General features: G+C 43.0%; 1 protein-coding gene across 4 annotated transcripts; it reads right to left on the reverse strand.

Annotated features, from left to right (window-relative positions):
- Positions 1 to 50,878: 50,878 nt before the first annotated feature.
- On the reverse strand, positions 50,879 to 111,028 carry LOC128107569 (zinc finger protein 431-like). Of its 4 annotated transcripts, none has more exons than XR_008217117.1 (6): positions 110,890 to 111,028; positions 75,979 to 76,105; positions 75,720 to 75,780; positions 73,732 to 74,798; positions 72,408 to 73,306; positions 50,879 to 51,231 (listed from the first exon to the last, which is right to left on the reverse strand). XR_008217117.1 is itself a non-coding variant. In XM_052733620.1 (6 exons), exons 1-6 carry the CDS (start codon positions 110,914 to 110,916, stop codon positions 51,207 to 51,209), a joined length of 1,395 nt encoding a protein of 464 aa, XP_052589580.1. In that variant the 5' UTR covers positions 110,917 to 111,028; the 3' UTR covers positions 50,879 to 51,206. The 4 variants fall into 4 exon arrangements, 2 of the variants coding, with proteins under 2 accessions (XP_052589580.1, XP_052589581.1); XM_052733620.1 differs by having other exon boundaries at positions 73,219 to 73,306; XM_052733621.1 differs by having other exon boundaries at positions 73,219 to 73,306; positions 110,802 to 110,915.
- Between the last annotated feature and the right edge of the window lie 33,151 nt (positions 111,029 to 144,179).

Consider the following 144,179-nt stretch of genomic DNA (forward strand, 5'->3'; position numbering starts at 1 on the left):
CTTTCTTTATATTGAGAAGGTGTGAGACATGGAGGGTAACCCTGCAGTTCAGACATCTTTCTAGATAGAAATAATTTCATTTAAGAAAGAGCTTTATTGAAGTAAGAATGAAAGTCTCAGAAAGAGCTGGAGAGATGACTCGGAAGTTAAGAGCACTGATTCTACTTCTAGAGGATTCATGTTCAATTCCCAGCACCCACAGATTCAAAAACAAAATATAAACCAAGGAAACCCTCAAGGTACACCATAATGAAGGCTCTCAAGAGGAATGGGAAGACAACACAATGGGTTTCTGATCTGTGATGGAAAGATGCTGCAATCTGAGACACATGGCAGTCACTAGTGACAGATGTTCAGAATGGCTGCAGAAGGAATTCGAGAGCGGACATGGGCTGGTGACAGGAATCACACAGACCAGCTCTCTAGGTTCTTTCTCCCAACAGGAAGACAAGACATTAATTCTTCATGCTGGCTAGTGAGATACTGCCCAGGACACAACAAAAACCACACTAAGACCACGGTTTACAAAATGCACTGGGAGGCACTTGACAGACCATGTTCTCACCACCACAGGGCAGAGCCTACCTGCAGGAAGCTGTCTGGGCAGCAGAGGAACTCGTTCTTCATGATGGCCTCAGTGGTCAAGGTGAGCTCGTTCTTACTGAGAGCAGGTTCGCTCTGACATGGAAACACTGCCTGAGTACAGAAAGGACATGGCGCTACATATGCCTGGTGAGGGGGAGGGAGAGTACTAGGCAGAGGAATTTACCAGACATAAAACGACTCAGTGAGCTTTTAGCAATCTGTCTCTCTTTGCTAACAAACTCTAGACTCCACTTTTCATCTGAAAATGAAAACCAGATAAACTGATACTCTGCCTTTTGTTTGTTTGTCTGAGATAGACTCAGGTAGCTCAGGCTAGCCTCAAGCTCACTATGTAGATTGCCTTGTTTGCTCCCTGGATACACACTTTATGGTGGAATCAGTATCCATACTGTATCCATGCTGTCATGCATTTAGCTATCCCTAAAATATGGTACTCTATAGACACACTTTCATGAATTGGTCATAAGGACTGAACTATTGAGAAATGCACCTTTCCTGCTCTACAGACTCTCAGGAAATAAAACCATTCATTAAGAGAGTCTAAAAGAAATCAGGAAACCCAGAGCTATCTGCCTGTTTTTCTTGCAATACAGCATTATTGATAACCACATAACAAAGATAAGGGCCCTCCAAGTCACTTTGGGAAATACCTTTATGTAGTTACTGTTGGCCTTGACCATGCATTTGGTGCACTTTTTTATTTTTAGATTTATTTATTTTAATTTTATGTGAATGGGTATTTTTCCTATTGTACATCTGTGCTAGACATGACTGCAGTTCCTGAAGAGGACAGAAGAGGGCAACAGTTCCCATTATAGCTGTTGGTTAGACACCATGTGAGAGAGCAGCAAATGCTCTTAACCTTTGAGGTCTCTCTCCAGCTCCTGCAGTTGGCTTTTGACTTTCCAGCCCTATGTGCTGTATTGGATGAACTGAATCACCTCCGATCAAAGAAAAAAGTCTCTGGAGACATGTAGGGATGGGTACATGAGATAGGCATGCTAATTGAGGCAGCCTGGTACTTATGCAGGGCTCTGGTGTCCCCACTGATCTCTGTGGGTTCAGGATCATGCTCCAGTGTTACTTATAGTCAGTATTGGAGAAGATCTGTCACCTCTCATCTAGGATGACAATGTAGATTAGGCACATCTGATGAAATGCAGAATTGCGATGACCTTCCTTGGGCCTGGGTGTGGGGTAAGAAATTCTTGATAGCAATAAAGATCTCCAACTAAGCAGTATTGGGAGGAAGCTCCAGGGCAGTCACAGTGCATGGAGCCTGCAACAGAGGACACAAGCTTCTAGCGGAGAGCATGCCTGTGCAAGCCTGGGACATGAGAGGGACAGCTGAAGCTGCCCTTGGTCATGGCAGATCTCAGAGTATATTGAGGAAGAGTTTCTTCTAGGTGACAGTTTTATAATTATAGAGTCCCCTGGAGCAGGATCGATTTATGAGACTGGAGATGAGTCAGAGAGTTTAAGTGTGGAGGAAGTCATCCTGTGCGTTCACAGACAGGTGCTGACAAACCCGGGCTTTTACAACCTCAGCAGCCAGAGAAATGGGGTAGAGGCTTTGGTTACTCCCTGTCACAGGTCACCTCTTTTTGAGCTGACCCTATCACAAAATGGGCCATCTATAGACACACTGGAAACCAGGTGAGACTTGGGTAGGCCATTCTACCAAGTGACTACCATACTGCGTGGGTCTTCTTGGTCATCTTTTCAGTATCTGGAAGGAACTTGGGGCCAGGTATGACTTACTCACCTGTATGTCCTCAGGATAGTGTTTGGCTGGTTTTGTAAATGCCACTATATGGGTAGATTAACCTGGCTTTTTCTGCTGGCAGTTGTGCAGGTAGATAATAGTTTCATATCAACATTTCTCTCTTTAAATAGTCCTTATTTCACAGTGTAGCCTGTGGACCTTCCTTTTATCTCTCAGATAACTAAACTTTTCCAGTCCTGAAAGCATTCTGTCAGCCATTCTCTCGGACAAGTCTTTGGGTGCCCAAGTTGACAGCTGACAGTCTTCATCCAGCCTGCCTTTTAATTGTTGAAGAAGATGAGTCAAGGTTCAGACCTGGGATGTAACTTAGTGGTCTAGCAGTTGCTTATCACGCACAATGCCCAGGATTCAACCCTAGCTTTAGTGGCTAGAGGGGAAGAAATGTTGAGAACCCAGCTACATCCAGAGTGTATTTGACAACCAAAGCGGAAGCTCCACAGAGGATTTTTATTTCTCTAACCTCCTGCCACCCCATAGCTCCCTCTATGAAATGAATTTGTTGAATGTATTTTAACTAAAGTAATCATTCAGTCTTGAGATGAAAAAGAATCTACTCTATATGAATAAACACTGATGTATACATATTGAGAACATACATACAGGTACATAGCTTCTTCAATTCCATGGTGGAGGAGACTGGGTGATGAGATGGCTCAGTGGGTAAAGGTACTTGATGACAAGCCTACAGTGCTGATTTCTTCCCTGGGACCCCCATGGTAGAAGGAGACAACAAACCTTCCAGAAACTGTCCTCTGATCTTTATATGTGTGCATGTGCACTCACACACCAACAATACTATTTTGAAAATGACTCAGAAGACCATGGTGAAAACATGTGTCTGCAGACCTGTCAGTGATGTCTTGTTGTGTTTTGATTGTAAACACTGAAAGGATTGGCTACTTTATCTACACCCTGAAACCTGTTAATGTGACAGTTCTCAGGGAGACTGATTTGCATTATCACCATGGAGAACAGCCAGTGTTCCATGTATTACATGCTGCAGTTCTCAAGGTGAGGAAAAGCCTCTTCTCCTGGAGAGACAGCCAAGAGTTAGGGGTCACTATTGAGAGAAAAGTCTGCACCTTTTCTTGACCACGTTTCCAAATGATCAGACAGGTTTTTGTGTCAGGTCTCACATTGGAACTCAGTCCATTAGGTTTCCTTCTGTTCTCTCATCAAATTGATAGTAAATGGGCTACAATTCCCTAAGTTGCCTTTCTCACTGACCCAGACAACACACAATCACTCCTAGGTTAAGTGTATTCCTGATGGTCACTGATGGCAACAGAATCAAGGGCATAGTGTCCCCAGTTCTTGCAGTCACCCAAAGTTACCCAGGAGCCTCCCGGTGTGTCCTTCTTGCCAGATAGTTCAGTGGACCATTCCTGACCTGGGCTCCTTGCCCAGTCCGAAGCTCACTATAAAGACACTTTGTGCCCCTGAGACAGAAGCCTGGGTAGCCTCACCTGTGCCCATGTCCTGGCTTCCCTAGGAACAGCTCCTCTGATGAGCAGCAGCTCCTGGCTCCCATGCCTGTACCATACAGTGTGGGACCTGAGGAGTGTTTGTATTTCACAAATAGTGTCAGCACCATACCTTCGGGACTGGAACAAGCCCTAGCCAGGTGTCCTTGCTTCATCCGTACATCAGCTACCATGGCATCTCCATACTTCTTCACATTTGAACTCATGGAAATACATTAGTATTTGTCCATTGGAGCGATTTGGACTTTTGTTAGTTTACTTTTGTTCCCAAGAAGCTATAGGAACCAAGAAAGCTAGCCTCAAAGCATGACCTGAAAAACAGGTTAAGTGAATGTGGCCATCTGGAATGTGTAACTGAGCTGAGATCTTTGTGACTCCCAATCTCCTCCAAAAGGTCTTCTATATCTCTATGCATAAGCATTTTTATTGTTTGGTTCTGAGTGTCTCTTAGAGACAGTTTCCTGCATCAAAGTCAGGCCAGTCCCTGTGGTCTGTTGGAGACTCGCTGGAACTTAGAGCCTACTTTAGATGGCCTGGATGATGCACAGCTGGTCCAGGTCACCTGCACTGCCTTATGCTGTCATCCACACTCCTCTGAGATGTGAGCAGTCTATCCCACCACCTGGAGTCAAAGAACGCACATGGCTAGCGCTTGTATGTCCAGGCAGACACCAGCTGCAAGGTGGAAGGGACCTGAACTTGTGGGCATTTGCCCAGGATGCCAACAGTCAGCTTTGGAAGACTAAATTCCCTGACAATAGAAAATGAACTGTGAAGAGGCGGACAGAGGACCTGGACTAATTCTTCAATCACTTCTCAGGCATCCAACAATTATTTCCCATTACCAGGATCTCTTGACATCTGGGGTCCATGCATCACAGGAGAGCAATGAAAGTCACTGTCCTGGAGGGTTCGCTCCTGAGTCAATGTGCTCTTTGTGCTGACTGAGTTCAGTGTGGTTGGCCCAGGGCCATGAAGAAATGGCCATGGCCATAGCTCCCTCCCTCTGGAAAACATTCTGTGGGCCTGTTCTCCTTGCCTTTCCTGTCTACATGGATTGATTATGTTCCTCCTTTTCACTGGACAGTGAGGTCACAAGGAGTAGGTATTTGATCCTGCTTTTGGTGCTGTGTACCCCAGGATCGCTTCTGTAATGTTTCAGGTGGTCTAGTTCTCTCAATCTCTCCAAGAAACAATAGTCTTTCCTGCTGTGCTGGTACATGCCTTTAATACCAGGGGAGAGAGAAGCAGGTCATCTCTATGAGCTTGAAGACAGCCTGGTGTACATAGAGAGTTCCAGGCCAGCCAAGTCAAAGGGTTGAGTGACTAAAAAGGCATATATGCAAAAGAAAAAAAAACAAAAGCAAGATATCAAAATATCGAAGCAATATTTTCTAAAACAAATACATTCTTCAGACTTTGCCTAGTTGATTTTCTAAGCTCTGAGTTCCTGATGCTAAGGAGCTCAGTTTGGCTATGGGTGTTTTGAGCAGCCATGGAGTATGTTTTTCCTCTATGCTGACATGGTTTTATTTCTAGCCCAGGCTAGCTCTTCAACTCCAGGTCCTTCTTCCTCAGCCTTCCCAGTGCAAGGATTGTAAGCTTGTACCAACCACACCTAGTTCCAAATCAGCAATTTCTGACCTGATTTTTTTTTGTACCCAAGGGACAGGTTTCATGGAGGTAGAAGGATTGCCTAAGACCAAAGCAAACCTATTCCACACTGCAAGGCTCTATCATCAACTGAGATTTGTAGATTAGGTCTACATTATCTGTGCATCCACCAGGCTGACCTTCAGAGCATCAGTGATGTGAAAATAAACTTTTCTTCATTCTCTCCTACTAAATGTGCTATCCAGCGTCATAACAAAGAATCCAGGCCATTGAGTAATATAGACTCAGGCTTTCAACACTCACGGACATATCTCCCATGAGATCCAGAGAGAGCCACAGAGGTGTGTGTGTGTGTGTGTGTGTGTGTGTGTGTGTGTGTGTGTGTGTGTGTGTGTGCACGCACGCACGTGTGTGCAGCTGCTTTCCTACACAGCTCTCTGAGAAGAAATTCCAGGAGCACAAATACAAAACATAGCAAGGAAGAGTGGAATGGAACAGGGGCCAACACCTGGCCATTCTGCTTGTGACCTACTTGAAATGAGAGTTGTGTCCTGTCAGGACCATGACAAGTGTCCTGGTGGATGATTGCACAGATGTGTTCCTATCTGCTGGGTGCAGGTCAGTGTGTGACATTCTGGGAATGAGCTGGCATGGGTCAGTGTGATGACAGAAAGGAACACATCACACATTGTGAAGTCACCCCCTAAGTACTTCCTGGTACCCCCAGCCCTGCTGCAACCTCAGACTCCCAGGGTCACCCCACCAAACATGGTGTGTTGGTCCAAACCCTGGCTGCCATTCTCTCAGCTCTGTGGCTTTCAGATCACGCTGCTGCATCCGGGCCCTGACGCCTGTAGACAGGCTCTGCACAGCAGCAGGCCTCATCAAGGTGAAGAGAGAGGTCCTGCTGAAACCGAGGGGTGTTCTTCTAGCTTCCAAACCCTCCCTCTGGGGCCTCCTTCTCTTAGACACAAAGACCAGAGGATGTGCCTGAGCAGAGGACAAAGGATGCGCATCCTTGCAAAGCACATGACTGCCATCTTACTTGCTAAGTCTCTGAGGTGTGCCAAAGAGAAGTTCCTTCATGATGAAACTTGTCAAATGGCTGGACATCTTAGTCTCTCATGTCATTCCCATCCTCTAAAGTTAAAGTGTGTTAGGATCTTTTTAAAATTTGATTTGTTTGGATTCTCACACTCTGCAACATTACTGACCCTCTTTTCTTACATATTGTCTGCAATATTTCCTTTCTTATACAGTGTGTCCTGGATACTAAAGTAAAGCTAGACTCATTCCCTCTTACCTGATTTTTTTTTTCATTTTTTCTTGCAGGATTTCTTTAGCAGAGTCCTGTTTGAAAATGTAGTAAAAGTGTTTGTGTTCAATTTCCAAGATTATGGGGCAAAATAATTTCTCCCTGTGATGCTTGCTCTAGGCTTTTCTTGTGACTTGGTGTGTGAATTTCCTTGGAGGATATAAAAATCCATCTGCCTCCAAAGAGAGATGTTGCCACCAGACCAAAGAGAGCCTTGCACAAATGCAGCTTGGCAAGCAGTAGTGATGTTCCATTGGATGTCTTTTTCAAAGCAATATGTAACCCATGACTGCATGAATGGAAGCAGCCATCATCCTACAGCACCCATCAGGTTGCTACTTTATGTGGCTCTAAGTCTGTAAAGGATGGACACAAACCTAATTTACATCACGACCCAGTGTTCAACAGCAGAAATGACTACACACTCAGCATAAACAAACAAAACACATGTGTGTATGTGCCTTCTATCTTGTTCTTATCAGGGATTCTGCTGGCCTCAGCAAATCTTTCAGATATGGAAGGATGGATTTGTAGTGATACAATCTAGAATACCAATTCAATATGCAGACAACAGCTAAGTGGGAGCCTGATGGAAGGGGCAGTTATTCTGGCTAGGGTACAGAGGACTAGACTCCTTAAATGTACTTCATAAGGTGATAGCAATCCTCTTTCTTATCTTGCTCAGTTCTTAATCATAAATACATTTAGTGCATTGCTATTGCCTTTGCTGATGGGGCATTCACATCATTATTTTCCTTACTTTATTTTTATGACATGTTATAATAACATACATTTTTAGGATTCTGCACAGAAAACTGTGTGTTTGATACACTCAGTTTAATAAGTTTCATATAATACTCATAATACAATACCACAAACAAGGTAACATTATTTCTAGGATACATGATCCTACCCCCGCCACACACACACATACATACACATACGGAAATAAGGACTCTTGAATGTGTGGGATGATGTACATACCAGTAGGTATTAATTAACACATATGAGTTATAGTAAAACTGTGTACAACCCTGCTCTAACATGGTGTATGGTGTGTTTTATATGTTACAGGGTTCAGCTTGACAGTGTTACAATGGACAAGTTTTCATCCATGTTCAAGAGGATTATTATTATTCTGAGGTCTTAGTTTCTTTTGATGCTTTGGTATAGTTTTCCTGTAGTGACAATCCAACCTATAAGAAATGCCATCATTAAGCCCCTAAATATGTTTTGATCTGAGAAAGCAACATAGAGACTGACAAGTTTGCATTCCCACCAGCAGTGGAGGAATGTTCCTCTTGCTCTATATCCTTTCTAGCATGAGCTGTCACTTAGATTAATAGATTTGATTATTCACATATACATTTTTTCTATTTCTTTATTCTTCTCTCATACAATCCATCCTGACTGCAGCATTACCTCCCTCTCCTCCTCCCAGTAAAACCCTCCCCTATCCTCTTCCCCACATCCACTGCTCCTCCCTTTCCCTTCTGAAAAAAAGCAGGCCTCCCAGGGATGTAGTGGGTAGATGTTCCTGCTTTGACCTTTAAGCACTGCCCCTAGTGAGGCAGCAGGTAACTGCCACACCTGTCTATGACTTGCTCCTGAGGGGCGGCTGAGAGTGCAGTCCTTGAGACCTGAGATGAATATGTGCCAGCTCTCTTGGCTCCTCATGATGCTGGATGCTGGATTGCAAACCAAGTAAGAGTTCTCCAGAGAACCACACTGGGCTGCACCTCACCTCTCCTGTAACTGACCCCTTTATTGATTGTAAGTCACCCTGAAATAAACCTCTTTTAACTACCAGATGAATAAACAAGGAGTTGCCTTGTTAATTGCCGTTATACAGAAATATCAATCCAATATATGCAATAAGATTACACAAACCCTCATATCAAGGCTGGATGAGGCAACCCAGTTGGAGTAAAAGGATCCTAAGAGCAAGCAAATGTGTCAGAGACACCCCCACTCACACTCTTAGGAGTCCCACAACATCACCAATCTAATAACCATAGCATATATGTAGAGGACCTAGTGCAGACCCATGCAGGCTCCCTCAGTCTCTGTGAGCCCCTATGAGCTCTGCTTAGTTGATTCTGTGGGCCATGTTCTTGTGCTGTCCTCGACCCCTCTGGCTCCTACAATCCTTCCTCCCCCTGTTCTGTTCTGACTAATGTCTGGCTGTGGGTCAGCTGCTGGAGGAAGCCTCTCTGATAATGACTGGGCTAGGCACTGATCTATGGTTATAGCAGATTATCATTAGGAATGATTTGATTTACTTTGTGGGTGGATTGGAATAGGAGGGATCTGGTAGTGGGAGGAGCAGAGGGAAAGAGTACAAGGAGAGATGTATGGAATAGGAGCTCATATAGGGGCCTAACGTGGAAACCTAGTACACAGGAAACTTCCTGAAACTTATAAGGGTGACCCTAATGAGGACTCCTGGTAATAAACCATCCATCCTCTGTAACTAGGCAAGGCTCCTGGTAGTGAGACTTGGACACCAACCCAGCCACAAAGCCTTTGACCCATCCTTTTCTACCCACATGGAGTGCTGGGGCTATGGTGACTCACAGCTTGCATGTGTGCCCAACCAATGACAGGTCTAACTTGAGGCCCAAATCAAACACAAAAACCAAACTGTCAAAAAAAAGTCAATGATTGATTCACATGCTTCTTGCAAAACTATTTTCATAACATATAATTTCCTATTGGGGGCCAGAGATGTGGCATGGTCATTAAGAGCGTTTGCTGTTCTTCCAAAGGACCCCCAGTTCAGCTCCTAGCACCCATGTCAGGTATCTCACAGCTACAGGTAGCTCTGTCTCCATAGAACCAGATACCCTCTTTTGACCTCAAAACACACACACACACACACACACACACACACACACACACACACACGCAGAAAAAGGAAAGAAAAAAGGAATACCATTGTTCCAAATTGCTTACTTTTCTCCTGAAGACATCCTTACATTTCTTTTCCTTTCCTTTTCTTTTCCCTTCCTCATCCTCCCAACTCCATTCACTTGTTTGCTGGCTTTGTGTTTATGATACTGATAGAGTCCAAGGGCTTGTTTGTCTCCCACCTCCATGTTTTCCCCCATCACATGTGAGTCCTGCAGCTCTGCACCCTGAGCTATATTACTCACGCTGGACCCCCTAGGGGCATCTTCGGGCTGCCCTGGCTAGGACACATTCCCTCCCTTGATGAAGGGGTCAGTGCTGTCGACAATCATCTTCTTGAGTTTTCCCCTCCAAATAAATATCTTGTGTGAGGTGCCTTGTATGGTGTGACTTTGTGGTATTTCTTGTCTCCTGATTGCCAGGATAACTTCCAGAGTAGAGCTGTAACACTTGCATTGGGAAACCTTCCCCTACCAGAGCAGAACTGTGACATTTCCAAGGGGAAACCTTGCCTGACAGGGCAGAGTTATGACACTTCTGTTGGGGAAGCCATTCCCATCAAAGCTGTAATATTAAACTAAGTCTCAAGTAGAGGCCGGAGGAGGAGGGAATGCCTGGAACCCATGAAGCCCTGAAAGAACAGGTCAGCTATCCTCAAGCTGGTGCTGTGGATATCACTCTCTGTGCTGTAAATGTGTTGCTCTGATTGGTTGATAAATAAAATGCTGATTGGCCAGTAGCCAGGCAGGAAGTATAGGCAGAATTAGCAGAGAGGAGAATTCTGGGAAGACAAAGGCTGAGTCAGTAGATGCCAGCCTACCATCCAGGGAGCAGCATGCAACGGCACACAGGTAAAGCCACAGAACACGTGGCAAAATATAGATTAACAGAAATGGACTGAGTTTAAATGTAAGAGGTAGTCAGTGGTAGGCCTGAGCTAATGACCAAGCAGTTTTAATTAATATAAGCTTCTGTGTGTTTACTTGGGGGATGTGAGTAGGAGAGATTTGTCCTGACCTCTGGCAAGCTAGACCTTGGTGATACCCAGGGGAGTTAATTTGCCTGTTATTAGCATCAATATCCATGGAACCTAAAGGAATTAAATGAGGGTGAAGTTCAGCAACACTTTATCCTGATATGGGTCTTTTATCTATCATCTTGTGCCTCTTGCTGCCCTGATTCTACTCAGAATAAAATTAAAGCACTCCCAGCCCAGTAGCTGCAGATTGATAATTCCTGGATCTCTGCCAAACTACCCCTCAGAAATCCTTCTCTGTGTCTGCTATTTAGGAACCTAGAGGAGCAGGATAGGCCCATTGTTTCCCAGAGGCTCCCAGCTGCTAAGCCCCATTACTGGAAGGCCCAGCTCAAGGTCTAACCCCTCCAGGAAGCTCCCCATCCCCTGCACAAAACTCACTGAACCTTCCCCTGGAACATTTATTTCTTGATGTTTTATCCTGAGACAGATGGCCAGCTTCCTTCTGCCTCTCTCTCTTTCTAGGCTGTCCATTCTCTTTCCCAAGTAGCTTTCTCAGTCTCACCAACATGTCTTTGTGAATCCCAGAGGCACTGGACAAATGCCCCAAATGGCAGTTGGTGTTGCCTCAACAGTGGTGACATCAAAGAGGATGCTAAGGACTCTCCAGGGTAGAATAGAATGTTCAGGGAAGGTACTGTTAGGGTCACTGCCAACAGCACTCATCTACCTGCTAACTAGTTATTCCCCAATTAACCAGTAGTTACGCTTTTCAGGAGCCTTCCCAGAGACACAGGGTATGCCCTTCAGCACCTCCTCCTTACAAACCCAGAGATCTCTCTCTGCCTCATTAGAACCTTTTCACTACTTACGTGTAGGGAGTTGAAGATTCAGTTTCCAGAAACAGCCCAGGAAATGCCATTTTCCTTCTTTAAAAGCTCTAATCAATAAGATGAGAAATAAAGATTGCTAGGAAATTAGGTTAGGATGATGGGGAGGAAAGCCCAGTCTCCTGTAGTGAATATTCACAGTGAGTACTATCCACAGGGCTGTTACAATGTGTGGGGGTTGTGGGGGAATTCTGGGTGTCCTGTCAGAACAATAATAAGTCCCATAGGTAATGATGAAAATTTCCCCAAAACTTCAGCAGAATACACTACAGTCATCATGATGTTAGCAAAGGTGTGATCAACTATTGACAGGTCAGACTGGTGGTAAGTACTGGGGCTCCCCAGGTGAGCCCTCAGGCACCAAGAACAAACACTCCCATGAAGAGAGATGTTATTCATGCACTTGAGTTTGAGGAAAGATGACTGGCTAGTGACAGGCTAGTCAGGGCGATGCAAAGACATTCTCAGAGAGAAAATCAAACATGTCACAGTCATGGGGAGAGTGTGTTGTGTGTCACTGCTATTGTACTTCACCTAAAGGTACATAAAATGCCAATTCATCTGGAGCCACCTGTGACAATGCATTTGACTTACGAAAGGAGATGAGGCCAGTGTCGTGTAAACTATCCTTTGGAGCTTGAGAAGGGAACTTTGACCAAAGAGCTTTACTGGAGGCCCTCTTCACCCTTTAAATTTACTGACAGCCCAGGCAGTGAAGAGCTGGTAACATGTTCAGCCTGGATTGCACAATCTGCAGAACGCTGGACTGTGGCTTCAGAAGTATACTTGGTGGATCCAGAACAAATGAGTGACATGAGGTGAACTGTGTCCTTTTAGATGTTGTATCACACTGACAGTCCATGCTAGCCAAGGTCAGCTATCTCAAGAATATCCAATTCTGGAAGCCAAGGGACAATGCCTGCCCTCCACACTACTTCATCTCAGTCAAAGGTGACACACAGAATGATATTCAGGAAGGGAATACCAGATGAGACTCTGCCCTAGCAGGTTCTGAAAGCCCAGACTTGAGTCTCCCCCTCTGTGGCTGTCAATTCTCCCATTTCTTTATAGGTAGAGGGTATCTCAGAAGTCAGCTGGTTTCCTCTGCCTCTCTGCACAAGGTGACCCAAGAAACTTCCTTGGACTGATTCACAGTTGCACAGAATGCAACTTGACTTCAGAGCCTTCAATCTTCTTTTGTCAGAGCCAGGAGAAAATTGGTACTATCCACAAGCACTCAGGGAGTGTGGGGGTGCTCAATCACTTCCTGGATCCTTCAGACCTTCATATTGATGGAAAATCCATGCAGGACAAAACTTGGTCATCAGATTCACCTACCCTTCCTCACTTACAGCTGAGGACACCCAGAGAAGTCAGGAAGGGGACTGTCTCTGTCCTAATACACTGCCTCTAAAAGCTCTCAGGCTACACTGGATATCTGGGTGCCACCCATGCAGCTGGGATCTCAGACACCTTAGGACTCCCTGGCAGACAGCAATGCTTGGTGACTCCTGCTCTGCTAGTGGTTGTGATGTGAAGTATGAGAATCTCAGGCTTTGCCAGGGCAGTTTCCTCTCCCTGTTTTTAGTGCAACAATTCCTAAAGGAATGGAGTGGGGATGAAGAGCAGTGATGGTACTAAAATAGTTCCCCTGACTCCTTCCTCACTCAGAGGGAAAGCAGAAGACCTCCAGCAGAGCAGGCTGTAAGCTCCTGACTCTCTGACAAACTGAACATCAGAAATCCCTGACTCTGGATCTGCCCTTTAGGAACTCAGAGAAGGATAGGCTCATTACTTCCAGGAGGAGCTGCTGAGCCTTACTCCTGGGAGGCCCAGGTCAAGTCCAACTCCTCCAGGAAGCTCCCCATCTCCTGCCCAGTAATCAAGCACATTCCTCTGGAACATCTGTTTCTTGCTGTTTTACATGAGACCAAATGCCAGCTTCCTTCTGTGTGTCTCTGGTCTCCCTGTGCTCTCCATTCTATCTCTCTAGTAGTCTGCTCAGTCTTTTCAATAACATGCCTTTGGTTGAGTCTTATAGGCACTGGACAAATGCCCTAAGGGTCATGGGTGTCTCCACAACACTGGTGACATCTCAGATGATGACAGAGCTCCCCAGGATACAAGATACTGTCAAAGGGAGGGACTGCTAATGTCACATGTTACAGTCCTCACCTCCCTGCAAGCCAAGGTGCCCTTTCCAGGAGCTTCTCCATGCTCAAGGGGAAGTATGAGAGAGAAAGTGTCACCAGCTAGAGACAGATGGAGCACTAGGCTCAACCAGATCCTGGCCCCCCTCACTGAGCTGAAATGAGATGGAGTGCAGGAAGGCCTCAGGCGCTGCTAGGCATTCCCATCCACCTGTGCTCTCTGTGGATTACTGAGGCTCAATGAATCCTTTCAGGTAGAGAATGAGCATCAGGCAAGGCTGTGTCTTCTCCAGCACAGCATTAAGGTACTAAAAATGGTACTAATGCCTGCAGCTATAATTGCCTGTATTTTCCCAATCCCCTGGCACCTCCCCATAAGTAACATGTCACTGAAGAATGAACTACTGGTCCAGTTCAATGAAGGTCCAAACTGAGGGAGGTTTGCAAACTCTCTCTGATCCCCTGAAAGTGGTGGCAGGTGGGGGCTTGCCACAACACCAGTAATTACGCTGGATTAGGATCTTCAAACACTGGGGCACAAGATAGCAGGTGCACTCTTCTTCCCAAAGGACTCAAGCAAAGAAAATTAGGCTAGAAGATTCTGCTAAAGGTGCCTCTCTAAGTCCCTGTACTATTGCTGTGAAGAGACATCATGACCAAGGCAACTCTGATAAAAGAAAGCATTTAATTGTGGGCTTGCTTACAGATTCAGAGATTTACTCCATTACCATCTTCTGCTCTCCTCCACTAAAGGAAAGTCCCAGCAGAGATACCCATTTCTTTTCAGCTCAGCCCCAAGATGTTACTTCTTCTGCTTCACTCTGCTAAAGGGGAACTCACTGCAGAAATGTAGCAATCTGCTCAGATGCTGGCAAAAAAGTTGCCACTTATGCGCCTCTCCCGAAGGGGATTTCCTAGAAGAAGTATCCATGTCTTCTTCTGCTCAGTTCCCCTAAGGGAATATCCCAGCAGAGACTGCTCCTCACCTGGAAAAGATCTACACACAAAATCTTGAAAGAAAGAGATTTGGGAAGAAGGAATCAGGATAGAGGCTGACTCTGCCAGGGTGGAGAAGGACAACTGGTAACTGAACTGGCCGAGGGGCTTATGTAGGGCTTCTTAGGGATGGAATTTTTCCAGGAAGAAGATTTTTCTGCCCAGGGATTGGTTGGTTTTCCTGCTCAGGGATTGGTTGATTTAGTTGGTCAGGGGCTGCTGTGGGATGTTCTGTATGGCAAATGTGTTGCTGATTAGTCAATAAGTAAAACACTGATTGACCATTGGCTAGGCAGGAAGTGTAGGCGGGACAAGGAGGAGAATAAAGCTGGGAAGTGGAAGGCTGAGTCAGAGAGACACTGCCAGCCGCCATGATGACAAACAGCATGTGAAGATGCCGGTAAGCCACGAGCCATGTGGCAAGGTATAGATTAATGGAAATGGCTTAATTTAAGCTGTAAGAAGAGCTAGCAAGAAGCCTGCCACGGCCATACAGTTTGTAACAAATATAAGTCTCTGTGTTTACTTGGTAGGGTTTGAGCGGCTGTGTGGACTGGCAGGTGAGAGAGATTTGTCCTGACTGTGGACCAGGCAGGAAAACTCTAGCTACAAGGGGCAGTGCTGGCTCTATTTTCAGGGCCAAAGTGTGTTTCTTTTATTGGTTCTTTTTTAGCCCTTTGCCTCTAGTTTCAGGGCCAGGGTGTATTTCTTTATTAGCTCTGGTTCCAGGGGCAAAGTGTGATACTTTGGCTTTGGTTTCAGGGTCAGAGTGTGTTTATTTGGTTTTCATTTCAGGGTTAAAGTGTTTCTTTCACTGGCTTGGGTTTCAGGACCAGGATGTTTCTTTTTCTTTTCATTTCTTTTTTTTTCTTTAAAGAAATTTTCTTTATTTTATTTTATTTTTTATTAAGAAATTTTTTCATTCATTTTACACACCAATCAAAGTTCCCCCCTCTTCCCTCCTCCTGCCACCCCAGCCTTCCCCACCCAACCCACTCCCCCCCACAAGAAGCAAGGCCTCCCATGGGGAGGCATATCCAGTAGAGGCAAGTCCAAGTCCTTCCTCCTGCCTCAAGGATGCACGATGTGTCCCATCTGGAACAGGGATGGAGTGGGAACACAATGAAACAGATACCATTATAGAGGGAGACATCATGGGAATAGAGAGAAACCCAGTGCTAGAGAAGTTGCCAGGAATCCCCAAGTATGACCCCAGCTTGGACTACTAGAAATAGTGGAGAGGGTGCCTGAACTGAACTGGCTTACCCCAGTGATCAGATCAGTGAATACCCTAACTGTCATCACAGAGCTTCTCTCCAATGACTGATGGAAGCAGATGCAGAGATCCACAGCCAAACACCAGGCAGAGCTCCAGAAATCAGTCAAAGAGAGAGAGGAGGAATTCTAGGAGCAAGTGCATCAGGATCATGATGGGGAAACATGCAGAGACAACCAAACCAAACTAGTAGGAACTCATGAAAGTTGGATCAATGGCCATGCGGCCTGTATAGGACTGGACTAGGCCCTCTGCATGGTGAGACAGTTGTGTAGCTTGATCTGCTTGTGGGGGGGCATGGTGGTAGAATCCGAATCCACTTCTTGTGCATGAGTGGGCTTTTAAAGAAATTTTCTATTCATTTTACATGCCAATCACAGATCCACCTCCCTCCCTCCTCCCACTGTTTCTTTCATAGGTTCTGGTTTCAGGGCCAGGGTGGGTTTCTGTGGCTGGCCCTTTTACACTACAGGTGGGCTTTTCCAGAGGTCTCCAAACAACCAGTATTGGTCCTGGCACTCCTCTCTACTGGTCGGAAAGAAAAACAAGCTCCTAATGTTTATGAGAAATTCTGACTATCTCAGGTTATCCCTATGAGGAGAACCAAGAGGGCTCAGAGCAGGCACACACACACACACACACACACACACACACACACACACACACACACACAGAGAGAGAGAGAGAGAGAGAGAGAGACAGAGAGACAGAGACAGAGACAGAGACAGAGAGACAGAGAGACAGAGACGGAGACAGAGAGACAAGGAGACAGAGAGAAATGAGTGACCCTGGGAACTTTCCAGCACCTTCTCTCTCCCTGGAGTGATGTCTACCTGAGACTGTCACAGCCTTAGAAAGGCTAATAACCACTGCCAAAGTTGGTCTTGGTGACATGCAGATTCCTGGGCTTTGGCCTAGACACTTTGGCCAGGCCAATAGTATAACAAAGCCTCTCTGCACACTGTTCAATTTATCAGTAAGACTCCAGTGAGCCAGGACCCCATGAATTCCCCTCTAGGAAGTATTCAAGATGCTTATGACTGCACGTAAGCTAGGAGAGCATCCCTGACTTATACCAAAGGCTTTCATGTATAGAAGCCCAGCAATCGTCTCCAAGGCCTTGTCTCTGCTGGGTGGCCAGGGAGGGTTCTGCCTGCTGCAAGAAATCCAGGCTTGTCTATCAAATAAGAGACTTCAGCTCCCCAACTGCTACATGTTCTGGGAGACAGAACCAGAGAGCACACAGGGCCAAGTCAGGCCATGTTTCCACATACTGCTCCATTGGCTCTCTCTCCACTGTGAAGACAGGCTGTTCTTCATTTTTATTTATATTATTGTCTTAGGGAGGGTCTCTTGTAGCCCAAGCTTGCCTCAGACTCCTGATCGTTCTGTGACTACTTCTCTGGGGTTGAGATCAGTGGCATGTTACCACACCACCATGCCTGGTAGCTCCTCTTTATGGGATGTTACCCCTTTGTGCCTGCTGACACTTTAATAACCTCCCCTAATTGTCAGCTGAATAAATGTATTAAGGGTAGAAAAAGAGATTGTTAACAGCTAACAATAATACAAATAGAATGCAGTAAGTGCTAAATGGTAGTGGCATGTGACAGAGACAGCAGGGAAGGAAGGAAGAAGGGCATTGTCTCCACTCTACTGTCACAGCAATGAACATTCTCAATGTTTCCTCACTGAGGGTCTCTGTCCATTTAGAAAACATCAGAGATGTGTGGGTCTGTTGTCATGCAGAGATCCAAGTCTTCTTCTGTATGAAACAAAACTTGTATAACCTCCAAAACCTTTGTGGTCCCTCCCCAGCATCATTCTGGCATCCTCACCTTCTTTCATCAAACATTTGTTTAAAAATCTCAAGGGAGCCGGGCGGTGGTGGCGCACGCCTTTAATCCCAGCACTTGGGAGGCAGAGCCAGGCGGATCTCTGTGAGTTCGAGGCCAGCCTGGACTACCAAGTGAGTCCCAGGAAAGGCGCAAAGCTACACAGAGAAACCCTGTCTCGAAAAACCAAAAAAAAAAAAAAAAAAAAAAAAAAAAAAAAAAAAAAAATCTCAAGGGAAGCATGGTTTTCCTTCATCATTTCTCCATAAATGTCTATGTCACTTGACAAAACAAGGTTGAGAGTTACCTGGTATGGAATTCTGGTCTCAAAATTTTAATACATTTACTCATCTGTATATTTATATATGTGTTTGCACACATGTGCCAGAGCATGACTGTGGGTCAATGGACAAGTTGCAGCCATTAGTTCTCTACTTTCACCATGTTCATCCCAGGGTCATACTCAGGAGTGCTGATTCTGTGGATGCCTTGGCTCTGGGTGGTGTGTAAACTGCTCACAGCTAAGAGGAATGTGGATGACAACAGAAGGCAGAGATGTAACCTGGGCCAATTTTGAAACATTCAGAACATGTCATCCCCATTTGAGGAGTCAGTCAGCTCCAGTTTGGCATGGACAAGCCATAGAGGTTGTCTTGTCATTCACCACAACGTCTGGACTCTTAGAGAAAATAAGGAGACAATAAATAATGGTTAGGCAAGCATCTATAGATGTGTTGGGGCACTTGGGGAGTAACAAAGGCCTTAGCAAATCTACAAATTTGAGATGACCACATTCTCTTAATCTGTTTCTCTCATGATGATTTGCTATTGACCTTCTTTATTTATATGATTTGTGTAGCCAAGGTAAAATAAGGAAAAGTCCCAAATCACTCAAATGGAATACATAGTAATATATTTATATGCGTGCATCACTTACACAGATTCTAGTATAAGTGAGGAATGGAAGCCCGTTGTCTCAGCTTCAGTGGGCCAAGACCTGGCACCCCCAACTACACAACACTCAGAGAACAATGTGTGGCACATTTTTATTCTCTCCATCAATAAGGTGGGTCTCAGGGGTACAGTTGCATGTCTCTAGGCTTGTCTGCATTATCTTTACCTGCTTAGTCATTTTCCAGTCCATCACCCAAACCACAGATTTTAACATGCTACATATCTATGTTTATGGTCTCTGTGTATATCTGTCCTTCATTGGAAATATTCATCCTCAAAATGAATGTTTGCCACAGTTAACTAAAGGGAAGAAATGGAGGTGGGAGAAGTTTAGAAGCTTCTAGGAAACCTCCAGTTTGCTGTATGACACTCCACAGGATGTAACAGTGTTAATTTTACAACAAATCTCAAAAAAAATTCCGTGCAAAATGAATAGTCAAGGCAACAGCACATTAAAAGACCACATCTCAATATGTCTTAGAAGGTTACTACCCCTGCATTGCCACTGTCACTGGTGCTGTATTTCAGGAAAAGAAAGGCAGAGAGCTATAGGTTTCCTCATTTCTTCTATACTCCTGTAACAAATGTTCTCACTTCCTGAGATGCATTAGAAAACATAGGTGTATTTCTGAAAAATCTGATATGAATGATCACGTCATGAACATGTGTGTATCTATTCTCCATTTTTTGAAGTAGCTAGACATGTCGAGTCAGGTGTTTTATATGGATCTTTTTCCATCATGAAGTGGATATTCATGGAGTAGGCCATGCGATTCACACCCAAGACACCATCTTGGTTTGTAACCCTGTCTGACCGGGAACTCACAATGTAGCCTAAGCCTCCTGGAATTTGCAGAGATCCATCTTTGCCTGTTGTGTTCTAAGGTTACAGGAGTGTGACACCACACCTGACTACAAAGCTACTTTCAGAATGAAGAGAATGTACCAGGCTTAGCTGCCCACCATCGGAGAACTTACCCTGTTGGAGGAGGGCAGGGATGGGGAAAAATTTGGGAGGCGGGAGAGGGAGGAGCGATGTGAGGTGGATCTGTGGTTGGTATGTAAATTGAATAAAAAAAATTAAAAAAAAAAAGAATGAAGAGTTGGAAATTACTTTTTTATTTGTGAAATTACAGAGATTTGACTTAATAGGGGCTTAAAAGGGCACTTAGTATAACCAGTGTATAGCCTTAGTAAAATATAAAATCAAAGAAAGAACAAAAGAACCAAACAGTAACAAAACAGCAGAACAAAACAAAGAACAACAAAACCTAAATTCATGCAAACCCAAAAACAAACCAAAACTATTTACACTAAGAAGCATTCTCATCAGGCAGATTTAGAGCAATGTCCTACACCCTGTGGCTGGCTTTGGACACAAGTTGGAAGACAACCCTGAATTGAAATAATCTCTTCAAGACAAGTGTGGTCATGCCACTTTGGGGCTTTTAGGTTAGACCATTGCCAAAGTTGATCTTATGCTATGTTGGCCACTATATGATTCTGTCAGCCAACATGTGTCTGTGTGCCAATCCAAGACAAAAATGAACATGGGAAGCATCTGCTATTCAAAGACATAAAAGCTCATGGTGTCATCCTTCTTAAATCATTTTTCAGAACAATTCACTTCGCCATCACATGTGCACAAAATTGAGTAGGTCCAGCACTGGACTGGAGTGAGAATATGATGCTTCCTTTGTGTGGTCTGTCTGCATAGCAGCATGACAACAACACAGTCTCTGTTGACATATCTCCCTCCACATATGAAGGGCCAAGGACTAAATCAGTTCACAAAAGTTTGTAGCAATAAATTTTCAGAGTAACTATGAGCAGAAACATATTCTCTCTCCATGTTGTTGTGGTTCTCACTGGGAACACTTGCTGGTAGATGTCAGCTTTTTCGGAATAATTCTTGGTTGCTTTTTTTTTTTTAACTCAATAATCTTCTTGATGGTTTCTTTACTCCATAACTAGTGAGTCAACAGACACATGGATCAGATTATGGATGGACCACAGCAGGGCAGATGATATTTGCCTCACTGGTGATTTGACAACTAGTAGTACATGTCTTCCTCTGAGGAGGCCTTGATCATAGAGTGGAGAATGTCAGGGGTTCTAGTTGACTATGGATTCCTTCAGCCTCCTCAGTTCTCATAAAGGGTGCTGTGAGAGAAGAAAAGGCAATCAGATCCAACAACAGCCTTGCTGGGTTTCTGGTTAGACAAATTAAGGGCTTATTCACACATAGTAAACGAGAATCAAGGAGAAACATCCATCTCACAAATGCCATGTTGCTGGGGATGGGATGCCATGGTGGCTTACTTGCTTATGACACTTAGTGCTCCTGCTGCAGCAGCTCTGTCGGCAGGAGGCTCTCATCCTGAGCTGTGGACTGTTCCAGCTCATGTTGGAGATTTTCTGACCTAGAGGAGGAAGTTAGTAAGGGCAGAGTCCTGGTGGGGATCCACCATGTCACCTGTCATTCAGTCATATCACAAGAACTCAATTGTGCTGGACAGTCAACACTGATCTTTGGCAGCAGTCATTGTTCGTACCCCTAAGGAGTAAGTGTCACAGAATAGTTGGGCCTTGAATTATTTTCTGCCCTTAACAAGTATTCGATGTTGATCTGAGTACTGTATGTACTGTGCTCTATGAGAAAGAACAGGACTTTTTACTACAGTCTAAGGACATCATTTAAACAAAAGGAATACCATATTAAAGTCATACATAACAGCACAGCAGAGATACACAGACTGTTCATGATGAGATTCTCATCGACCTCCTCATTTTTTTCCTTGTCCAATTTCTGTTTATTTCTTTCTAGGCAGACTTACAATATGCATCTCTGGCTGAATTGATACATGTTCTAGGATGGCTACAAAAAGCCACAGATTTCCTGCCTGTCCTACCAAATAGCTTGGATTAAAGACATGCACCATCACACACACCTGTCATTATTCCTGATTTTAACTGATATTATTTTACTTTTCTCTCCATATTGTATAATGCTGTCACAGGTTGATATAGAAAACCTAAAATTTCAAGTTGTGTTCCTTCTATTCTTTTTTTTAGAGGGATTACATGAGCAAGCGTCTTAAAGATCATGATGGGGAAATCTACAGAAACAACTGAACCAAGCTCAAAGAAACTCAGAAAATTTAGACTGACAGCTGTGGAACCTGCATGGGACTGGACTAGACCCTTTGCATATGGGAGACAATTGTGTAGCTGGGTCTGTTTGAGGGGCCCCTGGAAGTGCGATCAGGATCTATCCTGGTGCATGAGCCGTCTTTTTGGATCCCATTACCTAAGGTCAGACACCTTGCTCTTGCTTGATAAAACAGGGAGGGGCTTGGTCCTGCCTCAACAGAATGTACCAGGCTTAGCTGTCCCACCATGGGAGAACTTACCTTGTTGGAGGAGGGGATGAAGTGTGGCAGGAGAAGTTGTGTGGGGAGTGGGAGGAGGGAAGAAAGGGGGATCGGTGGTTAGTATGTAAAATGAATAAAAAATAATTTTTAAAAGATCATCTTATGATACATAGACTTGATACAACTTTGCAAACTAGACAGCTGAATAAGGTCATGTGAAATGAGTCATGTGAAATGATCAGGCCTCCTGCTTAGAAGGCACATTACACCCAGGTAATATGCAAGATGGAGCCTGTCATGCTAGAGCAGCATTTCTTGAGTCATGTGTCTGAGAATATTGTCACTGCATGGTCTCTGGCAATAAACAAAAAGAGCTGTGTTATCCTTAGGCCTACAGCTGGGAATCTACATCCTAGTACTCTAGAGGAGGCTGTTACACAACACTCTGTGAAGGTTCTGAACAATCCTCAGCAGAGACATCTGCCTGGGTTCATCCTGCCAGTGACTAAACTTATTATATCCCCAGTACACTTTACATGGGAAATGCTCAAACAATGAAGACAGTCAGTGTTACATCAAATAGTGACAAGGGTATGAATCTCAGCCCTACAGGTGATATTCCTGAATAAATACGTAATTTCAGATATGGTGAGATACACCTTTAAATCCCATCACTTGTGAGGCATAAGCAGTCAGAGCTCTGTGAGTTCAAGGAAAGCCTGCTGAGGACATACCAGAGAGATCAGAAGGGAGAGATGGGACACAAGTCTACAGACACGAGGAGTATCAAACATACTGTTTGCTGGACAGGAGTTCTTGTTGACGGGACCACCATGATACTCTGAGTTCTGAGTTGGTCTACCCCTGCTTGGAGTGGGGAGTCTTGCTGATAAGCAAATGCCCACAAAGGATCCAGAGCCCTAGCATAGGGGACCCAGCTGGATCCATACTCCAACTTCAGCCTGGCTTCCTACCTCATCTGGGAGACAGTCAAATGATGCTGCAGTTTTTTTGTCAAGTGTATTTGCTGTGTGACCAGCTCCCTCTGCTTCAGCAAGCTCTGAAGTCTCTCCTCCATTCTTTGCTGCTCCTGTTCATTAGAAGATTGTGGCCTTAGTGGAGGGTTGAGTATAGTATAGCCAATACATTCTCACACAAGTGCAAGCACACACAGAGGATCCCAAGAGCTTGCTGGTCACTCAGTCTCACGAAATTTCAAGCTCATGGGCACATGAGAAAGCCTGCTTCAAGTTCATAAGACAGAGACTGACCAAGAGAGAAACCCTGTGGTCTCCTCTAGCTGTCATCCACATGAAATATGCACTGCACTCCCACATGCCTCTATTACACACACACACACACACACACACACACACACACACACACACACACACACACACACACACCACAGAGAGACAGAGAGAGATAGAGAAAGGGGTGAGACAAAACAACAAAGTGATAGAGGAGCAGTTATCTTTAGAATAAGCACACCAACTTTTAGGAAAAGTCCCAAAACTCAGCTTTCCATTCCTGGGAACTAAAACGGCCTAGGGGAGCATACTCTGCTTGGTCAGTCTGTGTGGAGGTGGTTAGAGAATTTTTTACTCTTGAACTCAAGTCTGTGTACAGCAATTCTCCCATCACAATGACAGGTAGCTGTGTGATGAGTGATTGACCTGTTTCCTCCCTTTTGACTACCAGTTCAAGCAGAGCATCAGGGATTGCATGCTAATGACCTAGATTCTCAGAGAACGCTCACTTCCAGAAACACTAATGCACAGACACAGAATGAACAATTTTATGTCATGAAGTGGGTGGATGGATGGGTGTATGGATGAGGAAAGTGTTGAGATAAAGCACAGGTGTCTGGATGGGTAGACTGGGTAAGTTTACATAAGTAAATGGTGCTGGACCTAACTGTGACCCAGCTGCCTGTCCCTACCTGCTGTTGCTGGTTCTGGAGGTCACTGGTCTCTTCTTGGTCCTTACAGAGCACTTTCAATTCACCCAAGTGGTGCTTCAGCAGGACCCATTCCTCCAGTAATTTCTCCTTCTCTAGCCTCAGCATGTCCAACTTCTTCATCTGCTGACTCTGCTCCATCAGGAGCCGGCTCTCCAGATCACTAGAAACACACTCCAAATAGTAAGACCTTGCCAGCTGCCTCTGGTCACCCAAAACTCCATGCCTGAACAACCCAACCCTATCCCAGGTTCACAGGAAGATGTAAACAAGCACCTTCAACAGTAATTAGAGTGGCACTCAAGACCAAAAGCAGAGAACAGCTATTTCCTGCAAGAATCAAACTATTTCTGAAAACCCCCTAAAATAACAGAAATTTATGCACTTCCAAAAACAAGAGGAGTACCCCACCTGTCCTAATCAGTCCACTGTCATGAGGAAACCCCAGCAGGTAATGTGCAAGTACACTTGGGGAAGTAGGAGACCCAAAGGGTGCACAGATCCCATAGCAGTCAGTCCCTGCCTGACAACCCCCTCGTGAGGCCAATTGCTCTTCTACCTAACCAGAGGCTCTCATATGTGGGTTGTGAACCCTTTGGGATCTAAGGAGCCTTTCACAAGGGACACATATTAGATGTCCTGTGTAGACATTTACATTAAAATTCATAACAGTAGCACAATAAAGTTAAGATATCACTACAATATAATTTTATGGTTTGGGGTCATCAAAACAATGAAGCAATGTATTGAAGTGTCACAGCATTAGGAAGGTTGATAACCACTGATCTGGAGTCTACTGAGTATGACAATATGGTGCTAGAGGAGCTAACAGTCTCTTTAACCCTCAGCAAAACTGAGTAAAGAGGCCTCAGTCCAAAGGCTGTTTGCTAAAGATCTTGGCTAAGAAGCAGAAAAATTAGAAGCACATCTGCAGACCCTGCAGTCCAGAAACAAAGAAAATCAGAGTTGGCCATTGTACAACAGTTGGGGTCCCTGCCAAGACAAGCACTTACCAAAGGAAGACTTTCTCCTTGGTCAGCTCATTGAGCTTCTGTGAGGCCTCCATATTCTCATTCTCGAAATTCTGCAGGTATGACATGACCTGCTGATGTTGTATCTTGAGACGTTCATAGAAAGGATTTGGCCTGTGGTAGGGCCTGGACCCAGAAGCAAAGAATTCCATGAATACAGGCCTCAAGGATCACATAAATTCAGTGTGTGTTCTGTATTACTGGATTTAATGAGATGCCACAGCCTGGCTCCTATGTACTGGGACCTCTGGCTGCTTATGATACTTGACTTCTGATCCCAGGTCTGCAGAGGCAGGATGTTAAGAGGGATGCAGCTGGGACTGAATGAGCTCCCTCAAGAGTCCTGCACAGCTAGCTTGCTATGGAGTTCCCATGAGTCTATCACAGGTCTGGGCCCACCAGAAAATGTGATGTTTCTGCTGTCTTCAAATAAGAGATGCTCATTCCAGGGTGCTTATATTGATATGGAGGTTAAAATCACATCATGAACATGTCTGAAGATGGGACTCAATATTAGGACAGCTTCATAAATTCCCCCAGGGCATTCCTTGTTGGCACCATGCTGAGCACACTGACAAAGTGCAATGCTGCTCAAAATGGGGCTCCCAGTACACCTAGATACTGAGAGAAGGAACACTTCATGCTCAACCATAGACCCTTGATTGCAGGGTGAAGAGGGACACATATGCACAAACACACAAACACATTGATACAGAAAGATGGAGGAGAGGGAGAGACAGGGAGACAGAAAGAGAGAGGGAGTCAGAGAGAGAAACTGAGAGAGGGAAAGGTGATAGAATGTTCTCATTGAGATGCCAAGTTAATACATGCGATTGTGTCATCTCAGAGAGGACCAAGAGCAGCAGACATCAGTAACAGGCCTTGCTGTCACATATTAAGATGTGGAACCAGGCCTCTCCAGCTGCTACTGAAAGGACGTAGCAGATGCCATAACAGGCTGCTCAGTCTTCTCTCGGAGATCAGACCTCAATTTCAGTTTCCTGAGACTTGAACAAGCAATCTCTGGAAGGGCCATGAACAAAAGACATAGTCCTTGCAGTAGCTCCCTTTCTGCACGTATTCTGACTGCTCAAAATTCAGCCAGTGGTTTAATGTCTGGGACCCCTCACCAACTTAGAGCTATGTGCATGGGTCAATGTGAACGTGTGAGGCTAGCCAGCCTCTGTGGCAGCTCAAGGACAGAGCCTGAGCCACTGAGTCAGGCCCCAAAGTCAGTACATGCAAGGCCAGCCATCCCCCATGGCAGATCAAGGACAAAGTCTGAGACTTGTCCAAGCTGCCTCCAAATCATAACTGTAACCCCCAACCAGTAAATTCAAAGGTTACACACCCTCACCCAATCATATGACACCAAGGCTTGTATTACCTTGCTTGTGGTTTTTGTCTTTAAAAATCCCTCACCCTGAGATCTCAGGTCTGTCCTCCTTCACCTGGCTAGCCAGTGCGTTGGACACAGACTAAGCCTGGGTTTCTTTGTTATCCATAAACCCCTGTGTGTTTTACATCAGTTATGGGCTCTGTGGTGGTCTTGATGGGGGGAGGGTGTCGTGACACAGCCACAACACTACTAGAAGCATCCAGCACACAAAGTCTTGCCAGGCAAGTAAAAATAATCACAGCATTCTCACACTAGCCACCACTTGACAGGATCTCTCCAAATGTATGTTGGGAACTCACACATTACTGCCTCAATCCCTGAGTTATGTGATTCAAGCCACAGGCTCTGGTTTTCATTTGGAGGAAGCAGAACAGTCTAATGTCCCCATCTCACTCCTGCCCATATGTCAGGTTTTGCTTCAGGGAAGCATTTAGAGAAATGGTGTTGGGCAAAGGGACACCGTGAAGGTGCACCCAGCCTCCCAGAAGCCCAATTCTTAGACAAAATAAACTAAGGGTGAAATTGTTGAACAAAGACAGTCACCATGGAGTTTGAAACAGTAAATACCTGTTGTCCAAGGATCCTTCGGTTACTAAGATGAGCCGATCTCTCAGATCATTCCGTTGGGCGGTCATCTCCCGAAGCTGAGTGGTCAGACTCTCCACCTTCTGCTTCACTTGCCTCTTTGTGAGGCTGGGTGGAGTGGGTGGTGGCTCCTTGGAGGCCCCTGTGGGTAGATGAACACAAGTGAACTTGCATTGTGACAAGACATGAACAGGTCACCCTGAGACCTAAGAAGGTGTTTGAGAAAGGATGTAAGCAAGCAATTCAGTGACACCCCAAAGAATTTTGCCCTGGATTGAGATGCCCCCGTTAGGCATCTCAGGTCTCCCATCTCTTTGACAGGAGATAGGTGTCTCAGCCAGCTGACTTCCTCTGCTCCTTTAGCACATGCTTCAGGTAACTAAGGAGAGAGCTTCCTCAGGCTTATTAACAGCCCTGGACTCTGCATTCAACATGGCTGCAGGGTTCACTAGTCTTGACTTTAAAGCCAAGATAAAATTGACACAGTCCACAAGCACTCAGGTCATTAAAGATGCATAACTATCCTGACAGGTCAATCTAGGCACATGGCAAAAATGGAGAAGCCACACAGGGGCAGAACATGGTCACCATCCTCAACAAGACTCCACAGTGATAACAGTGGATACACAGGGCTGGTGGGCAGTAAATAAATGAAGCCACTGAGGTTGAAGTACATTGATGACCTGCCTTTTGCTGGGCACACCACCTCCTACCCTAATACTGGCTCTTTTGTCCCCTTTCAACCCCTGCCCTCCTGTAGGATGGAAAGGCAAGAGCTCCCAGCACAACAGCTTTGGCCTTACTTGCTCCTGACTTCTGGGACAGACAAATTACTCTTCGGTAATCTTTGAATTTCAGGAGCCATGACAAGCAGGGAAGTCCAGTTGGTTCCTAGAGACTCCTACCTCCTGTGTCCCATCACTGGAAGATTCTGCTCAAGCCCATGTCCTGCAGGAAGATCCCAATTTCCTGCCCAGAACTTACTATGCCATCTTCTGGACCATTTCTTTCTTGATCTTTTACATGGAGGTTGAAGGCCAGCTTGTGTCTGCCTCTCTCTGGTCTCTGTTCCCTCTCCATTCTCTCTACCCAATAGGCTCCTGAGTCGTGCCAACATGTTCATGGCTGAACTGTAAGGGCACTGAACCAACTGTCCAAAGGCAGTTGGTGTTGCTACAACACAGGTGACATCAGATAACATTCTAAAGCCTCCAGGATACAATAGAATGTCTAGGCATGAGACCCCCTGATGTCATGGGGAACTGACATTGCCTCCCTGCTAACCAGATCTCCTCATAACTCTTCAGAAGTCAGGTTTCCTATTCTAGGAACCTCTCCTGGGACTCAAGAGAAATCCTTCAGCACCCTTTTATTCCATAGCCAGAGATTTCTCTCTGATTGTTTGGAAATGCGTCAGTACTTCCATGTGGGAAAGAAAGTGAGTGTTCATCTCCTACTGAAAGTATATGTCCAGAAGGTAACAGTATTATAGACATTATTGTGAGGTATGATTCTCCAAAAGGACCTCCTTATTATAAAGAAATGATAGAGTTACTGGTAATGGAAAGGACACTTTTTAAACAACTTCCTGGTATGAAACCTACAGAAATTACTGCCAGAGGATAATATGCAGCTTATTTTATTTAAATTGATGACGGGCGGTGGTGGCGCACGCCTTTAATCCCAGCACTCGGGAGGCAGAGGCTGGTGGATCTCTGAGTTCAAGGCCAGCCTGGGCTACCAAGTGAGTTCCAGGAAAGACATAAAGCTACACAGGGAAACCCTGTCTTGAAAAACAAACAAACAAACAAACAAACAAACAAATTGATGACCACTGGCAGATTGCATTATATGTTACACAGGATCTATAGATAATCACTACCCAGTACATCAACTTTTAAGAGATTTTGAAAATACTCAATGGGTATGACACAAAATTACATCTAAAAATCCTGTAGAGTTTGCTCTTAGTGATTTTACAGATTGTTCTTCCAAAAACCAGGAGCAAGTATTTTATACACAAATTCTTCATACTCCTCAAAATGGATAATAACTTCCCCTGACTGTACAGCTCAACAGTAAAACCTTAATATATTCCATCAGGTTTTATTAGACATTGCTCAGTCATAGGTTACTTTTAACTCACTTCATGTATATATTTGCATATAAAGGAAGTTATATTAAAATGGAAACTGACTTAACCTGATAGAAAAGAATTGTTACAAAAGTGTTATAGATTTGAAAAATGTGTAATGAAGAGATGAAAATCTCTAAGCTCTATCTACTTTGTACTCTAACACATTTTAACTCTTAATTTCTTTGCTCCCTACCTCAAAAAAAATAGTATCTTAAGACATATAGTTTCTTTAACTATGGATTTATAAATTCCTGGGGCATGGTTAAAATTTGTAAAATGTATAACAAAAATCAGCTGTAACAAAAAGTTATCACTTAAAAAATCTATACATAGGCAGCATGTATAAAAGTTATTATTCCTACTGTCCCCTTTGGTTATTATTATATCTCCTTTATAGACTAAATAGGCAATCACAGTTCCTCAAAATATTTTGGAGAAAAATGGAATTTAATATCATGATATTTCCATAAGGAAATATAAATCTACTCAGGATAGAAGAACCTGACTCAAAAGATGTATGTCTAACCACTTATGTATTTGCTAAATGTTGAACACCAGGATTCTGGAAAAATTTAAATAAGAAACAAATATGTGACTGATAAATTTGGTATATTTGATAAATAAGGCTCTTAAATACCTAAGGTCTATTTAGGCTAGCAGAAATGCACTTGAAGATAATACATCTAGCCTCTTTGTTTTTCCCAACTTTGTTCAGCTTTAATCTCTCTGCATAAACTGAGTCATATCAGAAACTGTGATATTCTATAATGGTACACCCTGAAAGAGAAAAAAGTAAAATAAAATTCAAGTCTATGATTGTATTTATTTAAGTTTTATATTTGAGGCTAAAGGATCTTAAGTTAAATCTTCAATCCAAATTTTTAAAACTCAAACTCAACAGGGATAAAAATTGTAAAATCCTAATCATACAAAAAGCTCTCAACTCTTTGTAAACTGTTAAACCCAATTAGGTCATACAAGTTAATAATGATCACCATATAAATAATAAAATTCTTTAAAGTGTTCTAAAACTATGCTTATAGCCATACCAATTACAAATCTATTTCATTTTACAGGGAAAAGCTTCAGTTTGAATGCTGTTCATATTTTCAAGGTTAGGCCAAAAGCAATAATTAAAAAGGAATGAAGTTTGTTTACATAGACAGTTTACCTTGCTGAAAGACTTTACACTGAAAGAAATAACCCTCATGATGTGTTTCAGTGGAACTTCTCACTATTCCTTTATTTCAAGGAACTTGCTTTGTAATTAGATAAATAAACAAGCAATAAACTCAATTCTATTAAAACATGACAGTAATAGTGAACTGCTCACTCATTTTTCTCCAGAGAACACAGAACAAAGAGCTTGCTCAGGAGAAAAGCTAGAAACAGCCTTGACTCAGGTTGCTGGCAGGAGGCTTAACCAAAGGCTTGGTGCCATGAGTTGTCTGTTACTGTTACTATAGGAGCTTTCCTTGCTTATGCCTGGTCCAATAATGCGTGCATCCAATGTGCACAGTGCTAGCAAAAGAAATTTTGTCTTGTCTTTAACACAAACAATGGAGACATTTTAATTGTATGTCTTTCAGAAATTGAAAGCCAGGACACCACTCATATTCCTTGTGTTTGTGATTAGTAAAACTTAATTCTTTCAAATTTATATTTTTGTATATCATAAGAAGTTAAAACAATGGAAACAGGCTTAGCTGGGTTTAAAAATAAGAGTGATTTTAAAAAAGGGTTTTCTACTAGATAATATAAATGTAGTGTCCAACAAGAAAAAATAATTGCGTGTTCCCTTGGAGGCCAAAATGGGTTAAGCAAAAATGTAATCAGTAGAAGTTAGAGTATTTGGTAGTTTTCATCTAAAATTATTCTTTCTCAGTCATGAAGTATCTAGATGTCTATGCTCAGAATAGGCTCACTACAGGCATGCATGATGCCTCTCTCTAGCTAGTCAGTTGCAGAGCACAACCCATGTTTAGTATGGGACACTGGCACCTCCACAAAAATACAGTTGTGTCTCATCTAAAACTTAACCTTGTCAAATAGCTCTTTATGGGTGTCCTTTCTAGGACTCCCATTACAACTTAAAACTGGAAATGGTCCTGCTTATACTAGCCAACACCTTCAAGAATTTTATATTTTATGGAATATTAATCATGTTAATAAAATCCCTTACTATCCACAAGATCCAGCTATTATAAAACACCGTCAAATAATTAAATGGCAAATTTCAAAAATAAAAGGACAATATTTAGGAACCTAGGTAAATCTACACACAATACTACATTTATCCAAGTTAACTATTAATTTTTCCACTTTAAAGGATAATCCTTTTTCTACTTCCCTTAAAGCATATTGCCTTAAAGTAGACACAGCTTCCTGCAGAGCCAGGCGGATCTCTGTGAGTTCGAGGCCAGCCTGGGCTACCAAGTGAGTTCCAGAGAGGCGCAAAGCTACACAGAGAAACCCTGTCTTGAAAAACCAAAAAAAAAAAAAAAGTAGACACAGCCTAAAGAATATGTTAAGTCAAAAGATATAAAAATTAATCAATGGAGAGGGCCTGATAATCTAACCTTGAGGCAAGGATATGTTTATATTTTTCCAGGAAATTCATGGAGTCCTAGATAGCTTTCAATCTGACCAGGATAGCATCCCTGAGACCACCTAATAATTAAACAACTGAATGTAGACAACAAACCCATGAATGTGAGATGGAGAGTAAACCTATCTTTAACTTGGAGCAAGAGACATCAAGATGTTTTCTGATCATTGAGATTTTGGGGTGAAAACAAGGTCACTTAAATTACTGAATCAAGAATGATGCTGTTTTATTTCCTGACTGTATTACATGTTAACTCTAACCTTCTCAATGCAAAATCTATTTTTTGATAAGAGGGATAAAACGCACACCTATAATTGGAGGCAGTATGATGTTGTTTTGCAATGCTAAGGATCGTTTGTGAGCTTTTATACCTAGTCCCAGGAATGATTACTGGAATATAAAGAGAGGTCTCAAATATGGCCTTTATGATTAGTAAAATTACTACTATAACAGTAAAAATTACCAGATACTAATCAAGAGATGGATGAAATGATTAGTAACCAAGCAAGGGACCAGGACTGGTAGAGTGCACTACTTTATTAAATCCGAATACTACTCACAGTCATGAACACTATACTAGACCCCACTTTGGAAGGCCTATATCAAAGGATTTCGCAGAGTTCTCACTGAGGCTATTTGATTTCAGGAGATACCAGGTGAACATTCCATCATTGAGAAGACTTTAAGAAATAATTTTCCAGATAGAAGGAGCCCTACCTCTTCCTGTCTGGACATGAGAAAACAGTAGCTGGCATTCTGCTCAGCAGGGACCTGACTCCTTGCACATTTTACCTTGCTCTGCCCCTCTGGAGTAATAACCCTGCTCCTCTGACCAGCAATATTATCTTTGTCTACACAGGGGACAACATCACCTACAGCATTTGGGAAGGATCTGATCAATCTGGAGGAAGGAAAAAGATCCTGAACACCCTGGATATCTACCTTGTTGGTCTACCACCAGGAACAGTGATTTTTCGTTTGATGACTTTCTTCCACAAGACTTAGTAACAGCTCAAATGATTTTTACCTGAGAAGCACTGTGGTGTATCTTTAGTTCTTCTAGTATCAGGTCTTTGGAATAGCTCGGTGAATCAGTAGGGGCTTACAGAAAATGGCTACAAAGCAAGCAAGAGAAATAGAAATCAGAGTTATTTGGGTTTGTAGGAAGGACACCAAATGGCTGGAATGTCTACTGAGGGTGTTCAATGTTGCTAGCTCATTTAAAATTTTCTCTTTCATGTTACCTATAGCCACGAAGCATAACAATGATGCTGGGACAGTGTGAGTGTTAGTTTCTAATTATTCTGATGCTTACTCAAACTAGAGTCACCTGGGAAGAGAGAGCCTCAATGAGGAATTCTTTAGATTAAGTTGGCTTTGAGCACATCTGTTGGAGATTTATAGATTGTTAATGAGATGGAGACCTCACCCTAAAGTGTGCAGAACCACTTCATTGCTGGGACCTGAACTGTGTAACAGTGAAGAAGCTGGAGCATATGCAGAGGCAAGCAGGCAACATGGCTGCATTTCTATCTCTCTGCTCTTGACTGTGGATGTGATGTGACTGAGTTCCTGCCTTGATATCCCCAAAATGGACTATTACCTGGACCTGTGGGCTAAAATCTATTCTTGCCCTGCTGTGCTTGGGAAATTAATGTAAAGAAGATGCTAATAAACCACCGTGTGACACAGGGGTTTGCACAAGTCAGTGAGATGTGAAAGTAATTCATGACATGCTCAACAGCAGCATATCTGTCCCAGAGCAGGAGATCCTGTTTTTTCCTGAACCAAACATGTGTTTCCATATCACAGATTTAAAAAGACACAGAGACACCCATTGACTCAAACATCATCACCTTGTTAACAAATGGCTCTGGGGCCAGGTGGTGGTGGTGCATGCCTTTAATCCCAGCACTTGGGAGGTAGAGGCATGAGGATCTCTGTGAGTTCGAGGCCAGCCTGGGCTACCAAGTGAGTTCCAGGAAAGGTGCAAAATTACACAGAGAAACCCTGTCTCGGAAAAAAAAAATGGCTCTGGGTAGTGTCTTGCCCTCTCAAGTGCTGTTCTAAATTCTTCTCATCTGTAAGATAAAGCAACATTCACTTCAGTGTAATGTACTGTTCTACAGGTTTCCTGACTATTAAAATTTGGGGATACGGGGAAATGGACCTGAAATCACAGTCCTAGAGATGAATATCAACCTTATGCTATGTCCTTCTTTGGAGGTCAGGAGAAGCTCCTTAAAGGACAGACCAGAGAAGCACCTTAACTACCAGGTATTGGGGGATGTTAGATAAGAGTGGCAATGTCCACTAGTTTCCTTAGGCCAGAGATTAACCCTAGGGTTGATGCACACACATCCCTATGAAGACCTCTTGGTTGCCCTCTAATTCTGTGCTTCTTCAGCAAGATTTCTAGATCTTTGGCAAACTTCCTTCTTCAGAAATAAATAGAACTAATTAGAAGGGAAAAGTCATTTTGATTTTGTCCTTCTCTTCCTAGGATATGTAACAGCCCCTTCTGAGCAACTTCAAAGGGCTATAGAGGAAGACAAAGGTCTCGGCCCAGGAACTGCAATAACCACAGCTACTGGGACAGAGTGCAGGTCTGAGGAACAGAGTGCAAAAGCCAGAAGTCCAAGGAGGAGACAGCAGGGACACTCCTGAAATGCTCTGTTATGTGGTTGGCAGTTTAGCCTCTCTGTATGTGAATGTCTTCCACCTAGAGAAAGGAGGGTGGAGATGGAGATAGGTACTGCCACCAGGAACAGCTTGTAAAATAATGTCCTTCATTATGGGGACTTTTAATGGCCACAGAATCAGGTCTTCTTAAACTATGGCCCACAAATTGCTAAAGGATTTTTTTCCAGCTCCTTTCATTCTCTTTCCTTTACCAGCTTATGCTTATTGATTTTATTATGTGGATTAATCCACAATTAACAAAGGCAGGACCCACAGAAGGCTCACTCGCATGCTCTTTCAAGGGTTGCATGTATTAAATAAACAACACACAATAATTCACAGTCTTGGCATTAAATCCTACTTGAGCATTTTAACCACAGCAGCCATAGTTGACTATTATGTTAAAATATAAACAGTAGATAGAGCACATGGAAATCACAGCATTTAAATGTGATAAGGTAAAGTTCCTGCAAGGATACACACCATGAGTGTGAGGTCTCCTCATTCCTCTGCTCTATGTCTTCCACTCTCAGCTCAATCAGGACAAGCCTGTCATCAGGAACAAACTCCCAGTAGAACCCTTCCCTGAATATACACTTATAAATCAATCACTTCCACATCAAGAACACAGGGTTCCAAAGGACAGCACTCACAGGAATCAGTCAGCAGCTCTCCTCCAGTGGGAACTCAGCTGTCAGGGAGGGAACTGAGCCTCACCAACCATTACAGGATTTTCACATGGTGTCATGTAACTTCCTAAACTTCTGGGCCATTACTTCCTAAAGCAAAACATGTATGGCATTGTGCATAAGTCACAGGTAATCTGGACCAGCAAGGATACCAAACTTCAGGAAGCAAGAAGGAAAAAACCCCAGAGAGAAAAGGCACTTGTGATACTGAAATGGATAGGCAGGATCAAAACTTAGGCTTTCTTTTCTACCCCTAGCATTGAATCTCTTCTTACTGATTTCAACTTCTGGTCCCAATGGCTAACATATGGTGAGGAGCTTAGAAAAGAGGATGACCCACATCTTTCCAAGGTGTTCTACCACCATGTGACACTGGACATTGTGTTCCACTGAGGACAACCAGGACAGGGAAGGAAAGGCTTTTGCTATTGTTATCATGTTATTGTTCCCTGAGAGAATCAGAACAGAGGCAGTAGGTAAAAATTCATGTCCAGACACTGGTCCCTTCCCTGTGGGCTAAGAAAGAAGGTGTAACCCTTGACATTCAGGTAGAGTAGTGGCCACTACAAGATCCTAGACCCACTGAGTGAGCTGCAGAGAGAAGAGTTGACTGGAAGTTCAGAGGGGCCTCAGGGAACTACTACTCACCCATGCTGTCAGTGTGCTGTGGCAGTCTGAAGATGCCCTTCAGGCAGAGAATGGGCAGCAGTTGAGCCAGAATCTGGTTCAGTGAAGTGAGGAGGTCCTGGAATTCATCCTGCCTCTTAGGAGGGTGCACCTGGAGCAGCAGCTACTCTTTGGTGTCCCCAGCCTCCTTACCAACCTGCTCCCACTTGCCTGGGCTCAGAGCTCCCACTGCCTTGAAGCATGTCCTCCACCCTAGTCATGAGCTGGGCCAGGGTCTGAGGCCAAATGCCTAGCAGTTCCTGGTGCTGAGTCTCTATATTGTCTGACCAACCTGCCTCACCTTGCCTGGCTCTGTGGGATGGCACCAGGGCTATCAGAGACCTTGGTGCTGTGGGCTGAAATGTATGGCTTCTTAGGGTACTGATAGGCCCCAGACAACAGGGGCCATGGGCTGGAGTTGTGGGCCTGGGTCTCCAGAATTCCAGTGGTGCTCAGCAGGTACACCCTGGGATCCTAGGCATAGCCAAGATGATGAAAAAGGCAGGAAGATTGTAAGAGCAGGAGGAGGTGGAGAAGACCGAAGGGACCCTGGTGGGGATGGTAAACTTCATTGACTCATTCAATAAATAGACTGTGAGTGGCCACTTACTGCATGCTAGCCCACTACCTAACCAATGAGGTTACAGTGGGAAGTAGACAAACACCTACTGGAATTGAATATACATAAATTAACAATAAATGAGACAGGCACATAGACACATAGTAGTCGGAGGAAGGAAAGCAAATTTTCTAGACTGTAGGGGAAGATGGAAGGAACTTAAACGAGTAGGACCAAGTGGGGGAAGCTGAGAGCATGGCATACAAGCAAAATCGAAGGAAATGTAAGAAAAGCCTTGTTCAGCCTTGATGCATGGGGGAGGGGCTTAGCACTGCCTCAACTGAATGTACCAGGCTCTGCTGACTACCCTTAGGATGAGCCCTTACACTTTTGGAGGAGGGAATGGGGAGGGTGGGCCCAGGGAGAACCTGGGGGAGAAGCAGAAGGAGGGATGAGACAGGGATCTGTGGTTGGTATGTTAAATGAATTTAAAAAAAAGTCTTAAAAAAAAACTTTGAAAAAAAGAAAAGAAAAGCCAGACCCCCCCCCAAAAAAAAAATTCAAGAACAGGAAGATGCTGAAGTGTTCAGTGTCACTTGCCTGCAGGGACAGGGACATAAAAATCCAAGTTCAAGTCAGAGATGAAACAGCAGCCAGATCTATCTGTGTCAGGAGACACTGGCAGGTACTGTGAGTGGAACTGGAGGCAAGTGGGTTCTTGGTGAGGAACAGCAGTCTGACTTCGGTGTGGATGAATTCATCTAACCACAGGACAAGGCAATGGGCTTCCCTCACATTTGCCAGCTGTGATGATTGTATTTGTATACCACTGCTTTCCATGTAAGTGGAAATGGGATCCAACTGTGTAAATGATTGTGATACTGAGAAATGCCTGCCTATGGCCTTGAGTATAACCCATCATAGTAAAATATGTTCATCATGAATGTCAGCCCAAAGAGAATTTGTTTTGTAAGTCAAAAATAATTATCTATTTTCAACATATATCAGGGTCTTACTTATCCTTTTCTCCTTTCTCCTTAATAACAGAATCCTAGCTGTGAGTATGCCCACTGTGCCTTTGTAGAGTGGGTTCATTTTCTTTGTGCTACAGCAGCAGTAACAACAGCTGTAAACGCATGCAGCAGAAGCAGCTGCAGCAGAGTCAGGAGCCTCTGGAGAGGAAGCAGAAGCATGAGAAGCAGAAACACCAGAAGCAGGAGCAACAGCAACAGATGTGGAAGTGGAAGCAGAGGCAGAAGCAACAGTTCAAGTGTTTCTGTGATCAGAGTTCTCCAGTGTGACCTCTGGTTCCTGGAGTCGGTACTTACTCTTTTCTTGAGCCTTTAAGGAAAATTCGAGATGTGTTATTTTTCATAAAAAGGGAATGTTATACTTTCATTCATTTTATCACTTGTCAATGTCATAGTCTTGATTTTAGTCCACAAATATCTATCTGTGTATTCACTTCAATTTTACCATTAGAGACCACTGACATTTTTTAACTTCTGCTTCATTTCTCCTCGAGTAAGAGACCCATGGTTTCATAAATCTCAAAAGCAGATATGACCACCTGGCTTTTAAAAATTTGCACTTTGTTACCTAACACAGTCACAGCTCACAGGTCTGTAGAGGTGCCCCAACTCCTCAACTTCCCACAATGGTTCCGGCCGCAGCTTCTCTGCTGTCTGGATGATATGGCAGCCTGGACCAGAGGGCAGGAGGTGATCTGTGGAAGGTGTAGCACAACTCGGGTCTTATACATGGAAGCCGAGTGAGCCTGCACAGCTGGTGGAACCCCCCGGGAACTGGCACTTCTGGCCTTACTTGCATGTGCTGCTCTTCTTGAATGCTTGGCACAGCCTGGTCTTGTAGTGCATGGAGGTGATCTGGGAGCCATTGCTCAGCTGCTGCTGCTGCTGCTGCAGGTGAAGGGGAGGGAGTGCTGGATGTCATCTGTGTCCTTGCTGAACAAGCAATTGAGGAATTTGCTCTCCTTGTTGACCAGTGCCATGCCAATGCCCCCTGAAGCCTCCTTGAGCTGGCAGCAGGGGGCTTGGCCATTTGTACCTGCTGTGTCTCTGCTGCCCCATTAGGGGTGATTGGGAATATGGGTGAGCAGCTATCTCAACTTGGAGCTTGGTGGTGAGCACATGTAGGTTGTTGGACATGCCTCAGCAGTTAAGAGCACTAGCTGTTCTTCCAGAGGACCTCTATGTGAATAGCAGACTCCAAATAACAGCTCACAAATACCTGTAAATCTAACTGTAGGGAGTCTGTTACCCTCTTATGACCTCTGTGGATACCAAAGGCACATGGTACACAGACATACAAGAAGGCAAGAACCTAGCAAAAATTTAAATAATAAAAATTAAAAACTGATTAATGTTCTTCTCATTCTAGTTTGTTGTAGTCATAGAATAAAAACCTTAAAAACTGGAAAGAAATAATAAACAAGAAAATATACTAGAGAAATTATTGTTTCCTTAGAAAGAATGTGGTAAAATCGAAACCTTATGGTACAAATAGGCCATATAGAGAAAAGGTGGTTCATGTTGAGGAAATGTAGACTTAAGCAAAGAAATGCAGTCTGTAATGATCTGTTATGGACAGCCTATAAAGAACTCTGCATAATGGAACTCCTACGGGAATCAATGCAGTGAGGACATTGTGGCTAAATTCTGCAATAAAAATCTTGGCTGAAGTCCAGAAATGTCATGATAGGATTATAGTTGGGGAATGACCTTCTCTGCAATCCCTGTCTTAAAGAATGCAAAAGAATATATAGGTATGCTATTATATTGAATGAGAATTAGTCACTCATTATCTTTAATAAACTATTATTATATTTAATAAATATTATTATATTTAATAAACTATTTATGATTGTAACTTTGAGAGCAATGGCCTAGAATGACTTGGTCAGATGAGGCAGAGTAGCTCTTGAAAACATCACCAGAACCTTTAGAACAGGTGCCCCTTCTTGTTGTAATTCCCATTCATCCTGTTTTCTTTAAAAATGGGCTCCTCAAGTTAAGGGGTACTTTTATATTTGTGAGTTTTAAACTGATTCTTGACTCTGCACTAAGGTAAGCCTCCAGCTATCATGTGTAATGTGACCTTTTCATATTTAAACCCCACAATGCCCCTGTTCATAATGCAGGCCAGATCTAACCCTCAGCATAAGCATCTAGGCACAGCTGGGTATCTCACAACCCCCTGGTACCTTCTAACTTCAGTTCAACTGCCATATAACTCACTTCATCTCACTCTGAGCATCTGTGAGGTCTGCTTCCTTTCTTTGTTATTTGTGCATGCAGCCTGGAAGGAAATAGCTTTTCTTATTACAGGTGGGCTTCTCCAGAGGTCTCTAAGCAACCAGACTTAGTCCAGCCTTTCCTCTCTGCTGATTGGCCAGAAGAGCAAGATGATGAGCATTATGGGAAATCTTACATGTGTCAGTGTAGTCCTGTGGTGAGAAGTACGGTTGCTCAGAGCAGACACACAACAGAAATGTGTGTGTACAGGTGCTTCCCAACACAAAAATGCCAACAGTTGCTTTGGAAAAGAGCATTCTCCTTGCCTGACAGGTTTCAGGGGTGATGAACTGTATGTACCTGGCTTCTGAGCTTCTCGAATTCAGCCAGGCAGCTTCTCCCTTCCTGGAAAGACTTCTACCTCAGACTGTCACAGCATTAGGAAGGTTGAGAAACACTACCCTAGGGGGCCTTGTTTACATGCAGATTTCTGTGCTTTGGTTTAGACTCTCTGGGCATGGCCACTACTATATTAAACCTGCTTTTGCACACTGTCAAAGTTATCAGTAAGACTCCAGTGAGCCAGGGCCCAATGAAGTGCTTCTATGAAGTGTCCAGTTGCTTATTACTGCTTGCTTGTGAGCCAGGAGAGCATCCCCTTACTTATACCTTGGCTTTCCTATGCAGACAGCCAGCAACTGTCTTCAAGGCCTTTGCTCTGATGGTTGGCAAGGGAGGGTTCTGTCTGCTGCAGGAAATCCAGGCTTGTCTGTCAAACAGTACAGACTTTCAGCTCCCCAACTGCTACATCCTCTGGGAGCAAAGACCTGAGAGCACACAGGGCGAAGTCAGGCCACGTTTCCACAGATTGCTCTGTCAACTCTCTCTCCACTGTGAAGACAGGCTCTTCTTCATTTTATTTATATTATTGTCTGAGATAGGGGCTCAGGTAGCCCAGGCTTGCCTCAGACTCCTGATCCTTCTGCCACTACTTCCCTGGTGCTGGGATCAGTGGCATGTCAGCACAATCCCAAGCATGGTATCTCATCTTATTGGATGTTCCCTTCAGTGGTACCCCTTCCTGCCTGCTGACACTTTAGGAACCTCCCATAATTGTCAGTTGAATGAACCTGTTAAGGGCAGATGAAGACAGAATGTTAACAGCAAACAGTAATCCAAACAAAATGCAGGAGGTGCTAAATGGTAGAGGAATGTGCCACAGCTGGCAGGGAGTGAAGGGGAAAGATATTGTCTCCCCTCTACTGTCCCATCATTGTCAAATCTACCTCCTTTCTGGTCTCTGTCCTTTCACAAAACATCAGAGATGGGTGGGTCCTACACAGATCCAAGTCTCTCTCCTTCCTTTGTGTGCAGTAATCCTTCCTGAACCTCCAAAGTCTTTGTGGCCCCCTCCCTAGCATCATTCTGGCAGCCTCTTCTTCTTTCATCCCTTTGTACAGAACTTGGAGGAAAATTTGATTTTCTTTCATCATTTGACCATAAAAGTGTTTGTCACTTTACAATACAGAGTTCAGAGTTGCCTGGTGTGGAATTCTGTTTTCAACATTTTTATCACAGTTATTTACCTGTGTACTTACGTGTGTGGGCACAAATGTGAAAGAACGTGGTTGTGGATCAGAGGACAACGTGCAGCCATTAGCTCTCTTCTTCCAATGTGTTAATTCCAGGGTCATATGCAGGAGTTCCTATTCTGTGAATCCCTTGTCTCTGCCTGGGGTATAGACTGCTCACATCTAAGAGGAATGTGGATGAGAGCAGAAGGCAGTGTGGGTTACCTGGACCAATTTTGAATCATCCAGAACATGTCGTGCTCATTTAGGAGGCTGTGAGCTCCAGTGAAGCAGGAACAAGCCTTAGAGACTGTCTGGACTTTGACTAGAAGGTTTGTGCTCTTGGAAAGAATAAGAGGAAGACAATAAATAACGGTTAGCCAGGCATCTATAGGAGACATTTTGGTGCAGTTTGTGCCTAACAACAGTCTTAGCACATTTACAATTTCCAGATGCCCACATTCCCTTCACATGTTTTTCAGGTGATGGTTTGATATTGGCCTTCTATGTTTCTTCGAGTTCTTGCAGCCAAAGTAAAATAACCAAAGTCCCAAATCACACAAATAGAACACAGTAATATATTTATAGGAGGGCACCAGATGGAGAGATTCTATTGTAAGTGAGGAATGGGAAACCATATGTCCTAGCTTTATAGTGTGGGGACCTGACACCCCCACATATATGCAGCTCAGAGAACAATTTGTGACTTTTCCCCCTCTCCATCATTAAGGTGGTTCTGATGGAAATAAATGCATGTCTACAAGCTTGTCTGCATTACCTTTACCAGATTAGTCACTTTCCAGTCCATTACAACAACCACAGAATTTAATAAGGTATGTATCTATATTCATGGCCTCTGTGTATATCTGTCCTTCATTGGTAATTTTCATCCACAAAATGAAGGTTTGCCACAGTTAACTGAGGGCAAGAAACGGAGGTCAGAATATTTAAGAAGTTTCTATGAAACCTCCAGTTTTCTCTGTGCCACTTCACAGAACATAACAGGGTTAATTTTCCATCCCCTCCAACCCTAGTACTAAGATTGAACTTAGCACATTGCACATTATGGGCAAGTAGTCTATCTCTGAGTTACATTCCCGACCTATAACTTCATTTATCTGCTGCAAATACTACAGGAAACATATCAAGATAAGCTTGAATTTCTATTTGGCTACCCCAAGACTGGTCATTGTGAGTAGCTGACAGAATGCTTTCAAAGTTAGGAATGTTTATATGAGAGAGAAGAAGTGCCCAGTCCACATTGCACAATCTGGACAGTTTAGTCTGAGAAAGACTGATAGTAAACTGTTATCTCCCTGCACAAATGCAAGGGGGGAAATTCATGCTCATCTGTCTGGTAGCATTTATCATAAGAGCCAAGTGCTTTGTTGAGGACTTATATGGAAGTAAGGCATGGCCTAAAATCGACTTCTTCCCCATGATGGATAGATGGACAGTGTGACCCATGCCACATGCTGGTGATTGGTAGTGTATGATGGATGAAGTCTCAGCTAGTTCCAGTGTATCTACAGATATGCTTTATTGTATCAGAGTCAGTTCAGAATGAGAAGGGGACCAGTGCCAGAGAGGAACTTAAATCCTTCTCAAGCTTAAAGTTCTTTAAAATGATAGTTTCCAAGAACCATGCTGGAACTTACAAGGATAATTTCTTCATACATTAAATTTCTGACTGATTGTGAGTCTCAGGTCAAATCCGTTCCAGGGGAACTTCTGAAGTATAATGCCCTCATCTGGAAGAAACCTTTCCTCAAAACACAGTGTCATCTGCTGTGGTAAAAGAGTAGCTTCAACCATCCCTCTCCCTTTCATGCCTTGCACAGACATGCTGTCTATCAGAGGCATGTGGCTTTTGCTGCAGGCACCATCCCTCCAGGCTAATATGAAGCTTCCTCTTAACACTGCTTAGCTGCTGCACCAACAGGGTTTTATTACCCCATCTCCAACCACAGGAAGATCTTCTCAATTCTTCATTTCATCTGATGGGCCTCTTCTGCACTGTCATCTAGATGAGAGGTGACATAATTGCCCCAACTCTGATAGTAAGAGATGCTGAGGGATGATTCTGAACCCTGGAGCACTCTGCTTGAATGCCTGGCATCCCAAGACAGTCTTTCATGCCTCCCTCGGGGACTTCTCCCTACAATTGTTCAGAAACATCTCTCTTTGGTTGGGTGTGAACCAGTCCCTCTAACACACTAATACACTAGAAAGGCTGGAAGGACAAAAGTCAAGTGCAGGCACTGAAGAGATCACACAACCTTTAAGAGGATGTGTAGCTCTCCCAGAGGACCCATAGAGTAGCTAACAATGGTCGGTAACTCCAGTTCAAGGTGGAATCCATTGCCCTCTTCTGGCCTCTCTGGAAATTGCATGCTTGTGGTGGCTAGAAAGCAGGCAAACTACTCATACATACATACATACATAAAAACAGATAAATGAATCTTAAAAAAAAATTAGTTTGAAATCAATAGTCAAGGCAAGAGCACCTAAAACACCATGTCTCAATATGTCTTAGAATGTTTCAGTCTCTATATTGTGGCCATCACTGGTGCTGTAGTTCAAGGAAAACAGAGGCAGAAAACAGGGTTGTTTTTTTTTATTTCTTTATAATCCTGTATTGAATGTTCTCACTTCTTGAGATGATTTAGAAAACATAGGTGTCTTTCTCAAAACATGATGTGAATGATCGTGTCATGAACATATGTGTATCTAGACTGTGGGTTTTTTGTTTGTTTGTTTTTTGAGCAGCTAAACATTTGATGTCAGGTGTCGAATATGGGTCTTTTTTTTATCATGAAGTGGGTGTCTGTTGCAACATACTTTGTTTGTGTTCTGACAAATGACTCTTGCTTGGAAATCAGAGAGTGGAGCTAGCCACTGGTTAATTATAGAGGCCAGGAGGTGTTGGCACACACCTTTAATCCCAGCATTTGGGAGGCTCAGGCTTTTGATCTTAGCACTTGGGAAGATCATGCCTTTGATCCCACCACATTGGAGGCTCACACCTTCTATACAAGCACATGACATGTGGAGACAGGATCTCTGCATATGGTCTGAGGATTCATAGGAGTAAGAAGTTTCTAGTGGCTGCTGCTCTGCTTCAAGCATCTTTCAGCTTTTACCCTCAGTATCTGACCTCGGGTTTTTATTGTTAAGACTCCACTTGATGGAGTCTACACCCAAGACACCATCTCTCTTTGTGGCCCTATCAGGCTGGGAACTCACAATATATCCAATACTACCTGGAATTTTCAGAGATCCATCTCTCCCTGTTGAGTCCTAGGGTTAAAGGAGTGTGACACCACACCTGAGCCAAAAAGCTAGATTAAGAATGACAGTTGAAAGTTGCTTTTTATTTATGAAAATACAGTCATTTGACTCAATGGTGGCTTAAAGGAGCATTCAGTATCTATAGTGTATAGCCTTAGCAAAATATAAAATCAAGGAAAAAACAAAAGAAAGAACCAAAAAATAAAAAAAAAAAAACATCAGGTCAAAACAAACAAAGCCAAAACCTCAATGCAAGAAAACCCAAAGACAAACAAAAATATTTACACAAATTAGAGTTCTCTTCATGATGATTTAGTGGCACTGTCCTACACTCTGTGGCTGACTTAGGACATATAGTAGGAATGAAGCCACAGATTGTAATACCCTTTTCAAGACAAGTGTAGCCATGACATTTTGGGGCTTTGTAGGTTAAGCCCTTGCCAAGGTTGATCCTATGCTATGTTGGCCACTAGATGACTCTTTCAGACAACATGTGTCTGTGTTCCTTGCCTATTCAAGACCAAAAAGGGACATGAGGAGCTTCTGCTATCCAAAGACATAAAAGCTCATTGTGACATCACATCAGAATCCTTTCTCAGGACAGTTCACTTCAGTCAAGGCTGTGACACAGGAGAATCTGCAGTTGATTTCCTAATGGACAAAAGAAATGACTAAGATGACTAGCGAGGGATTGTTGTCATCTCTGTAGAACATTAGCTTCAGCATGACATGTGCATGACATGCAGTAGCTTCAGCACTGGACTGGAGTGAGAAGATGATGCCTCCTGGTTTGGGATGTCTGGATAGCAGGATGACATCAACACACAGTCTCCCTTGACATTTCTCCCTCCAGACACAAAGTGCCGAGGACTCAGTCAGCTCATAAAACTTCACAGCAAAAACTTTTCAGAGTAACTATGAGCAGAAACATATCCTCCCTCCATGTTGTTGTGCCCCTCACCGGAACCAGTTGTTGGTGGATGTCAGCATTCTGCATAGTTCTTGGTGTGTTGTTTTTTGTTTTGGTTTTTTTTTATTTGTAGTAGGAAGATTTCCTGTGTCCTGCCCGACACTCACCAAATCTCTCCCACTCATGTTCCCCAAGTAAACACACAGAGGCTTATATTAATTATAACTGCATGGCCATGGCTCAAGCCTTCTGCTAGCTAGCTCTTGTATCTTAAATTAGCCCTTAACTATTAATCTATGTATCACCACATGTTCCATGGCTTTACCTGCATTCCAATACATGTTGCTCCTTGGGCAGCTCACTGGCGTCTCTCCCAGCCTTCTTCCTGTCTCTCTCTTTGAATTTCTTGTGTGCCTCTAAGCTGCCTTGCCAAAGGCCAAAACTTTATTTATCAACCAATCAGAGCAACACATATTTGCAGCATACAGAAAGACATTTCCCATTTTCTGTCTAAACAAAAACAAGGTTTTAACTTTAAACTATTAAAATTACATAAAACAAAACAATTATCTAGCAATAATTACAGTTACATTATCTAGTCTATTTGTATTTGGCAAAATAAAGAAAATATTCTATCTATCCTATATTTATGAGTCTAAAGTTTCATATCTAACTTACGTTTTATCATAACCAAGAAAAATTGTAATTATCTAGTCTTCAACTACATCAAAAGCCTCAGAAGGATACAATATTATCTAAGCAAACAGGAAGTACATTGTAAGCAACTTCCAAAAATCTAGAATGACAGAGACAGCTGGCTGCCTGGGCAATCATCCAAAGTTCTTATGTAACATTAAGGCATCCATTCTTCAGCCAACAGGCCTAGAGTCTCTCAGTTGCTTCTCGCTGTGTCTTGTAGAATATCTGGCAGTTTCTTCTGTGAAGCAGGAACCTAAAGGACCATCTCACCTTGCAAAGTTCAGTAGTCGATATGAGGGTACTTTGTTGCCCAGTGGCTAACTTTTGCCACAATGAAAGGTAACTCCGTATGCAGTTTGTAGTCCAAAGCTGATCTGTGGATAATGTTTGTCAACTTACCTGAGAGACACAAATAGGAAGCTGTTTTCAGCTCCATTTTAGAATCTTTTTTTTAAAGCTTTCTCAGGTTTTAGGTGGAAACCCTTGCCCCATGTTGGGCACTACTTGTAGCTGAAGTTTTCCCTGGTCTTACCCAGCCCCATGGACCCTGCAGCCACTTATAAAATAATCACTCAGAAGCTTATGTTAATTAAAACTGCTCAGCCCATTTCTGTTCATCTCTATGTTGCCAGGGGTTTCGTGGCTTTACCTGTGTGCCATTACATGGTGCTCCCTGAACAGTGGACTGGTGTCTCCTGACTCAGTTCTATTTTTCCTTAGCAGAATTCTCCTTGTCTGCTTATTCTACTTATACTTCCTGCCTGGCTACTGGCCAACCAGCATTTTATTTATCAACCAATCAGAGCAACGCGTTCACAGCATACAGAACATCCCACAGCATTGATTAAAATTTGACTATTATTTATTTTATAAAATTAAAATGGTATTACATGAGAAAACATTCTGTGAGTTTATTTTCACTGTATTCATTTGAAAGTAACTAGTATTCTGATATTATAATTTAGCAAGTTAGTTCTTGAGCAGAACATTTTTATCCTTTTTTAAATTTATTTTATTTTTTTTTTTAGGTTTTTCGAGACAGGGTTTCTCTGTGCAGCTTTGCGACTTTCCTGGATCTCGCTCATCTAGACCAGGCTGGCCTTGAACTCACAAAGATCCGCCTGCCTCTGCCTCCCAAGTGCTGGGATTAAAGGCGTGCGCCACCACCGCCCGGCTTAAATTTATTTTAATACCAACCACAGATCCCCCTCTCATCCCTCCTCTCATTCCCCCCATGCTTCCCCTAACCCTCCAACCCTCCTCCAACAGGGTAAGTTCTCCCATGGTGAGAGAAAGCTAAGCCTGGTACATTCAGTTGAGGCAGGACCTAGCTTCTTCCTGCTTTATCAGGGGTGAGCAAAGAGTTCAACTATAGGTAATGGGATTTAGAAAGCCGGCTCATGAACCAGGGATAGATCCTGATCGCACTGTGAAGGGCTCCTCAAACAGACCCAGCCACACAACTGTCTCCCGTATGCAGAGGTCCCATGCAGGTTCCACAACTGTTGGTCTAAAGTTCATGAGTTCCTTTGAGTTTGTTCAGTTGTCTCTATAGATTTCCCCATCATGGTCTTGACCCCTGCAAACACCCTTGCTCATATAATTAATCCCTCTTCCCTCTCTTTGACTCCACTCCCAGAGCTCAGCCTGGTGCATGGTTGTGGATATCTGCATCTGCTTCCATTAATTGCTGGATGGAGGCTCTATGATGGCAGGGTATTTACCAATTTGATTACCAGGGTAAGCCAGTTCAGGCACCTCACTACTGTTGTTAATAGTCTAATCTGGGGTCATCCTTGTAGATTCCTAGGAATTTCCCTAGCTCCAGGTTTCTCCCTTACCCCATCATGTATCCCTCTATCAAGATATCTCGTTCATTGCTCTCCCACTCCATCCCTCCCATAGTTTGACCATCCTGTTCCCTCATGTTCTCATTCAACATCTTCTCACATCTATTGCCGACCCACCCTCAGTTTACTCATCAGGATCTCCTCTGTTTCCCCTTCCCAAGGTGATCTGTACATCCCTCTTAGGGTCCTCCTTCTATCCTACCTTCTCTGGGGCTGTTCATTGTAGTCTGATTATCCTTGAGCAATGTGCTTTAGATGAATTGAATAAGGGTCTTTTTTCCTCATAGATGAATAATGATGTCATTAACAAATTTATTACATAACACAGCATCACATTAGAGGGTATAGTGAATCATATGTCTGAAGGTCTTTGCATACCTGGTACATGGAACATATTAAATGTTTGCAGCTGTGGTGACCCATACCCTCATCTTTACTGAAAACATAGTCTGAACTCACAACTAAGTACTAACACTCTAGTCTTTATTTTACTTTTGGTGGGACAAGTAATTAAACACAGGTCCTCACTTGTCCTTCTGGGGCTCTTTGTAATGCACTCAAGGAGCTGTCCTTTCTGGCCTTGTAGAACTGGTGTTCTTACAACACCTGCCCCAGCTGTCTGCTCAATCTGCATTTTATACCAGGAAGGGGAAAGCTAAGGAAATGAGTGACTGACAATTGACTGAAGTCTTGAACAGTTTAATATGAGCCATAATATCCAAGTGATTCCAGTGTAGAATCATGCTGAGCATTAAGACAGAGTTCTTCAGATGAATAGATAAGACTTGTTGATTTGATAGATAGGTGGACAGGGGTGCCATTAGTATTTCTATTAGATCACACAGTGCTCTGGGAACTGACTTTTTTTTCCTCCTAAGGTTACATTTGGAAGTCAGCAGTAAGGGATATATCAAGCAGCTGAGGGTGATGGCAGCCTCTGAGGACAAACAGGCCATGGAGTAATGAAGGAGGAAGTATTTGTTTTCACCCTGCTCTGCAGGACCTTTCTAAACTGGTGCCTTTGGAAGGTCTTGCCAATTGTATTTTTAAATCAATACCGGATAGTGAAGAAATCAAGTCATCTTGGAGCTGACCTTGTGCTATAAGTACTGGATGGGTCTAGTGAGATGGCCCATGTGGTAAAGTGCATGCCGCCAACCCTGATGCCCTGAGAGAAAGGAGAGAACCAACACCTACAAGTTGTCCTCTGATTCCCACTGGAGCGGTGGCATGTGTGTGTGCATGTATGTGTGCAAGTGCACACACAGACACACCTAAATAACACATGTAAAATAAATTAGAAAGCACTTGAGTGTTCTGCCCTGAAAGTAGTTGAGTTGTCCCTTCTAGGGACAGCAGTTGAAAGCAGGGAGACACCAGTCCTCAGGTGACAACATGACCATGTGTCTAGTTGACACAGCCCCAACTTTCTAAGATTTTCTTTCTGACAAAAAGTCCATGGTGGGAGGGGGGATCAGGGATCAGGTGGATCAGCAACAGAGTCCTTGCCAAGCATCACAAGACCTTGGGTTCCCTCTCCAGCACACACACACACACACACACACACACACACACACACACACACACAAATAAACCTAAAACAAAAACTCTGGTGATCATTTAGGGACTCATATAGTGGCTGACCAGTACTGCCTACCATCTTGAGGTAGGAGCCTCCGATGTATCGTGGCCTGAGATAACCACTTGAGTGTCAGACCTTCCGGCCACAGAAACAGGGAGGAAGCCCTGCCCTTTAAGGAGAGTTCCCCAAAGTCACTTGACACTTCTGTTTACATCCCTTCAGCCAGCATTTATGTAGCTGAACCAGATCTGAGGAGGCTGGACAGTGTTTCAACTCTGGGTGGCCCTGTGCTGGGTATAAATAGGGAGCTCTGTCATGAGCAAAGAGACAATGGGACAGAACGGCGGAAGCAGAAAGTCTCAGTCACTGGAGTCTGAGGATCCTTCTCATTCTTGGTTTGACAAAGGTCAGAATATGTCCCTAGACTTGTCAGAATGAAACGTTTTGGGGGTACAGTGAGATCAAAGACCACTCCTGAAAACAAAGACAAGACAGACTCCATCTGCTTCATCTCATGACCTTTTGCTTTCTCACTAATGTTAGGCCTGAGGGGAGTGTACATGTGTATATGTGTGTGTGACATTTTAAATCAGATCACATTCCCTTAAAAATAGCAAGCCATCCAAAAGGGTCTGAGGTGAGGGAAAGGGTGACTGTTAAGTGTTGAGTCACCATCCAACACCATTTTCAACCCACTATGCCCTCATCAAAGTACCAGCAGGGTACGGGACAATACATACCATGGCCCATTCCCTTTTGGTATTAATCTAGTCCCTTGTAGGACAATCATGTGCCTAGTTGAAAATGTTTTTACAAACTGCATGCAAGCCAGCTGGTAGTGAGGCACGCCTTTAATTCCAGCACTCAGGAGGCAGAGCCAGGTGGATCTCTGTGAGTTCAAGGCTAGCCTGGTCTACAGAGCGAGTGCCAGGACAGCAGGAGAGGCACCAAAGCTACACAGAGAAACCCTGTCTCGAAAAAAAAAGAAAGAAAGAAGGAAGGAAGGAAGAAGGGAAGGAAGGAAGGAAGGAAGGAAGGAAGGAAGGAAGGAAGGAAGGAGAAACTGAATGCAGTGGCACATGCCTTTATTCCTAGCACTGGGGAGGCAAAGGCAGGAGGATCTCTGACTGACAGCCAGGGCTACACAGAGAAATCCTGTCTCAAAGGAACCCCAAACAATAATCACAATCATAATCATCATAAAAATAATTTAATAAGAACAGTAATAAGAAAACTAGGTAGAATATCCAGTGTATTTTATTTAATATAACAGATCCAAAATGTCATTTCAACATCAGTCAGCATAAAAGCTTACAAATGAGACATTTTATATTATTTGTCCTGGTTTCACAAACCCATTGTGTGTCTCATTTCATATAACAGCTCAAATTCAGGAGATCAATACCTCATAGATGGCCATTCACCTCTCTACTGGCCAAGGATGTTCCAACTAGATTCCTCTTTGTCCTTACATTGACCAGAAGTCATTTTCTGTGTCAGTCATCCTGACCCCAATGCCAAGGTCCAGTGCATAGTTCTCAACTTGTGGGTCTTGACTCCTTTGGGGTCAAATGACCCTTTGGAGGGGTTGCCTACAACAACAGGAAAACAGATTTTTACATACATTTTATAACAGTAGCAAAATTACACTTATGAAGTAGCAACAAACCTAATTTTATTGTTGAGAGGGTCACCAGGACAGGAGGAACTGTACTATAGGGTTGCAGCATTAGGGAGGTTGAGAACCACTGCTTTAGTGAGAGGTCAATAATTCTCAGTCATAACAGCCAGAGACTCTGGTGTGGACAGACTCTAGAATCACCCTTCTTTGAAAGCTCAAGACCAAGGCTTCTCAGCCTCTCTTCCCAAAAGGAGCCTTGTAGATGTAGGAAGTTCAGGGCTACAAGAATCATGTTCCTGGCTGGCAGAGTAGCTAAGAACACTTGCTTCTCTACCAGAAGACCCTTGTTTGGGTCCCAGGAAATGTGTTGGGTGGCTTACAGCTGCCTCCAATTCCAGCTGCAGATGATCTGATAGAGTCTTCTGGCCCGGAACAGCCTCACATATGTAGAATTCACACAAACAGACAACCCCCCCATACACATAAGTAAAAATAAATCTTAAACAACCATGTTGTCATGCCATTCAGGTTTTCCCACACCAAATAGACCTGGCTGACTCATTCAGCTCACTCATTAGGCATGATTGGACTCTAATAAAGTTAAATCTGAGCTGTATATCATCAGCTGGGGTTAATATTAAAAATAAGCCAGGGGCTGGAGAGATGACTCAGTGGTTAAGTAACTGACTGTTTTTCCATAGAGCCCAGGTTCAATCCACAGCACCCAAAACTCCAGTTCCTGGATGTCTGGCACCCTCACACGTATACATGCAGGCAAAATGCCAATACACATAAAAACAAATAAATCTTTAAACAACAAATAAAGCTGGGCAGTGGTGGTGCACTCCTTTGAACCAGTACTCAGGATGCAGAGGCAGAAAGATCTCTGTGAATTCGAGGCCAGCCTTATCTATAGAGCAATTTCAAGCACAGCCAGGGCAACAGAGAGAAAGTGTGTCTTGAAAAACTACAGAAGAAGAGAAGGAGGAGGAGGAGGAGGAGGAGGAGGAGGAGGAGTAAATAAGCCAAGCTTGGAAAATGGCTCACTGAGTAAAGTACTTTCCACACAAGCATGAATCCCACATTTGAATTCCAGAACTCATGTAAAGCTCAATGTAGAAGCTGTTTTATCTCTAATCCTAGTGTTCCTATGGTGAGCTGACAGACAGAGACAAGAGAACCAGTAGAAAATATCATTCTGAGTACGGTAACCCAGACTCAGAAGAACAAAGATGGTATGTACCCACTCATAAGTGGATACTAGAAGTAAAGCAAAGGATAGCCAGACAACAACCCAAAACTCCAGAGAAGCTAGCTAACAAGGAAGACCCAAAGAGGGATGCATGGATTGCCCTGGGAAGTGGAAATAGATAAGATCTCCATGATCGAAATGGTGGTGAGTGGTGGGCAATAGGGTAAGGCATGAGTGATGAGAACATAAGGGAATGGGAGCTGGAACAGGGAGGGAGAGGGAAAGCAATGAAAGAGGTACCATTATAGAGAGAAATAACATGGGGATAGAGAGAAACCCAGTGCTGTGGAAGTTACCAGGAATCCCCAAGGATGACCACAGCTTAGACTACTAGAAATAGTGGAGAGGGTGCCTGAACTGAACTGGCTTGGCCCAGTGATCAGATCAGTGAGTGAATACCCTGTCTTCACAGAGCTTTTCTCCAACGACCAATGGAGGCAGTACAGAGATCCACAGCCAAACACCAGGCAGAGCTCCAGGAGTCCAGTCTGAGAGAGAAGAGGGATTCTTTGAGCAAGTGCATTAGGATCATGAGGGGGAAACCTGCAGAGATGACCAAACCAAACTAGTGGGAACTCATGAAAGTTGGATCAAAAGCAGTGGAGCCTGCATGGGACTGGACTAGGCCCTCTGCATGCTAGACAACTGTGTAGCTTGATTTGCTTCGGGGAGGCGGCTGGCGGTAAAATCAGAATCCATCCCTGGTGCATGAAGGGGCTTTTTGGAGTCCACTACCTATGATGGGACACCTCATGCAGCCTTGAGGCAGGGGTAAGGACTTGGACTTGCCTCTGCTGGATGTGCCTCCCCTTGGAAGGCCTTGCATTCTTGTGGAGAGTGATAGGGGGGTTCTGCTGGGGAGTGGGTTGGGGGGAGGACTGGGGGGGTGGGGGGAGGGAAAAGGTGATCTCTGATGTGTAAAATAAAAAAAAACTTTTTTTCTTAATAAAAAAAATGAAAAAAAAAAAAAAAAGAAAGTAACACAGGGCTGGTTTTCCAGGCACACACAGTGGCAAACACAATAAAGAGGAGCAACTTAGATGGCTCAGTTGAAAAAAACTCACCATGAAGTCTGATGACCTAAGTTTGTTCCTGGGAACTCGTGCAAAGTTGGAAATAGAGGATAGACTCCCCGGAGTTTTCCTCTGATCTCCACATTCAAGCAATGACATGCACACACCTCTCCCTATACAGACAAAAAATACAATCCAGAGATCCCGTCTCTAAGTAGAAGGTAAGCACCAGCACCTGAGACCATCCACTGACCACAACACCCATGCTCACACTCACACAAACACATACACGCACATGTGCACACACACACACACACACACACACACCCCACAGTTTAAACAACAGCAACAACAAAATCCCCCATCTAGCCTGCACTGTCTCACAACTCATTCAGACATCTTTAAAATACTACCTGGTAGACTTATGAATTTTACAAGTTTGACACTCAATCCAGTGGCCCAGCAGAAATGGATCTAGACCAGAATGTCCAAGTCTCAAGTTCTAGTCACCACTCTGCATGCCCTAGGAGTCATCCAGAGCTGGAAGTCTGTATGGAAGCTTTAAGAAAACACATACTGGTCACCACTGCTCTGTATCAAGTCTTGGTCAATTCTTACCTCTTCACTCCATCTTCTCCCTTTAAGGAATTGTCTTGAGCCCCATAACCATGACTGTAACAATGCGCAGGCCTCCCAGCACTGGTGTCATTATGGGCTGCAGCTGATCTGACCATCTTTAGCCTTTCTGACACTGGAGCATCCCTCTAAGCTGGGTGTGTTTCATTTTGCTTGCTGTCTGTCTCCCAGGGAGATGGAAACAGTGTGAGGTTTGATTTGTTATCCAGTGCTCATCCTCAATGCTAGCACAGGGCCGCTGTACAGTAAGCACTTTAAACATGCGAGTCAGAAGTAGGACATGGTGGCCCATGCCTATGATCCCAGCACTCAGAAGGCGGAGGCAGGTAGATGTTTGTGAGTTTGAGGCTTGCTTGTCTACCGAGTGAGTCCAGGACAGCCAGAGCCTCATAGTAAGACACTATCTCCAAAATCAAACAAAGAAAAAGGGGGTTTGAGAGTTGGATGAGCAGTTAAGAGCAATGGCTGCTATTGTAGAGGAAAGGGGTTTAATTTCCAGCAACCATACAGAGACTCAAACACACTCTTACAGCCTTTTCAGGCACCAGGAACACATGCAGTGCTCAAACATACCTACAGGAAAAACACATATACATAAAAAATGATATAAACATTAAAAAATGGAAAAAACCTAAATTAAAATTAGATACAAATGCAAGTCAGGGGCTTATGAAATGGCTGAACACATAAAGACTAGTAAAGAAGGAGCTCTTCCAAATTCTTTTTTAAGCCAGGGATACCCTGGTGTTGAGAGAGGGAGGTAGATAGATAGATAGATAGATAGATAGATAGATAGATAGATAGTAGATAGATAGATAGCCGATAGATAATTAGATAGACAGTAGATGGATGGATAGATAGAATTACAGGCCTATTATTCTGATGAACACAAAAACCAAAATTCTCAATAAAATATTTGCAAATCAAGTTCAGGATTACATCAAAAAAAAAATCATCCACCATGGTCAAGTTCTCTTCACCTCAAACCTGCAAGGATAATTCAAAATACACAAATCAACATATTTTTTCCACCACATAAAATGAACGAAGGACAAAAACAATATGACCCTCTGAGTATATGAAAAAAAAGCCTTTATAAAATCCAAATATCATCAATGGTAAAAGTCCTGGAGAATCTAGGGATATAGAGGATATATTTCAACCTAATAAAATAATTGTACAACAAACCCACAGCAGCATCATGCTAAACAGAGAAAAACTCAAAACAATTCCAGAAAAGCAGGAACAAGAAAAGGATATTCACTCCTTCCACTCCTATTCAATATAGTACTTGAACTCTTAGCAATAGCAATAAGACAAGTGAAGGAGATAAAGAGGATACAAATGGGAAAGGGGGAAGTCAAAATGTCCTTATTTGCAGATGATATGATTCTAAACAAATAAAACTAAAAATTTATCTGAAGTCTCTTAAGCCTGAGAAATAGATTCATAAAAGTGAAAGATTGCAAAATTAACACACAAAAGTCAGTGCCCTTCCTGTATACCAATCACAAACATACTGACAAAGAAATCAGGGAAACAATTCCACTCACAAAAGGCTTAAAAATGTATGACAAGACATTTTATATAAGCGCACTTTAAAAGCATGCTATTAAATACAATATATCACCCCTTTCTACGGAACTTCATAATAAAGTTTTCTATTATTGGGCAAAGGATAATTTTTAAAGTGGAACAGGCAGGAACATCCAGAGATAATTGTAAAAGAGTAAAGTAGGGAAGCATGTCACATGAGATAGAAAAAATAAAAAATACTTTAACAGAGATATGTAAGCAATGGGTCTGATTGGTAGAGTAGATACTGCAACAGATTGCAGCGTCCAGAAACTTTGTAATTGGTGAAAAAAGAGGCTAAAGTCTGGAAGGAGAAGGATGGGCTATGAGAGCATGCCTTGAGAATATGGCAAGTGTTCTAGTTAACTTTCTATTTCGATAAAAGTCCAAAAAGCCAATCTGGGAAACTGAAGGGTTTATTCACCTCACAGGTTGCAGTTCATCATTAAGGGAAGCCAAGGCAAGATCCCAAGGCAGGGGCTTGAAACCACAGAGAATGCTGCTCTGCTCAGCTAGCTTTCCACTGAGGCCCAGGTTCACCTGCCTAGGGATGGTGCTACCCACAGAGGGCTGAGCCATCCTCCATCAGTTAGCAATCAAGAAAATGCCAAAGAAGCATGCCTGCAAGCCAGTTTGATGGAGTTAAAACCTCAACTATGTGTCAAGTAGACAGCCAAGATTAGCCATCACAGCAAGCCAGAAAGGGGAAAATATAAACCTCAGCTTAACTGTAAAAAAAAAAAAAATTTGACCTTCCATGAATAGGATTCTATGTCCAAAGTGAAATTTCCATTGTAGGAAGAATAATTTAATATGATTTACATCAGAAATGAAATAATCAGTAAAATAATGAGGGAAAATAAACCCAAGCCACAAAGGAAAAGTTGGTAAATTTGACTATTGAAGTCCCTTCTGAAGGCTGCAGGGTGGACATGGGGAGGGGCTGTTGGCTGACGGCACCTTTGACCATCCTTGCAGTGTTTTGGTGGAGAGGTTCCTATCAGAAGCTCTACCCCTTACTACAGAGACCAGGACCCAAATACAAGCCTGAATCACCAACTGCATGCCAGATCTTATGTTCTAGAGAAATGGAGGAGTCCATTCTGCTTGATGATTTGTGGAAGGCTGTATCCCATTTTCAGAGCCATGGATGCTGAAAGCTTCTAAAGCAGCACCAGGCACAAACCCAGTATTCTTGGTGGCACACACTGTAGTGCCAATGCTCATCATGCTAATGTCAGTGGTGAGCTCTGTAACATGATTTAACTCTGGAATATGATTTGTTTCCTATTGCTGCTGTCTCCAATCCTGCCTCTTCGACCATCAGAGAAACTTCAAATTTTAATAAATCATTTTTGTTCTTAAAGCACCTGGAGGCTTCTAGAGGCTGTTTACAATGAAGACCCCACAGAAGTTTTTCCTGGGTCTCCCAATTTAAGTAGGAGGGTTTTTTTTTCTTTCTCAGAGTGCTTGGAGTGAGTAAGATGTGGTCTGGAGGAGTTTGAGTCCAAATTCATGTGGCTGTTCCTGACACCCTGCTCTTTCTAACAGGTACAGTCTGTTTGTTTTTTTTCTCTTTTCTTTAAAGACAATCCATTTTCTATCTTTTGGACCCTTTTCAACTACAGTTACTACCAGAAATAACATAATTATTTAAATTTCAAATCTTCTTTTATGGAGAGAAACCAGATTATTTTGTAGTTGGGTTTCCAGGTGATTGCCTCCTACCCAAGAAAGCAAAGACTGGCATTTCATCCTATTTTAGCCATCCATGACCAAAAAAAGGCCACTGAAAGTCATCATCCACAGATGACTCAGATATGATTTTGATTATTGTTACTCCTTCCTTTCACTCTCTAAGGGAGCCATTTGCTCATGAATATTAGTGAAGAGGGGAATAAGACTGATGGCCATTCTTGGTTGTCAACATGACTATATCTGGGATTGAATAACAATCAAAAATAGAGGGCACACCTGTGGGAGTCTGAACAGACTGGTCCCAAGCTCCATGGTTGAGTTGGTCCACAGGGAGTAGCCAGCACAAGGCAGGGAAGCACTGGTTATCTTCATGTCTTTACCTTTCCTTCTAGATCTTTGAAACAGTAACACCAATGTCTGCAGCTGCTTCTCCACATGCTACAGTCCTTGTGGATAAAGGGAAACCACACAGAGGCCTTGACTGTTTGGGCCCCAGGCATCCTTGACAGTATTCCTGGTGCTTGCAGCTAAGTGAGAAGGGATTCCTACTCAAGTAGTTCTGTGGTGTCAGCTAAGGCGCTCCCCGAATCGAACATGTTACCCTTACCCTCTTATCCAGTCTCTAGTCTGCTGTGATTCCATTAGGCCAGCTTAGAGCAGTGGACTCTCAAGTTTTGTATGGAGGTATTGACAAGGGGGACAATTCCTAGACAACTGCTTGAGCAGTCACATTGAGCAATGAGGTGACATCTCCAAGGAGCAACCTGAGAAACTGAAAGGGATTGAGACTTTAGAGGCAGGCTAAGAAACAGGAAAGATTCGGTTTTTTTTTTTTTTTTTTTTGTTTTTGTTTTTGTTTTTGTTTTGTTTTTCGAGACAGGGTTTCTCTGTGTAGCTTTGCGCCTTTCCTGGAACTCACTCTGTAGACCAGGCTGGCCTCGAACTCACAGAGATCCGCCTGGCTCTGCCTCCCGAGTGCTGGGATTAAAGGCGTGCGCCACCACCGCCCGGCAAGATTCGGTTTTTAAGGGCTGAAACAGGACAGATTTTCGAAATTGGACTGTGTCAGGTGGAGATGACTGATTTAATGCAGACTGGAGCTAGCCCTGGAGGACAGGCAGGGCTTGCAGAGGCTGCCAGAAAGGAGAAGTGTCAGGTGGAAGAAATGATTGACACAACACTGAGCTAGCCCTAAACAAGACCTTTATACCAGTCCCTCCAAGGCTCAGGGAACACTGCAGAAGAGGGAGCGGGAAGACCCAGGATCCAGAAACCCTGGAGAAGGGCTGGAAATGCCCTGCATTGTTGAGTCATGAACTCACAGCAGGTCCTCTACTGGATCTGAGCAAGACTGACTCTGTCAGCCATGGAAAGGAGAGTAACTTACTGAGACCTGATCCTATTGCTGGACTATTGTCCATTGATGGATTTGGAGAGAGGGGGATTCATTGTCTACCATTTAGTACTCCCTATCAAGCCCACCAGGCTCCAGTGGATACCACTGAACCTGTGCTCACACAGATGGCCCTAGTTTAACTCAGTGACTCAGAAAACAAAATGACATGATGTGGGGAATAGATTGGAGATGTGGGCATTGACAGCATGGAGGGATAAGAATAACTGGAATGCATTACAACATATATGAAATTTGTCAAAGAAATTTAATAAATTCAACAAAATGGGCTCTCTAGGCATGTGCCTACAACACAAAGCAGATTCACACTCTTGGTTGTGTGTGTGATGCAAGCAGAAAGAGTTGTGTCATGATGCTGTACTGCAGCAGAGCTCTAGTCCTGTCCCTCTGTGTCTCCCATTCTCCTTAAAAAATGCTGCAGTAGCAGCCCCAGCAGCCTGCCAGCAGTTAAGAGTCTAGTGGGCTGGCTGCTCTACCACCACAGCCACCCACCGGACTCTGTAAATTACAAGACCCATTCATCTGCCCAGACCCACCAAACCCATGTTCCCACCAACCGTTCCCCACAACTTCAGCAGCCCCTAGAGGCACAGGAACCACCTGCACCAATTGGAAAAACAGGCACAGGCAAAACCTATACCAGTAAAAGGAACAGACTTCATAGGCACAGGGACAACTCACATCAGTTGGAAGAACAGACCCCATAGGCAGCTGACTTGAGCTCATGGGAGCTCATTGACTCTAGAAAGACAGCTAGGGAGTCTGCATGGGACTGACCTAGGCTCTCTGCATTTGAGTGACAGTTGTGTGGCTTGGTATGTCTGTGGGGTCCCTAGCAGTGGGACCAGGATCTGTTCCTGGTGCATGAGCTGGCTTTTTAGAACCTATTCCCTATGGTGGGATGCCCCATTCAGTCTTGAAACAGTGGGAAGGAGCTTAGTCCTGCCTCAACTTGATAGGCCAGGCCTTGTTGACTCCCCTGGGAAGCCTTACCAAGGCAGGGGGATCGGGATCTGTCCCTGATCTATGGGCAGGCTTCTGGAATCCAGTGCCTGTGGTGTGACACCTTGCACAGCCTTGGTGCAGTGGGAAAGGGCTTGGACCTGTCTAGGCTCAGTGTGCTGGGCTTTGCTGACTCCCCATGGAAGACCGTGATTTGGGGGATGTGGGGATGCGGGATGGCTTGAGAAAGAGGGCTGGGGGTGGGAGGAGGGAGGAGGGGGGAATCTGTGGATAGTATGTGGGGTGAGTAGAAAATTTCTTAATAAAGAAAATATTTTAAAAAGGGATGAGAACACAGGAATGTCTAGTTGTTCCACAAAAAAAAAAACCCTTAAACATCTTCAGCACAATCTTTACTATGCTCTCTCATACACAAAGCTTGTTATTTAATGGGTGATCACTGACATTTGCTTTTGTTTTATGTTTGAAATATTTGCTGCTTCTGGGATTTTTGTGTGCATAAATTTGTAGTTGGTTGTTTTTCTTTTACTCTTTGGGGACCTGCCACACAGCTCCCAAATAAATACACAGGACTTAGACTTAATTATGAATACCCAGCCTTAGCTTGGCTTGTTACTACTCAACTTTTCCAATTTAAATTATCCCATTTCTCTTTAACTACATTTTGCCTCTAGCCTTTTTACTTTTCCTTATTCTATATATCTTTCTTTCCATCATATTCTGTAGCTGACTGGGTGGCTGGGTGGCTGGGTGGCTGGCCTCTGGCATCCTCCTTTCCTTCTTTTCTCATTCCTCTCCTTTTTTACATATCTCCTCCTCTTTATTCTCTCTGCCCACCAGCCCCACCTATTTCTCTCTCCTAACTACTGTGCATTCCACTCTTTATTAGACCAATCAGGTATTTTGGCAAGCAAAGTAACACAGCTTTATAAACAAATGCAACATAAAAGAATGTAACACATCTTTGCATCAATAAACAAATATTCCACAGCATACATGTAACACATCCTAAACTAATATTCCACCACCACATAATTTAGTCCATAATGTACTACAGACAGGACCAGGGGCTTATGGGAAATTTACAGTGACTGAGCTATGCCTATGTTAAGATATATATGTTACTGTGTGAGTTATAAATCACAGTTTCAGGAAGAGCTAGTTATAACTGAATACTATGACTGATAAACCATAATTGGACTTAAAAAATTGTAAGGGCATTCTGCCTTTTGCTGTTAAGTCAAATGTGTCCTGTAAACTGTTGATATGTTCTAAGTGGAATTTTAATGCTTTGCAGCAATAGGTAGAAAGTATTGCAGAAGTGCTGTTTTGAGTGATCAAGATCAGCAGGTAAAATGTTGCTAGCTTCTAGAGTGTGTGACACCAGCCTGTGTGGAGCTCAGGCTTATCTCTGTAGTTCTTTAATTAGAATAAGTTAAAGTATAAGGTATGTTCTCACTAATAAGTGCATTGTTTGGTAGTATAACAACTATTGTGTCTTCTAATAAAATGTGAGCACACATGAGTGAAACCTTTTTGCATGACTTATATATCAAGGATTAATTTGGGAGTATGTATTTATTTAGTTAACAAGGACTCCTTCTACTACTGCCTATTTGTTTTGTAATCATAAACTATAATTTACATCAGTTTGAAAAAAATATTAAGTAGATGTTGGGAGCCATCTCCAGTGGTAGACAGTACCCAGCAGAAGATGTAAGGAATTGGTGAGGGAAGGAGGTGAGCTAAACCATGGTGGTTGGGTGAATCTTGCAGCCTGACTGACTAGCAGCCAGAATGCTACTTTATTTATACAGAATTTAGTAAGCAGGGATACATCCATGGTGTTCCAAAACATAGATCCTATCACTTTTGTTTTTGGACATGTGTTTCACTTCCTTTTGCTCATCTTTTGACATCATTACTAAACTATGACAGAACAGAGTTACCATTTCCAATAATTTTCCCTCAAATTTTGACATCATTAATAAACAGTTATTCTTACTCATTAACCTCATAACACAATTTTTAGAATCTAGAGTCATATGACAGCCTGTTCTCAGGCTGATAGCTTTGGTAGCTTCAAGGACACTAGACCAAAACAAAAATCTTCAAGCAACACTGGGCATTTTGCCACATCCTAAGCAGTTTATTATTAACTCTTAATGGTCAGAGTGCCCAAGAAAAATCCTCAGGCCAAAGCTGCTGCATTTATTATTCAAATTCCAGTATAATACAATGTTTATATCTTTATGGGATTTGTCTATATGTCTAATCCTGGCATTTTCATGTTCCTTGGTTATATGACACCACAGTGGCTCTGCATGTGCTAACTTTTCTCAGAAAAGGAGCTCCTGCGTCTCTTTCTTTTATCATCTTTCCACTCCATTCTTTGCTCATTAGTATGTCTCTGTGTAGGGCAGAGGTGTATGCCATGTAATTGTAATCTGAACTGTGGCCAACTCCTCTAGCCCACCCAATCTTGTTGACATTTTTGAGTTTACTTTTTTTTTATTTAATGCTGAATGCTGTTTATTGAAGGAGGCTTACAGTACAATGGGAGGACCCTGGAGGGTAGAAGTTTGCTACCGATGTTTTACAATCTTGCATCTAAGCTGTTAACACCCATTATGCAGGATATACAGACAAGAAACTTACCTTAAGCATTCAGGAGGGTGGAACTTGGCAGGGAATTAGCATAGGGAGAATATCAAGGTCAAGGTCAGCAAGCAAGGCAACAGTTACCAAAAACAGGGGCTAGGACCCTACAGGCCCCCCTTTTACTGAAAAATAAGCTTCTGACTTAGGTTGCATGGGATGTCAGCAGGTCACCTTACCTGAAATGGAGACGCCTGCCCAGGCCACACAGGTGCTCTGTCTTAGGTTGGTGAGCACCCCCAGGCATTACCCATCTCTGAATACTCATTATCATACAGGCTCAATCGTGTGTGAGCTGTTGCCAAAGATCTCAAAGTGGCACTTTGCTTGCAATCTGTGTGTTCGACACAGAAAAGACCAACAGAGGTCCTATCCCACCCATAGCCAGTAGGCTAAAGGCAACTGAGCCATTCCCTTCCTTAATGAGCCTTACTGCAAATTGGAGTCCTTGTAAGATGGTATCCCAAAAGCAAATGGAACTTGAGTTTATAAATGTATAATTTTCAAAGCCAATCAAAATGTATATAACTATTGAATTAAATTAATCATGCCCAATAGAATGAAAGATTAACTAACTGTGGTAGCTACTTTTGCTGCCAGGGTCTCCACTGTGCTAGCTGTAGTAAACAATTATGAAATGGTAATCCCAAAAACAGTAGCAGTAGTGGCCACCACTGCCATAACAGCAACAACGGCAGCAGAGTTTACTTTGTTTTGAATATCTTGTTCCTGTGTAAGTACTGGGATAGATATTTCAAGAATGTCTCATAGCTTTATGAAGAGACTTCTGGCTTCTTTATATGTGTTATAACCTCCAAGGCATAAGGAAGACTTTCAAGTAGATAAGGAAATCTCACTAAAAGTAGGAGGGGTAGTATGTTCAGGACTGTACTGGAGAAGCTTAGAAGCACCATTTCTGGGAGAAGGCATAAATGTTTCATAAAACATTTTCATCAATCAAATATCCTCACATTGTACAACTATTAAAAGTCCCTCAAGTATGCAACAGGTGGAGATGGAAACCAAAGGTGACTCAGCTTTGTTTCTTTGTCAAGTAGCTGTTCTGGCTTTCTGACTTCTGTCATTCCATTCAGATATGGTGGTGCCAGGGAAGACCTGCCAACTGCTTAGGACATCTTCTGACCACACAAGACACCTGCTGACTGCAGAGGACATCTACAGAATGGCAGGACCACTGCTGAGGGCAGGGTCACCTGCAGAAGCACAGGACACCTACAGAGGACACAGGATACCTCCAGAGGGGCAGGGTCACCTACAGAGGACACAGGACACCTGCTAAGAGCAAAGGACACCTATAGAGGGCACAGGACACCTGCAGAGGGTCAGAGTCACCTGTTGAGTACACAGAACATGTGTTAAGGAGGAGAGAGAGTTGCTGAGGGCACAGGACACTGAGAGAGGGGCAGGGTCACCTTAGAGGGCACAGGACACCTGCAGAGGACACAGGACACCTGTAAATGGTCAGAGTCACCTATTCATGGCAAAGAACATCTGTTAAGTAACAGAGCCTGCTGTGACAGTACAGGATACCTACAGAGGAATGAGGATACATGCATAGGGGCAGCATCAACTGCTGAGGGCACAAGACAGCTGCCAAGAACACAGGACACCCACAGAGGACCTAAAACACCTGCAGTAGGGCTGAGGCACCTAGTGAGGGCACAAGACATTTGCTAAGTGCACAGGACACCTACAGAACATCAATATCACCTATTGAGGACATATGGAAACCTACAGAAGAGTAGAGCCACCTCCTGAGGGTATGGGACAACTACAGAGGACCAAGGACACCTGCTGAGGGCAGAGAGGACACCTGCAGTAGGGCTGAGGCACCTAGTGAGGGCACAGGACACCTGCTAAGGATACGGACACCTGGTTGGAGAAGGATTACCTGAGAGGACACAGGACACATTCAGAATGTCAGGGCCACCTGCCAAGGACACATGGGCACCTGCAGAAGAGCAGGGGCACCTGCTGAGTGCACAGGACACCTACAGAGGGCAAAGGTCACCTAGTGAGGGCACAGGACTCCTACAGAGGACACAGGACACCTCCAAAAGTGCAGGGTCACCTGTTCAGGGCAAAGGTCACCAACAGAGGACCAAGGACACATGCATAGGGCCAAGGTCACATGCTGGGGGTACAAGACACCTGCCAAAGTCACAAAGCACCTAGAAAGGGGCAGGGTCATTTGAGAGGACATAGAACTCCTCCAGAATGTCAGGGTCACCTGCTGAGGGCACAGACATCTGAAGAAGAGCAGAGCTACCTGCTGAGGGCATAGTACAACTACAGAGGACCAAGGACACCTATAGAGGACACAGGACACATACAGAATGCCAGAGAAATTTGCTGAGGTCACAGGACACCTGCTGAGTGGCAGGGCCACATGCTGAAGGCACAGGATACTTTTAAGGGGCCCAGCCACCTGTTGAAGATAGAAGACACAAATTAAATGTCAGAGCCATCTGCAGAAGACCAGACCTGGGGGTGAGGGGTAAGGATACAGCTTGATGGCACTGGACACCTGCTAAGGGGCTTGGCTACCTGATGAGGTTGTAGAACACATTTAAGGAGCAGGGACATTTAGTCATACATGGAGACACCTACATAAAGACAGAAGACACCAGAAGAGGGGCAAGGGGATCTGCTGAGGACAAAGGACATGTTCTAAGAGGTGAGGCCACTGTTAAGTACCAGTGATAACTGGTGATGGCATGGGGACATCTACAGAGGACACAGGACACATGCATAAGGTCTGGGACAACTACTGAGGGTACAGGCCACCTGCTAAGGTCTCAGGACACTTGGAGAGAGGCAATGCCACCTGCAGAGTGGCAGGGCCACCTAATGTGGGAATGGGAACACCTGCCAATGGCTTTGGAACATCTTCTGACCACACAAGCAACTTACTGACTACATAGGACACCTGCAGAAGACAAAGGATACCTCCAAAGGGGCAGGGTCATCTGCTGAGGGGCATGATCACATGTTGACAGATTTGGTCACCTGTTGAGGGCACAAAACACATGCTAAGGAGAAGAGTCACCTACTAAAGGTACAGGATACCTAGAGAAGGGCAGGGCCACCTGCTCATGGCACAGACCACCAGAAGACACAGGATGCCTCCAGGTGGCATTGTCACCTTCTGAGGGGCAGGGTCACATCTTGAAGACACAGGACACCTGTAGAAGGGAAAGGCCATCTGATGAGGTCATAGGACATCTCTAGAAGGGAAGGGGAATCTGCAGAGGGCACAGGACACATGCTGAGGATGTAGGACACCTACTGAGAGGACAGGACACCTGCAGAAGGGCTGGATCATGTGTTGAGTGCAGAGAACAAGTATAGATAACCCAGGACACCTTCAGAGGGGCAGGATCCCCTACTAAGGGCACAGAATACTTGCTAAAGAACAGGGCCACATTCTGAGGACAAGGGTCACCTGAGGGAAGGGACACAGGATTCCTAGAGAGGACTGAAGGCACCTTCAAAGAAGGAAAAGTCACCCGTTCAGGGCATGGGACACCTGAGGAAGAGGCAGGATTGCCTGTTAAGGGAATAAGACACATGTTAAGGAACAGGGTTCACTGCTAAGGGCACAGGACACTTGTTAATGAATAGGGCTACCAGCTGAGGGCACAGGACACCCAGAGAGGACACAGGAAACCTGCAGAGGGAAAGGGGAACCTGCAGAGGACACAGGACATCTGCAAAAAGGCAGGGTCATTTATTCAGGGCACAGGACATCTGCAGAGGGACAAGGGAAACTGCTGAATGCACAGGACACCTTTTAAAGACCAGGGAAACATGCTGAGGACCAGGGTCACCTGTTATAGTCACAGAACACCATCTGAGGTCATAGGATACTTGCAGAGGGTCAGATTCAACTCCTGAGAACACAGAATGCCTGCTGAGTGGCAGGGCCACCCGCTGAGGGCACAGGATACCTGCTGAGATGTGGAACCACATGCTGACGGCAAAGGATCTTTAAGGGGACTGGCCACCTGTTGATGAACAGGACAACCTGTTGAGGGCAGAAGATGCCTATTAGATGTCAGGGCCACCTGGAGAAGACAAGAGTCATGTGAGGAGCAGGGATACTCTTTGAGGCACAGGACACCCACAGAGGGGCACAGCAATCTGCTGAGATTGTAGGACACATTTTAGGAGCAGGAACACTTATTCAGAACTGGAAACACATGTTGAGGTGATAGGAACAGCTACATAGAGATGAAAGACACGAGAAGAGAGCCAAGTACATCTGCTGAGGGAAAAGGACATGTTGTGAGGGTCAGGACCAACTGCTGAGGATAGGGACTAGCTGCTGAGGACCAAGACAAACTGGTGAGGTCATGGGTAAATCTACAGAGGACAAAGGACACATGCAGAGGTTCTGGAATACCTGAAGTCACAAGACACCTGCTGGGAGGCAAGACTACCTGTTTAAGACCAGGGTCAACTTATGAGGATGTGGAGACTCCTATAGTAGACATAAGACCTTCAGAGGGCCTGAGACAACTGCTGAGGGCACAGGGCACCTGCTAAGGTCACAGGACACTTGGAGAGAGGCAAAACCATCTGCAGAGTTGCAGGGCCATGTAGCTAGAGTTTTCCTGCCTGGCCCACGGTCAGGACAAATCTCTCTCACCTGCCAGTCCCACAGCCGCTCAGACCCAACCAAGTAAACACAGAGACTTATATTGGTTACAAACTGTATGGCCGTGGCAGGCTTCTTGCTAACTCTTCTTACAGCTTAAATTAATCCATTTCTATAAATCTATACCTTGCCACGTGGCTCGTGGCTTACCGGCATCTTCACATGCTGTTTCTCATTGTGGCAGCTGGCAGTGTCTCTCTGACTCAGCCTTCCACTTCCCAGCTTTATTCTCCTCCTTGTCCCGCCTATACTTCCTGCCTAGCCACTGGCCAATCAGTGATTTATTTATTGACCAATCAGCAACACAGTTGACATACAGGCCATCCCACAGCAGGGCCACCTGCTGAGGGAATGGGATCATCTGCCAATGGATTGGGGACATCTTCTGACCACACAAGACATATGCTGAGTGCATAGGACACCTGTAGAAGGGCAGGTCCACCTGCTGCAGTACACAGCTGTACAAAAGTATATGTATAGATTGTAACATAAAGTATTTCCTCATACCAAAGTCCCTAACCTAATTTACATGTCTTACTGAAGGGGAGCACCACCTGTCTCCATGACTATAGTCTTCCATTAAGCATTGTATGCAATATACAATATACAATAATACAAGGTGTGCCTAAGGTGTCCTGTGACCAAAGTCATTGGATGGCCGCAGGGCCCCCTCAGTAAAACAATCATTTTCCACAAGGATTCTTGTTTAAAAAAAAAATCTGTTCTTCTAATCTCTATCCCATACAGTGATTTTGTTAATTCCTACAGAGTACAGGTAGCATGTTTTTCACCTCTCTTACATGATTTAAAACAAAATCTTCCCAATATCCTATATACATTTACATTGAAGTAACTTATTACAGATTAACAGAACATGAGCAGACAGAAAGCATCTTCTCACAATCAACTCCCTTGCTGGCAGGCTACCAAGCAAGAATTCTACTGTCTATCTTGAAAGATAATCTTACAAGGAATCTCAAACCTAACTTTTGTACATTAAAAGACAATCAGTCAGCTGTATATCTTTATGGTGTACACCCATCTATTACTAGTTTCTTATATCAAGATATTGAGAGTAGGAATGGGTACAAGGAGTTAATTATCACCTCTGATCAACAAGTAACCTTAACAGTTGGGTCACTTTATATTTTTAACCTCAACTATGTGTCCTTATGGACACTGTAGGGAAAAGAGGCTAGCTAAAGAAACCCACCCTGACCCTGGAGCCCAGAATCAGGGAAAGAAAAACAGCCTAGATCTGGGACCCAAGTCATAGAAACACTTTATCCCTGAACTCAGAACCAAAGAAACATGCCCTGTCTCTAAAACCAGTGCCAAAGAAACACACTTTGTCCCTGGCATCAGAGTCAGTGAAAGAAATATGCCCTGGCCTTAGAATTAGAGCCAAAACACTAAAGGCCAGTGAAAGAAACACAGTTTAGCTCTAAAATCAGGGCCATCTCTGGCTCCGACCAACAAAACTAACCAATCCCTGGATAGAAAAAGTTATTCCTGGGAGAAACTTCACTCCCAAGAGATCCTATATAAACCACCCTTTTCCAGTTGTTCTTTCCCACCCTGGAAGAGTCAGTCATTTTCCTGGACTCCTCCTTCCCCCAAAAATCTCTTTCTCAAGAGTCTTGAGTGTGAAGATCTTCATTTGCCAGTGCAGAGAAGAACCTCACTAAGACATCCCTTAGTGAACTGAGCAGAAAAAAACTTGTAGAGACTTTCCCTTAGGGGACTAAGCAAGGCAGAGCAGAAAAAGTAGCAACTTTTCTCTGGAGCTGGAGGAGATTGTTACATTTATGCAAGGGTCTCCTCTGTAGCAGAGTGAAGCAAAAGAAGCAACATCTTGGTCTGAAGAAGCAGAGCTCTGCTGGAAAGCCCCCTTAAGTGAGGGCTGAGTAAAGCTCAGCTGTAGTGGCTCTCCAGGAGAAGTGCAGGATTGCTATATTCTGTGGTGAGACCATCCCCTACTACACCACAACTCCAGGAATTGCCTGACTCCCAAACAGTCAGGATGCCTTTTCCTCCAGAGCTGAGCTATCCTAGCAGCTCAAGGTATTGCCTGACTCTCTCAAGCAGTCAGGATACCTTTCCCTCCAGAGCTGAGCTGTCCTAGCAGCTCGAGGAATTGGGATACCTTTCCCTCTGGAGCTGAGCTGTCCCATTGTAGCTCCAGCTGCCAGAGCTGTCCTAGCAGCTTGAGGTATTGCCTTACTCCACTGAACAGTCAGTATTCCTTCCCCCCAGAGTTGCAACACTTGCTTACAGACATTAGATTGCTTTCTGTGGTTTTTTTTTTTTTTTTCATCTTAAAGTTATTGTCAAAACAACTGGTCTAAGATGGAGGCAGATACAGATACAGAGATCCACGGCCAGGCACCAGACTGAGATCCAGGAATCCAATTGATGACAGAGAGATACTGCAGGCAAGGGATGTCGAGATCATGATGGGAGGACGTGCAGAGATGACCAGCCACACTAGTGGAAGCCCATGAACTGTGGACTGGTGGCTGTGGAGCCCTCTGGATACAGAAGATGGTTGTTTGGCTCAAACTGTTTGGGGGGCACCAAGGCAGGGGGATCAGGATCTGTCCCTGGTCTATGGGCAGGCTTCTGGAATCCAGTGCCTGTGGTGTGACACCTTGCACAGTCTTGTTGCAGTGGGAAGGGGCTTGGACCTGCCTGGGCTCAGTGTGCTGGGCTCTGCTGACTCCCCATGGGAGACCTCGATTTGGGGGATGTGGGGTTGCGGGGTGGCTTGGGAAAGAGGGCTGGGTGGTGGGTGGAGGGAGGAGGGGGTGTTGTGGATAGTATGTGGAGTAGAAAATTTCTTAATAAAGAAAAATAAATAAATGAATAGATAAATAAATAAACAAACAAACTGATCTAACCTGAAGTTATTACAAGGCTTGGTTTCAGCCAAATGATGCACACCAAGATTTTTAACTGTATCTTTTTAGCATTAAGAGACTTCAGGCCACTTTGGCTCTGGAGGAGTTTCAGTTGTTCTCCTTAATCATTAACCTGAGCTGCAATTGAAAGCACCTCCTTAGGCCTTAGTTGTGAGACATATCCTTGTATATACATTTATTCATCAAAGCTCTGTATAAGCTAACATTATAAATTAGATGGTAAAAAAAAATTTCCCACCACACAATTCAACAATGTCAGATATCAGAGAGAGATAGCAACAGCAAGCATGCAAAGGGACAACAGAAGAAAAAGACATTCTGTGGTCTTGGGGGCCTTGCCTGAAAATTATCCAACAGGGGGTTGCCTCCTGGTGGGCCAACACTCTGAACCTCAATCATCACCTGTTGACCCCAGCATGACTACTGGAAAAATGACTAATCCTCAGAATAAACAAATTAAAAAAATGTATGCTAGAGTAAATACTTTCATATGCAAAGAGGATTTATTATTTAAATTGGCCTGTGTTCCTCTATCCTTACATGAAACTATGTTTACAATCTGGAAAGAAGACAACAGCTTACTGTTGTAATATTTCTACTAATATTAATTGAGCACCAGCAAGAGAGCTCAGTGGGAAAGGACTCTGGTATGCAAGGCTGGAAACCTGGCCTTCATCACCATATGAAGAGGACCAAAAGTAGAAACCACAAAGCTGTCTTCTGGTCTCCACATAACTGCCATGGCCTACAAACCCATAATCACATTACATACACACCATAAATGTTTGTTAAAAAATAAATCAAAAAAAATAAATAAATAAATCATAGTGCCATTGCATTATCTGGCAGTACTTTATGATGAAATGCCAAATGGTTAACTAATGGAGACAAAGAGAAGTATAGGATGGATATATATATATATATATATATATATATATATATATATATATATTCAAGCTATGGTATGAGATATAGTTGATTATCCTACTTTATAACATCTCAATCAGATAAATGAAAATACTGCTTTGAATACAGATGAGATGCTATGGGCCCCAACAGAAATATGAAATAGAAATTCAACATAACAAAGCCATCAAAGAATTCTTCCAGAGGAACCTAAATCTCAAGGAGTATTTGGTGTTATTTAGCTTTTAATATATCAAGCTGTTTCTGCTATGAATTTTATGTATGCTCTCATAGCTTCCCCAAGACTTTCTAACAGCTTAGATTGATCCTTCCTTCAGCATACACATTTAAGGTATTTGGATACAGTCACTTAGGCAAGGTCTCCTGCCCCTAGGATCTCTGTTATTTTTTTAGCATTTGAATTAGATGTCCACCTTCTACAATTATCCCTTTTAGCAAACATCCAAAGTTGTGGTGGCATTGTGTTCCCCAAAATGTTGTGCACCCTAATAAACTTATCTGGGGTCGGAGAGAGAACAGCCACAATATTAAACATAGAGGTTAGGCAGTGGCAGCACACGCCTTTAATCCTAGCATTCCAAAGGCAGAAATCCATGTGTTCAAGGATACAGCCAAGCATGGTGACTCACGCCTTTAATCCCAGAAAGTGAGCCTTTAATCCCAGGGAGTGATGGTAGAAAGCAGAAAGGTATATAAGGTGTGAGGACCAGAAACTAGAAGCATTTGGCTGGTTAAGCCTTTAGGTTTTTGAGCAGCAGTTCAACTGAGATTCATTCTGGATGAGGACTCAGAGGCTTCCAGTCTGAGGAAACAGGATCAGCTGAAGAACTGGCAAGGTGAGGTGGCTGTGGCCTGTTCTGTCTCTCTGATCTTCCAGTGTTCACCCCAATACCTGGCTCCAGGTTTGTTCTTATTAATAAGAACTTTTTAAGATTCCTGCTACAAAGTCAGGGACAACTCCAGACAGGATCCAAGGACAAATGACAGACCACCTGCTAGGCCCCTGAGGCCCCTGAATTAAAGTAAACACCCATATGGAGACACTACCTTGGCCAGGCAGATGTTACATACATAGCTTCGCTTCTTGTGCAAATTAAGCTCAGACCTCACTTTCTCTCACACCCCAAGTGGCACCACAGGGCAACTTACTTAGAACCAAAGGGTTTTCTTCCTACCAGGTGCTTCAAGCTCTGATGCAAGTTACCTAGCTATCAAGTATCCTTTCCCTGCCCTGCCAGAAAATGGTGACATAGGAAAATAAGGGCAGTTTTATTTTAGTGAATCATAGACTCTCTTACCTTACCATCTGTAAGGCTGTAGTTTGAGCACATTTATGATGGACTCATAATGTTTCACCTAACCACTTCTAGGGATATATTTTGAGCACATAAATTATCTTTTGGACTTACTTTAGGCCTTATCTGACCCCACTTCTCCTTTATTCACTCCTCTTTTGGGTTGCAAATGAAGCTGACTCTCACTGTTCTTGTGGGGACCTTGAAAGATTTTGCACTGTATTGTAAAAGAGTGGCTGCTGGTGAGTTTGTAGACTGGTGACCTGAGAGGAATGGCAGAACTTTGTTACAGAGGAATAAAGTGGATGAATGAAAGAGCTTGGTGTATTAGATTCCTTCACTTCAGATTATTCTTGACATTGGTAGCGCCTCTTCTGGAGACCTTGGGAAGGAGAATATTAGAGGCTGGACCCTAATAGTTTTCATTAATGAAGCATTTAATGTTTCTTATATTCTCTTCTATTAAGCATTTTAACATTAACATTGTTAAACTGTGTTGACAAAACAGCACACATTAGGAGTACATCATATACCCTCAGACTTGTACTCAAAAGGCAGACACATAAGGATCATGAGTTCAAATGTATACCTGAATCAATACTGACACACAAGAAAGGTTGAATAACAAACAACAAAATCTCAAGGGAATTTGTGAAAATATAAAAACAAAACTAGAAACAACCCACCATCCTTTTACAGACATCCTTACTTGAAATGTATGATCACACACTGCCTGATATTTAAATAAACAATGGACCACTTAGATGATGGGCATACCAATCTAAACATTACAGCAGAAAAATTCCTATCACTAAGTAAAAGCACAATAGAAGATGAACAAAAGCCACAGAAGGAATATAAGGACCACAAAATAAACTTAAATTAAATGGATTTGCCACACATATAAGCACACTTTAGTATCTACCTCAGATGTTTCAAAATAGAAACCACAATGAAGTGATTTCCACCATCAGTCTTCAGTGAACATGGTAAGCAATTTACTTCCTTCAAGGCTATGATGAAAAATAAATGAAATGTGATTTTTTTTCTTGAAGATGAAGACAACTGTGATGTCTAAAGTCTTTACCAAATCATTTATATAAATAAGGTTTTTCTCTTGTGTGAGTTTGTTCCCATTTCCTGACTTCAAAATGATATAAATAGGCTTCAAAATATTTAAAGCACTAGACACATGGCTGGGTAGTTAAGAAATGTTCATTCCCAGGATCAAGGTAAGATTTTTGAAAACTTTCTGTAATTCCTGCTACAAGATTCAAGGGTCTAACATTTCATAGTGCAAGTGTTACAGCTTTGGAGAAAAATGTACCCTGGCTCAGAGGTCAGGCTATAGCTACAGCTGTGAAGGGATCGTACTGATTACATTCATAGGGTTTCTCTCTAGTATGTGTTCTTTTATGCTTTAAAAGATTACTCTTACGTGCAAAGGCTTTACCACATTGGTTACATTCATAGGGTTTCTCTCCAGTGTGTGTTCTTTTATGTATTTGAAGAGTACCGTGACGTGCAAAGGCTTTACCACACTGATCACATTCATAGGGTTTCTCTCCAGTATGTGCTCTTTTATGCATTTGAAGATTACTGTGACGTGCAAAGACTTTACCACATTGATTACATTCATAGGGTTTCTCTCCAGTATGTGTTTTTGTATGCACTTGAAGATGAGTGTGATGTGCAAAGGCTTTACCACACTGATTACATTCATAGGGTTTCTCTCCAGTATGTGTTCTTGTATGCACTTGAAGATTACTATATTGTGCAAAGGCTTTACCACACTGATTACATTCATAGGGTTTCTCTCCAGTATGTGTTCTTTTATGCATTTGAAGATGACTGTGCTGTGCAAAGGCTTTACCACACTGATTACATTCATAGGGTTTCTCTCCAGTATGTGCTCTTTTATGCATTTGAAGACTACTCTGTTGTGCAAAGACTTTACCACATTGACTACATTCATAGGGTTTCTCTCCAGTGTGTGTTCCTTTATGCTTTCGAAGATAACTCTGACATGCAAAGGCTTTACCACACTGATCACATTCATAGGGTTTATCTCCAGTATATGTTCTTTCATGCATTTGAAGAGTATTGTGGTAAGCAAAGGCTTTACCACACTGATTGCATTCATAGGGTTTCTCTCCAGTATGTGTTCTTTTATGCACTTGAAGAGTACTAAGACGTGCAAAGGCTTTACCACATTGATTACATTCATAGGGTTTCTCTCCAGTATGTGTTCTTTGATGCCTTTGAAGATGACTATGCTGTGCAAAGGCTTTACCACACTGATTACATTCATGGGGTTTCTCTCCAGTATGTATTCTTTGATGTCTTCGAAGATGACTGTGCTGTGCAAAGACTTTACCACACTGATTACATTCATGGGGTTTCTCTCCAGTATACATTCTTTCATTACTTTGAAGCTGACTATCGTATGCAAAGGCACATTGAGTATATACAGAAGGTTTCTCTCCACTTTGGCTTCTTTCATGCCTGCAAGGATAATTGGCACATGTAAAAGCCTTACCACATTCAATGCACTGTTGATTCTTTATATCTGTATGAATTAATTTTACAATTTGGTACAATTATAAAGAGTAATCAGATCTTAAGGTTTTATCACTGTGTTTACACTCATGTTGTATTTATACAGTCCTCAAACTCACAGGGCTTTTCTGTAGTGTGAGTTTCTTGATGTATTAACAATGAAGGTAGAAAACCAATTACTTGTATACTTGAATTAAATTCAACAAGTATATTCAATGTGGGGACTGCTACATATTTTCTAATTGTACTGAGAGAGAGGAGTGTTATGTTTTTCTATATCCCTATGATCCTATGGCTTGTATCCACAGTGACATATGATATACCTAGTTAAGAAATAACAAATAAAAAATTTTCACGTTGAATTCAGTTTGACTTTCTGTCCTCATAGACTTGTGGTATACGGATTAAGGTTTTTCCATGACAATGCCTCTTGATTCTTGACTCTAAAAACCCCTCTCACTAAACAGCATAGTCACAAGTATATGAGCAATACTAGCTTTACTATGGACTCTTTCTTACTAGAAAGTTTTGGAGATATACTTATCACCTCTTTACTGTGTATACATTTTGTAATATGAGTAGGATGAAATAAATGGATTGATAGTTCTAAAGCATAGCTCTCCTGGTGCTATGATTCAAATGGTGCTATCTGTTGAGGCATTGTTTCCTTGTCTTCTTTCTTAAAGGAATGCCTTGCAAATGCAATTCACCTATGTAAAATTGAGGTATATGGTTTTGTGAGAACTTCATGATCATCAATATACTTTAAGTGGTGGTTATTTACACTGTTGCTTTTGTTTAAAACTTCCAGGACACATTACAATTTCTTCAGAGGCACATTTGTATCAGCTTGCACATGAAAATTACCTTCCATATCTTCTAGAACTTTGACAATGTTCTTCAATATTATGGTCTTCCCAAATGTATCCTAAAATATAGCACCAGAAAATGTGTGTTATATTATTGAAAACTGCAAAATTTAAGTTACTATCTTCAGTGAATCTTAGAACCATGCCTGATTTATTCACCTTATCTTCTTCTTTTTCAATCAAATTACAGAACAGCATCAATAACCAAGTAACAGTTGTCATTTTATTTTAAAATGTGAAGGAAAATTCAGTCTTACCTATAATAGTGAGGTTCCTGTAAGTCTCCAGCATCACATCTTTGTAGAGATACTTCTGGGAAGGATTCAGCAAAGCCCACTCTTCCTTAGTGAAGTCAACATGCACATCATCATAGGTCACTGAATTCTAAAACATCCCATACATGTGTACAAAAGAAAGCATGATACTGATATTGTAAATGTATACTTCTTTGACAGTATAGTCATATAATTCTGGTTCTCCCCACACTTATACTATGACATAGACATTATAAAGTAATCACAAAGTCACTTTAGAAGGAAACTGAATAGGAGGGTCACCTCTGTCATTTCTTTACCCTTTGAATGGGATATCACCTTGCAAGGGAAATGCCTATTACCAAACATAGAGAGACAAGAAAACAGATAAACAGTACAGAGTACACGAGAGAAATTGTATGACAATTACTAACTACAAAGAAGAAAAATAAGATTGACAAGCTGGGTGTATTGGCTCACATGTTAACCCCAACACTCAAAAGGCAGAGGCAGTTAAATCTGCCTCTGAGTTGAATGCCAGCCTAGCCTATGCAATCAAGTCCAGGACAGCCAGAAGTACATATTAGGACCCTGTCTCCCATGCAAAAATCAGTCAAACAAACAAAAAGATAGAACCAAGGGGGTTTTACTGATGTTCTTACAAAGAGCTATGCATTCACTCCAGTTCTAAATCTATCTTCCAGAAACCTGAAGTGTCCCAATTCAAACTGTAACATCAATAAGATTTTACTAAAAGGCACTGCATGTTGTAACAGTTATAAATGGACAGATGAAAACATTAGCAATATGAATGTTGATCATAAATAATCAACACAGAGCAGGAGAGATGTCTCAGTAGTAAAGAGCTCTTGCTGGTCTTGCAGAGAGGTGAGCTCAATTGCCAATATTTACGCAGGGGATCACAACTATCCACTATTCCAAGTTCAGGATTTCTGAGACCATCATTTGATCACCGTGAGGACCAAGTACCCTTGTGGTGCATATCCATGCATACAGGTAAAATACTCATATTCATTTAAAAATTCAAAACAAATACAACAGGCAGGAAGAAGGTCATGCACCTGCAATCCAATGACTCAGAAGGCTCAGGCAGTATGAATATGATGAATACATGGCATCCTGAGAAACAGAATGATACACTCTGCCTAATTTTAAAATTCAAGATATGGGTGAAGCTTAGTACAATAGCATATGCTTGACATGTACAAAAACCTACATCCCAGGCCCATTACCCAATAATATAAAAACAAAAAATCCAGGAATATTGGCCCACCTTTTATCCTAGGACTTGGGAGCCAGAGTCAGGGTGACCTCTGAGTTTGAGGCCAGCCTGGTGTATAGAGATATTTAGGATAGTCAGGGCTACACAGACAAATGTTGTCTTCAACAACAAACAAAATTTAAAAGAGCAGGATACCAAACTGCCTTAGCACTGAATAGCAATTGCTTCTACTATAGTTTATGTGATTTAGAGATAGAGTCTATAATGGTGGTGAAGGCATGACAATACAAGGAAGCTGGATGATTAGTTTTAACCACAACACAGTAGACACAAAGAACAGGAAATGGGTTGAGGCTATAGAGACACATATCACACCCCCAGTGAGGAATTTCATCCAGAAAGGCTCCTCCTACTTAAGGTTTTACAAGCAATCAAAAGAAAGTCACCAAGGAGAGACACATGTTCAAATACTTCATTCTATTTGGGAGGTTTTTCCTTCAATCAACTACATTCTGACCCAGGTCACTATAGGATCATGGTCATCCACAAAGAAAAATGCATTTAGTCACTTCAATGATCCTCATAATCTGCAGCAGCCCTCATACTGTTCAAATATCCAAAGTCTCTTATGACACTCAAGACAATCTCTTGACAGTGACATCTTATAAAATCAGAAAATGAGTTATTATCTTTCACAAAATGCCATTCACATTCCAAAACAGAGAAATGGAGACATAGCAAGGAAAGACTAAACCAAGGCAAAACTGAAGCACAGCAGGACAAATATTAAATCTTGTAGCTCTGCTTCAGATGCATGGAGCTTCAGTTTCAAAGGGCTCAGATCACCCTATCCCTGCAACTTCTCATACATCTCTCTCTCTAGTTACTTCCACTCCCTGTATGCAGCTAGCTCTCCATGGAAGATGTCTCAAACCTTATGTATCTCAACATCTTGTGGTCACAAAATGCAACCCAGGCTGTTGTGGAATATTATTTTAAGATGTGTTATATTTGTCTATACTGTGGAACATTTGTTTTAATGATGCAAAGATGTGTTGCATTCTTTTATGTTGCATTTGTTTAATTCTGTAAAGTTGTGATACTTCTAAAGCCTGTCTAAAATACTTGATTGGTCTAGTAAAGAGCTGAACAGCCAATAGCTTGGCAGGAAAAGATAGGCAGAGCCAGCAGGCAGAGAGAATAAATGGGAGGAGAAATCTGGGAGGAAAAAAAAGAAAGAATGAGGAAGAAAAGAAGAGAACACCAGGGGCCAGCTGCACAGCAAGTCATGGAATAAGAAGCAAAAAAAGGTACACAGAATGGAGAAAGATAAAAGCCCTGAGGTAAAATGTAGATGGGGTAATTTAAGAAAAGCTGGCTAGAATCAAGCCAAGCTAAGGCCAGGCATTTATGAGAAGAATAAGCCCCCATGTTTGTGATTTATTTGAGAGTTGGTGCAGGCAGGCCCCTAAAACAGTAAAGAATTTTTAAAAAATCCAACAACACTAGGCTTCATCCTCACAGCTTCATGCAATCTCCTCACTGACTCTGCAAAACACAGATGCCTACAACAATGCTGAACTGTAACCACAGACTAAGAATCCATGACCTTAAATCATGATTCCTTCTGGTTTCCAGGACCAACACATGATGAGTGATCCTGCAAAGTCTGATTTCTTAACTGGGGTGGACACTAATATACATGGACCATAGGTGCAGCAGGTTTAGTATGAAGCTGCTTCCAGGGACTAGGAATCATTTGCTTACTCCTTCCATAAATTGAAGGTTTAGCTGCATGGAGCTAGGTCATTTTACTAGGCTTTCATTCCATAGCAAGGGCATTCTCTATAATGGTGATAAACTCCTTGAAAATTCCTGCCTGTTTCAGCACTTGACTGCCATCTGAAACTACCCTTTCATTTTCATTTATTTCTGCCCCACTTGTTTTTTTTTTCAACTGTAGACCTGAATGAGTCATCAGTATTAACCATCCAACAGATTTGATATTCCATTTAAGAAATTAGCCCATTATTTTTTAATTCTGCATTACTAAATTTCCAGGGCATGGGCAGAATAAGATTTTGCAGCCAAAATATCATACAAATGACCTCTAGCTTAATTTTTATGGAGTCTATTTCTGACTGAAATCCTATAATCTCAAAGTCCACTTTCTGCCATTATTCTTAACATTCCCATCTTCCTGGTCCTACAAGAACAGCCAATTAAGTTCTGTATACAACTTACTCTGGTTTTCGCCACCTAAAGTCCCGATATCTTTCACATTCTTCCAAAAGACAACGTTCCCATGTTCTACCTAGCAACAAAATCACTTTTGTTTTTCCATTTTTTTTTGTTCTAACTTGGTTTTATGCTGCTGTGATTAAATCCCCTAACAAAAAACATCTCAGGCAATGAATGGGTTTATTTGGCTGATTGTGTCAGAAACTCAAGCTAACAATTGAAGGCAAAACCCATGGGCAAAGATTGTTTCCTGGCTTTCTCTCTTGCCTAGTCACTCTCATGCTCATATTGCTCCCTTTTCCAGCCAAGACCCACTTTCTTAGCAATATTGCCACCCTCAGTGGAGGAGTCTTCCCTCATCAATCTTCAATCAACACAATCTATCACAGACATAGCAGTTTCTGGCTATTATGAATAAAGCCACTATGAACATAGTTGGGCAAGTGTCATTTTGGTAGGATGGAGGAGCATCTTTTGGTTATATACCCAAGAGTGGTATAGCTGGGTCTTGAGGTAGATTGACTCCCAGTTTTCTGAGGATTGCATATTGATTTCCATAGTGGCTGTACAAGTTTGTACTTGCAACAGCAATGAATCCCTTTGCTCCACATCCTTGCCAGCATCAGCTGTCACTTGTGTTATTGAACTTAACCATTCTGACAGCTGTAAGATGAAATCTCAAAGTAGTTTTGATATGCATTTCCCTGATGGCTAAGATGCTGAACATTTCTTCAAGTCTTTCTCAGATATTTTAGATTCCTCTACTGAGAATTCTGTTTAGAGGGATACCCCATTATAATTGGATTATTTGGTTTGTTGTTGCCTAGTTTCTTGAGTTTTTTATTATCCTGAGTGAGGCAACCCAGAAGCACATAGACAAACATGGTGTACTCACTTACACATGGATATTAGCAGTTAAGTATTGTAGAATCACTGTAATCACAGTTAATCACAGTACAATCCATAGATGCAGAGAGGCTAAGTAACAACTCTAGGAGAGATGCATGGATCTCCCTGAAAAGAGGAAATAGAATAGATTTTTGTGGGTGGACTGGAGGCAGGTGAGGATGGGAACAGAAAGGGTCAGGTGAGTAAGGAAGGGACAGAGGGGGAAAAGACAGGGAGAGGTGACTGGAATGGGGAGCTTTTAGCAGGGAATGTCAGAACAGTGCAGTACAAACTTCCTGGAACCTATAAGGGTGACCCCAGTAAGGACTCCTGGTAATCAAGAATACAGAGGCTGAATCAGCCATCTTCTGTAAGCACATAAGGCTCTCAGTAGTGGGACTGGCACACCAAGCCAGCCACACAAGTTTAGAACCACACTTGTCCTGCCTTCAAGATATGCAGGAGCAATGGTGACTCAGAGCTTCTATAGTGGCCAAGCAATGACTGGTCTAACTTGAGGCCCAAGCTGTGAGAGGCTACAGGTCTTCTTAGATAATCAGAAGCTTACACACAGCTCCTTGCTTGCTCATGAGAGGCTACTTAGATATATTGCATGAGGGGCTCACTTTGCCTCTGCTGGTGAGTTTGGTTTCGGTCTTTTCCAAGACTAAGCAATTTTGTTTGGAGCTTTAGAGGCTTCTGCCCAGCACCATGGAGGAGCCATCAGAGCTGTTCGACCCTGTTCTGAAGTCAAAATCCCCTCAGACAAGCAATGAACAAGACTCCTGTGATGATTCAGCCTCACAGCCAGAAATATTAGCAAAGGACTTGAAAAAGCTGACCCTCAACCCCAGTGCCAAGAAGCCTCCTTCTTTTCAGCCAGTACATAATCATCACCACTGACCCCTACCTAGTGAAGATGAGACTGGTGGAGAACAAAAGTGAAAAAATCTTGACAGAGGTCCAAAGTGCCTTTCCCAGGAGATAAGTCTGCACGTTGCTGTCTGTGTGGAAAGATCCTGTAGCAAGGATAAAAAGATTTATACGGACTGAAAAGGAACTAAGAAGTCATAATGGAAATGGATATGAAGAAAGTGAGCCATTCAGATGCCTCTGTACTTTCTGCCTGTAACAAGGATGCGATCCTGCTGAGAATGCTAAAACAGGGCAAAATTAGGACAGTCAGTTCAGGGCTAAATTGTGCACTGCTCTTACTGCTGATAATGGCATGCAGCAGATGCGAAAGCTTTTTTTTTTTAATTAATTAATTATTTTATTTATTTATTTATTTTAAGATTAAACTGTACAGCAGTGAGTTAGTTCTATGATAGTTTTAGTTTTAGTTTTTTTCCTGGTGCTGGGTGATCTCTTTCCACACTTGTTACCATTAAATGATAGAGAATGTGTGAAGTTTGAATACATACGAATGGCTTTAAGTTTAATTTGACCCAAAAAAGCAAGAATCAGTCTCAAGTATTCTGTGAGCTTTACAAGCCTCAAGTCTAGGGTTAAATACAGTGACTTGAAAGAATGTCAGTAGAATTTTGGGATGGTTTGGTTTAGAAGGTAATAATTGGAATTGATCTTTTTTTTCTAATTCACAGAAATTTGCAATAAAGGCAATCTTATCTTAATTTTAGTAATAAATAAACACAGAGAACAAATTAAAGTGGAAAAAAGATATATTGCATGAGAGATGTCAGATGTCTCTGTTTTTAGTCATGTCTTTATCTATGAATGCAACTTTTTAATGACTTTTATTGCCTGAAAGAGTTTGTTAGAATATATAAACTGTAAAAAGATATGACAGGACAGAGCAATAAGAGAGAACAGCATGATGAGAACAACATGAGAGAATAAAGAAAAGAAACCATCACGAGAGTACATGAGTGTTCTTATTTCCCTAGTAACCCTCAGATAGAAACGTCTTAGCTGTACCATGCTGTGGATTTCCCTTTGATCCCTGAGTGCTGGTCTAAAGGCTGGACCTCTGGGGCAGTTCCAGGAAACTGCAGTTGGGATGTATTGTATGAGAGAATACATTTTTTTAAAAAAGAAAGAAAGGAATGTGAACACAGTGAGGGGAGGAATAGAACAAGGCAAGACTAAAATTCAGCACAGTCCTTAAACAAGAACAAGATTCTAATAAAAATTAAACCACAAGAAGTCACTGGCCAGCACTCATCCTGTGCATCCACTTCTGTCCTTTGCCAATAATAGAAAATGGATAGGTCGAGGAGAGCTGTTCCACCAGAGTTGGAGAGATTTGCTTGAAGCTTTCTGATATTTTAACTTTGTAGAAAATAGTTCTGATTATTAAAAGGATCTCATTCTCTTATAATAAAGAAAAGCGCCGGGCGGTGGTGGCGCACGCCTTTAATCCCAGCACTCGGGAGGCAGAGGCAGGCGGATCTCTGTGAGTTCGAGGCCAGCCTGGGCTACCAAGTGAGTCCCAGGAAAGGCGCAAAGCTACACGGAGAAACCCTGTCTCGAAAAACCAAAAAAAAAAAAAAAAAAAAAAAAAAAAAAAAAAAAAAGAAAAGGATAATTGTTAGAATCACTTAGGCAGCATATTGTTTCCTATGACTGATGAATGCCTGTAAGTCTGCATCAGAGAGAGAAAATAAAAACTTTTCAAAACAAATGCAAGATAACAGATTTTTAAAGAAATGGTGTATGATTTGTATTGTACACCTAAAGCAACTTGTTTTGCTCTACTTGCTTTATGAGTTATAAGAAGTTTTGAAAACAAGTTTATCTCCACATTTTGCGTATGTTTGTATGATGTAGAATGTCTTCCATGCATATACAGGTGACATACAAGAAAAGAGGGTGTCAGATCCCCTGGATATGGAGTAGCAGGTAGTTATGAGCCTTCCAACTTGGATATTGGGATATAAACTCAGGTTATCCCTAGAAAGAATACATGCTGCGTCACCTGCCCATCCCTATATTACTTTTATCCAATAATATAAAAGTCTTCCACAGATTAACAACAAAACCTACATAAACAAAGGAGTAAATAAATGATCCATGGGAACATGATGCATCAATATGAAGAGGTTGTGTATGGTAAATTGGCAGCATGAATTAAATATACTCCAAAGAAAAGCCTCAACCATTTATGACAGGATTCCTGATTCCAATGCTACATACAAAGTGGAAACACTCAGAATGCTCAACAGGATTATGAAAAAATAATACACATATTGACACCATGTGACTTCTAAATTTACCACAAAGCTACAACAATCAAGAATATATACAATATTTGTGAAAGAATACAGGAGACAGAAAGAGCCAAGAACAAAAACAGGAAAATATAGTCAACTTATAATCAAAAGACGGAAAGAAACTCAGGAGGAAAAAGGTGATCTTCATCAACATTAGCCAGCTAACTATGATTCCATATGTATAGAAATTAACACAGGCTTCACAACTCCCACAAAATTAACTCAAAGTGACCCTTAAATGTTATATTTCTGACAATCTAGCTATTGATATTTCTTCAAAACAGGGAGGCCCCAAACTCTAGAGCTTTCTTGGCAAATGGAGGTAATCTCCTGCTATGGCTCTGCAAAGTCTCATGTCCCCTTGTGGCAAACCCAGTCCCACTGATGCCCAATCACAAGAGAGTTTAGGAGAATAATTTAATGTCTATTTCCTGCCACATGGGTTATGCCACATGATCTGGAATCTGCTCTATCCACTTGTCTAACAACATGCAAATATATTACAAGTATCACAGCCTTCTATAGCCAGGGTGGCAGAGCCTCCCCTTCCTCACAAAATCCACACTCAGGGAATCTCAGAGAAGGGACACAACCCAGGTAACCATATGGACAAAAAGAACCATAGTCTGGCTCATGGTCCATCCCAGTCACAGAAGCTCTGACAGCTCAGCTGAACTGCTACTCTTGGTCTGGGGTCAGTGGTCCCCACACTCACCATGGCATGTCTTGTGATCTCCCTCACAGCTCCCTACAGCAGAGCCAGAGGAGAGTCCTGGGAAGAACCTGCAAGCTACCTCCCACAGGTACTCCTAATTGCTAAGCCTTCCCAGGGTCTCACATTAACTGAGACCACCACCCAGCTGGGACTCAGGATAGTAGCAGCTCCCCTACTGAGTGATCGGAGATCAAATGACACACAGCAGAGGCCTTACCAGCTCTGCCCTTCCACGTTAGGGGCAGACAGGACCCTAATCTGGGAAATCTGTATTTTAGTAGAAATACTTCCAGTCTCCCAGAGCACTCCTGTTCCCCTTCCAAAGCACACAGTCCTTTGTATACAAATACACACTGATTGTCCAGTGCAGCCAATCCTTTGCTTCATAGCTAGGAAGTCCTGCATCCAAACACAGGTCCCATTCAAAAAAGGAACTATTGTTACTATGTAACTGTTGTTAAAGAAAAACAGGCCATGTATTAGAAAACAATGAGTGATCAATGGTACGGCTTGCAGGCAAGAAAGAGGCTGTGGGCATGATGTAGTCATAATCTCAAAGAATTATTTTGGAGAGTTTAAACAGAATTCATGGCCATGTGTTCCAAAGACTAGGGATTTGCATGAAAGTAAACCAAGGATTACTTACATCTTTTTTCCCCCTGAGGCTATACATCATAAACAAGGAAAATAGCAGTCCTGTTAGGCAGGGCCACACCATTTTACCCAGATCTTCTGTATTGGTTGAACTTGTGTAACTACAGGAATTTGGCTTAATGATAAGGTCAGTTATTTACCCAGATTATTGATTGCCCTGGTCTGTGGACCCCAAGAAATGGCCAATCAGGACATTTATAGAACATCTAAAATTGACTACATGACTCCACACTGCCAGTCTCAGTATTGTTGAAGCAGGAAAGCTCTCACTCTCTGTTCTGCCCCTCCCTTTCTGCACTGTCACTACATCAGCTTCAAAGGTGGTCAGTGAACTCAATTCTGGCACAGATCCCTCTTCATTAGTATGTCCCCTCAAAAAGCTAGAAAGACTGGGGGACACTCATTAACTGGTCTATTTTTCCTTCTCACTGGGCCCAGCCTGGAAGGAGTTACAGGACTGTCTTCCAGCACTGGGCAGCAGAGGCAGAATTAGGTGTTCAATGCAATTCTCAATTACATAGTATGAGGCAAGCCTGGGCTACAGGAGACATTGCTCTAAATAGAAATCAATAATCAACACCTCTTGAGAGAAAAGGAATGAAACTATTAATGACCTAAATACATTAGAGAACAGAACAAGTAGAGATAAGAGCAGGGATGTACTTAAAGAAAGTGTTAAAAATAATACCAATAAGTGATATTTTAAAATGATAAAAACAATATATTAAGATAAAAAAAACTTAGCTATATTGACTTCAAAAAAGAGTAGGACCTTCTCTAGTAGATGGAATACCATTTGTAAAAGATAGATTGATTTTTTTTCCCTTATGCACTTGTTGGCTGCTGAGATCTGTAACCTGACACAGAGAGTTACATTCAATGGCCTTTTTCTCAAACCTCTGAGCTGACATACCTGTGTCAAGCAGGACTGAACATATCTGCATAGGAGAGTTGCTTAATAGAAAATTCAATACCTTTGGTGCAAGTTGACCTTCCCAAATTGTATACCAACAAGTCTGGTTTGTCTTCATTCACAAGTCATCAATTGGTACATGCTGGGAAATTACAAAATCACCACCACCACCACCCCAGCTACAATCAGGTCCTTTTTCATAATGTTGACTCCAGCAGCTGATTGCCTACCCTATTTACCCCAGCAGTGTACACAATAAATGATTCCTTCTATTCTGGTCTGACGGTATAAACCATTCTCTACATGCAAATCTTTTTCCTTTTACTGCAATGGATATTCAATTGCATGACTCAAATGGATAATTTTGAAACTCTGAGGTGGTAAAATCATTCAATTTAAGATTTTGCAGGTGTAATATAGAGGACAGCAAGGTGTCACTGCCCTGGAGAGCAACAGACTGAGGCCAAGGCCACTTATGTCAACATAGGAGATCTTGTTTCAGAAACATTTTTCTAAAAGGCTAGAAGCGCAGCTGTTCCAGAATCAGTATGCCTTCCCGGGGGGGGGGGGGGGGGGGGAATCACTCCACACACTTAAGAGATTAATAAAGAAAACTCTCTTTAATGACAGCATGCACTCATCTCTGGTTTTCATTCTACATATGCTGTCATCCTTGTGTCTTTTAGGTTCAGGCTCCCGGTTACACTTCGAACAATTTAAATAGAGACAAGCAACTTGCCAGTCTAGACACTTAGGCAGATGGGAGCGTTACACAGCAAACATATTCCCAGAATTATTTAAGTACACCAGGGACCTCAAACAGCAGGACCTTCTTCAGTGATGGGTCCTGAGGTGAAGGTCACAGGGGATGAGAAAGAGAGGAAAAGTAGAAGGTAGAAAAGATAAAAGCTGGGATGGGGAGGTCTTGCACAAGTCATAACAGGCTTTTCAGTCTTCTCTCAGAGATCAGGCCTCAATTTCAGGTTCCTGAGATTTGAGCAAGCAGCATGTACTGTGACCACTCAAGATTCAACCAAGTGTTTACTGTCTGGAACACCTCACCAACTTAGAGCTACCTGAATGAGTCAATGTGAAAGTCTGGGCCAGAGTCATGTCCCACAGTCAGTATGTGCTAGGTCAGCCAGCCTCCATGGCAGCTCAAGGACAAAGCAAGAGACTTGTCCAGGCCTGTAACCCCTAACTAACCCTAGCAAATTTAAAGTTACTAACCCAATTGCAACTCGCATAAACCAACCCTGAGTCTGTTCCTATGTAGTCTGTAGACCCCAAGCCCCCTTTGTTTTAAAAACCCTGCCCCGTTGCTATTCTGGGTCTCTCCTGCTCTGCTGCTGCATCAGATGGATGGAGAGACCTGAGTTAACTCGTAATAATAAAAAGACTCTTTGCTTTTGCATCTGATTCGGTCTCTTGGTGGTCTTTGGGGGACTCTGAGTACAACACCTTAAGGTTGGTTGTGACCCTGTAATGCCTCCTTGGGCAGCCCGTTAGAGGCCTGTTATTTGATATAGGGATGGGCTTAGTGGCTGGTTGTAAATCAAGGATGTCTCTCTGTAATGGATTGGGGCCGAATGTTGGGATAATCCTGGTGAATAAATGTATATCATAGTATCCTAATCTCTAACAGTCCTGGTTAACATACTGTTTATCTTTGGGGTGTTTTAGAGGTAACTTTTGCTCAACTAAATTGTACTTTGTGAGCCTTATTATCTCCTAAGCATTGGTAAATCCTTTATATCACCAATTCTACTCTTCTATATCACAACTTAGTAGTGGAGTACTACCCAACACATGAGATGCCTTTTACAACCTCCACAAAATTAACTATAAATGTATTTTACACATAAAGGTTAAATGCAAAGTGCTGAATGTCTAAGCCTCCCCAGTCTGGCAACCTGCCTTCCATGAATGAACCAAAAGCATGTTGAACTTGAGTACAAAGATCTTTCTACATGCAGCTCCCTACTCCCAACGCTTTGCACAGATGAGGCCACAGAGCAAAGTTATTCAGGGGAAGGCACCTTGTCAGGGCCCTGTACATGCGCAGCTTGGGGTCTTGCATCTTACGGCATCAGCAGGCACTGGCGACTACATGGTCATGTAATCTGTGCCTTAAAAAAGCCGGACATGGACCCGCACCCTTGCTCTCTGCTCTCTCTCCGTTCCCTCTCTGCTCCCTGCTCTCTGCTCTGCTCCCGCCATCTTTCTTTCTCTCCAAGCCTGGCTCTCCTCCCTCCTATCCCCTCCTTCTTTCTAATAAAGCTCTTTGTAACTCTGGTAGTCGTGGCCGTGACCTGTGACTTTTCTGCCAGTAACCAGCACCACCACCAGTGCCATTTATCATAACCATCATTTGGTGCCGTGACTCAGATAGGAAATTCTGTGCACTCAGCATCTGGGGCTGAAGGTTGTTGGAAACCTAACCAAGGACCTGCGACTGCCCTGCCCGCTAAGCATTTGCCTGCCACCGTGGTGCTGGGCTTCTGCTGCCACCACCGACACGTCTCCCCAAGATTGGTGAGTCCCCCACCATTTCCTGCGGCTGCAGCCTGAGCTATATTACTCGTGCCAGACCCCAGGGGGGTCCTCAGCTGCATACCACAACACATTCTATCCTGACAAAGTATAGGATGCTGTTCCCCTCCCCCCCCCCGGGGGGGGGGGAGGATCTTCTGGGTACGTATGCCCCAGCCCTTACCCCTACAGTCAGGGTAACCTGTGCTGTTAATGCCAATTCTCAAGGATGCTTGAGATAGGAGCCTGGGATCCTGTTTTTCATTTTTCTCTCTCTGTGCTGCAGCCATGGGACATAGGGGCGGATACCAGTAAATCTGGCCGCATAACAGCTTCATGGGAACTTCTGCCAGTGAACAGGCAAATGAAAAGTTACCTTATCCCCAAGTTTTCTACCGAAGCTCTGAACCTCACCCCCACCCCCCTCTCCACTTCTGATTCTTCCTCTGCCACGTGCAACCATTTCTGTCTATCTGACTTCTGCTTTCTGCTCTCTGGAAGTGGGTGGGCTTTAATTCACCTTAACTCCTCCCACTCATTCTCAAGCTGCCATGAGAAGTGCAGACAGGTCTGAAAGCCGACTAGGATGCATGCAAATAAGTTTATGATCAGGACCCACATGGGGATCACAGTAATAAGGATGGCTCTTTAGCCAGAGATCAGTTTATAGCCTGCCTCCTGGCAGGTCTTCCTAAAGTTGTCCTCAAGCCAGCAGACATCAAAAAATTCAAGACACGGAGTAAAATCCGTCTCTTGTCCCCCAGACCCTTTTGACATAGGACTAAAACTTAAGCATCTGGAGAGCAAGGTTCCTGACCCCATAGGCAGAAGTTTCATCTGTGGCATTTAAGGTGTACTGGGGAGAGATTTTAAAAAAGCCCAAGAACAGAATTGCCAAGTGCTGGCACATGCTGGCTCCTGAAAGCCGTTGGGTCCCTGTTTTAAATGGGCTAGTGCATGCCCTGCCAGGCCAAGCCATCATTGAGCCTTGTTCAAAGTGCCACCTAGAAAGACAAACAGTCAGCTGACTGCCCCCAGGCACCAAGAGGCAGGAGGACAGACAAAGACCTCCAGCAGATCTAGGCTCGGCCACAGGCTCATTTGCAGGAACCCAGAATGCATCATGGAAGCAATCCATTTCTTTCCTTCTGGACACCAGAGCCACTAACCCAGTCCTGGGAGTTTTGGGGTCTCACCTCTCCTCATTTCCCTATTGTCGGAGTAGGGAGGGCAGCCTTACCCACCTCACCAGATTTAATTGTATTTTCAGGGTTACTTAATGGGAAAAGATTTTCCCATTAAGATAGGAGCTTTCATTTCATTGCTCCCTCCATGTGCCTAACTCCAGACCTGTCAGAAGTGCCTCTCCTCCTCATGCACACAGACAGGGCCCTGATCTCTGCCCTGTCCCTAATTCCAAAGAAATAAGTTCTCATGCACCACAAGCTTTTCTCTTCCCAGTTCCCTCTTCTAATCAATTGTTCAGCTAATGGTTACAGGATCACCACAGAACTGGAGTCCACAGATCATCAAGTAAGAAACTGTAACAGCTAAAAGCTCCAGAAACCAGTGGTATAAGATGAACATGCCAGAGGCATTTCTTTCTATCATTTTGTAATTTATATTTGTTCCTACATGACTTGGAGGTAAGAATGTCCCTTGACTAACTGCTGCGTTTTGTTGTTTTTCACCTGCCCACTGAGGAAGTGGTACTAGTTAACAATAGTGTTCATAAATGCATTATTCCTTGTTCCATTTCTCTCTAAGTATTCAGCTTATGGTGAAGACTTCACTTATTATTATTATTATTATTATTATTATTATTATTATTATTATTATTATTATTAAATTGTCCAGAGATTGAAATGAATTTCAAAGGAAAACTCCTAAAGCAATGGAGCCATCCTCCAGCTTTCTGGTGGGAGAAGAACCGATCACCTTGTTTATGACTTGGTTTCTGTTTTTTTTTTCTCCTGGTTTTTTGAAGTCCCTGTGACAACTAGGTACAAAGTGTCTTCAGTTAACCTTACCTCAGTGTGAAGTCACATAACAAACATCTCCTATTGTGTCTTTAAATCTCTCTTTAGTTGTTAATATTCTGGGCACCATTCTACCTGTGTGACAGGGAATCACTCCACCCCACACAGTGTAGTGGGCTGTGCAAGCTAGCCACATTGTGTCCTAAAGGAAGAAAGGGAAGTGCCTATGGAGGCAGGAAGATAACAGGGTCAGCTATTGTTTCAGAGGACCCAGGTTCTATTCCCAGAACCCAGATGGTAGCTAACAATTTGCTGTACCTCCAGTCAGTTCCAGGTATCACCTGCCTTCTTCTGGCCCCTGTAGGTACTGTGCACAGACACATGCAGGCAAAACTAAATTTAAAACAGGTTAAAAACAGAAAAAAAAGAAAAGAATGGAATTCTCTAAGTGATTCACAGGTCTGAGGGAAACGTCAGTCAGGGATAGTTACAATGAACTCCTTCTTGCCCTACATGGACAGAGCTGTGGCCTTCTAATGAGACAGTCTACACACAGGCAAATGCAGCCTTGTTCTGATCTCAACATACATAACTCAGCAGAGCCATCCAACTGACCACAATGCTGTTAGGTGACTTTTCCTTAATGTTTTCTGTATTTGTGTTCACTGTCCTTTTTTCTGTGAGAACTGTGGCACTGATACATCTATCTTTTAGGTGAAACATCCTAATTGACATGTATCCTTGGCTCCAAAGCAATATAATTTCACAGTGTCCTTTCCTTGATTTTCAGCAGTCAAGACACTGAGGCAGAAGAATCCCAGCAAACTCCCAAACAGTCTGGGCTCTATTCACATAACAAGCAAGGGTGGTTGCTACTCCATCAGTCCACTGGAGTTTGATTCTACTACTGGCCTGACAACTTACTGAATTTAAGAGGATGCAAAGGGGAAAAAGGAGACCCAGTAGACAGGAGGAGACTTGAAGGAGATGGGAAAGGACAGGAGGAGACAGGAGAGGAACTGAGAGGCCCAGGGCATTGGAACTGATGCTAGGTCACTGAGTTCTAGTATCAGCTTCCTGGAGACTCCACTGTCTGGGCCACCTAGTCATGACCTCCTGGAGATGGTGCACTAGGTGGAGCCTGATGAACTGCTCCTGTTCCCAGCCTTGTAATTAATGTTTGTTTCTCAAACCAGCTGGGCTTAACCTCTGTCAAGGGACAAGGACACTGAGATATGGGCAGGGAAGCAGCAGAAAGGTAATAACCCCATCTAATCATTGGCTTGGCAAAGTCTCCTCCCCATCTCCTAGGCCCACACATCCTGAGGTCCTGTCACTATAGAAATGTTGTGATCTTGGATTTCAAGGCAACTGGGACTCACATCTCCCACTGCTCCAACTTTGGGGTTCACAGGTCACATGGAAGAAGATACCCTACGGCATGAGATTGTCCAGAGGCCCACAGGCAGAGCAAGGTCTGGGGAAGACAATAAGGGACAGTAAAATTGTGGGAACTTTGTCATTCGGCCCAATAATGACCAATTGGATGGAGCATTTTGGCTTTATGGGCATGGACTTCTCTAGGATACATGACACCTTAAGAACTGTGGGTCAGGGATCCCACACTCTCTTGGGTGGTCAGAGTAGGATCAAGCTGTGAAAAGGCATGGCTTGCGAACTGGGCAGAAGGGCAGGACAATGACAGCAGAAAGGTATTAACCCCAGCAGCGGTGTCTACCTTGTTCTACGTTGTGAGGGTACCGTAGAGATTTCATTCCTTAATAAGCGTTAACAGACCCCTTGCCTCACAGTACCAGACTGCAGTTGCCTGGGCCCATCACAGTCTCACCTGTTCCTGCAGACCTGCCTCCACACCCCACTGGACACTCAGTCCTTGGATGATGTTGAAACCCTTCATCTCCAGCCTCTGCCTCCGAAGTTTTGTGATCCCAAGGTTGGGAGACCATGACTGCCTTGGGTGACTTCTCATTCAACTTTACTGAGTGTCATGGTATGAACATGTGGACATTCAAACAGTAAAATTTTAAAAGTGAGTAAGAAAGGGGTATAAAAAGCAGCCATAGAGCCAGGTAATGGTGGTTCATCACACTGTATCTATAGTCAGGAGCCAGAGAGTGATAAATGTTGGTCCTTATTATATAATCCAGCAACGAGACCATAGAATGGAACAGTGTTATCACTTCTGGAAGAGAGAAACGTCTTCTCATCTCAATGAACTTCATATACAAGCTAATCTCTCATACACACACCCCAGAGAATAACATGATCTAGACAAGCCTTCACAGGTGTGCCTGGAGGAGTGTCCTTTGGCCGACTCTAGATCTTATCAAGTTGAAAACCATCACATGAAATTAATAAAATTTGCTGTGTAGATAGAGAAAACATTCCTTGTTTTAGTGATATCTCAAATATCAATAAGCCATGTGTAAGGCCAAAGTATATAAAACCTTTTGGCTATGAACTCACTCCCTTCCCAGATACAAGCAGCAATTTTCTGAGGTGCTCCATGGCAGGATTATGAACCTCATGTAGAGTAAGACACAGTACAGAAATCTTCTGACCCATGCTTTTACCTTATTAAATCATAATCCTACCCAAGCCTCCTCAGGAACTGACCTATGATCTGGTTATCAAAAGAGGGGAGAGAGACAGAGATACAGAGAAGAGAGAGACACAGAGAAGACTGACTCTCTCTCTCTCTCTCTCTCTCTCTCTCTCTCTCTCTCTCTCTCTCTCTCTCTCAGAACTCATTGAAATGGAATTTACAAAGCCACCAAAACTGTAACACAGCTTTGTATCAGTTCTTAAGTGTGGCTCTCCATCAGAAGACCACACTTTCCCACAGTTCTTTCTTTCTACTAGTATCTGTGCTGAATCTATGATAAATATCTCTTTTTACCCAGGTATGGTCACATGAGGCAGAGGCACGTGGATCTCTGCAAGTTCCAGGCCTAGCCTATCTACTACATAGTGAGTTCCAGGCCACTTGGAATTAGAAAGTGAGATTGTGTCTCAAAACAGACTCACTCCACAAAGCCCTACTTAATAAACTTTAGGGGTGTGAAAATGGTTTAACAGATAAAGTGCTCACCGTGCAACTATCCCTTTACTTCTGCATTATAAAGACAGCTACAACAGTGCATGCCTATAATCCCGTGCTTTTAAGGCAAGAAAAAAGGCAGACAGAAGAAATCCTGCAAGTCTATTTACATGTGATAGCAAATTAGAGACCCTGTCTCAAACATGCTGAAGGGAAAGGACCAGCACCCAAAATTACTCTCTGACTTTTACCACCAAACCATGACACACGCACACCTTTCCACACATAAATGAGCACATACATACAAACAGTCATATGCAAATAAATAATAAAATTATAATGGAATGATATGGCACACATCCTTTATTCCAATACTTGGGTGGCAGAGGCAGGCAGAGTTCTGGGAGTTTGGGGCCAACCTCATCCACATTCTGAGTTCAAGGACAGCCAGAGATACATAGAGAGACCCTGTCTCAAAATAAAATTCCAATTCAAATAAAATTCTGATTTGTATTGACTCATCCTGAAATCCTTTTCCAAAATGCACTGAAGTGTCTGTCCCAGCTTAACCTCAGCAGAGGTCCCGAGGTTTAGGACAGTATCTCTTAAAGTCATTTCCGGTGTCAGCAACTGGTTCCTGTCAAATCATTGGGAGAAATGAATACAGCAAAGTATGGTAGCCAGGCAGATCTTAAATATAAGCCAGTTTGGTCTACATAGTGGATATGATGGCAAGACATTCTCAAAACACATACACAGACACTTACAAATAAAGTTGAATATAATTTTGTTCCTTGTTTGAGACATTAGAAATTTCCAGCTAGCCTAAAACTCACACTGCATAGTTTAATGAATAATATATTTTGAACATTTTAAAACAAATTCCAGTAAACATTTCATTTTAAACCATTGGTTCATTATTCAAAGCATGACAGTTTTCTATACAAGAAGGAGCTTCAAACAATTGTCTTTATATTTACTTAAATTTCAAGAGAACTGGGAAGTGGGAGAAATTTTATAATGTTTACATATTTCTACGTTGTCTTCTTTCATCAAATCATTCTATAAATCAACATCAATCTTTTCTTAAACTTTTTCCAACTTAGAAACATTTTAACTAGTTTATTTGTAAATTGGGGTATTTTAAAGTTTGTTTAAATGCCAAGACTCTAACTGTGAAACAGTACCTATTAAAGTAAATATTACAGCTGCCTGTAACCCAGTGAATTTTTAAAAATATTTTTCTATAACAGTTAGAAAATTTCCAAATATTGTATTGAAATTTTTTGGAAAACCCCTTCATTTTAAATTTTACTGGGATCGAAAAGTAAAAGGAGGTTGTTGATACATAATTATACAACATTGAGTTAAATAGCTGCTATTGTATGTTACATGTCATAAAGAATGACTATAGTGGATTATTAGAATTTCTATTAACAAAACATAAGGAGCAACTACACAAGCCTATGCATAATATGATTCTATCAAAAGTAAAATTAGCAGGCTTTCTCATAATATTTCCTCTGTAAATGGTAATGAATCATGTACCGCCTTAGTTGGGGTTTCTATTGCTGTAACGAGACACCATGAACAAGGCAACTTTTATAAAGGAAAGACATTTAATTGGGATGGCTTACATTTACAGAGCTTTAGTCCATTATCATCATGGTACAACATGGTGTTGTGTAGGCAGACATGGTGCTGGAGAAGGAGCTGGGCATTGTACATCTTGACATGCAAGCAACAAGAAGTGTTTTGGAACACTGGACATGCCTTGAGCATATATGAGACTACAAAGCCCACCCCCACAGTGACAGACACACTTCCTCCAGTAAGAACCTACCTACTGTAACAAAGCCACACCTTCTAATAGTGCCACTCCCTATGAGCATATGGGGCCAATTACATTCAGACTACCACAGGAACTAGGTATTAATGTTCACAAGGAAGTAAGAAATGTCCTCCTTTGTGAGAAAACAGTGAACCCATACTACTAAGAAAGACTAAAAGTATAACTTTGCTTCCATATCATAATTTATTAGTTCATGAAATTTTTGGTGGGGCCCTCCTAAGATCTCACGATAAATTACATGAAGTACTCAGCTTCGATTTAACCCAATGTGGGAATAATGACATGGTGGCTCCTTGTCTTTGAATTAGACAGAGAGGTTAGTAAGGTACTTCTTTAATACCAGGTATGTTTTTTGAGATGCCTGTTTTAATAACTTTGCTTCCAATAACTAACTTGTACAGGTTAAACTTTTATTTTTCTTATTTTTTCAGGTGCCTAATAAAAAGCCATATCATTATGAATTCCAAGGCATCCTGGCATGTTATTTGTTATTCATGCTCAAACATATATGTGAATCAGAAGCTTAATTGGAATGAGCATTGTAAAAAAGTTTAGACATGTAACAATGGCTTAGTCAGTAACAACACTATACACAAGGCTGTCCCTGAAAAGCAGAACCCAGTGACATCACTCACTCAAGACAAGCAGACACAGTCCCAGAACCCCATGACACCCACTAGACAGTATATAAGTGGAAATCAAGAGCAATGCTCTGCTCTGTACATCTGGAGAGACAACACCTTGATCTACCCTGAATCTGGAAAGTCTCCCCCAGGATCCAGACACTCAAAATAGATTTCTGTTAGAGACTGGACCTGACCTTCAGCTAACATATTTAGCATACATGAACAGTCTTGAGGAAGGAAACTTAGGACCTTAGTTAGGAATAGACAGTGTGAGCCTTGTGTGATGACCATCAGCATAACAAAATATAACTTCTGTTACACCAACTACACAGATCTACCTTCCTGCTCATGACATTACTCTTTTCCCCCAGTTCCTCTCCAGCATTTGTTGTCTGTTGTCTGGTAGGTCTTTAACATTCTTACTGCAATTACCACAACGCTTACCAACAGACTAAAACCACAATCTATAGAAACAGCAACAATTTATATCAATAAGATCTACCTACAAACCCAGCCCTACAGAAGGTGCTTCATAGAAGGAAAATTCCAATCCATGGAGAGTAACTACACCATTGGAAACACAGGAAATAAATAATCCCACAATAGCAAAGCCAAAAGAAACCAGGAAACTAACATGCTCTGTCTGTCTGTCTGTATGTATGTATGTTTCTCTCTCTTCTTCTCCTCTCTCTCTCTCTCTCTCTCTCTCTCTCTCTCTCTCTCTCACACACACACACACACACACACACACACACACACACACACACACACACACGAATATTAACAAAAACAATATAACAGGAATCAACAATCATTGGTCACTGATATTTTCAATATAAATAGTTTCAATTACCTAATAAGAAGATACAGACAAACAGAATGGATATGAAAACAGGGTCCATCCTTCTGCTGCATACAAGAAACACACCTCAACAACAAAGATAAACATTACCACCCAGTAAAGGGTAGGAAAAAATATTCCAAGCAAATGGACATATGAAATGTGCTTGTGCAGCCACTGTAATATCTATCAAAATATGCTGCCACCCTTTCAAGCCCCCTATACACCCTCAAATGCAGCCTAAAATCCAGAATTTTATTTTATTCTTAGTTCTGGGAGGGTGTTTCAACAATGATGGTCTAGGTATATACTTTGCTATAACTATATAAATATAAGTGTAAAGGTATATACTTTGATATAAATATCACTGCACTATCACTACTTTTTATATTTTGCTTACATTTTATCATAAAGTACAGAGCAACAACAAAATGTACCTCTGAATATATTAGCTCAAGAGCCTTATAAGTTAAAAATAAAAAAATTGCTATTAATATATTATGTATACATGTACTGTAACTGCTCTAAGTATGAAATGACCAAACATTAAAATGCACATTATCCAAGAGACCTTAGATTTTATGAGCAAAGTGAGAAGCAAATGTGGTACACTTACTGTTACTGCACACCAGAAACAAATATTGCTGCTTTTAATTAACACACAGAAACTGAACTCATTCTCTTGAAAAATATTTAAGTATGTACCACAATGAGTGATAGAACAATGTGATTAGAGAGGACAATAATAGCAAAATTGTGTTATAAGTAATAATTTTAAAACAACCTGATTCTGATAACATTAAGGATATTTGTATGTACATGTGCTCACCAAGACACCTATACATGAGTATACAAATAATAAAACCCAGAAGCAATCTACATGGTTGTATATTATAGATCTGAATGAAAGTTAAACCAGACTGCATTAAGTCCTAGGATGGCAGGCAAACCTATGTATGCATAATACATTAAGGATAGACAGGCGAGACCATCTGATTCAGATCCTTAGACATACATACAAATTAGCCCTGACAAATAAAAAAAAAGTTATAAAAAATATGAGGACTAAGGAGCTGCCTCAGACAATAAAGGCTGTTTCAACCAAGGTTAAAAATTAGTTTGATCATTCCAAAAGCTACACAGAGAAACTCTGTCTCGAAAAACCAAAAAAAAAAGTTAGTTTGATCCACAAGACCCATATGTTAAAAGAAAACAAATGCCCTATGGATGTCCTCTGGCCTCCACAAAAGCACTGTGGAATCTGTGTGTGCAAACAGCAGAATATTGAACACATGTGATTACTTTAACAGGACAAGTAGTGTGCGTTTGATCTTTCATTCCCCTAATGATGGTACACTTTCTGGTACCCTATAGACATTACTCCTAGCTAACATCTGCTCCACTAATCTACATTCAATCCTTTCTACAAACTCTCTTAACTTAAATGGCTCTTATGAATCTTATTCTCTCTTTAAGACTTTAATTAGCCCACTTACGTTCAAAAATTCAACTTGGCCTCTAGTGAACAAAAATCAGTTATATGAATGAACTCACAGACATTTCCACTTCTCACTATTCCTAATCTTTATTTTTCTTTTGCATGTGTATTTATGTGAAGGTGCACATGTGTGTATGGTGTGCAATGTTCATGAGTGGTAAGAGGACAACATTGGGTGTCATTCCTCAGGTGTCATCCTGAGATTTGATTCAGGAAAAAAAGATCAAAGTGTATGATACCTGGAGCAGATCCTACCCACATCCTTCTTGGTTTTATACCTTTGAACAAACTCAGCAGGCTTGGCTAAAAGCCAAACTTTAGAAAAGACAAAAAATACTAGATGCTTTCATAAACAAATACTGCTAAGTCTTGGGAAGAGGATCAAATTATTTGAAAGGAGTAATGCTAAAAGATAAACTAATTGTGAGGGCTTATTTATTTAGTTAGTTCTTTTATTTGAGTTTATTTTCACTATATAGCCCAGGCTGGATCTTAACCCATGGTCCTTGGCTTTTCCTCAACATGGCATAAGCTAGGATTATTTGGGAAGAGGAACTTCAATCATACGATGTTTTATTGGTTAATGATTTATGAGGGAGGGCCCAGTCCACTGTGGAGCTGTCCTATTGCTGGGAAGATTGTTCAGTAGTGCATAAGAAAGTAAACAGAATGTTTAGGTGCCCATTTCTTTTCTAATGAGAGAGAAGTGGAGGGGGATAGATTTGGATGGGAGGGGAAGATCTGGGAAGAATTGAGAACAGGGGGATCATAATCAAAATATATTGTATGAAAATCTATTTTCAATGAAAAAGGGAAAGGAAAGAACAAAGAAAGAAAACTGAAGAAGCCAGGAAGAACAAGGAGTAAGTAGTATTCCGTCAGGGTCTCTACTTCAGCTCCTGCCTCTAGGCTTCCGCCTTGAGTTCCTGACTGACTTTCCCACATGACGGACTGTGAACTGGACCTTTAGCCAAATCAACCCTTTCCTGCCCAAGAACCAAGTGAACTCAGTGAGTCTAAAGGCATCCCGTGAAGAGGAGAAGAGGACACAAAAAGAGACAGGGGGACAGAAGGAGAGGAAAGAAGGGTGGGCTTGATCAAGACCCATTATGCTCGTGTATGAAATCACAAGATAATAAAGGGTGGCTAATGTATGGCTAACAAGCCAACACAGTCAATAACCCTGAAGTTCTCAGCACGATTTTGGTCAGTTATAAGCCTCAGTGGAGGGAAGCAACTGCAACGTAACAGATCACCCTATCACCTACCAACAAAATGAATGCTTCATAAACCCAGAAAACAAGCTTTTTTTTAAAAAAAGCTACAAAAGAAAGTACTGGAAAGGAGACAGTGTGCTGATTGTTCAGAAGTAAGCATTGATACAAAATGAAGATTTGAAAGGCGTGGGCAACCACAAACACTTGACAGAATGTCGACATCAGCTCTTAAAATATTTCGTATTCCTTCAAAAGTAGCTGTTTCAGAGCCTCTAACATTCACTCAAATATAACCTAATTCCTCTGTCACTAAGGGCAGGTCTAACCACTGAAATCAGTGAATTCAATGAAAATATTGTGAAATACAAGGCAACTTGGTTCACCATGTTCCCAAGTGAAAATAGGATGTGACTAAAGAGACAATGACTTACCTGCTGAGTCCCTTTGCAACATAAATCAGTCAAATCAGCCTCCAGGACTTTTAAACACTGAGCTGTTGCTGAATGAGGAGAGCTTTTCTGCTTTCAATGGGTTTACTTTCAAAAGTCAATTTACTGGGAAAAAAAAGTGCAAAAACCAAAGTCTGCTCATGTAGTTCTGGCATTCTCATTTTTATTCTGATTCAAAGGGACTCTCAGTTAACACCAGTCCCTTCAGGAATAAAATCCTAACAAGACAAGCCACAGGTTTAAATTAAAACAGTGATTCTCAATAATGAAAATTATAGAAAACAATGTGTCAGCATTTTTAGGGATGGGCAATACACAGTAACAATCTCTGATTACCAAGAGCCTATAGCATAGTATGTAAACCACACATGAAAATCACAAATTAAGGCACTATAATAGGGATTTGGGATATAGCTCACCTAGCTGGTGGAGTGTTTGCCCTGCAATCACATTACCAACACAATCCTTGTAACAGCTGTGGTAGTGGTGCACACTTATAATCCCAGCACTTCTTGGGACATAGAAGAAGGGTCAGAAATCCAAATTCAAATGAGGTCAAGGTCAGTCTGGGCTATCTGAGAGCCTGTCTCAAAAACCTAAACTAAACAAGCAATAGCAATAATGTCAAACAGAGATAAGATCAAACAGATTTCCTATGATGGGGGCAAAAACTGAGGGACTGGAGCAAAGGCCCAGCAATTAAGAGCACTGGTTACTTTTCTTAGGGACCTGGATTTGATTTCCAGCATCCACACAAAATCTCACAACCATCTTTAATTCCAGTTGCAGGGAATCTGACATCCACTTCCGGCCTCCATAGGCACCAGAAATGATAGTAGTACACAAACATATGTGTAGGCAAAGTACAAACATAGGAAACCTTAAATAAAAGCTACTATCTTCTAGTAAGAAATTTCCTATGGAAAAAAGTGGGGCAGAAGTGGCTACACAACGGTTTGGGTTAAAAACATAAAGAGGCAATAGCATGAAAACAAGCACCTGGATTGCATACAAAGTTTTAGTCAGCTCAGTTAGGAACAAGGGCACTCTTGGATACTGGCTATGCTTAATCTCCTGCTCACTCATTCTTAACCCAGGGCCCTTACATTCAAAGCAAACACCATACTGATCATAAAGGCCAAGCTGGCTAAGCAGGTCTAGTGCTGTGATGAAGCAAGGCACTGAGTGTCCCTACAAGGAGCACAACCTGTTCTCAGTGGCCTAGAGGGAACATAATCTAGAACTGCAGGAAAACTTATTCCTTAATTTGTATTTGTTTGGACCTTCCTGGTACATTGTTACTGCTATAGAAAAGTAATAACAGCTTCACTTAAACACACATAATCTCTCCACATTTCCATAGGATTGAAAATGTATCCTGAATTTAACTAATTTGAACTCAAAAATCCTAACTTTCAACTGAAGAACAGGAAATGTCCATCCCAATGATTGTCTACCTGTACGCAAGAGCTATGTTAGATTTCACATTTGTGGCAATACACAATCATTAATTTAGACATATGTTAGGGTAGAAAACAACTGGAAGATAAATGATGTTTTACTGGGCACACACCTGCAATCCCAGCTCTTGGACAGTAGCAGGATTACCCAAGTGTGAGACCAGCCTGGTCTACATCATTGAATTCAAGGAAAGCTACCCAGCAAAACTAGCTCAGATATATTGATTACTTCCCTAATTAAAAATTTAAAAAAGGTCAAATGTAGTTTAGCTAAAACCTCTTTTAGGCTTTGTGACAAAAAGAAAAATACTTCCTTATCCCCAGTCTCAATACTATCCACAAGAAAAGCATGAGTCTTTGTTCAAAGATAGGATACATGAAACAAAAGATGCCTTAAAAAAATAAGGCATCTAACAGCACAATTACCCTACTGTGAGAAAACCCATGGATAGAATAAAAACAAATATAAAAGATTTATTAAGCAAAGGCTTGATCTATTTACTGATATCACACCAAGAAAAAATATTTTCAAATATCAAACAAGTATTTCTAAGGAAGGGAGCAGCTGAGTGGTAGAGCAATTGCCTAGCATGAGCCCTGCCTTGGTTTCACTCCAAGATGAAAATTACTTAGAATAATGGGGAATATAAGGTATGCAAAAATATCATTACTGTAAAAGAAAATAAGCTTTTTAAAAGAAAAGCTGAGTAATAATGATGATTTAGAACTAATTTTGTATACATGGGCAAAAAAGGACAAAAAGCAAAAAGAAATCACACAGACCTGAATAAAAAACAAGATTATTCTTCAACTCTGAACCAAAACCCATGTAGTATGAAAAAAGGAGCAACATTTTTACAGTTTACATGTTTAAGTCATAAGCTGGACAGTGACTTGTGTGGGGCTAAGAGCATCAAGACAAGATAATCCTCAGGTGAATATGGAATTAAAAGCCACCTCAGCCTACTAAGGACCAGGTCAGGAAATAAGTAAGTCTGGCCCAAAATTTTTAGCCCACATGTGTTATTCTACTTTCTCAAAGAACAACCAATATTGACATTTACTGGTCAAATAAAAAAAGATCTCAACCAGGTGTGGCAGCTTATACTTTAATCCCCAGGCTCTGGAGTCAAGGGAAGCAGCTGAGCTTGAAGCCAGCCTGCTCTACTCAGCAATGCCAGGCCCACCAAGAATACATACTGAGACTGTTTCAAAGAATCTAAAACAAAGGTAGTCATGCTAGCGTAAGTTTTCATCCCCAGCACTTGGGGGTCAGAGGCAGGAGGATCTGTCTGTAAGTTTAAGGCCAGTCTGGTCTACATATGAGTTCCAGGACAGCCAGGGCTACATAGAAAGAACGTGTCAAAAAAACAAAACAAAACAAGGTCTATTTTTGTTACATCAAGACATTGAAGTCCTTTATTATTGAAACCTAAAGGGTCTTTAAAATTTCAGTGTCTCCAACAGTCACAGTCTTTTATGGTACTGATCAAGATTCAAAATGATTCTTCTAAACCATTAATTTTTTTTCATTTTCATTTGCAAATAGGATTTAATCATTAAATTTGTACTCCTATGCTTTATCTTTCAATGAAAATATGTTTACAATCTGAAAAAATGATATTTTATTGATTTACTATTACAACTAATCTTTTTGAGCATCAATGACACAGCTGTGTTGGAAATGTCTTTCTTGTGCAAGTCTGTAATGTTATGTTGATCACCATATGAAGTTGGACAAAAGTGGAACCCACAAAATAAATCTCACTGCTATTACATTATCTGGCATCTCTGGATAATTCCCTTAGAAGACAATACTTTGGGATGAAGTGCCAAATGCATTAACAGATGAGGACATGTAGATGCATGGGATAGAAGAAAATGTTTCTTTGGATACACACATGAAGTATTTAATGATTTTTTTTATATTATCTATTGAGTATTTTAAAATTAACACCATTAAAATGTATTTGTAAATAAACTGGTTGCAACAACTCTGGGTTTGGTCCCAGATTTTGGTACCAAAACGTGAGATTTGCAACTCGGAGGAAAGGTGTCCTAACTACCTGGGAGTCAGAAAACACTTTGAGCTGCTTAGGACAACTCTGACAGCTGGAACTGCAAAGAGACAGTTCAGCCCTGGAGGGTGAGGTATCCTGGACACCTCAGCTGCTCAGAATAGTAGGTCTGCCCTGAAGGTGTCCTAGACACCTGGAGCTGTTTAGCACAGCTCTGATGGCTATAACTGCAAGGAAACAGTTCAGCCCTGGAGGGAAGTTTTTCTGACTTCTCAGTAAAGTCAGGCCTGGGACTGCTTCAGCAGGGAAGGGTATCCTGACTGTTCAAGAAAGTCAGGCTATACCTGATGTGATGGTGATTAAACCATTAATTTTAAATGTAAAAATATTTATTCATCCTCTCCTCATAGGAGCCAACGTATTCCAATATCATACTTTGCCAAAATATACTTTATGGCTACCAAAAAAGACTTGTTCTATGAAGTCAGAACTTTTCCAAATATGCTATTATGTCATACAATAAAGAATAAAATTTGAAGAAAAAAATGCAGTATTGTATAAATTTATTTAACACATCTCCTAAGCGTTCCTTAAATACTAATACTGTTTTTGAAAGTTTCTTTGTGTGTGTATGTTTGTGTGTGTGTGTATGGTTTAGGTGATATGTGTCTATTTGTTTTTGTGAGTGTGTTTGTGTCTTTATGTTTTTGTGTATATTAGTTTGTGTGTATGCTTGTGTTTGTGTGTTTGAGTAGTGTATGAGTGTGTGTGTGTGTGTGTGTGTGGTGTGTTATGTGTATGTTGTGTGTATTTGTGTGTGTAAAAGAGAGAGAGGAGTGTGTGATGTGAGTGTCTGTCTGTTTGATATGTGAGTGCACATACATGCTAGATCTCATAGTTAGTGGCCAATGGAGAATTTTCAGGACTTGGTTCTCTCTACCATGGGTTCCCAGGAACAAGTTTATTGCACTTGTACAACAAAGTGCTTTGACCTGATGAGTCACCTCAAGATCTTACAAATACATATAAATAAGCTTTATAAAGTAATTGCTGACACCTAAAGTCAGTGAAAATATACTATTGTGTGTGATTATTTTTTCAAATATAGAAGAAGTAACCCAGGTGTACTACTGAATCATCTTAGGTCAACTTCATGAGTGGGGAGATTTTAGTGCTTAAAATAATTTTATCTAAAGCAATAGTAGCTATATTACCCAAATACACTATATCCACCAGTCTATGCAGTTGCTAACACCAGTTTGAAACTTCTCTAGTGCTAAACATTAGCTAGATGCCTTTGCCACAGGACACAGTTGGCAATTTAAGATGCATACAAATTATAATACCATTGATGAGCATAGCTAGGTGATGAGGAAGTCCTTAAACTTTAAAAAATACTGAATACATGTACTAGCAAATAACCCCTCTAGTGTGAAGATTCCACATGATGTCAAGTAGAGAGTTCCTCCTTTGGTGAAACTCTCTAGAGCTATAAATTACAAATACCAACATTAAATCATTTTTACTTAAAATTCCACTTTCTAGGTTCTATCTCCTAACTGGTATGAGTCAGAGTAACTCAGATGGTGTGAGTAAGCTGGAGTAAGCTCTTCTTGTATTCCTGACAAGCAGCCAAATTTGGTTACCATTACCTTACATTTGTTGAGTTTTTGTTCTGAATACCCCATATCATGCCCCCCCCCTCAATTGTGTGAATGGCACAATGGATGTGACCAAATGCCCTCAGTCTCTGCAGACTATTATATAACTCTCATTGGCTGAAACACTTTCAATTCTAAGTGTACAAGAAGCAGTAAACTTGGCTCTTCTGATCTAATACTAACTTTTTACAGTTGATAGGAGTACATGACATATAATCCCAGCACTCTGAATCTGGGAGGACAGCTGCCATGAATCAGTGGCCTCCCTGGGCTAGATAGCAAAAGAATAAAATAATTCCATTCAAGATGGTAAGAGCAGGCCTAAGAATTTGAAGTCCTTTGCAGCAAGAAAATCACATTGAGGTACCATTTTTTTGTTCCAACTTTCTTCTCTGTTGCTATGATTAAATTCTCTTACCAAAAGCAACTCAGGTAATGAACAGGTTTATTTGGTTGATACCCTGGGTCACAGTCCATCCTTGTGGGAGCTTAGGATAGAAGATAAATGAAGACCGAACATGAGGAAACATTGCTTCTGAGCTTTCTCTCTTTGCTTGTGCTAAGGTAGCTCTCTATCCAGCCCAGGCCCACTTTCTGAGAGATATTGCCAACTCAGTGGAAGAGATTTCAAACATCAATCATAATCAACACCATCTCTCTCAGACACAGCAATCAAATATTCTGGTCTAGGCACACCCTAAATTGATGTTCCCTCAGATGACTCCAGGCTATGTCATGTTGACAGCTCATGCTTTTTTCTTAGGAAAAAGACACAATAATATATGAGAAGGTTTTAAAGATCCAAAGCCAGCCGGGCGGTGGTGGCGCACGCCTTTAATCCCAGCACTCGGGAGGCAGAGCCAGGCGGATCTCTGTGAGTTCGAGGCCAGCCTGGGCTACCAAGTGAGTTCCAGGAAAGGCGCAAAGCTACACAGAGAAACCCTGTCTCGAAAAACAAAAAACAAAAAACAAAAAACAAAAAAAAAAAAAAAAAAAAGATCCAAAGCCAATATATTAATTATATCCAATCACTTAAGCAGCAAAAACCCAAACATGAGGACAGCAACAACTGGAAAACACAGATGTGCCAGGAAATGGGATGAGGCAAGCCTCTAAGATCAAGAAGAGAAAACTAAAACTGTCTCTCCACAGAAACTTCCCAAACCAACAAAAACTCAAGGAAATCATAACAAGAAATTACTTGAATACAAAATTAGCGAAGGCCAATCATTTTCCGGAGAAACAACAGTATAAATAGATGACAATAAAACTAACAACACAGATGGCACCACTGAAAAAAAAGAGACATAAAGACATACCTACAAATATATATCATGGAACCTTAAACAAGAACGACAAGGTTCTAATCAAAATCAAACTACAAGAAATAACTGGCCATCATTCATCCTGTCCACACTGTTCTCTCCTTTACCAATAATTGAAAATGGGTTGTGTGAGGAGCGTGTTCCACCAAAATTGGAGAGATTCACTTGAAGCCTTCTGAGGTTTTAACATTGTAGAAAATAATTTTGACTACTAAAAGTATCTTATTCTCTTATGATAAAGAAAAGGATGTCTGTTAGGATCACTTAGATAACATTTTTGTTTCCTATGATTGGTGATTGACTAAGTCTGCATCAGAGTAAGGAAATGAAAACTTTTTTTTTTTTTTTTTTTTTTTTTTGTTTTTCGAGACAGGGTTTCTCTGTGTAGCTTTGCGCCCCTGGAACTCGCTTTGGAGACCAGGCTGGCCTCGAACTCACAGAGATCCGCCTGGCTCTGCCTCCCGAGTGCTGGGATTAAAGGCGTGCGCCACCACCGCCCGGCTTAGGAAATGAAAACTTTTTAAAACAAAATGAAAGGTAACAGATTTTTAAAAAAATCAGTATACACCTAAAGCAACTTGGTTTGCTCTAATTGTTTTATAAGTCACAAGCACTTTTGAAAACAAGTTTATTGCTATTTTTTTGCATATGTTTGTACATGAGAAAGAATGCTTTTTATATGTATACAGAATCTGTAATAGCAGATAGTTATGAGCATCTCAACTTGAGTGTTGGTATCTGAACTTAGGTCATCCCCAAAATGAATATGTGCCGAGCAAACTACCAAGATGTTTTATCCAACAAACCAAAAGTCTTTCAGATTAACAACAACAAGAACAATACAACCTAAACAAATAAAGAAGCAAATAAATAATCCTTGGAAACATGCTGCATCAAAATTAAACTGTTGTGTATGGTAAACTTGCAACATAAAGTGAATATAATCTAACAACAATGCCCAACAATTTATAAAAGGAAAGCTTATTACAAAGCTACATTAACAGTGGAAACATTCAGAATGATCAATGGGATTATGAAAAATAGTATGCAGATTGATATAATATGACTTCTATACTTACTACAAAGCTACAACAATCAAGAATGTGAACAATATTTGTGATAGAATAATGGGGATAGAGAGAAAAAGCCAAGAACAAGGAAAGAAAATAGAGTCAACTATTAATCAAAAGACCTAAGAAAACTTAACCAGGAAAAGTGTGTTCTTGACCAATGTTACCCAGCTACCTACATTCTACGTGTATAGAAATTAAATAAACACAATCTTGACAGCTTTCACAAAATGAACTCACAAAGTGACTTTTAAACTGTTGTTTCTGATGCTCCAGCTACTGATATTTCTTTCAAAGACAGAAGCCCCATGCTCTAGAGTTCTCTCTGCAAAATGAGGTGATCTCTTGCTATGGCTCTGCAGCCCCTTGTGCCTCCTTGTGTTTTCAGGTAAACCAAGTCCCGCTGATGTCCAATCCCAAAGCAACAGAGAAGAAAAATTTTAAATATGCTTCCTGTCACATGGATTATGGCACAAGATGTGGATTCTGCCCTTTCTACCTGCCCAACACTATGCACACCTGAGAAACCTCTGCAGCTCAGAAACACTTTTTGTCCTCTAGAACTAAACTTCACCGAATCACACCACTGTGGCTGGTGGCAGCAGAAATTTAAAAGCATTCTAATCATGTATTGCTGAAAGACAATCCACATCACCACCTTTCTACCAGTTTCTAAACTAATTGTAACAAGATAAACCTGAAAGTGGAGTTCAATGTTCAGACCTTCTGGAAACCAGATGTTCAGTTTTCCCATCTGTCTTCCCACTGCACACTAAAAGCATGCCTATGTGTACACACTGGACAGTGATACTACAAGCATCATATCATACCATGCTTGGAATGCAGAGTCTCCCCCTACCCAGGAAATCTGTACACAGGGAGGCTCAGAGAACCAGGGCCACTGCCCAGGTCACCACATGGACCAATAGAACCTCAGTATAGCTCGTGATCAATCCCAGTCCAAGCAGCTCTGACAGCTCAGCCAGGTCTGGGGACAGTGACTCCCACACTCATCATGGCATGGCTTGTGGTCTTCCTCACAGCTCCCTACAGCAGAACAAGAGGAGAATCCTGGAAAGAACCTGTAAGCTACTTCCTACTGGGGCTCCTGATTGCTAAGCCTTCCCAGAGTCCTTCATTAGCTAGGGCCACCCAGCTGGGCTTCAGGACATTAGCATTTACCCTACTGGGTGAGCAGAGTTCAAATGACTCAGAGAGCAAAAACCCTCCCAGGTTGGTCTTTCCACACTATGGTAGAACAGGAAACTAATCTGGGGATTTGGTAGTTTAGTAAAATCTTCCAATTTCCTGGAGTACTTCCTTTTCTCTTCCAAGGCACAGGGTCCTACGTGTGCACATTCCATAATACATTTAATGTCCAATGCAGCCAACCCTTTACCTCATAGCTGGAGGTCCTGCAACCTAACACAGGTCACATTCCAACAGTAATTACTGTTAAACAAAAAGAGGCCATGGGTTAGAACACAAGGAAGGGTCTATGGGAAGGCTAGGAGACAGGAGACAGTGGAAATAATGTAATTACAATTCCAAAAACTCCTGTTAAAAAGTTGAAACAGGCTTTATGGCCATGTACTCCAGAGACTAGGGATTTGTATTAGAGCACACCAAGTACTACTCACACCATTTCTCTTAAGTACCATACCATTTTATCCAGTTCTATTTAGGTTGAACTGGTATGTAATCACAGTAATTTGGTTTCACAAAAATTCAGTTCTTTGTCCAGATTCTTGATTGGCTGGTCTGTGGACCTAAGTAATGGCCAGTCAGAACATTTATTGATCATCTAACATTGATGACCTCACTACTCATTGCTAATGCCAACTACTGTCATAGGAGGAAAGTCCACCTCAGTGAACATAGAAGACCTTGACTCAAAACTGCTTTTCCAGAAGACTACAGATGCTCCTGCTTAACGTTAATATACGTTCATGGCACACCAGGACTTAATGTTGGCTATGACAGTCACTTGAGCAGCATTGAGAGGCCAGTTTTTTAATGGAGGGAGTCAGCAAAGCCCAGCTCACTGAGCCTAGGCAGGTCCAAGCCCCTTCCCACTGCACCAAGGCTATGCAAGGTGTCACATCACAGGCACCGGATTCCCAGAAGCCTGCCCATGCACCAGGGACAGATCACGATCCCCCTGCCTGGGTGCCCCCCAAACAGTTCGAGCCAAACAACTGTCTTCCATGTCCAGAGGGCCTAGTCCAGTCTCATGGGGGCTCCACAGCCACCAGTCCACAGGTCATGGGCTTCCACTAGTGTGGCCGGTCATCTCTGCACATCCTCCCATCATGATCTCGATGTCCCTCGACTGTAGTATCTCTCCTCTCTCTCATCGATTGGATTCCCAGAACTTAGCCTGGTGCCTGGCCGTGGATCTCTGTATCTGCCTCCATCTGTCCCTGGACAAAGGCTCTATGATGACAGCTAGGTTATTTGCTAGGCTGGTCACTAGAGTAGACCGGTCCAGGCACCCTCTGGACCACTGCCAGCACAACAAGGTGGGGTCAACCTTGTGGATTCCTGAGAGCCTTCCCAGCACCCTGCCTCTTCCTATTCCCCAGTTATACCACTCTTGGGCATATATCCAAGGAATGCTCAATCTTACCACAAGAACACATGCTCAACTATGTTCATATCAGCATTATTTGTAATAGCAAGAACCTGGAAACAACCTAGATGCCCCTCAACTGAAGAATGGATAAAGAAAATGTGGCACATATACACAATGGAGTACTACTCAGTGGTAAAAAAAAAAAAAAAAAACAATGATATCATGAAATTTGCAGGCAAATGGATGGAACTGAAAAATATCCTGAGTGAGGTAACCCAGACTCAGAAGGGCAAACACAGTATGTACTCACTCATAAGTGGACACTAAATGGGAGGGAAGGGATGGCCAGACTGCAACCCACATCTCCAGAGAGGCTAGCTAACAGGAAAAGACCCTAGGAGGGACACATGAATGACCCTGTGAAGAAGTGGATGAGATCGACATGAGTGGACTGGGTGTGTGTGAGGGGTGGCAGAGGGCGAGGAGTGGGGTTTGAGAACATAGGGAAATGGGAGGGTCAAGCTAGAACAGGGACAGAGTGGGAGGGCAGGGAGGGAGATACCATGATAGATGACAACAAGGGTATTTAAAAGCACAGTCCCGCTCCCAATGCTGCTGGTGGAGTGAAGTTATGCAGTCTGATCGCTGGCCACGGGAATTGCAAAAACCACATAGGAGCACGCAGAACCATACCGGAGCAGGCAGGACGAGCAGGACCCGGCTGAGTTATACAGAACCAGGCAAGAACATACCCAAATCTGCCACTTGCACCCACCTGCCCAGCGGAGGACGCACCACACTGGCTTCCATGACTCAACGGACAGCTCCTCCCTGTCTGGGGACGAACGGAGGCCCCTACTCACCATGTCATGGCTTTCCAGCTCATCCATGTTCCCTGCTCAGCTCCCTGCAGCATTCATAACACAGCACACAAAATCCAAGGCCCCGGCTTCTCTTCAAAGCCAAGCCCAAAGCCCGCGGCCGGAAGGACCCTGCACAACTTCTGATTGGTAGGTTCCCGGAGGGCCTGATTGGCTAGTGAGGCCTGAGTGACAAGAGCACCTCCCTTAGAGTTACACTGTGCTTAAAGATACAGCACAGTGGTTTCTGGTCAAGCCTTCCACCCCGACAAAGAGCTTTCCTAGATCAGCAGAGATCAACATTTGAATAGCGCCTGCTCCTGGCTCCAGTAGCTGACATTGCTACCTTGCTGCTCTCCATAGGCACTTCCCCTTTTTCCTCTGAGACACAATGTGGCTAGCTTGCACAGTCCACTACACTATGTGGGGTGGAGAGATTCCCTGTCACACATGTGGAAAGTTGAAAAATGAATACAACCTGCTATGTCCATTTTTATTAGTTGTTCATATACGGATAATTGTATTGAATAAACAATCAGGGAGCTCATCCCTGGCTGAGGCTTATTCTCTCAAATGGAGGAGAATTCCACGTTTTAATCAGCACCAGGTGTCTGACCCTGACTATGCTGCCTTGGACAGGAAACATAATCAAGAATAGAAAACTTAGGGTGGAAATAAACCTTAGCAGTTAAGAGCAGTGAAGAGTCTTTCAGAGCATCTAGCTTTCATTCCCCATACAGATAGAAGCCTGAAAGATACTTTTGCCCACTGTGAAAATTTCCCTTCACTCATATCTTTCAGGGTTGTCCCAGAATGGGGTTGTAATGCTGCCCCTCTCCACTTCTGGGTGGTGCCTGCATGATGTACAGAACCATCAGTAAATCAGGCCCTAGTCTTCTCTTCCTCAGTCAACCAATCATAGGGAATACTCTGTCTTGCAAACACCCAAAAACCCAATCAAGCAAAAAATAAGATCCACCTTTAATCTGGATAGCACCTTCTGTTAGCAGCCTACATATATAAAGGAAATTGAAGGAGGAAGCTCTCTCTCTTTCCCTGTTGACATAGCTCTGGTTACCAAGTTTATTCCTTTAACAGCATTAGAGCCTACTTCTTTGGAATTCTGATGTATACTGAAGACCAGCTGAGATGTCCAGCCTCATGGACTGAACAACTACTGGACTCTTCAAATTTCTGTTGGTAGGCACCCATTGTTAGACTAGCTCTACCTAAGCTTGTGAGACATTCTAATAAATCTACTTTCTACATACACGGATTCATTCTAGCAGTCCTGGTCACGTAGAAAACCTTGACTAATGCAGCTGTGTGTTTTTTTTTTCACCTGCCCACTGAGGAAGATGTGCTGACTAACAATACAGCTCATATTCTTCCTAGCTCCATTATTCTCTAGCTATTCAACTTTCTGTGAAGCCTACTCCTTTTATTAATATTCATTTGCCAGTAGTTTGCTCTGAAGTTCAGGAATAAAACTCCTAAAGCCATGGAGCCATTATCCATCCTTCTGGTGGGAAAAAGACCTATTATCTTGTTTGTGATCTGGTTCCTGCTTTTCTTTCCTGGTTATCTGAAGTTCCTGTGACAACCAGGTAAAAAGTACCTTCAGTTCACCTGACCTCAGTGTGAAGCCACAGAACACACATCTCATTTTGTGTCCTTAAATCTCTCTTTAGTTGTTAATATTCTGGGCACCCTTCCACCTGTGTGACAGGGAATCACTCCACCCTACACAGTATAGTGTGCTGTACAAGCTAGCTAGCCATATTGTTTCCAGGAGGAAGAAGGGGAAGTGCCTATGGAGAGCAGGAAGATAGCAGTCTGTTATTAGAGCCAGGGGGCAAGCGCTATTCAAATACAAATCTCCGTTGAGTCAGAAAAGGTCTTGGTCTAGGGTGGAAGGCTGACATCCCCAGATGGGAGGAGTGGTCATTTGAGTCATGGGAGCCAGTGTGGTGGATCCTCCCCTGGCTGGGTGGGAGCAAGTGGCCAGATGTAAAGTTTGGCCTGTTCCTGCTTGGTCCTACATGACCCAGCCTGGTCCTGCTCATCCTGCATGCTCCAGTGTGGTTCTGTGTGGTCCTGCGTGGTCTTTGCAGTTCTTGGGGCTGGCTGGCAGCCTCTGTGTAACTTCACTCCAGCGGCTGCATCTGTGCAGTGCATTGGGAGCGGGACTATGCTTTGAATGTCCTTGTTGTTGACGTCAATGTAAAATGCCGGCACCCTTAGTGCCTGTGTTGCTGCTGTGGAACATAGATTTGCCAAACTCAGAAGAGGCCTGGTCCCTCTAGTGTCTTCCAGAAGTACTGCACTTTGAACTTTGAACATTAAGGTTTAAGGTCCAACTGGAGTTAATTCTGTGGAGCTTGTAAACAGTATCTCCTTTGTAGAGTTGATATAGGGAGGAGAGTAGAGTAGAATTGATGGTATAAGTGCTTAGCCATTCTTAAGAGACACCAATTCACAAAAGTAAATTAAGGTAAGGGAGGGCTGCATCCCAAATATCACAAAGAGAAGTAGCATGCTAACCATGCCTGTTAGAGATTAGTATGATAAGTGTTATGCCCAGATTGGGACCCCAAAGACAAACCACCACAGACCTTAGGTTCAGAATGCAATTAGCATGGTTTATTTCTGTTTACAAGCCGCGGACAGGGAAGCTCGATCCAAAGCACTCACTCTTAGTCGTGAGGCCAGGAGGAACTTGCTTTTTCTTTGTGTGGCTGGCTTTTTAAAGGTAAAATCCACAAGCCCTTCAGGGGGTTGGGGGAGTTTTGCACGGGTGCAACTCGGATTGGTTTATCTTTATCTCTGTTCTCTTTTAATTGGGTGAGGGTATGTAACCTTTGAATTTACTGGTTGGTGGTTACAATTTATTACTTTGGGGGCAGTCCCAGGCTTTGTCCTTGAGCCACCATGGGGGCTGGCTGGTCAAGCACGTACTGCACATAACTCTAAGTTGGTGAGGGGCCCCAGAAAGTAAACATCTGGCTAAACTTTGAGCAGTCTTTTGTTCATGGCCCTCCCAGAAACTGCTTGCTCAAGTCTCAGGAAACTGAAATTGAGGCCTGATCTCTGAGAGAAGACTGAGCAGCCTGTTATGGCATCTGCTTGGTCCTTTCAATAAGATGTAAATGTTTGCTCCCCAGGATTAACCAGCTACATTCCCAAAATAGAGTAGACAACCCTGATTTATAACCAGCGGAAAGGCCCATCTCTCCATTAAAAAACTGTCCTCTAAATGCTGCTCAAGAGACCATTACAGGGTCACAACCAACATTAAGTCCTGGTGTGCCATAAAGGTATATTAATTCTGAAAGGACCGAGCAGATGCCATAACAGGCTGCTCAGTCTTCTCTCAGAGATCAGGCCTCAATCTCAGTTTGACTGAGACTTGAGCAAGCAGTTTCTGGGAGGGCCATGAACAAAAGACATAATCCTTGCAGTAGCTCCCTTTCTGCATATACTCTGACTGCTCAAGGTCCAGCCAATTGTTTACTGTCTGGGACCCCTCTGTCAAAGACAGAGCCTGGGCCACTGAGCCAGCCCCACAGCCAGCCTCCATGGCAGCTCAAGGACAAAGCCTGAGACTTCTCCAAGCCTGCCCCAAAATGGGTAACTGTAATCCCCAACTAACTCTAGCCATTTAAAAGTTACTAACATGATTGCCACTCGCATAAACCAATCCTGAGTCTGTTCCTAAGTAGTCTGTAGACCCCAAAACCCCTTGCTTTAGAAACCCTGCCCATTGCTACTCGGGGTCTCTCCTGCTCTGTTGCTGCATCAGATGGATGGAGAGACCTGAGTTAACTCGTAACAATACAAAGACTCTTTGCTTTTGCATCAGAATCGGTTTCTTGGTGGACCTTGGGGGACTCTGGGTACAACAAATTCTAGAACAGGGGTGTTTCCAGTCTTTTTGAAAAGCTGTTTTGAATCATGGTCTTCTGTGTTCATTGAGGTGGACTTGAACCCTGTCTGTAGCTCCACAGGGAATTGCCCTTATTATCCTCCTGACTAACCACCCTAAATCTTGGTTTACCCTTCTGCAGCACCACAGAGTTCTAAAATTACAAGTTTGAGTCACATAGTGGACTGTCATTGCAGAACAGGGAGAGGATTTGTGTGTGGAGCATGGCTTCTCTCTTCAGACCAGAAGAGGAGGAGCAGTGTACTGTGTACACTGCAGGGAAATCACACTAGACAATAGCTAGATCATGACTGAAGTTGAAGGCAGTGAGCTGCGGGGTCTCCATTACAAAGAAGGACTGATGGGGCAGGGTGAGTGACTTTCTCTGTAATTTTACTGTATGTATTAATTCCTTCCATGTGAAAGAAGACAGACAGAATTGGGGGCTGTACAGTTTGAGGAGGACAGCTTGAACTACTAAGTCTTCAGTTTCCAATTAGTGAACTCTCCTCTGCAGATATGTGCAATCCTGGTTGACACAGTTAAGTCAGCTGAGGAGGTCTGAGACACAGGCCACTGGCTGCAACTCCATGTGTTAGCTTACAGCACTCAGTGGCTAACACTTTACATGGGAAAAAGTTATACAGTCTCTTAATGGTATTCACTCTACCATGGAGCTGCCTATTCCCTTTCAAAGTCAGTATAGCTACATGTTCTTCCAATTATTTTTATCATTTTAAAACATCAATTATTGATATAATTTTTGAAATTCATTTCCCTTAAATGCAACATAGCTATTTTTCTCAATGTTTCTCAGTTTAAGAATTTCATTCTAAAAAAAAAAAAAAGAATTTCATTCTATTTTTTTCATAAGTGCTGTTTATTTATATATTTAATTGTATCAGTTTATAGCAGGTTCTCAACCTTGGGTGTCATGGCTCCCTTTGGGGGATCAAATGACCCTATCAAAGGACTGGCCTACGACCATCAGAAAGCACAGATATTTATATTATATTTCATAACAGTAGCAAAAATATAGTTGTAAAGTGGCAGTGAAAATAATTGTATAGTTGGGGGTCATGGGATCATGAGGAACTGTATTAAAGGGTCACAGCATTAGGAATGTTGAAAACCACTGGTTTAGATCAGTGTCTCTTGTAGCTCAGGCTTGCCTCACACTATAAAATTGAGAATTGTTTTAACCTAATTCTGCCTCTGTTGCCCAGTGCTGGAAAGACAGTTCTGCAACTCCTTCCAGGAAAAATATACCAATGAATGAGTATCCTCCAACTTCTCTAGATTTTATTGTGAATTTACAAATAAAATGGGACCTATGTAAGACTTGAGCCCACTGATCAACTGTAAAGCAGGTGTAGTCACAGCAGAGAAAGGGATGGGCAAGAAGGAGGGTGAAAGCTTTTCAGCTTTGACGGTAGTTGGCATTAGCAATGAGGAGTGAGGAAATCAATTTTAGATGTTCCATAAATATCCTCAGTGGCCATTTCTCAGTTTCACTGACCAGGCAATCAAATCAGAATAAAGAAATGAATTCTCATGAAACCAAATTACTGTAGCTACACTAGTTCAACCAAAATAGAAGAACAGGATAAAATGTGTGGCCCTGTCCAATATGACTGTTTTTTCCAGGTTTGAGATGTATACCTTGAAAGAAACAGCATAAGTACTACTTTGTGTGCTCTAATACAAATCCCTAGTCTCTGGAGTACATGGCCATGAAGCCTGTTTAAACTTTTTAACAGATTTATTTGAGATCAGATTTACATTATTTCCACTATCTTTCCTGCCTCCAACCCGTGGCCTCTTTTGTTTAACAACAGGTACTGTTGGAATGTGATGTGTGTTTGGTTGCAGGACCTCCCAGCTATGAAGTAAAGGGTTGGCTGCACTGGACATTGAGTGTGTAATGGAATGTGCACACATAGAACCCTGTGCTGTGGATATCGTTCTGTATAAATAAAACACTGATTGGCCAGTGGCCAAGCAGGAAGTATAGGTGGGACAAGGAGAGAGGAGAATTCTGGGAAGTGGGAGGCTGAGTGGGAGATACTGCCAGTCGCCGCCATGACAAGCAGCATGTGAAGATTCCGGTAAGCCATGAGCCACGTGGCAAGGTATAGATTTATAGAAATGGATTAATTTAAGATATAAGAACAGTTAGCAAGAAGCCTGCTACTGTCATACAGTTTGTAAGCAATATAAGTCTCTGTGTTTACTTGGTTGGGTCTGAGCGGCCGTAGGACTGGCAGATAACAGATTTGTCCTGACTGTGGGCCAGGCAGGAAAACTCTAGCTACAACCCTGTGCCTTGGAAGAGGAACAGTAAGTGCTCTGAGAAAATGTAAGATTTTACTAAAGTACAAATTTCCCAGGTTAGGGTCCTGTATTACCTTAGTGTGGAATGGCAGAGCTGGGACAGCCTGGGCTGTCTGAACTATTTATCTCTGCTTACCCAGTAGGGTAACTACTAATGTCCTGAGACCCAGATGGGTGGTCTTAGCTAATGAGGGACTCTGGGAAGGCTTAGCCACAAGCCATGCCACAGTGAATGTGGGGGCCACTATCTCCAGACCAGGAAGAGTAGATTGGCTGAGCTGTCAGAGCTGCTTGGACTGAGATTGATCATGAACCAGACTGAGGTTCTGTTGGTTCCTGTGGTGACCTGAGCAGTAGTCTTTGGAATATATATATATATATATATATATATATATATATATATATATATATATATATATATATATATGTGTGTGTGTGTGTGTGTGTGTGTGTGTGTATACAGATTTTAGATTTATTAAATTATCTCTGTATGCATACACACACACACACACACACACACAGAGGGAGAGACAGAGAGAGAGAAGAAGAGACATTCATTAGATAAGTTCCGCTATTCTAGAGAAGCTTGACTAATACAGATTTAGGTACCAGAAGTGGTTCTAGAGTAACTGAAGTATGAAAATGAATTTTTTATGTATTTTGCATAAGCTTTTCAATTTGCCATCACCTACAGAAGTGAAGCAGCCTCTCTGGTTCCAGAGTCCTCTCCTGGGAGCTAAAAGTGTACTAAAATTCCCAAAATGTAAACTACTTTACAAATTTAATAAATGCATTTGATTATTCTGATTCACCAGTTGTGGGCAGCAACGGACTCAGTAACTAACTCTATATATAAAACTTCTGACAGTTTGTGGGGAAATGAGGAAAACTATGATGTTGGTTGGTTGCTCTTAGCATCTCTGGATAATTGACAAAGGATAGGAATGAGCTCCTTGATAAAATGAACCAGCTTCTAGCATCTCAGAACATAGTGAAGGACAACAATGAACTTGGTGATAAAATTGACCAGCTCCAGATGCACATAAACAGACCAAAGGTGTATCCAGGAAGAAAATCTCTCCAGCAGTCACGGAGGTCAAGTTGCAGAAAAATAAACCTGTAGCGATGACATTATGCTGATTAAAGCAAGTGAGCTGGAGGTGCAACACTTATGACTCATTGAGAACCTGCATGTTCATCATAGGATGGCAAATAAATCCAACCAAAATTCAAGGACCTTCTACCACAGTGATAACTCTCTGGGAGGTTTGGGGTTAAGGACTGGGACACCATGCCTGAGTAAAGAAAGGTCTTAAGAGAGAAGAGTAAGAAATTTCCTTTTTATTCATAAAAATATGCATTTTAATCAACATGGGCTTAAAATGGCAGTCATTACATACAGTGTACAGCCTTAGCAAAATATCAAATCAATGACAAGAACAAAAGAAACAACAACAAAACCCCAAACCAAAATGAAGCTAAAATCCAAGGAGAAACCAGACAAAAAAATTAAGCTGAGCAGTATTGTCTTGCTGCAGATTTAGTGGCACTGATGTCCATGTGGCTGGCCTTAGATACTGGGTAGGAAGGCAGTCATGGATTGTAATAGACTTTTCAAGGTTGAGTGTAAGCCCCGCTCTTTGGGGCTTTATAGGTCAAGCCCTCAGCAAAGTCACATATTACAGGCTTTGTTCAGTCTTTTGAATTCACTTGACACACGTCTACTAAAGTATGCTTGATGACCCATCATGACAAGCAGTAATGTACACTATCAGACTCCTCCTGGATGCCCAGCAGCTCTAGATAAGCTTGAGCACTTCTCTGAAGCCCTCCCTGGTACAACTTCTGCAAGAGTGAAATCGCAATCTCTGTGTGGAAATGTACCTCCCAGGTCTCCCTTGGCCATGGCATTTCCTCTGCTCAAACCTTCCCACTCTTAAGGAGATAAATGTCTGAAAGTTCATCTTCTTGATGTGGAGCATCTTCCTGTCCAAAGACATGAAAGGTGACCCTGACATCAGGACTGGTCGCCTCAATCTAGGCTGTGAAACTAGAACATTTCCAGACATTTTTCTTATGGAGGAACAAATGACCAGCAGGAGGAGAAAGGGACTCTCGCCATCTCTGCAGAGCATTATCTTCAGCAACATTTGTGTGTGACATGGAGACAGCTTCAGCACTGAACTGGAGAGAGAATCCTATGCTCTGGGGATGGTTGATATTTGCCTCACTGTTGAGTTCTCAGCTATAAGGTGGTGTCCTTTTTGAGGAGGCCTTGATATCAGATTGGAGAATGTCATGTATTCAAGGTGGCCATGGCTTCCTTCAGCCTCCTCCGTTCTCTGAAGGGGTGCTATTAGAAAAGGAAAGGCAATCAGACCCAGATGCAGCCTTGCTAGGCCACGGACTAGACAAAATTGGGGCCTATTCTCCTAAAGGACACCAATGTCAAGGAAGAAAACCCACTCCATGAATCCCACGGTTGCTGAGGAGAGGGTTCAACAGTGGCTCACTTGCCTGGCACACTCAGCGCTCTGCTACAGCAGCCCTGTCGGCAGGAGGCTCTCATCCTGGGCTGTGGCCTGGTCTAGCTCATGCTGGACTTTTTCAAACCTAAAGGAAGGCAGCTGGGACACAGGCCTGCTGGGGAAGGTGAGCTCTGCAGCCTCCCCCAGCTAATCTACTGTGACATCTCAGCTCAGGTCATTCCCTGCATCTCCAAGGGGGAAAGGTCAGAGAGTATCTGGGCCTGGATTTTCTCTCATCTTTTAAAACTGCTAGAAGTTGAACTTAGATAAACACATTGTGCTGAACTAGAAAAAAAAAAGAGCACGTTGTCCAGATACATTATTTTGGAAAAATAGCAGCATAGCAATGTCTGAGTGACAGTACAGGAGAGAGATGCACGGCTTGATTCGATACCAGGTGAATGTGAGCAGCCTGGGAAACTATATGGAGGCCTTCTAGAGGAGCCTACACCACACTGCCCTCTAGAGGAGCCTACACAACACTGCAGTGAAGGTTGTGATTATTCCTATAGCACAGAACCCTACATGGGATCAACCCCCTAAACCCTAAATCTACTTATAACCAGAGAAACCTTTTCACAGGAAACCAATGCAAACTGCAGAGAGCCTGAAATCAGGAGTGTGCTATGTCCAAATCTGCCCAAGAGTAGGAAAGTGTCTCTAAAGATGATTTCTGGAAGAAAAACAAAAGTGTCAGGAGGATGCACTGTCTTCCTCAATTAACCCTCATCCTCCTAGGTTGGAGCATGCCCTAAGGAGATTTGTGGGGGCACTTAAGGGACAAGGTATTCAGAGCATGCCAAGAGAGCTCAGAATGGAGGAAGGGGTACACAATCCCCCCAAGACACTAAGGATCAAACATTGATTCTTGGAGAGAAATTCTTGTTGACTTAACCAGCACAATACTCTGAGGTTTTCTTTCCCTTGCTGTGGCTGAGAACCATGCAGATGGGGAGAATCCCAACAAGAACAGTGATCCAGGTACAGGGGGCCTACACAGCTCTAACCCCTACTCCCAGCGTGGGCTCCTACTTCATCTCAGAACCATCCAAGTGATGCTCTGGCTTTTCTGCTAAGTTGCTTTCCTGGGTAAAGCTCCTTCTGCTTCTGCAGGTCCTGAAACTTTTCAGGGAGCCTTTCATGCACCTGCTCATTCAAAGATTCTGTTCTTAGTGGGCATTTGCACATTCACATGCATACACACAGTCTCCTGAACATGCACAAGTACATGTATGGACACATACAAACATACTGCATTGCAGTCGCATGTTTAGTTTCCCAGTTAATGCTAATGTGAGAAGAGATTACCTGGGGTACTATGGAGAAGAAAGTGAGCTTTTGTTGGATGAAGAAGAATGCAGTGGGCAGGGGCAATAGGCAGCCCAGTCAATGAAGTGACTGCCCTATAAACCTGATGTACAGACAGGAGGATCTCTGGAGTCCTGGGCCTGTTAGCCAAGCTTGCATAGCAAGTCCCCAAGCCTGTACAGGGTAGGCTTGTTCCCCAGCACAGGACCACTGAATGGTGGTCCACCATCTCCTTACTCTCACTCACTGTTTCCTAGTTGCTCCAAGTCAAGAAGCTTTCTCCAAAAGTTGTTCCTTTTATCATAGTCGGCCTTACTTTCGGTCCAAAGCAGTGAGCTCAGGTAACTAGAAAATCTCTACAACCAGGAGCTAAAACAAACCAGTACTCTCTGTAAGGTGATTGGGTCAGGGATTTGTTTAACACAAGGCTAACCCAAGGCCAAATGATTGTGTTTATTACTTCATGCTGAACAATACTCCATGGGAGGGCTCAAGCACATTGTACGTTTTCACCCTTAGGCAGATAGCCATCTGGACAGTATCTACTTTCGTGCTGCTATGAGGGAGGCTGATAAAACCTGGATGTCCCCTAATTTCTCTGTGGACACCTCTTTCTCATCCTGGAATAACAGTGTCACCTAGTAAGTGCAGTTTGACTTTCAAAGACTTGTACTGCCTTTACACAGAGCAATACAATTTTATACCACCAGCAATGTCTGAGGGTTCTCATTTCTCCCAACCCTCCACGAAGCTGACTTTAACTCGGAATAAATAACTTGGGAGAAAACCAGTTCCTGAGTGCTGCAAACACAGCACAGGGTTAGTGCTTTAGAATAACACGAGCTAAGTGGGCCGCACTGAGATGCTGCTGTTCTCACGCTAATCATGGCTCGGGGACTCCTGCCGGACTGAGACGCAGCTGCAAGCACACTGCAACTCAGAATTTCTCAAGGAATAAAATCCAGGTCCAGCTCCCAGGCCAAGTTAACTGAGCCAAAGTTGGGCAAAGGTAGAAAGAAAATGGTGGCCGGAAGTGAAGGTAAGAACAAAACATGGTGCAGAGAGAACACTTGGAACCACCTGACCGTCAAATGTGCAGCTGCCATTCCTCCCGAGCAGAGAAGGGACACAAACCCTCAGCCGGCCTTTCCTACTTCTCAGGCACCTTCATCTGCCACAGTGTCCTGCTCCACACCTTCATGTACCCCATTCTTTTGGTTTTCTCCAAAGGATATATTTCCAGGTAAATATCTTTGCCTCTACAAACACCAGAAAACATTTGTGTTTACAGTTTTTGTGTCCTTTTGTTTTAGGGAGCTACATGCAGAAATTTGGGTGGCCGCATGTGATTATTTGATGGATGCAAAGTCTTAATATCCAGAACAGGACAGACAGTACTTTCTTATGAAAATTGGTCTCCATCAGTTAAAGATGTTCCATGAGCAAGTGAACATAGATGTATGCAGAAACACACACGCTAGTGCCATGTTCAATGCCAAAACACACACACTCACACATAGATTATAAATACACACAAATACCCACAAAAGCACATACCCCTACACCTACAGTCAACATGGGCACAAACATGCTCACCCATACCTGGGAACATACACACACACTGAGGGACAATACCATGTACACAAAGGCCTGTATATATTTAAAGGCACACAGACGCACAAATACTCAAATACAAGCATAGACACACAAACACAAGCACATAAAGAGGCTTACACAGACACTCCCACACCAATACGGATTCACAAAAACCACAAATACAAACTCATGCACACATGTCTTCCCCCATGTGTGTGCTCACATGCACACACACACACCCTGAACCCAGAAAGGCAAGGGAGAGGACTAGCTTGTTGTAACATCTTTTCTGCTGCAGGGAGTGGTAGTGGGTCCTCCCTACTGTCTACAAGGCTCTTAGACTCAGCCAGGCTCTGCTGCTCTGGCCTGTATTTATTTACCCCTCCAGGACCTTTTTCCATCCCAGGACTCACTGATCCTATAAGGAAATTACAAGGTCTGCAGAGTTAAGCTGGACCACACAAGACTAAGTCCCCAGTGAGGAGGGCTCACAAGTCTTCCAGCTAGCTCCAAGTGGACCCATCACAGCCTCTTCACTAAACCTGCCTTGGCTCCTCCACAGAAGACCTTGATAGCTGCAGAGGAGACCAGTGACTCGTGGTCATTACCCAAGAACATTTCTACAATTACAATGAAAACAGTATCCAGGTCAGGCAGGAGAAGGCTAATGAAGTCACCCTCCGTGATTTTCTGAAATGCAGCACTCTGCACAGCTGTGAGGGGGAATTTGTGTTAAGACACATCCATGAACATGACACAGTCAGCAACAAGATGCATCATAGGATTGCTTTGTGAGGCCATTGAGACAAACTAGATGTTTCCTGTGGTGTTACTTGTGTAGCAAGAGAAAAGAAGTCTACTTTTTTTTTATTTTTAAAATAGCTCTGTTGCTTCATTTTTGCTATTTATTAAAAACATTGATTCCAAAGTAATAAAAAAAAATGTATGAACATTAAGAGAAAGCCACCAAGTCCTTTCTCTTTTTGAGCAATTGAACCTTGTAGCAATTAGATGAGACAGAATAAGATGGGAGACTCCACTTGGTAGAGGACCAAAAAATCCAAAGAATTATGGGCAGCCAGCTTAGCCCAAGCAGGAAGTTTTGGGTTCCGTAACACTGAGACCTGGGCTCAAGGGAATAAGGAAGAGAGCAACAGAGGAAGACACAGGTGACATTATCTGACCGAAGTACACATCTGCGCAGACACGCATACATCACACAGACACACCACAGGAATCATTAGTGAGCAGAAAGGAATGAGGAGGACTTCATGCTGGATCAACAGCTGAATTTAGACTGAGCACACCAGCTGTTGGAAAGAGACCCACAACTCTGCTACTCATGTCTAGGGCAGTGTGCTCTATTTGATTGGACTATGTTGAGGATGTTTTCTCTTGAAGCCCCAAATCTCACCCCTAAGCTGCCTGCCTATCAAAAGTCCTTCCCACAGCGATGCTCATCCATTCAGCTCCAGGCTGGAAGCTCCAGGATGGGAGAGCTCTCCAGCGCCACTCACAGAAAACAGGGCTGGCAAGCTGATACCGCTTAGGCTCATATCAGTGTGAACCAATACCTAAGCAAAGTGAAAAAAACAAAACAAGGGAGAAGGGTCACATGCCCCCCCCCCAAAAGATGACAATGGGAAGCACTCAATCGGCATTGGCGCTGAGCACTTCTTGAAAACGTGCTTCCCACCGGGGATCCCTCATGACCCCAACAAAGTAAATGAGCCACAGGTCCCTGAACTTACTCAAGTTTCTGCGATATCCCCTAAGTGGATCCCTACACAGGGCCCCTCCTACTGCATGTACGTGTGTGATATGTGACTGACCTGTCTCCCTCAGTGGACTGCAACTTCTAGCAGAGGGGGAGGGGTTACTTGTCAATCATTCAGTTTCTCACAAGAGGCTAAGTTCCCAGAAATACTTGTGAATGATCACATAAATGAACAATTGGATGGTATGTTGGTCAGCTGCTGGATAAGTGGGTGCATGGGCACATGGGTGCATGCGTGTGCACATGTCTATGATTAGACATTTGGGCAACCTGTCCCTGCTGGCTCACTGTACCTGCTGATGCCTGGCCCAGAGGTTTCTGATCTTCTCAGGAGCTCCTCACAGATCCTCTTCACCTTCTCACAGCCCTCTTGCAGTCCAAGAATCTCCTCCTCCTGAAACTCTCTGTTCTTCTGTTTCAACTTTTCCAATATTATCTCCAGCAGAGCCTTCTCACCCTCGAGCAAGCTGTGCAAGATATGGAACAACCACCAAAAAAAAGGGTGAACCCCAGCCAGCCTCCATCTCAGGTGCCACCATCCCTGCAAGGTCCATGGTCCCCAGAAAGCCTCAGACTGGAGCCCACAGTAGCCAATCTAGAGCATCACAGCATCACCTAGAGGCAGGCCAAATCCAGAGAACAGCCAAATTCCCGGAAAACAAAGTACTTCTGAAATCCCTGAAACCAAAAGGGATCCTTGTGTCTCCAAGAACATGAAGTGGCCCCCAGCTGTGCTTATCTGTCCATAGGATTGGGAAACATCAGCAAGTAAAGGGTAAATACCCTCAGAGGGAAGACAGGAGCCCCAAAGGGAATAAAATTCATCTATGAGTCCCATGGAAACCAGCTCTGTAAAACCCTGCCAGAGCCCCATAGATCCAGGGCGGCCTGATATCTGCCTCATGGTGCCAGCTGTTTTTCTATATAGAGGCTCCTGAGGCTGGTGGGACAATAGTGGGAGGGGTTCATAGTCTCTTCACACTTAGCAAAACTGAGTCCAAGAGGCACAAGTCCAAGGGCCACAAGGCAGGCTGCTTGCTTAGAGGCAGACAGGCTAGAACCAGAGCCTTCACTTTGGGATAAAAGACAAAGGAGGGCAGAAGCAGTCTCTCTTAAGTGCTGGAGTTCCACCCAAGTCAGTCACTTACATGTTGAGGACAGTTTTATCAGTCAGATCGTTGCACTTTTCCAAGGCCTCAATAATCTCCTTCTGAAATTCCTGCAGGTCCAATGTTATCATCTCTTTATCGTCCAACTCCGTCATCTCAAGCTCGTGCCTGTGGTAGGGCATGGCCCCAGAAGCAAAGAACTCCATGAACACAGACATCAAGGATCACATGAATTTAGGCTTTGTCATGAACTACCTTGGCCCAGTGGGTGCCACATCCTTTAGCACCTATGCATGGGGACATCCTGGTACTTATTGAACTTGTTATCCTGACCACAGGCCAGGAGAGGTAGGGGCATAAATAAAGGAAGCTCCTTTAGTGGGCCTAGAGGAATACACTTGCTCTCTGAGAGCTTCTCAGGATTCTATGGGACAGGAATGCTCCCTGTCCTCAAAACAAAACAAAACAAAACTGTGATGACATTTCTCCTGTCTTCACAACAGAGATTTTTGTTCCTGACTTCCTATTGCTACATGGATCCCCAGAGCCCATATTCAGTATTTCCAGGGAGGAGTCTCAACTTCAGGATGACTTTACAAAGCCTTCAAGGAATTCTTTTATGCCACCAAGGTGAGCAAACGGGCCAAAAGCAGTGCTGTTCTAAGTGGAGTTCCCGGACCTCAGTGTTGGTATCACCTAGAAACTGGGACAGTCAGATCCTCATGCCCTACTATAGATTCTGGACTCCTAGGATCTGGGAGAACACACAGCTACACAAACTCACATCCACAGAATTAGAATTCCAAAGAGTGTCCAGAGGTGGCATTGTCTCAGAGTATGAGGAACAAGACCAGAGAGAAGCAGTGATGAGCTTATATTGGATATGATACAGGTAAGTCCTGGAGTCCCTACTGCTTAGCACTACCAAGTCCTAATCACATGTGTCTAGGACCAAAGATTCTGAATATCAGAGACCTTGGTGCATGGCCAGCAGTTTTTCCCTCCCTGTTATTGGCATCAGATTCCCATGGAAACTAAAGGAATCCACTGAGGATGAAGTGCAGCAACACCCTACCCTGAGAAGGACAGCTCAACAGTCACTCTGTGCTTCCTGCTAGCCTCCTTTGACACTCAGGATGAAATTAAGGAGCTCCCAGAAGAGCAGCTTCAGCCTGGACAATTCATGGCTTTGTCCAAACCAAACTTTAGAAATCTTTAACTCTGGGGCTGATCTTTAGGAACCCAGAGAATCAGAACAGGTCCATCACTTCCAAGAAGCTCTCAGATGCTGAGCCCCACTATTGGAAGTCCTGCTCCAGCCCTACCTCCTCTAAGAAGCTCCCCAACCCCTGCCCAGGACTCACTATGCCTTCCCCAGTACCACTTACTTCTTGCTGTTTTATGCTGAGACCAAAGGCCAGCTGGCTTATTCTCTCACCCAAGTAGCCTGCTCAGTCTTGCCAATGCGTCTAAGGCACTGAAGAATACCACCAGGGCCGTTGTTGTAGTAACAACACTGATAATATCACAAGCAATAGTAAGGGCTCTCCAGGATACAATAGAATATCCAGAGTTAGGGTCACCACCAGCAGTCTTCAACACACTGCTCACTAGCTCTTCCCCAAATCACAAGAAGCCAAGCTGCCCTTCCTAGGAGCCTTCCTTGAGACACAAGGGAAGACCTTCAACACCTCATCCTTCCAAAGCCAGGGAGTCTCTCTGCTTCATTAGAATCTCTTCACTATTTCATTTCTGAGTGTTCAAAGACTCACTTTCCAAACATGGCCCAAGATGGCTCTTCCCCACCTTAAAATTTCTAATCAGTAAGATAAAAAATAAAGGTTGTTAGGAAATTAGGTCAGGATGATGGGGAGGAAACATCAGTCCCCTAAAGTGAACAATCACATTGGGGAATATCCATGGGGCTCTTTAAATGTGTGGAGGTGGTAGTGGATTGTGGGTGTCCTGTCAGAACACAGGTAAGTCCCATAGGTGATGATGAAAATTTCCCCCAAAGCTTCAGCAGAATACACTGCAGCCATCATGATATTAGCAAAGATGTGCTCAACTATTGACAGGCCAGACTGCTGATAATAGGGACTGGGGCTCCCCAGGTGAGCCCTCAGGCACCAAGAGCAAACACTCCCAGGAAGAAGGATGGCTCATTTCTACACTCCAGTTTGAGAAAGATGACTGGCTATTGAGAGGCAAGAAATGGCTACATAAAGACATTCTCAGTGGGAAAATCAATCATGGGAGAGGATGTTGCATGTCACTGCTATGATGCTTCACCCAAAGCTACACAAAAGCCAAATTCCTTGATTTAGAGCTACCTGTGATATGCCCTTAGGAAAGGTGGCACAGCCAGTTTTATGTACATTACCCACTGGATCATGAGGAGGGCAGGCAGAAAGTACAGTAGAACAGATTGGGGTTCCTTTGCCCTAGAGCTTTACCAGAGCCCCTATTCACCCTTTGAAATTTACTGACAGCCCTAGAAATGAACCATGCACTAGCACCATATTCATCCTGGATTGCCAATTCTCCAGGAATCTGGACTGTGGCTTCAGAAGTGTACTTGATGGACCCCAGAACAAATTAGTGATATGAGGTGAACTGTGTCCTTTCACATGCTGTATTCCACAGACAAGGCATTCTAGCCAAGGTTAACTATCTCGGGAATACTCAATCCCAGAAGTCAAGTCCCTACACACTCTATCATCTCAGTCAAACCTGGCACACAGAAGGATGCCCAGGAAGTTACTGGCAGATGAGACTTTGCCCTAGCAGGTTCTGAAAGCCCAGACTTGAGTCTCCCCCTCTGTGGATGTCAGTTCTCCCAATTCGCTACAGGCAGGTGGCTGTCTCAGAAGTCAATTGGTTTCCTCTGCCTTCCTAATCCAGGAGACAGCCTCCTGCATACCCTCTTATTGGTGGAGAAGCCAGGCAGGTGCAGAACATGTTCGTTCCCTAGATTCACAGAGCCATCATCACTGACAGCTCATGATACCCAGAGATGGCAGGAAGAGGACCATTTGTGTCCTAGTCTACTGCTTCTAACAGCTCTCAGGCTGTTAGATGGAGATGTACGTGCCACCCACAGCTGGGAACACAGAAACCTTAGGGGTCACTGGCAGACAGCAGTGCTTAGGTGGGCTCCTGCCCTGCTAGTGGCTGTGATGTAATAAAGTATGAGAACCTCAGGCTTTTCCAGGGCAGTTTCCTATCCCTGCTATTAGCGGCATGCAACCTAAAGGAATCCAGAAGTGTGAACTGCAGTGATGGTACTGAAACCTCATTAGTCCTTCTGTGCCTCCAGTCCCACTCAAAGGGTAAACAGAGGGCCCCCAGCACAGCAGCTACAGCCTTGATAATTCCTGGCTCTCTGTTGAACTGACCATCAGAAATCCTTGACTCTGGGTCTGCTTTTAGGAACCCAGAGCAGCAGGATAGGCCCATTGCTTCCCAGAAGCTCTCAGATCTTGAGCCTTACCCCTGGAAGGCTTGAGCCCAACATATCCAGAAAGGTACCCAGCCCCTTCCCAGAACTCTTTTAGCCTTCCCCAGGACCATTTATTTCTTGCTTTATACTGAGACCAACTGCCAGCTCCTTTCTTCCTCTCTCCACTCTGTCTACACTCTTCTTTCTCTCTCCCAAGTAGCCTACTCAGTCTTGCCAACATGTCTATGGGTGAACCTTATAGGCAATGAATGAGTGCCCCAAGGGTGGCTGGTGTCACCATAGCACTGGTGACATCACAGAGGACACCAGGGCTCTCCCACTTACAAGAAATTGTTGAGGGAAGGGACTGCTGATGTCATATGGGACAGTCCTCACCTGCTAACTAGTTCTGCTGCCAATTCACAAGAAGCTAAGCTGTCCTTTCCAGGAGCCTCTCCAGGGTCACAGAAGGCCTTCAGCACCTCCTCCTTCCAAAGCCAGATATCTAGCTCTCTCCTTCATTAGAAACTTTTTATCTGTAGGGGTTGAAGGCTCACTTTCCAAACACTGCCCAAGGATGGCTTTTCCCCTCCTTAAGATTTATACTCAATTAGATGAGAAATAAAGATTGCTGAGAAATTACATCATGCTGATGAAAAGGAGAACAGATGAGTCCCATGAAGGGACAAACACCTGGGGAAGATCCTTGGACTATTACAGTTTGGGATGTGTAACAAAGAGAAATCACACATGTATTGAAAATGCCCCCCCACAGTTGACTCCAGCCATGAAGCTGTCAGTGAAGATGGGATAAGCTGTTTACAGGCTGGAGACACAGAGCATTGGGTCAGCACAGGTCTGAGGGCCCTCAGGCATCATCAAATGCAAATACCCCCAGAAAGAGTATGATGGCCTAGGGTAGAAAAAAATGGCTCAGACCAGTAGCCAAGGCATGCACATAATGTACATGTTTAAGAGCCAACCTGGAGTCTGCCTGAGGGCCTAGCAACAGGAGCTGTCAGAGTTCCTAGTCAATGTCAGAGTTCCTGATCCTGCATAATCTACATAAAGGCCTAACAACAGTCATTGTCAGAGTTCCTGATCATGCTGAATCTGCCTGAGGTCCTAGCAACAATCACTGTCAGAGTTCCTGATTGTGCCCAGTCAATGAGGGATGACCACACAGACTTGGTTGCTGGAAGGAGGGTATATAAGGCCTACCCCATTATTAAATAAATGAGTTCATTATTTGCTTTCAATGGACTCCTGGTGTCTGTGTCATTGGTGCTGTACCTTCTCGCTCCTCCCCCGAGGGAGCAGTTAGGAAGTAACATATGTAATAACTACACTCTAAATTTGATGAGATATGGACAAATAAGATGGTCATTTCTTGTTATCAAATGTCATATGCTGTGTACAAATGCATATGCTACACTTTTATATGTCTGGGACCCTCCAGTTGACACCCACGTCACCTAAGTCCTGTCTGAGAGAGGATGCTTTATGCAATTGATTCATAGACTGTCATTAAGCAACAGGAAAGTTTGAGCTTATTAAGTAATAAGATCCCTGCTATATACACAGTCTGTCGTTATTCAGAATGTTGTAAGTACCTGTCCCCTTATGCATGTTTCTGTGTATGTCTACAGATTGTGAACTATACACTAAAAATATTAAAATGTAGTATTTGGTGAAAAAAAAAAAAAGAGTATGATGGCCCAAACCTGGAATCAGGAGGCTGAGGAAAGAGTAGTGGCAAATAAAAGGTCAGCTTTGGCTATGAAAAGGTATCATTGATAGGAAAAATAGACACACATACATGCACACGCATGCAAACATGCATATGCACACGTACGTGCATGCACTCATGCACACACACACACACACACACACACACACACACACACACACACACACACACACACAGAGTAACCAGCACATAGCAATGGGGTAGAACACGCAGTAGGTCACTACTAAGGTGCTTTAACCAGAAAACAAAAGTGCCAATATCCTTGGTCCAGAGTGACATGTGACAATTCTTACGCTCTTGAGGAGGTTGCCATGCTAGATTTGGGTACAACATCCATTAGGAGAACACAGGAACAGGGAGGAGGCAGACAAGTGGGGAGATTCAGGGTCATTACACCAAACAGCTTTATTTAAAGCTCCACCTCACCTTTCTACTTATCCCGACAGTCCCTGTAAAGAGGAGTCAGCCCCTCGTCAGCCTGGAATGCATGTTCTCCAGACCTCTGAACCTTTTCCTCCAAAGCATGTTCCTTGGATCCTAGGTCTGATGAAGGCCATTTCTGATCTGTGTGTTTTCAGAAGGTGAAGTCCTAATCCAGTCAAGTTTGATGTCAACTCTATATCTAGATAGCGATTGGTAGAGACCATCAAGTTGAGGTCACACTGGAGTTTAGAAGTAAAGCAGGTGCCTAAACTGGTATTAAAAGTATCTTTTTGAACATAGAAAGCAGAGTTCAGGGAGAGGGAGGGAGAACAGAGAGTGAATTAATTTATTAACTAGAATATAGGTGTGTGCACATGAAGCCAGAGATGAAGGAGTGGATCTAGAAGGAAAGGATTTCCTGCAAATCCGAGCAACTAAAGGCCTGGAGCCCGTTGTGCTCTTGGGACTTCAGACATCTTGGCCTTTCCAACAATTGTGAAACATCACACTTCCATGACCAAAGCCCCGGACTGGGAGAAAGAGTTATGGTACCCTAACAAAACACACACAGAACCCCCTCCTATAGCTGCCTGCCTCTTACTTCACTGATTTCCCACAGCAGAAGAGGTTTATGGCCTTCCAAATACCCTGAGATCCAGCAGACAACGGACAGCACCTGCCTTCCCCAACACTTCATCCCAGCCCGCCCTTTGCACTTGGACTGTGTTCAGGAAATTAACTGAGAGATGAAACTTTGCCCAACTGGTTCTCAAAGTTCAGGCTTGAGACTCCCCATCTGAGGAGCTCAACTCTCCCATCTCTCCACAGGGAGGGAAAGATTGGCTCGGTGGCCAGCTTGTTACTTCTCCCTCCCTTCACATGCTTCAGGTGACCCAGAAGACAGCCTCCCCAAGCCTATGCACAGCTGCACAGCATGCAACTTGGCTTTAGAGCCCTCTGGTCTGGCCTCAGAGCCCAGGAGAAAATTGGCAGAGTTCAAAAACACACAGGTGGTGTGGAGATGTCCAGCTTATCTGTCTAGTCACTCCTGAGCCTTGCTGTCACTGGAGAAGATATGCAGAGCCAGAACATGGTCACCGGACTAAAATGCCATCCTCCCTGATATCAGCCCAGGATATAGAGAGCTAGCAGGAAGGACCCAGGCTCTGTCCCTCTCCATTGTCTCTTAAAGACCTTCAGAATGTGAGCTAAGTAAGTATATTATCCTGCATGGTCATTTGCCTCGCAAAGAAAACTCATGTACCCAAAACATAACTTCTGATCTCTCTCTCTCTCTCAACAGATCCCTCTTCTCAGTACCTACTCTTTAGTAAAAAGCAACTTGTGTCTTTCATTTGCTTAAAAGTTCCTTTCTTTACAGAGTGCACACCTCGGGCAGTTTTATTAAAGCATTGGAAAATGGGCCAATGCAGCCATCATCACTTTGCTTTAATATTAGTAAGTGATGTTCCCTACCACTGCAACTGTTTATGTAGCCTGAACTTTTATCTTTTAAGAAGATTTTAGAGGTCTGCACTTACATCACTTAAAAACATCCCAACAGAAGTCTGCCCAGTCCTTCTATAGCTGTAAAAGGAGAGTTCTGATGGTTCTATGAATATTTAACATTAAGTCTATGCAAATTCTTCATGCTTAATTCTTATAGCCCCCAACTCTGGCTGAACTTCGGACATACTTCCAAGAATAGAATTATCTCAGAGAACAACTTAAAATCAAACTAGGTGTGTAAAACTGAACACAACATTTAAAATAAAAATGTTAGCCTGGTATCAATGCTGTTACACAAACATCAGCATCTTCCCACAGATAGGAACCATAAATATCTGAAAGGGTACTTGTACATAAAGTATATGTGTTAGTTCCTGAAGTGGTTAATGAATACACTGCTCCCATTAGAAATGGCAACCTCTGCTGAATATACAGAGCAATGAATATTATGGCACTTGTCATCTAAAGGACAAAAGTGCAATGTTGGGACACCTTACTCGATACATTTATAAAATGTTCACTGTATCATTGCTATTGAAAAGGACCATGGTTCCATTCCCACAGGGTAGCTCACACCCCTCTGTAAGTCCAAGTGCAGGAGACATTATGCCCCCTTCTGGCCTCTCTGGACACTACAAACATGTGCTTCACAGACATACATGCAGGAAAAAATAACTATATACTTAAAAAATAAAGTTTTTAAATGTCTTGATATGATGTCTTTACTGACAGGCTCACAAGTGCAGGAGATATTATGCCCCCTTCTGGCCTCTCTGGACACTACAAACATGTGCTTCACAGACATACATGCAGGAAAAAATAACTATATACTTAAAAAATAAAGTTTTTAAATGTCTTGATATGATGTCTTTACTGACAGGCTCACAAGTGCAGGAGATATTATGCCCCCTTCTGGCCTCTCTGGACACTACAAACATGTGCTTCACAGACATACATGCAGGAAAAAATAACTATATACTTAAAAAATAAAGTTTTTAAATGTCTTGATATGATGTCTTTACTGACAGGCTCACAAGCCTACTCTCATGTGGGTTCGTGTGTTATGCTTTTTCTGGTACCTTCCTTGGTGTTGTTTGAGACAGGGTACCTGTTCGTAGTCCTAGCTGTCTTCAATCTTATTATGCAGACCATACTGGCCTCAAACTCACAGGCATTCAAATGCCTCTGAGTTCTGGGAAGAAAAGTGTGCCCCACCATGCTCTGCCTTTTCAGGTAACAACTTTTTTCTGTTTTGTTCACTTGTTTTGAGACCAGGTATCACTATGTAGCCATAACGGTCCTGGAACTTGCTATGTAGACTATGCTGGCTTTGGACACACAGAGAGCTGTCTACCTGTGCCTCCCAAGTGTTGGAATTAAAGGCATGCACCAGGCCTGGCATAACTTTCTATAGGTTTTTAATAGATGGAAGAAAAGCTACATTAATAGGCAAGAATTTCAGAACTATGGACAGAACCCTAGGCAATCTTTGTATTTTTAGACAGACTATGATGTGGGTTTCAGTCCCCAATTCAGATCTCAGAGATACAGGGGAGCAATCCCTCATTTGGATGATCACCCCAGGAACTCCTGCACATTAACCTCAGGCCAGATTTCGTTTTCTACATCATCAGCTGGAGAAGAAGTATATTCTATACTCTTCTGCTCTGGTTGGGTTTGACACCGTTGGGCAGCCTGTGCACAATGCTGAAGTAGTGATGGTCTGGAGGAGGTCATGTTTCTCAGACACACTTCTGTGTGGATCCAGGGAGCATGGCTGCTGCTGGGTCCCTGCAGTGCCTCCAGGGCAGGAACAGCAGAGTCTCAGCACACTCAGTCAGGAAGTGAAGCCACAAACAAGCTGAGGGACAAAAGCTCGGTTGGACCTGGACGGTCAGGGTGATGCTGAAACAGGAAGTCCCATGCCCTTCCCTGTGCACTGGTGGAGACAAGAACTCAACAATAACATGAGCTTGCCTTTGTGAGACTTCTAGGAATGAGTATAATGTCACAGCATGCCAGAGGCTGCAGCCAACCCTCCTCCCTCTACCCCCGGAAACTGATGAGGAGGAAATGTCCTGGCTGGACAAACTCTGAACTATTCTCTCTCTTCTGTGTGGAGGAAAGAAATGGGAACCTGCCTAATATGGGATCTGCCTTCTGCACCTCCTCCTTCCAAAGCAACAGATTTCTCTCTGCTTGGTTGGAAACCCCTTGGTACTTCCTATGTGGGGAAGTGAGAGTTGATTTTCCATATACTGCCAAGGAATGTCTCATTCCTTCATTAAAATCTCCTTTCATCACATTGAGAAAAAAAGAGAACTGAGAAATTACATCAGGAATAATGGGGAGGAGGAAAGATCACTGGTCTCAAGTACAAGAGCTTTGAAGTACACCCAGAAAGAGCCTGCAGGACTGGTTACAATGTGGTGTTTGGGTTAGGGAGTACACTCAGAAGCCATGAGCCTAGTTGTTGAAAACAGCCCCAAGTTGTCTCAGCAGGTAAGATACAATACATCCATCAGGATTCTGACAAAATGTGATGAGCTGTTGGCAGAGATAACTGTAATAGTGGAGCCACCAAAACAACATACCCTCAGGCTAATGGTGGTGCCCTTCACTCTACAGTACAGACACCAAAGGAATATCGATTCCAGGCCTCTGTGGGTTTCATATTGAGAGTTTGTGTTAAGAAAAGAAAAGAAAAAGCAGCTGAGGACATAGCTCAGTTGGCAGAGTGATTGCCTGGCATACACGAAGCCCAGGGTTCAATAAGTAGCATGATTCTCACTGGCCTTGATGGCCCCACCTGTAACCTGATGTTTGGGAAGCAGGAGGAGAATGATATTAAACTCCAAGTCAACTTGAATACAAATCAGGTTTGAAGACAGCTTGGGAGAAATGAGACTCACTTTGCTGGAAACTAGACAATTTCTATTTCAATTCACTTTACAATATTTAAATTCAAATAGTACCTGGCTAGGGGCTAGCTTTCCCATGCTGGACCTCACATTCCAAGGCCCTTTCCCAGTGATACTTGGAGGCTGGCTTCCTTGGTTCTACATATTCTTGGTTAGAAAAGTAAATTAGCAACAAACACTAAAAAGCTCTGAGATAGAGCAAATAAATAACAGTAATGTATTTACCTGAGTACATTGTAGTGGGTAGTCATTCCAGCTTTAACCTGGAAGTACCACCCACTTTGAGGCTTCGGTAACAGTCACGCCTACAAGGCGGAGCCCAGAGAGGACCCCTGAAGACCCGAGATCTGGATGGGCCAGCTCTCTTGGTTCCTGGATGCTGGACACTGGAGGTAGACTGAGCAGAGTTCTCCAGAGAAGAGTTCTCCAGAGAACACCGCTAGACTGCACTTCACTTTTCCCAGACCCTGTTACCTATCCCTTCACTTGAAAGTTACCCCACAAAATAAGCATCCCTTTTAACTACATGGAGTTGCCTTAATATTTAAAGCCGGGCGGTGGTGGCACATGCCTTTAATCCCAACACTCGGGAGGCAGAGGCAGGTGGATCTCTGTGAGTTCGAGGCCAGCCAGGGCTACCAAGTGAGTTCCAGGAAAGGCACAAAGCTACACAGAGAAACCCTGTCTCGAAAAACAAAACAAAACAAAAAAACCAGATATTTAAACCAATAGTACATCAGTGGAAAATCCAGCCTAACTGAGGAGTGAGAAACCATGATTACATCATGATTACCTAGTCTCTCTGGGTCTAGACCTGGCTCACAAGCATCTGTGCGCACACCTTAGAAGCTTCAGTAAGGACAGAGTGAGGTGTAATGGACTCAGAGACAGGGTGGGCAGCAGTTTAGAGCCCCCACAGGTCAGAAAAAAAAGCAGACTTCCAGTTCACCATCTAAGGAGCTCATGTCAAGGCCATGGGCCTTGTCTAACAATGATTACTGGTAAGGTCACATACACTTCTGTCTGAGGGCCACAAAATTGTTTTAGTCAGCAACAGACAGGACAAGAAGACAAGCTCAAGAATGGTGCCTTCCTGCCATGAACTATGTAGCAAACGGGATGTGGGAGTTATTTATGTCAAAGAGCTGTGGCCTCCTGGATGGGTTTGGGTCACTATTGGCCTTGTGCAACAGCTTGAAGAGCTCAGTTCTGATGTTCATCAGGATCCCTGTGATGAAGCACTTGGACAGGCCTGGAACCAATCAGAACTGAGGTCAGAGAGTAGACTCACAGTGGAGGGAAGGTTACTGATTCAGGACCGCAGACTTGGGATCTGAGACAAAGCTCTATTACATATCAGCCGGAGGAACACTGCTCATCACTTTCCTTCCCAGGTATAATAGGGGATGGCTGAAGAGCACTGTCTCTGAAAGGACAGTGCCTGCCACAGCCTAGCTAGTCACTGGAGGCCAACTCAACTAAGTCAGTTCTCTGCCACAGAAGCCAAAGGCACGGGATAGATTCAGTCTTTGAGAAGATTCTTAGGAAGCAGCCACTCTGGATATGATAACAAAAAACCCTGCCTTCCTTAACTTACTGCCTGGAAGAAAAGATAACAAGTTGCTTGCAAGTGAAGGGCCAGGAATACCAGTGCCATTATCAGAAGGTAGGCTTCCACCGATTTCCAGAAGAGATGTGTACATATTCCCTCTGATTGTAGTTCAGCTCTTAGAAGCTCTAAGTATTGGCCGTCTAGGGCTTTGAATATACAGGAAGCAAGTAAGAGGCTACTGTACTCTAAGTTGGTAACACAGAGAAGAACAGAACCAGAAAGGCCAAGAGCCAGACTAACCCCATGAGCAGTAAGAGCTAACCCTGGGCTACAGGGATTGAGGCATAAGACAGGGGACATCTCCAATTCGGGTAGGGGACAGAGGCTGTGCCAAGGCTGCAAAGGTGCCACTGGTGGAGAAGCATCAGGAAGTGGGTGCTGTGTGGCTTTAGCAGGAATTCAGTCTCCTGTATGATGGCTGGGTGCTAGCACTCAGTCTCGGTGTCTGAAGGCTACACTCTGCCTTGTACCTTGGCTTTTCCCATTCTGACACTTCCCCCCTTAATCTCTGCTCACTTTTCTTTCACTCACCTTGATGTTGTTTTGAAGACAGAATCTCACTGTATAGCCTTGACTGGCCTGGCACTCGCTATGTAGAACAGGCTGGCCTTGAACTCACAGAGATCTGCTGGCCTCTGCCTTCTGAGTCCTGGGATTAAAGCCATGCACTACCAGGCCAGGCTTCCCATTCACCTTCTCTATCTTTCCACTGCAAATTGTTGTCCCCCTATTTTCTTGGGTTCTTGGATCTTAAGCTATATGCTAAGTATCTTACCATGAGGCAGGACAGCAGGCTACCTTGATGCTACCTGGTGGCTCCTCCTGTCAACCCTGGTGTTAGTCAATGTGGCCAAGTACAGCTTCAAGGGCTAAAAGGTCCCCATTGGCTCAGAATGCATCTTTTCATCTTGGAACCCAAACTATCTACATTGCAATTAGCTCACAGCTGAGTAAAAGGGAGGGCAGCTTGCCTTAGGCTGTGGAGTCAAAAGGTACATTCGCCGGGCGGTGGTGGCGCACGCCTTTAATTCCAGCACTCGGGAGGCAGAGCCAGGCGGATCTCTGTGAGTTCGAGGCCAGCCTGGGCTACCAAGTGAGTTCCAGGAAAAGGCGCAAAGCTACACAGAGAAACCCTGTCTCGAAAAAACCAAAAAAAAAAAAAAAAGGTACATTCATTCTGTAAGCAACAGGCTTTTGACACTGCAAACCTACCACATACGAGGTCTTTCTGCCCAAAGTAGGCAGCAACCAAGAGATGGTCCGCTGTCTTCTCAAAGGGGACAGCATCAATACACTTTCCATTTTTGGCCAGGCTAAACCTGAAAATACCCAGGACTTTACCCTGTGTCATGGGTGATGGTCGGAAGTGTCAAAAGCTATCCCAGAAGCTCCAAACCATACCAGGAAAAAATACCCTAACACCCAAAACAACAAAACCAGCCAAGCAGCTACTCATGGTACCACTAAAGGCAGATGGTTATCAGTGCAGCTTCACAGCCAGTAGGGCAGTAGGGTTACTTAGGACATGGGGCCTGTCACTTGTCAGTTGTACCCAGATGCTGTGCCATGCAGAATTAGGAATCTGAGTTTTAAAGTGGTGGAAGTTTCTCCTCCTTTCCTGTGTCCAAAAAGATAATACTAGAAACAAGGTCATTCCAGACAAGGAAACATTATGTCAAACACGCACAAGACTCACACCAGACCCATGCTGTCCACATTTTATCGTGTGAGGGAGGGCTTCATGAAGCCTCGTCCTTCCCTGAGGATTTGTAGCCAGTTAGTGGTTGAGTGGGTGGTGGGCATAGTCTTCAGAGTATTAAATATTAGTAAGGTATCTAAGTTCCTGTAAATAACACCTCCCTCACCCCTGCTCAGAAGTACAACTAATGACATTCATTGGCTTATTTTTCAAAAAGGGAGGCATGAAAACAGAAGGACTCGTTTGGAAGAGGAAGAGGATAAGCAGGAATGAGTGGGTAAGAGGGTAGGAGATGATTGCAATAAAACCACATCATATGCATACATAAAAATGACATAATGAAATCCCATGTTCTGCATAATATATGCTAATAGAAGCAATAATAAAACAAAGATCAATGGCTTATGAGGAACAGCACCAAAGGTTGACAACTGGCTTTCACACACATGGAGGAGCACCAATATGATATATACACACCCACACGTATATATAACAAATAGAAAAAAACATGGCAGATAGAGTGAAGATTTATACGCATTTAAAAAAATCAGACCATAAGAATACACACTTGAAAATACCCTAGTCTCAGGGATCCCACTGTCACACATTGTCTAGTTAATATTTTTGGTGCTGGGAGTGAGCCCAGGGCCTCAGGAATGTTTACCAAGACTCTGCTTCACCTTTGTATTTTACCTCTGGTTTCTAAACGTCCTCTACTGTAGTATAGGCTTATCAAGAAAGGGTATTGAAAAACTGAAATACTGTTGTATGAAAGCAAACACCCACATTATGTTTCTCCTATACTCCCACCTGAGAACATGATGACTTACTTTGTGTGTGTGTGCTGATGGAGATCAAACACAGGGCCCAGGCATGCTGGGCAAGCACTCTACCACTGAACTATACTCCCAGTCCTACTCTCTGGAAATGGCTAAGCAGCAGCACTAGGAACAGGTTAGGCAACCAACACCAGGTCACCAGGGCATCTTGGTTTTGGTAAAGGCAAGTTTTGCTGTAGAATAAGATTCAGGACATGGACAAAAGTCATGTTCCAGATTTTCTCCTCCAACAACTGTCTGTATTAAAAATCTCACATTGAGAATTTACTAGAACAACTGTCCCCATCAGCACACTTGAGTCTTTTGTTGGTGACACCTTACTTCCTGTCCAGGTCGGTCCTCACAGTAGTGTGCTTTACATAACATAGATGTTCCCATCTCTGTTTGCCAGATATTGAATTTCAAGATCCCTGGCAACCTTGAACTTTCATCCCTCACACCTTATAGGTCATCAGGACAGAGAGTAGCATCGCATTGTTCCCTCTTGATACTCTTGCCCTGATTGACCACAGTGTACGGGATCTTGTTGATGGCAGTTTTCTGACCAGCCTGGACATTCAGATGGATGACATCAGTGTTTCACTGTTTCAGCATTCACCTGCAGGATGCCAGGAAACTTTTACAATGTACATCTGCAGACTGTTGTGACAAGGGCTCTCATTCTTGGTTTCCTGATGGCTTTTTAAGAAGTCTGTTGTCATTTTTATGTCACCTTCTCTCCCACAAAATTTACTTTTATTCTTATTCGTGTGTGTGTGTGTGTGTGTGTGTGTGTGTGTGTGTGTGTGTGTGTGTGTCTGTGTGTCTGTGTGACTGAATGTCACCTCTGTGGGGGTACACATGAAAACAAGAACAGGGGTTTGATCTTATGGAATTGGAGTTACAATATGGGTGCTGGATCAGAACTTGTATCTTCTGGAAGAGGAGTGCTCTTAACCACCGAGCCATCTCTCCACCCCACAAAATTATTATATACTACATACTTATGTTCTGTATTTGTGCTTTACTCATAAATAGAATGAACATTTTCCTCACTAAAAATTCATGCTCAACACATGGCAACAAACAGAGTCCAGAGAGAAAGTTCTGGATTGTCTAGAGAACAGAGGCCAGGAGGACTGAAAAGATTATTGCATGTGTGCTACAGCTCATGTGTAATTGGATTCTTCAGTTTTTTCTTTCTTTTTTTTCTGGTCCTGAGATAAAACCCAAGATCTTATACATACGAGGCAATTCCTCTACTACCACCACACTATGCGCCAGGCCCCTAAGTCAAGTCTGTTAGCAGAGTCACAGGCACACAGCAGACAAACATGACTGTGGTTTGGGAACCACAAGACTGTAACACAGGAGAATGGTTTTCAGAACTCTTTCAAGGCTAAGATAGGCTCAAATAGAAAAGGGTAAGGGGCCGGGCGGTGGTGGTGCACGCCTTTAATCCCAGCACTCGGGAGGCAGAGCCAGGCGGATCTCTGTGAGTTCGAGGCCAGCCTGGGCTACCAAGTGAGTTCCAGGAGAGGCGCAAAGCTACACAGAGAAACCTTGTCTCGAAAAACCAAAAAAAAAAAAAAAAAAAGAAAAAAAAGAAAAAAAAGAAAGAAAGAAAAGGGTAAGGGGAAAGTGACAGTTATCAATCTACAAGTTACCACCCACCTTAGTTGACCCTAGATACATGGTTATTGGTCAACTGATATCTAGCTCCACAAATACCAATATGAGAGGTCTGGTTAAACTTCCAACTGAAAACGTTACAAACCAGCCAAGCCCTGTGTTGAAGACCCACAGGTGAGTAAGGCAGAAATGGGCCAGGCTTTTTCCATATCATGTTAAGATGAACAAAGAGATAAATTTTTCTAACACTACATGATGTTAAAATGCCAAATGTAGATTTCACTGAGTCTCAAACAGTTTCTAGTGCATCTACAGATGGCCATGTCTTGTTTGCATTGGAGTCAATACATAAGAAGATGACTAGGGTAACCAATAATAAAGATCAGCCTGGTCTTTTTTGGATCACCAGGTCCAGAAGACCTGGGAGACTTTTCTGTGGAGGAGAAACTTAGAGAACTGACTTTACTTTGTCAGGCCAAAGTGGGGCAATCAAGTCTCCCAATGTCCTGCTTGTTCACAGTTTGGGCAGGTTCTTGGTAGTAAGTGAGGCATAGAGCAGTTTTTCCCAGTGGTTAACATTACAACAATCCACGTGGAGTCATCCTGCCCCATCATCTTCTTGGAGACTTTGGGATAACCACTAGGAGCTGGGATCTGTCTGTCACAGTAAGCTTTTTCCATTAGTCATTTTAAGTGTATGTTCAGCAGATCTCTGACAAGTTTGAGGATCATTATCTATTAAGTATGTCTAAGTTAAACAAACTTTGCTTATTTTTGGTTATTTGCTTTTGGTTATTTCGAGGCTTAACCTTGAAAACACACACAGGAAGCTAATATGGCTTATTTTTTATAATTAACTACTTCAGTGCTTAGCATGACTACAAGTATAGTTTTGAACACCTTAAAGAATTTGATCCTTTGTGAGGTGACTGACCATTCACTTGAAATTCTTAATTCTCTTTAACAGTTTACAATAAGGCAGTAGCTTTTAGAAGATTAGGATTTTTCTGCTTTATCTCTGTTAAGTTTAAGCCTTCAAAAATACTGAATTGAAGTTCCTTTTAGAATCAAAATAAAATTTTAAATCAGGAATACATTCCATAGGGAGACTGGAGCCTTTAGTTTCCTGATCCTTTCACAGTGCACCATTATAGAAAACACAGTTTCTTACATGGCTCAGTTCATCAAAATAGCTAAAGCTTAACAAAGTAGCAAAGACAAGGAGGTTAGACATTCATTCTGAAATCAGTCTCTGTTATCCTGAATAGACCTAAGAAAAGGAAAGACTCTGACAAATTGCTTAGGTCATTGTCTTACTGTATCATAAGAAAGGAGCATTCCAGTTTCTGGTGTTTAATGTTTGGTGCTCTTAGCTGTGGCACTAACTCTTTAGCCTTTCATTTATTTTTTATGATTACATATTAATAAAGACATCATAATATGAAACATTTTATGAATTTAAAATATCCCATAGCCTTATAAATGTAAATAATTAAAAAAGCTGTTCCTTTTTATTTTTTAAGAACAATTTTTTTATTCATTTTACACCAATCAAAGATCCCCTCTTCCCTCCTCTTGCTCCCCCAGCCTCCTCCAACCAAGCCCCCCACTCCCACCCACAAGAAGGCAAGGCCTCCCATGGGGAGACATATCCAGTAGAGGCAAGTCCAAACCCTCCCCCGTGCCTCAAGGCTGTATCAGGTGTCCCATCATAGGTAGTGGGCTCCAAAAAACCCACTCATGCAGCAGGGATGGATTCTGATCCTACCACCAAGGGGCCACCCAAGCAGATAAAGCTACACAATTGTCTCACCATGCAGAGGGCCTAGTCCAGTCCCATGCAGGCTCCACAGCCATTGATCCAACTTTCATTGAGTTCCCACTAGTTTGGTTTGGTCGTCTCTGCATGTTTCCCCATCATGATCCTGATGCATTTGCTCATAGAATCCCTCTTTTCTCTCTTTGACAGGACTCCTCGAGCTCTGACTAGGGGGGATTGCCTCTCCTTTCTAGCCCCACCCTAAGCAGTACACACAGTCTGTCTTCTAGGCCCCAGCAAGCTTCATTTCATTGCAGCTAGTGTTTCTGGTGGTTATCACATGGCATTAGTATGTCTTAAACTGCTTGGCCCCCATTGCATACTGGACTCTCTTTAGAAACCCTAGCCGGGCCACACAGTGCCAAGGCTCAGCTGTTCTTCATGACCCTTTCATGCCTTTAAAAGCAATCCACCTGGGGGACTCTTACATTACAAAGTTTGCCTTCAAACATGAGGTGAATTCTTGTATATGAATGCATGGAGATGCAGCTTTAATACCTTAATAAACATGCATTATTTTTAAATCCCATCTTTCATAAACCTTGTTTTTAGGACAGGAATTACTATACAAAAATCCATCCTAATTTAAAATATCTTGAAGACATGATGTTGCCTCAATGGTTGGCCCACACCACATGGTCGTCTGTAATCAAGATGGTGAAGTCACATGACCTTCATCTTCTCCAACCCTAGCAAAGATGATTGCTAGCCACGTGGATGCCTAAAGACGGCGGTGAAGTCCCATGTTGCTTATATCTCAAGATGGCATCATACCTAAGCATGGATTTTTAACTATAGACTCTATGTTACAAGTTTTAAGTTAGCTTTTTTTGTTACAGATATTACAAATTTTTAACCATACTCAACAAACTGACAGATCTTAAGCTAAGGATTATATCTTAGCAAAAGTCTTAGTCAATTAAATGAAACCAATAATCTTTTTTTAGCTATTCTGTTTTGCTCTCTTCTCCCTGTCACAGCATCAGGTGGCTGTCCTGACCCTGAACATAAAAACTTAAAAAACCTGCCTGGGTCTGAAAAAGAAAGAGCCATAATTGAATTCCAGAGCCAGCTTTTCAATAAAGTAGAAC

The sequence above is a fragment of the Peromyscus californicus genome, unplaced genomic scaffold, assembly GCF_007827085.1.
Source record: "Peromyscus californicus insignis strain IS unplaced genomic scaffold, ASM782708v3 Scaffold_12__1_contigs__length_115047231, whole genome shotgun sequence".
Classification (NCBI taxonomy): Eukaryota; Metazoa; Chordata; class Mammalia; order Rodentia; family Cricetidae; genus Peromyscus; species Peromyscus californicus.

Bases quoted from the DNA above. Each gene is read 5' to 3' on its own strand.
- LOC128107569 (XM_052733620.1), bottom strand. From the start codon at position 110,916: ATGGATGAGCTGGAAAGCCATGACATG. The intron at 75,781-75,978 runs GTAAGACTGAAT...GCTATATTTTAG, and splicing joins CAGGAACCTCACTATTATAG to GATACATTTGGGAAGACCAT. The intron at 74,799-75,719 runs GTAATTTTCATG...TTATCCTTGCAG, and splicing joins AGTTCTAGAAGATATGGAAG to GCATGAAAGAAGCCAAAGTG.